Source organism: Amblyomma americanum, chromosome 4, assembly GCF_052857255.1.
Source record: "Amblyomma americanum isolate KBUSLIRL-KWMA chromosome 4, ASM5285725v1, whole genome shotgun sequence".
Lineage (NCBI taxonomy): Eukaryota > Metazoa > Arthropoda > Arachnida > Ixodida > Ixodidae > Amblyomma > Amblyomma americanum.
Window position 1 is genome coordinate 149,964,747 of NC_135500.1, and position 144,179 is coordinate 150,108,925.

The 144,179-nt window shown below is 44.4% G+C and overlaps 1 protein-coding gene across 1 annotated transcript; it reads right to left on the reverse strand.

The window, feature by feature from the left end:
• Nucleotides 1-29,390: 29,390 nt before the first annotated feature.
• On the reverse strand, nucleotides 29,391-88,725 carry LOC144130409 (vasopressin V2 receptor-like). The gene is made up of 4 exons (XM_077664336.1): nucleotides 88,325-88,725; nucleotides 57,042-57,275; nucleotides 40,494-40,835; nucleotides 29,391-30,396 (listed from the first exon to the last, which is right to left on the reverse strand). The coding sequence occupies exons 1-4, from the start codon at nucleotides 88,646-88,648 to the stop codon at nucleotides 29,920-29,922; spliced, it is 1,377 nt and encodes a 458-aa protein (XP_077520462.1). The 5' UTR covers nucleotides 88,649-88,725; the 3' UTR covers nucleotides 29,391-29,919.
• Between the last annotated feature and the right edge of the window lie 55,454 nt (nucleotides 88,726-144,179).

Consider the following 144,179-nt stretch of genomic DNA (forward strand, 5'->3'; position numbering starts at 1 on the left):
CTGTGTGTCCACTTCTTTTGTGTTCATTTCGTTTTGCGTAGTTCCGTCCACAATTACGTTGAAAACAGGTCCTCTGTTAGCGCTTTTCAGGGGCACATTGTTAGGAATTATAGTTTATATTTGGGCATAAAGAAGAGCGCGCAATATTTGCGAAAGGTTTAAATCAGTGGAGTAGAAAAAACGAGAATTGAGCATGGCATTGCTTCGTTTTATGCGACCTTAAAGAAGTAAAGATCAGTGACATCTAAATTCAAGAGAGCCTCCCGAAGAGTGGGAAGATGCTCAGCTCACCCTAGCGTCATAAACAGAGGCGAGCATCAGCATGCCTGAGAATGAGCCTGAGGCACCATTTCATTCCTGAGAAATATTTTGAAGATTCACCAGCAATATTTTATGATACACTGCCTTGTTTGTATAACATTGAACAAATAGCTCTGAGTATGCAGGATTAGCTTCACTTGAGTCGAATCAGAGCACTACAGATTGAGAGCGGCCGAGAAACAAAACGAATGATAACGCAATGTTTGAGAACACCTGATATCCCAGCGTGACAGTTCCTAATGTCCCTAATGTGCTTCACTCGAACCTCTCATGCACACGCTAATCAGAGCGATGGCTTTCAAGAAAAGTCAAATTGAAGCCCCGCCAGTAGCTTGCAAAGCAGAGTGAATGTGTATCACATGTTTCTCGTTGCAAGGAAACTTGTTAAGGAGAAGGCAAAACAGTAGTACACGTGAAACTGTGTAGGTATAGAGAAACATTTCACGCAAATTGTCCTGTGGTATCGTTTAATGCGGGCGTACGGGCAAAATCTTTTATTCAAAGAAAAGGAGTTTTTTACGTCTTGCCGGGTGGTGCCGTTAGTGTAGGGCTACATAAGCCTTGGTCACTGCGTGTGTTGTGTTGTGTTGGGTTTTATGGAACATAGGCAGCTAAGCCCATCATGCGCTAGGCTCAAGGTATAAGTTTCGTGAGAATGTTTACAAATGGGAAATATTAACGATGGTGTCCTCGGCCGCTGCATCCAATCGGTGAACCAGATGTGGTAATATGATAACACGTGGTTATGACACCATGATTAACTGTAGTACCTCTGTAGAATCCACCTGTACTATTGCAGAATTAACAGCAGCAATGGTAATTAATGGTGTCAGTTACAGATCCTGCCTTTTCCCCAATTCACTATGTCCTTTTTTCTGTAGTGATCTGTTTTGAATTCACGTCATATGGGTATTTGTATTGTTTAGTTTTGTGCTTTTCATGCTATTTCCACTTTTATGCTTTTATGCGAATGAGGTGTAATTAAAACGAAATGAAATTGTACCTACCAAATAGGCTTAAAAAATAGGCAGCCTGAGTATGTTCCTTCTGGGTGCGTAGAAGCAATTCTTTTTAAAAGAAAAGACATCACGGAACATGTTTGTGTGAAAACTCTTTTATATAGCTCCACTGTGCTTGAACAAAATGAAGGAAAGGAAAATGAATGATTTGCGACAATTAAATATATCTTCAATGGCTCTGTCAATGGTGGTTTGCTGGCTACTCTAAAGAGACTAGCAGACCGTTCTAGCTTACTGCACAAAACAAATTCTTTGCATCTCTTAACTGCTTAGCCTCTGTCGAATATTGCACATCCGCATTCAAAACTTTATTGAAAATTATTCGGCGGACAATGTTCACCTTCCAGATTTGTTTCTCACTCCGGTAAGCTTGATTTTTCTACCATTGCGTATGCAAGGAAGCGGCGATTTTAATAGACATGCATGCCGTCAGAATTGCGCAAGTCAGTATGAATTACCGTATTTTTGTAGACAAAGGTACCGCGCACAAAAATAAGTGCATAAGAAGGCAGTGTCAAATTATTCTAATGCGCTGTAGGAAGCTTTGCGTAAAAACACATTTATTAATATTAGTGAACTTTTATGAACTAGAGGCACACTTTGGCTCTAAAGTAAGCCGTAATAAAGGGTTCTGAATTTAATATGTTTGAGCTGCAGTTCATTACCACGCAGAAAAAAATAAACACACCAGTGCTTCGGGATTTCACTTCCAGGAAAACACGGGCTTCGTTCGCGGAAATGCAGCCTGTGGACTCATGTTTCTTAGTGAAATTCTATAGGTGCCTACTTGTCGCAGCTGATGAAGTTATTTTGCGACCTTTAGCGCGCTTATTATTGGAATATTGCGTCGTTTGAGATGTGAAGGAATCGGTCAAGGTTATTGATTATCATGCGTACAATAAAAAAGAAGATTCCAGAAAGTTAGTATCCTGGAAAGTCTCCTAAATAAAGAAACTATGAAGTTTACAGTTTACAGCAAAATAAAATAGGCTAGTATCCCGGAAAGTCTCATAAATAAAAACTATCAAGTTTTCCGTTCAACGCAAAATAAAATAGGCTCAAGAAGTAGTGAAGCAGTAGTTAATTACTGCTATACAAAAACAAGGTTGTTTTTGAAATTTAAGAAAAGTAGAAAGAAAAATTTAAGAAAAGCAAAAAGTAGAAAATAAGTATAGAGTAATGATATACAAATCATAGCAAAAGGCGGCAAAAGCGAATAAAAACGAAATGAACATGAAAAATTAATAACGTACAGCGATATGCTGTATCAGCTATAATCTAAAATGCTCATAGTCAGTGCCTTTTAACATGGTCAAGAAGTTACGAACCCAACAGCAGTGACTCGGTATAGTGTGACATAGAATCTGGAAATGATATTGCGCTGAATAATGCCGGAAACTATTTATAATGAGTTCGTACTTTTGGAAAAAGAATATTAAGACACACACTATAATGTTATTCTGGGCATGTATATATCGCGCGGTTTACGACTGCGTATTAGAGAAAAGACACAGGGTCTCTGTCCTGCTCAACGCCAAGTAGGCGCTTTGCCCAACAGCGGCCGCGAGTCAAAACCCGAACAGTATTGAGGGGCTTGCTGGAAGTTGCGAAGAGGCTGCAGACTCAAAAATATTATCCAAATCGTTATCTCGCCCCTCGTTGACCAAGCTTGCTTAATTTTGAATGACGTGTCAGGGGAGTGCGCAACGGGTCGACGAATATGATTATAAAGTTGCACTATAAAAAAAAAAACCGCACGACGGAATTGACACCAGAGATTTTTGTTAAAAGAAACTAGATTAGATGGATACGGTTGGTAGGTGGCTTTGGCACATATAAATATCGAATATTTACGTTTTATTTCGATAAATATTCGCGATGAATTCGACTCGTGGCTTTTCCTGTTCACCAAGTAATGTGCACCAAATCGTCAGACCCATTGAGAAAAAAAAGGAAGTTTAGCACGAACCATTCTTGCTGCAATGTCGTAATCGAAAATTCCTTGAATTAGGCTCAGCAATTCCCATCTTAAGCCCGATTTTTCAGTAGAATCTTGAAAGCACCGCCAATTTGGCAATACGAGAGGCAATTTAGGCTCTTAAAATTTTCTGAAACTCCATAAAAATTTACTTTTGAACAAATTTACTGCCGAATTTTTTTAAAAGAATTCTCAAAGTGAAACATCACAGGCAAAAAATACACACTGCGTTGAAAAAACGTATGCGGAGAACAATCGTTTCAAGAGATGCCGTGATATAGGCGAGAGAGTGAAGCACAAAACACATTGATATGAAGTTTTGTTCATGCCTATAGCGGTTATAAAGCCCACAACATTGGGGAAATATGGCAGCACTGTCTTGCTTTAACGGTACCAAAAGAAGAGTGCCATACTCAGGAATTCTGGACAAAAGCATTTTTGAGTGGAAAAATGTTGATGAACGAAATTTTTCATATAATGAAAGATTTCACTATAACAATCAATATATCCGCAGTTCACCCGACTGCAGTACATATTGTATTTTTTTGTAATGTTTTTGCTATCATCAAAAGCATTCCCCCATGGTTTTCTATAGCAGCCTTAACTGTTCGTTGCGATCGCTGGAAAAACTTTAAAAGAAAGATTTTGCTACATATCAGAATAATGAACCATTACTTTAAATGTTTCCACAACAGTAGCATTTGTGCACTCGTTCATGCCGTGCTGCTAGTTTGCTTATTTGTTACGTAATCTACTGTACAGTGGGTGGTTTCTGTTTGGCCAATGCTTGTCACCCTCACAAGGATGCATCTCTGTTTGGTTTTCGTTGGCTGCTCTGTAAAGCATCTGCTCAGGTGTTGTATTCCCTGCTTTACAAAAGTGCTGAAGTGGCGAGGACTGTTATAAGTTTCATTTGCCTCAAACTGATACGCATTTGCTAACGTTTTGCCGACTAGTGCTGTGTTAGAGAAAACCTCGTCACGGGAGGTTGTACTCCCTCCGGTATCTGCACATTCGGGGAAAAAAAAAACAAAAGTCGTGAGTGCGTATGCGTAGGTTCAAGATGTGTGACCGTGACCCCTGATCAGGGCACTCATTAGAACTGGCAAGAAGTACACGCAGAATTATGCACGTGCCAGTGAAGGAGATGGCGCGTTTCCAAAAATTTGAAAATGCATAACAAGAATGGCTGAGAGAAAAAAAGGCGCCATGCTTTACCCCCTCCACTTTTCATACCATGTCGTTCTCTGTCTTGACTTTAAGCCTGATGTAGAATTCAAATTTCAAGGACATAGAGCGCCTGAAAAAGCGATTTTTTGTTTTTTTTTTGTGGAAAATGCGACACGTGTTGCCCCGGGCATACAAGCGTTGCTGTTCCGCTCTGCGTGGCAATTTCGCCGCGGCAAGTTTTTTCGCACCACCAAGGAGGCGAGCGCTGTATGCATGAAGATTGCTACTGTGGATAACAAGTTGCGTACGTTGCTCTCTCAAGTCTGAGGAAATCACAAGTTTACACAATGCACAAGGTTACGTTGACGCCGAAAGGAGTCTGGCAATCTTCTAGTTTCTCAGCACTTCTAGTTCTTACAAAAGACTCAGAATGCAGCGCCAGCATTGTAACTGAGATTGGTTGCGCTTGTTACGAATTCAAGTAGAAAAATGAAAATTAAAGACACTGTTTCAGTGAATCCGGACAGATACATCTGTTCTAAACCGAGCGTGTGTTCCTGCATTCGAAAACTTTGGCCGTTCACGCAGAATGTGGCCCTGAATGCACAAATTATTTCAAGTCTTTCATTATCTTCATATATTTCAAGTGTTTGGTCGCGTCAGTAAACCGCAACAGATTTGTAGTTTTTTTATTATTGTGCAGGAAGGAACCTATTGAGTTTGTTTTTTTACAAGTCCTCTATTGTGCATTTGTTTATGCATTTTTGGGCTTACTACTGAGGAACTCGTTCAAGTTAAGCATGAGCTTTATTAGGTTTAGTTACCCTCGAGCCTAGGTGCAGAAAGCGCGTAAATAATATACTATTATCTCCTCTGTTTTTATTATCTTTCAACTAGTTTCTAGCTACAAATAGAGTTCTTCAGAATCGCTTAACCAATACTGTGCCGGAGTTCTAACACGTTCGTTTATACTCGAGACTCCTTTTGAGACACGCCATCGGCCGTACACGTGAAACAACGCAGGTGCTGCCTTTACGATGCCACTGTAAAATGCTTCCCTTTCTAACTTTCCCTCAGTGGAGTGTTATCGCCGAAGAGCTCAGAACTATTCGAATGCTCGGTGTAGACGAAAGTCCCATGGCAGCAGCGGAGAGGAGTTCACAGAGAGTCATTCCAGACGGAGTTCCCCGACAGTCTTGTACTGCGCACTTTGGCCCATCGGTGGCGCCACGTGTAAATGTGTGCCTATACGGAGCGGTAGAGACAGAAAGAAGGCAGTCGCCCGGAGCCGAACATGAGCTTACGAGGCTCATGAGAGTACAACCGAAGTAAGAGCGACGGTAGAGAATGCATTTAAGGAAGGAACTCAGGTGGCTGCCCATACCAGCGCTGTTCAGCGAGCGGCCTTGCCCTCCACAGCCAACGCGAAGTAGTTAAGAGATAAAAAAAACGAAACAAAACTACAGCAATAAATCCTAATCAGTTAGGCAGAAGGAACATGTGCGTGCGTTCTATTAAACAATCCAGGCGTAAAAAAAGCCGCCCTTACCGTTTTTTGGTGCAGTATAAGATAGACAATATACTCGAATAGGCTTTTCAGACGAAAGTGGGTTGTTGCATTACGCTTTCTCTTTCTGTGGTAGTCATACTCCCATGTAAAATATTTGCTTGCGAAGGAATGGCGCTATGTCTTTTGCATTACTTGTGTATTTAGAGAAAAGCTTAGTTAGTAGAGAGACTGGGCCGCATAGGCGGTGGCCCCCGTGTTCAAGGCTCGATCCAGGATAAATTTGTACTGTGTGAAGTTTCTGAGAAAGCTGTATAGCGTTTCAATGCGGCCGCATGGTTTCGCTCGCGTGTATGCTAATGAATAATTACTCGATTTATTCATTCTCTTAATCCTTAGTTAACATTTTCTATGTGATGATCATAATCAGAGCTGTAATCACGAAGACAGGCTTAGTTTATCCAGCTCATGGGCATGTGCGTGTGTACTGAGCATGAAGACACGCGCCCATAAGAACTACATCAATGCAGGAACTCATCCGAAATACACCCGAGAATACACGAGAAAGAAGTTTACGTCCTATCGGAGTTCGAAGCTGCACCCCTTAAAAACGCAATCCGAAGCATGCGTGCTGCTTTAAACAGCTCGGGTATTGGCGAAACACACCTGCGCGTATTTATAGGAGGCATTTTAAATTATGCAAGCCAATCGTCTGCTTTAACTGTTTCACCGCGATAAAGCAGCTCAGAAACTCGAAATGGAGCCAATAGTCGCAAACGATTAATGGAAGCCTCTCGCGATGCAAACAAGTTGTCCGCGTTGATGGCGGTAGAAGAAAATGTAGGGAGAATAGGCGAAAAGATGTTTATTATTGGGCTTTTTAGTTGTTGAGGGGAATGCGCCACGCTCATTTTTTATTGTTTTTAATTACTAGGCATTGTGTCTTCAGTAAATAAGTTCCAACAAGGACTCTTCTTTAGTTGCGTAGATTTTATGCTAACTGTGCACCCATAGAAGGGCCGCACGCTGCTTTTACGCGCCGGTAGCATACAAATAAGAACATAGCGCCGAGTCTTGGTACACCGCAACGGCGGGATGAGGCTGGAACTTTTTTTTTTTGGGGGGGGGCGGAAGAGGGGGTTTAATTATACGACGCATGACGTATCAAGAGGTGTAAACGTCTGACATACATAAACAGGAGGAGGAGGTGGACGAAGAAGAAGTAGAAAGGCAGGAAGGTTAACCGGAAGAATTATCGGTTTGCTACCCTACACGGGGATAAAGGGGTGTGGGGATAAAAAAATGAAAGAGAAAGGAGAATCACTGGGAAAAGTCAGCGTTCGTAAAAGTCACAGCCTATCGTGCAGGCCAGAAGTTCACAAGAAGCCGAGCAGTGCCTTGGAGGCCTTCACCGCCGACGATCGCCGCGGCCAATGGCCGAGAATCTTGATTTCTGTCAGTGGGCGTGGATCTAGACGCTGCAGCGCACGGCAGAGCGACTGCCTTTGAATTGAAAAAACAGGCCGGAATTCCACGCGGCCAGCGCTATGTCCCGCGCAAGAGCGCGAAGCCTGCCCTCTGCGTCTGATCTCGAAAAGAGGTTCGACACAAAATCGCCGTCGTGGGGAGCAGTTCGCGCGACCTCATCCGCGCGGTGATTGCCTGCTATGCCGCTGTGCCCTGGTAGCCATTGGTAGATAATGTCGTGCCTTTTATTTATGGCATAGTGACGTAGTTGCCGGATTTACGTGACCGGTTGTTCATGGCTCCACGGCGAAGTGCAGCTTGTAGGCAGGGCCGCTTTTGAATCGGTGAAAATAGACCATTGCTGTGGGCGCTGCTGAATGATGTGTTCAATGGCGACACGAAGAGCAGTGAGTTCTGCACCCGTCGAACAAGTCTTGTGAGCTATCCTAACTCTAATTTCTGTAGTCCTTGCGGGGATGACCACGGAGCCCTAAGAACTGGTAAGGTTCACTGATAGTCGTCGGTGTAGACGTGCACCCGGTTTGCATGGTGCTCATGGAAATATTCAAAAGTGACTTGTTTTAGTTCTATTGGCGATAAATGGATCTTCTTCTAGATGCCAGGTATTGAATTGTGGTTTCCACGGAGTGAGGAGCTCCAGATACTTAGCAATGCGAATTTTATTTTTATAGCAAGCCTGTGCAGCATGCCAAAACAAAAAGCACACAGATGTTTAATCATAGTTTAAATTGAGCACAAAGAGCGCGTGCTTTTTGTTGATCAAGGCGTGCACTGCCTATTAACTCGGCCGGCACGGACCACCGGGTATAATAGCTGCTGGTTATCCACATCCCCAAATACACACTACACTGTTGGCGGTTTTAATCCTGAGCCATACGGGTCAGTTTTGACTGATTCTCCGAATGCCTTTCGCCCCTTGCGGTGCCTATTCAGCGTCGTTGAGGCACTCAGCATAACGAACTATCAACTGCGTTGAGAGCAGAAGGTAAACCTTTAAGCCCTCAAGATTTTTTAGAGCACTCAGAAATCCACGCACTATAATAACGTTAGATTGTTCTGGCTCCTTGAGAAAATATCATCGCACACAAAAGCAGTAGAAGCAACCTTCTCAAGATGGCAGTTTAGTGAGCGCAGCGAAAAGTCTGAATCGCGTAAATAGTCCGGAGAAACGAAATGGCAGAATATGGCGCATATGCTTACGGAGCTGTTTGTTAAGTTAAGAAGAATTTATTAGCATTAGGATATAGCAGTTAATTTTGAATTATGGTACCGGCACAAGTTTATTTTAATTTTGGAGGTCGACGATTCTGCTGTCCGAAGCTTTGTTAGTCTAAATGTTTCCTTAGCGGTTGTTGAATGGTGCATGGGCGTAGTGGAACTCGTGCAGAGTGAACGATATCTTTCGTCAAATGCTCAGAAGGCAAAGAAACGTTTCTGGGAGACCAAGATGAAGGAGATATGCTTCTCTAGTAATCTGTTTTAACTGAGCGGGACAAGAACTGACTGATGCGCAGCAGTCAGAATACAAAGCGCGCAGTAGCTATTAGTCATGGTCGACAAAAAGGAATATCGACCTGCTCTATAAAAGACATCAGCATGTTTGTGCAACAAGTCTGTAGAAGAGACGAAAGCCGAACATGTACAAAATTCGCGGCAAAAAATTTTGAAAATTAGAAAAATGTAAGACACAGTTATGAAAATATTCAAGGTAATGGCCTTTTCTTCTGATATGTAGCAAAATTTTTCTTTTATGCTGTTTCTATCGATCGTATCGAACAGTTAACACTGCCATATAAAACCAATGGGGAACGCTTTTGACGATAGCGAGAACATCAATAGAAAAAAAATACAAGAGTGCCGTCGGGTGATCTGCGCATATATTGATTGCTATAGTGAACTCTTACATGGCATGAAAAAATTGCGTTCATAAAGTTTCCCGCTCAAAAATTCTTTTGACCACAATTCTTGAGTATGGCAGGTCCTGTTTCAATGTAGAAAGACACGTGCTACGGCAAGTGCGTAGGGAGTAGTTTCTTTTAGTTCGATTGCAGGAATTGAAGTAATTTTTTGAACTAATAATCACCTGGCGATTATGCTTGCATTAATGGGCCCATACATGCACGTTAGAGTTTGATTAAAATAAATATACTGGTGCTACAATGTTAGGCCTAGACAGAGAGGGTTTAAATGAAAAGAAGAGTAAAGAGCTTGACCGGGTGAACAGGCCTCCGGCAAATCTCTTCCCACAGCGGCAAGAGAAGGTAAAATGGCACGAAAGTGGCGAGTGTGAAAGTGCGAAATGATTACTCTACAATGCAACAAGCTGCAAACAAAGTGTCGAAGGCAGAATACTCACATGCAAGTATTTTTTTTTCAACTGTAATGATTGAAAACCTACTTTTTCTCATTTATATTATTGACTTGCCTAACAACATTGCTTCTTCCGTATGTCTTTTTGCCGACGATTGCGTTATTTGCCTTGAAATTAACAGTGACTCTGACACTTCTGTCCTTCGATCTGATATTAACCAAGTTTAAGAATGGTGTAAATTATGGTACAAGGAACTTAACATTAATAAGTGTAAACATTTGCGTGTTTCTCGACCTAACACTGGAATAGCTACTTACGACCTTAATAATATTCCTCTTGAAGCTGTGTCTTCGTATAAGTACCTTGGTGTGCACATAACTTCTAATCTTTCTTAGAATCTGCACGTGGAATTTATTACTAACAATGCTAACCGCATGTTGGTGTACCTGCGTAGAAACTTCTCCCTTTCTTCTACTTCAATAAAATTGCTCTTTTATAAAACACTTGTACGGCCTAAATTAGAATATGCAGCATCTGTCTGGGACCTTGACCTGTCATCATTAGCTACTGAAATCTAATCTGTTCAAAACCGTGCGTCACGTTTCATACTTTCCAATTATCACTGTATCTCCAGTGTTACTGTTATGAAAACTACCTTATCATTGCCACCTCTTTCATTTTGCAGAAAAAATTCGCCCTTATGCCTATTTCATAAGATCTATTACTAAAATCCTGTCCTTAAGAGCCGGCTACTAACTATCCTTACATATGTTTCAGGCCGCATTGATCATCTTCGCAAAGTAGGTCATGCCATTCTAAACACGCTTTTTCTTCTTTTGTCCCCAACTCTTCTGACAGTTGGAACTACCTTCCCAGGCCCATTGTGGATATTTCTAACCCAAGTTCTTTTAAGACTGCTTTATCTAATATTTATGTGTAAATTTCAGTCAGTTTTATTTTGCGTTCGTTTTCGTTGTCTTATTGCTGTCTGCTAGAAATGTTCTTTTTTTGGGGGGGAATTTTTTTCCCCTTTGCCTTCTCTTGCCTTATTTTGTGTTATGTTTTGTACATTTTTCGTCGGGTTTTCTTTTCTCCTATTTTGTTTTTCTGCTGCACTGTATCTGACCCAATGTATGTCCTTCCCACTCCCCTCTTTAATGCATTCGGGCCCTGAAAGTATTTGAATAAACAAACAAATAAATGGTTTGTGTTTGGCGTTCAAATACCTTTCCAGGCGCCATAGTTCAAGCGCTGCTAGAAATGAAAACTGCTCTTAAATATGCTTGGCATCTGTTTCAGGTCACTTTGCAGCTCATTAAAAAAAAGTGCTGCATACAACTTGTTTAAATGCTTTATTTGCGACCCGCGCAGAAGGCGGAGTTTGCAGGCAATAGTGCCACAAGGAAAGAAGCAGACATTTGTGTCTTTCGTGTACTGAGCCAACGTGTAATCTAAAGAGAAGGGCAGCATAAGGCTGGCATGAAATTTCGGTATAAAGAAAATAATTTGGGCACGCTCAAACTACGTTTGATGAAAAAAAAAAACGAGTTCGCGAAATATCGTGAACGATCGTCTGTATAAAAGCTATAACAAGACTGAGTTCATTACACGCAGCTGTATTCTGAGCTACCTTGGATCGCTTCTGCTTCTCTTAAATTCAATACCCGTCGAGTATGTAACTGATCGTGCAGCGATGATCGCATGCCGCGCAGCCGTCTTTTCCTAGGATAGCCACTTAACCATTGCTCTTTTATCATACTGCATGCCGCCATTCAATTTTTAGATTCAAATTTCAGACATGCGGTACCATGCAAATAATTGTTCATTATTCCTTGATACTCTGAAGCTCCGCTTCGTTTTTGACATTGCGATATGCGCTGCCAGAATAAATTATTCTGCTGAACTTCTAGCGGGAGAGACAGATTACATCACGACGTTAAAACAGAAAACACACAAAAAACAGTACCTCTGCGTTCAACACGAAGGCGAACTTGACCCTTGCCGTGCTGGGGAAACTTCTGTTATAGCTGCCACTGAAATACCAGCAAAAGTTACCATGCTTACACTGATATAGGAGGGAGCACCACGAATAGCTGGAGCATGCGAGTTATTGATATGTTGTTCCAACTCTAAAGGACATTGCCTAAAGTACGAAACTAGGAAAAGATCGAATTGGCACGATCACAAATATAATTATCGGGGACGATTATTGTGACTCCCACCTGAGAATGTATTACCAGGGCTGCATATTGGTTGTTCCATGAAATCAGAACTGCGTGCGCAAATGTTTAACATCTGTTGTCATGTAGCCGCTGTCTGGCACACGAATTGATGCCTCTTTAGGGCGCTCTAAAAGGGCCATCATGAGCTGTAATTAAAAACATTATCATTACATTTATGGTAATGCGGATGGAAAATTCTAGCTGGTCCACACTATTCTTTTGAAATTATTGTATTTACTTTGAATTGTGTTAGCACATGAGTGTGTGTCGATTGTGTTGATGTTTTGGGAGGGTTGTGGCGAGTGCTTTGCGCAGCTAAAAAAAGGATTGGTAGTGGTTGGGGCACATTTTGCTGAGCGCTTCCAGGCAGCGTCCCGAGAACATTTGGGGTCTGTTTGATTCGCCGCAAGTTTGTGGTCTGGCCTCCCGCACGTGCAGCGTCCTGAGAACGACGCTTCGTATCGGCTGTGCTCGTGGCCTTCGAGCAACGTAAATGACGTGCCACATCGCCGCTGGCGAATTTATCTTCACTGCGGTGGTTGTTACTGGCCTGGCGATCATGATACTATGCTATCAGTCACTTCAAGATGTTTGATTTCGTGGCGTTTCAAGACTCTGTCGGGGCCTTTTCTAGGAGGAAGCTGTCTAGGATTAGACGGTGTCGGTGCAGGCATTTTGTTTTACTGGACCGAGTGGCACTTGCATAAAAAATAAGTAAATTGTATATTGTGGACTTTAACGTCCCAAAGTGGAACAAGGGCATAGGTTAGGAGGGAAAGCGCAGTAGAACATCTCTGATTAATTTACACATCTTTAACGTGCGATGACATAGCACACAACAAGAAGGCCTTTAACGTTTCGCCGCTATCGAAATTCGGCCGCCGCGGCGGCCTGGATTCTGGGATTGCTCCAAAAACTAAAAATCCTTTATTTCACAGCATTCAAGGGCACATCGTGTTGCCCTCATTTAGGAATGCTAAAGATAGTTAAATCACTTCTTGTTTCGTATGTCCTAGGAGAACATTTGATCGCAGAAGAGGAACTAGACGCTTACGGCTTGGAAAAAATCAAAACAATGAAATGTGGAATATAATTTAAATAAGAGCAGTGTAGCGCAGAAAATGAAAAAGAATTCGTGGTGAACACTTGATTAAACAGTGCTGAAAATCGACGTATATGACGCGACGCTCTAAGAACCACAAAGCTGAAGATAGCAATATATATATATATATATATATATATATATATATATATATATATATATATATATATATATATATATATATATATATATATATATATATATATATATATATATATATATATATATATATATATATATAAAGAAATTTTGCACGCTGATTTGATGAAAAAAAACGGGCTTGCGAAATATCGTTAATGAACGTCTGTATAAAAGGCATAACAAGACTGAGTTTATTACACGCAGCTGTATTTTGAGCTACCTTTTATCGCTTCTGCTTCTCTTAATTTCAATGGCCGTGGAGTATGTAACTGATCGCGCAGCGGTGATCGCATGTCGCGCAGCCGTCTTTTTCTAGGATAGCCACTTATCCGTTGCTCTTTTGTCATACTGCATGCCGCCATTCTATTTTTAGATACAGATTTCAGACATGCGGTATCATGCAAATAATTCTTCATTATTCCGTGATACTCCGAAGCTCCGCTTCGTTTTTGACATGGCGATATGCGCTCCCAGAATAAATTATTCTGCTGAACTTCTAGCGGGAGAGACAGATTACGTTACGACATTAAAACAGAAAGTACGCAAAAACAGTACCTCTGCGTTAAACACGAAGGCGAACTTGAACATTGCAGTGCTGGGGAAACTTTTCTGTTATTGCTGTCACTGAAATATCAGAAAAAGTTACCATGCTCGGACTGATATACGAGTGAACATTATAAATATCTGGAGCATGCGAGTTATTGAGACATATATACACATATATATGCTTTTGTAAGTAGTGTTATTTAAGCAACAGATTAATAGAAGTATTATTCTCCCAGTAAGGGGGGGGGGGGATCAGGACTACAAACGTACAAAAAATAGAAACATTTCCATATGCACTTTGGTTTCAGTGACTGTTGGCTTTCTTCACACGTTTCTAAAAAAAAAACGAGCCCCTCATTTCCTTTACGTTGTCTGCAATATATATATATATATATATATATATATATATATATATATATATATATATATATATATATATATATATATATATATATATAGTGAAAAGGTCACCACTGGTACGATTATCTTGGTTTATTTACCAACGGTTTCAGACGGTGGACCATCCTTCATCAAGGTTTTAAGTTGACTGTATACAGAGATGTGCGTATTTACGGACCTAAATGCAGAGGGAGAGGAGGAATTCTCTCTCTCTCTCTCTCCTTCTTTTCTTTGAAGGGAAGAACATACACACACATCACGCAGTAGAAGACAAGAGTGTCGGCGTTCACTAAGGGGAAAGGAGCAGGATTGTGAAACTAGTTAAAAAAACAAGTTAAAATACAGAGGTGGCAGACATGTAAAAGAGGCGGAGAGGGTTGAATTTTCGCCGAGAAGACTTAAGCAAGAAAGGTTTCCTTCTGCGGAAGCGAGAAGTTCGAGCACAAGGGGAAAAAATAACGAAAACACGGAAAAACAAGAAAAGAACAAAAAGAAAAAAACACCACAATACACTGAAACAAAACACAACAGCGCACATAGCATGACCCGCTCCCCAGCGGTGCAGGTGTTAAGTACCCTTGGAATGTAATTTACTGCAAGCTGTCAAGACCGCGTCATTTCGCCCTGCTCAAGGGAAACCAGTGACCGTTACGACGGCGGCGTGTCGCCTCAGCGGCGGAAAAGCGGACGTCCAGACGCATTGCGGAAACCCGATCCCGCAACCAGGCGCTGCAGACAGCAACCATTGGCCGTTCGTCAGAGGGCGCGTGCACCGCGTGTCCCACCGCTGACAATACCGAGAAGGGGGCTAGGAGGACAAGGAGGAAGGAGAACCAGCATAAAGAAAAGGAGAAATAGGGGGGGGGGGGCGCATGGTGAGCAGGATAAAAGGAATGGTTTTTGAGGATATCAAAATTTCCCAAGGTCTCATTGGGGCCGTGGGTTAATGTCCGAAATTTGTGTATGAAATACGATTCCCTTTGTTCTCTTTGGCGGCCTGTTTGAAAACCTGACTGTAGGAGGATGACCTGGATGCTTTAGAATGTATGTTGTGGCATACATATGTGCTTAGAAAAGGGTAGGTTTGGCAGTGTGTGAATGTGGGCCTTGTGGTTGCTGAATCGCATCATGAATGGAGTTTCTGTCTGGCCGATGTATTGCATGCCACACACACCGCAGTGAAGCATGTAGACCACATTTGCACTGTCGCAATTTAGAGTTTCTTTGATTGTGAAAGTAGTCAGAGAAGGCACCTTTTGCAATGTTTGTTGTAAGCATGTGACAGCAAACCTTGCAGCGTGGTTTTCGGCAGTGTTGACACCCGGGGTTCGGGTTAGCATTGGGCGATGTTCTGGATTTAACTAAAATATCCTTGAGGTTCCTGCTGCGCCGGTATACAGCTCTTGGTGGCTGCTTAAAAATGCGGCACAGGTGACTGCTTTGCTGGATAATATTAAAATGTTTTGAGAGGATATTGTTCACGCGTGGTATGTTTGATGAATGTGTGAGAACGAGGTTGGTTTGCCTTTCACCTTGCTGGAAGTTTTGGGGACTAAGTATTTTATTTTTGTCTAGACCACGAGCTTTCAGAATAGCGTCTTCCACCATGGAAGTGGGATATTCTTTAAGTAAAAGATTTGTCTTTAGTTGTTCAGCATGGCGGTCAAAGTCATCGAGCTCAGAGCATATCCGTCGGTATCTATGAGCCTGAGAGTAAGGTATGCTCGTCTTGCAGTGGTGCTGGTGGCTGCTCTTAAAATGTAAATACTGCGGGCTGTCGGTGGGCTTTCTGTAGAGTGTTGTCTTAAGTACGTTTCTTTTTTTCTGTATTGCTACGTCCAAGAAGTTTATAGATGTTTTGGAGATGCTGTGGGTGAACGATATCGGTGGGAAAAATTTGTTGTAGCTTCTTATAAATGTTAATAGGCTAGCTTCGTCGTGAGGCCAGATGAGAAAGATATCGCCCAGAAAGCGTTTGTTGTGGAGTGGCTTCGAAGGTTGTGTGTCTAGAAATTGTGTTTCGAGTGCCCCCATGAATATATTGGCGTCGGCAGGTGCCATCTTAGTCCCCATCGCCGTACCGTTCACCTGAAGAAAGGAAGAAAGTGCCTTGCCTCTAATTCAACGTGATCATAATTGAGTACTAAACCCAGAATAGTTGCGAGAGTTTTCCCGTCCAGTTGAACTGGAGGATCCGTCCACAGGTATGCATCCACCGCCGTGCGCATGCCGTCTGAGTGGGGGATATTTGTATATACGTCACGTCCATTGTGACTAATAAGCTCTCATCAGGAATTTCAATGTTACACAACACTCTGAGGAAGTGATTAGTGTCTTGAACGTAGGCGGGGATAGTTGGTATAATGTCCTTGAATAGAAAGTCGAGAACGCCAGAAATTTTTTTTGGTGAGTGTGCCATTACTTGAGGCAATGGGATGGCCGAGACGGTTTTGTTTGTGAATTTTCGGGAGGAGGTAGAACCGCCCGGGGACTGGTTTGACCGGCTTCATTGCTTTAAACATGTCCTGGGATATCTTTTGTTTTGGATAAGAGTTTATTTTATCTGACTGTTAATTTTGACTTCGAAGTCTCCTGTGGGATTGCTGGTGAGTTCAGTGTAAAATTGTGTATTTTCCAATTGTCGAAAACCTTCTTTTAAGTATTCGGTCTTGTCCATACCAACGATAGCGCCACCTTTGTCCACGGTTTGATGATGATGTCGGACCGCCGAATTAAAGAGTTAAGGGTCTGGCGTTCTTCGGACGAGAGGTTTTTGTGGAGCGCTCTTGGTTTTGATTTTGAATACGATGATAGGATATCCTTTTGAACGGTAGCGATGTACATATCCAGATGTCTATCCCTGTGTTCATTTGGAGTCCATGACTTGTCGAATGTCCCTGGTATGTTGATTTCCCGGTTAGTTTCGTGGCTTTCGAAATACTCCCGAAGACGTAAGTTCCTTGAAAACTTATCTAGATCCTGGTATAATTGAAATTCATTGAATTTTCCAGTCGTGGGGCAGAAGGTTAGACCTTTAGAGAGTAACGCACGTTCCGAAGAAGTGAGAGGTAGGCTCGACACGTTCACCACATTGTCAGCTCTAATGGAAGGCTGACCAGTAGTAGGCGCACAGTTTTGCTCAGGGGCTAGCGTATTTCTAGTAGGAGGCGGGGTTATCGAACGGGGCGCTGGTGCCACACCATCCCGCCGGAGTTTCCTAAGCTTCCCCGTGTTTGTTTCTCTGGTCTTTCGTTCTTCAAATTCCTTTAGCTCCGTTATTTCTGTTGCCGTGAGATCTGGTTCGAGACGGGTGCATTGTTCAATATGCTCCAATTCCATTGTTTTTCGTTGACTGTGCCGTATAATTTGGTCTACAAGTCGTTGTGAACTCTCGTGTAGAATACCTTTCCACTCAGCCTCCTTGTCAGCATTAAAAGTGGTCATCGCTGGGGTTAGTTGCAACCGCAAGCCCTTGGGTAGGTTTCCCTGTTCTGAATATTGTGTTAGTGTTGTTCCGTGAGCTTCATACCTGAGCCATTTTTCGATACATTTTCACAGTTTCAGAAATGAGGGTGAGTATCAGAAGGCACTATGAACCCGAGGTTGTATAGTTATATACTCATTAAGTGGAGCGAAAAACATAAGTCTATACTGAAATACTTCTAAAAACAACAAGTAAACGTAGGTGAGAATCTCAAGCTATGCACTGTCGTCAGCAGTATGAAAGGGAACACGTGGCATCGTGGATGATAGCCACGTACCTAGAGTGACTGGAGAACGTTTTTTGCGACTCTACTCGAACCCGAATCGGCATGAGACGCGGCGGTCGCTTTACGAAACAAAATGTCACGGGAGGCGTGAATCCGCCGTGGTGGCTCAGTGGTTAGGCGCTCGGCTACTGAGCCGGAGTACCAGGGTTCGAACCCGGTCGTGGCAGTCGCGTTTTGATGGAGGCAAAACGCTAAGGCGCCCGTGTGCTGTGCGATGTCGGTGCACGTTAAAAGATCCCCAGGTGGTCGAAAGTATTCCGGAGACCTCCACTACGGCACCTCTTTCTCCTTTCTTCTTTCAATCCCTCCTTTATGCCTTCCCTTATTCAGGTGTCCGCCGATATGTGACACAGATGCTTCGCCTATTTGTTTCCTAAAAAAACAATTGAAGCATGATCCTCCATTTTCTAGAAGCAGTCAAGGCAGCAAAACCCTTAAACCCTTTCCAGTACGTTGCGAGAAACAGCCGCCGCGTATTACCACAGGTAAGATTTCAGACTAACTGCCACATGTTCGCTCGTTCCCTTTCATAAAGCTGACGAAAGTGCAACGCGGTGAAGTAAACTTCGTTACAAGTGCAACATAAGTGAACACAAAACAAAAATGCAAGATTTGTGCCGAAGTGTTAAACCATGCGCGAGGAACCGCAATACAGCCGTGACGTGCGAGCGCCTTAAGGAGCATCACGACTGATACAAAAAAAGTCACGGTGGGCACTTAAGCTCCTTATGTGTTGTGAATGCCAAAGAATCCTTTGACGTAAAGTCCTGTACACTAAAGGTCTTTACGCTAAAGGCGTTAACGATGAAGTCCTTTGACGTAAAAGTATTTGACCTGGAGGCCTTTCCCCGAAGGCCTTTCCCGGAAGACGTTTACCATAAACGCTCTCGTCCTGAAGACCTTTACCCTGAATGTCCTCGCCCAAAAGGCCGCGACCATAAAGAAATTGAACCTAAATGCCTTTATCATTGCCGTTGTCATTAATGATCCTCATCATCGTTGAGTAACGGCCTTTATCGTTCCGTAGCTATCACTATAGCTATCGTTATCACCAACAATTACTGCCTCGTCTAAAGTCCTTGCCTCATTGCCTGTTATCACCCATTAGTCATTATTACTATCTTATGGCCTACTGCTGACGGCATGCGAAGCCATCGTGACCTCACGAGGTTTAGGTACCACTTTTCTTGGTCGACGCCGCCGGGTCCCGTATCTGATGTGTCATATAATGCATTTGTATTAATACACCTAGAGACACAACGGCAGCGTATTAAAATGACAAGAACTGAAATCGGAAGATACAAGGTAAAACAAGCTCTCGCATATGAAAGAAACAAGTATTTTGTTTTTTCTTCTTATTAGACGGCATATTTGTGCTTGGGGTAGAGATATTTTGAACAAAGGAATAGCATCGCGCAAGCATTGCTTCATCAGCGCAAAGAAGTTTAGTATAAGTCTACACGATAACAGCGAACAGTTATTGAAACTAAAGAAAGCATAACGGGACGTTCTTTTTTATTATAGTGGCGTTGAATAGAGTGGGAATAAATTTCTCATCCTAATAAATACCGGCCAGCAGAAAAATGTAGCATTACTTGCGTATATTTTGGCTTCATGGCCAACTATGGGTAGATTCGTACACGTGAATTTTACTAAAGTGTAATTATTCGGCATCACCGTTTTCCTCTGTTTATAATCTCTCTTAATCTGCTGTACTTATAGTTAGTCTCATTTCTTGCTTAAAGCTATGCATCGAACTGCCAACCCTCCTCGTCGCTCGGTAGTACTGCATCATGTCGAACATTCTTGGAAAAAAATTTTGCATATTGAAAAATTGTAAGATACTGTAATGGAAATATTATAGGTAATGGTCATTCTTCTAGTGCAAAACAAAATGTTTCTTTTAACGTGTTTCCATTGCTCGCATCGAGCAGTTAAACTGCCACTGAAAACTAATGCGGATTGCTTTGAAAGATAACAAAAGTATTAAGGGCAAAAAAAAAATTCAAGACTGCCAATGGGTGGTCTGCGGATATATTAGTTGTTATACTGAAATTTTCCATTATGTGAAAAAATTGCGTTCATAAAATGTTTCCTGCCCAAAGATGCTTATTTCAGAATTGTTTGATACGGACGCTGGCCGGTTAAATAACAGACTTCTACAATTTCTGACGGGAATTAACAGCCAACACCAGTACATTGAAGGAGGTTCAGACAAAAGGTGCTAACGAACATAATGCCATAGTAACCTTTTGGTTAATGTTTTCTCGTTGGATTACTTAATCTTCAATTTGATGAAAAAATCAAGCAATATATAAAGCCCACAACCTCCAGCAGACGCCTCAATATAGTTTCTGACCGTATCTGGACAGCACGTTACCATTCCCTTAGCAACAGAAGTGTAGACAGCGCTAAATATAGAACCTAGACAACACGCTTAAAGGATACTGTTAGGAATACTTGCTGGCACTCCGAAAAAGGTGGAGAAGCGGGCGGCAGCTAACGACAGAAAGAACGCTAACGCTATGTACGCTCGGAATAATAATGAAAAACAATCCTAGCGCTTTTTCTTCAGAAGTGCGTCTCCACAACATCTTGGGCAAAGCGAGAAAACAGAGCCAATAGGTGTGCTTTAAACAAAGGACTGAATGTGAAAAGGCATAAGGTCCACATTTTTTGCCTCATACGCCATAAACTACAAGAAAACAAGTCGAACTGTCAGACCCATCCGCCGCTTGGGAGGATGCAGTAAGAAGAATTGGCTAGAGCCGAACCGCTCGAGACTGACATGGGTGAAACCCTTCAATCTTCAAGATGTTGGTAACAAGAGCACTCAGCCGTGAGACGTTGTATGAGAAGGCGGAGAGCTACGTTGGGCGCGCTGGCACACGACAGGCACTATACGTTGGCGTGAAAACGGCATAGCCACTCTGCTCAACGCCAATGGGACGGGAACGTCGCAACCGAAAGAGAAGGAGACGACGGCCACTGTGTCAACAAAACGTCGTGCCTGCCGTCAGTGATCTAGTGAACGCTGTATCTGTCGTTACGGAGACCAGCTGGAGGCAGCCATGGAATCAGTGAAGGACGCTCACAGTGAAGTGCTCCGGGACAAGCGCAGTTTTCTTATTGTGTCGCGCGGTGGCAAAGACACCGGGCAGAAATAAACTAGCCTGGAAAAGGCCCAGTGTCGTGGCCTGTGGGACGCTTTGTACGATGCCTACATATGTAGGTCGGAAGCATCAATGAAAATTATAGCACAACCAACACGAGAGAGACTCTACGACTCCATTAAAGGGAGACAAGAACTCGTAGTTGGGGTTTAGCAATCCTTCGACAGCCGTACCCTTCTACGCTTAGCACGTGTCATTGGTATCTTCAAGAATCGAAGATCCGCTCACACCAGGACCGAATTACCTCGGGATTCTGCGGTTTGATTGGTGCTGTACGACAAAGATCAAAGCATGTCGAGTAAAACTATGAGATATATTGAAACGGCGTTATAATTTCTGTGTTGCCTAGTAGAAGGGAAAGGACGAAAAGCAGTCAAAATCTTGAATAAGTCCGTTGAAGTTTGTAACCGTGGGCTGACAGAGCTAATAGAGATCCTGTAACAACCAACTGTGGAAGGACAGATCCTTAGAGCAAATAACTGGTTTCTCTGCCTAGTTTGCACGTTCACACTGTGTGCTTTGATACCAAGTTAGCATTTCTTTACTGCCCCACTAATGTAGTTACTCGCGTAATGAGCGCAACCCCAACATTGGCTGCCAAAATGTGAATTTTTTTCCCTTTCGCTTAACGAACGTATCCCACTCTTTTCGCTCTCAGTCTGTAGCTGCTGATAGTAAATGCTTTCTGACGCCCTTTTGTGAAGTCAGAAGTGTAAAGCACCAATTGTCCAATGAAAACACTACAATATTTAACCCTACGGGACGAACGACCAATAAAATACGCGGCTCGAAAAATTTGAGAAAAAAATCGGAAGGTTTCTGTGTTCACTATGACGTAACGAGGATCGTAGCAACAGCAAATTGCCGCGGTTCGTCTTCGCGCTGAAAGCTGTGGTTTGTGCTGGAATGACATCGGCCTGTGCACTCTTTACAGAGCATGATGGGCCGCTACGCGAGCTGTGCTTGTTGGTTTAGCCCAAAAGATGTGGAGTGTGCTCTCGAGCATAGAAACCATTTGCGAAGAGCGTATTTGGTTTTATTTTGAAATTGAGTCGTCTTTACTAAATTAGCCTATTTTTTGTCCCGTTTTTAACGGCTGAACTTTCTCATGAATATTTTCCCTTGCTGAATGAAAGCACCACCCAAATTTTACAGATTTTGGGAGAAAAGATCGCGTTCATTCTGCCACTAAATACTCAATTTGTTTTAAAGATATTTACGTAAGTGGATAGAGTTTAGTCGTTCGACCGAACGAAATATCCGCTGGCTGGAAGCGGCCCAGCAAAGATTGCTGAATGCGTTCATTTGAATTTCGAAACACAAACAACTGTAATTGTTTCTTTTTCAAAATCAGTCAATTGAAAGACAGTGTCGCGGATGCAGTAGCTACGACGAGGATAGGTGAGGTGAGACAGTCAGCAAAGCTACAATAACAAAGAAGACATTATGTGGCTAAAATATCGATCAGGGGTAGTCCCCCCCCCCCCCCCCCCCTCTTCCAAAAAAATCAATATTTCTAAGGTAAAATGTTTATTTTTGGGAGCTTTTGAACCTCCATTTAACGAGAGAACACACAGCTGACGGTGGCTTAGTAAGCGGGAAGGAGGATGAATTTGAAGCTAAACAGCTCTTGTGTTAGCGCATTGTTTATTAATGCCGGCAAAGACAGCATTAAAAATTCAATCGTAACCATGTCGCGTAAGTTAATTACGCCATAGTTAAAACAAGTGCGAATGTGTTTTGGATAATAGGAAATGATTTAGTGGTGCCTAAAGGCGCATTTTTCCAACCACAAGCTCTCCTTTCTGCTTCGGGCGAAAACTAATGATAACAAAGCATGAAGCACCAAGGCGCGAGCTCATCGGGTCGTCTGTCTTGCCAGACTGCACTTAGGCAGCAAAGACAAAACAGGAGGAAATTATGCATGAGGCATTATGCATGTCTGCCCGCAAAGTGAGAGCCTATCTCCACTGCGAACTCCACTCGAAACGCGTGCCGCAGCCAGAATCCTCTCATGCATAATGTAAACATGCGCAAATATACTTGCGTCGGCAGCCACTAGTTTGCAGATGTAAAGGATCCCAATGAGCTTTATGAATTGGTGACTGCCGGCTGCAAGGCGAGCCAGCGAGCCTCTTTTAACGTCGTACTGTCTGCCAAGCAATTGGCGAATACTTGACGACGAAATTGTACTTAGACGGCGGAAGGCGACTTGAAATCGAATGTACGGGTTTGAATAGTCGTGCATATTTTTCAGAGAGAGATAGCTCCAGTACTATTGAACCGAGGAGCACCAGAAGGATGGATTTTCTTAACTTGAGAGAGACAAGCCTGTCAGTGTGTGCGTAAGTTGCATAACTACGTGAAGTTTACATATAACGGCAAGCGCATTAACAGGACTAAGAAATATATTCAGAGCAGCCTTCTTGTTGAACCCGAACAGGCGATGTCATTTGGAACTAGGGCGTTCATTTTTAAAAGGATTTTGGTTTCACGTCAAGCAATTCTGGACCCTTCATCACCTTCGCTCATGAAGACAAAAACGACATGTCCTCTCAGGTGCGTTTTCGTAGTCTTAGTTGTCATAGGTCTCAAAAATATGCGCATTATCGAATTTATCTTGTAATGCCGCCAGTGTCATTAATTAAGAGTGGTTCAAAGCCCTCGTCCCTCAAATGTAGGGATGTGGGCTATTTTGGGCCATAGCCTTGTAGTAACAACAGAAATTCTTATTGTATTGTGCCGTAGTAGTCTTAGTGACAAAAATAAGAAAAATACTACTTAAATACTACAGTAATACCGAAAAATACACCGTTTTTATGCAAACAAGTCAGCGCAAGTCGTTTAAGTAAGGGTTAGGTCTTTGCATCTATAGTTTAACACGGGGTGCTTAATTCACAGTAATTGATCCCGGCCACGGCGGCCGTATTTCGATCGAGGGGAAATACAAAAACACCCAACTGTTGCTCAATTTCAGTGCGCGTTAAGGAAACCAGGTGACCTAAATAAATCTGAACGCCATCACTACTGCGTATCTCACGGTCTATTCCTCTCGGAAGACACAACGAAAAATTTTCTGTCATCAGAACATATTTTCTGGACTATTTTGGGCCATAGCCTTGTAGTAACAACAGATATTCTTATTGTATTGTGCCGTAGTAGTCTTAGTGACAAAAATAAGGAAAATACTACTTAAATACCACAGTACTACCGAAAAATACGATGTACTACTATAGAAAAATATGTTATGAAAAATTGACAAAATAATTAGTCGCATCTGTGACAAAGTTTTCTCGTTTTTTTTTTCCGACAAAGATGTGTAGCTTCAGAACGTCGAACGTCATCTTTTACTCAATATTATTTTGCTGTAGTTAGTAGAAAGTTAATTAATCGACTGGCACTGCTACATTTCATAGAGCTGAAGCTTAGGTGTTTAAACTAAACATGTTTCGGCTTGTACAGGAAAAGGAAAAATACAGAGAGACGATCACAAATCTATTATTTTTGGAAGATTGATCATAAGCAAGGCGGACAGGACTTTTTTCTCTCTGTTGCGCATTAGCGATCCCGGATAATGATAATGCTCGAACATCACGGCAAACTATCACATTAAATTCCTGCTTTTTCGTGTAAATAGCGAATTTTTCGGTTGGCTTTCCTATACATGCCGTCTGCAATCCTTGGACTCGCTAGAGGTTCAGGTTCAAAGCCCTCGTCCCTCAAAGGTAGTGATGTTGACTGGAACTCAGTCACGTTAGGGTACAATGCTGTTCAGTGTCATCTCACTGAGCATGGTTGCAGTACGCTAGTCCGAATGTTAAATTGAGTTCGATAAAAGTAGAAAATACGCACTCAGAAAACACTGCACTGGAAGGAGCACTTTCTTTTATAAAGGAATATGCGCTGGAGGAAAAAGTACTTCTTTTTTACTCCGGTAAAGGGGCTTGCGTGTTTAAAGTGTATAATTCCCGCCATGCATTCAATAATACATAACATATATAGACTGAGGCCTTTTATTGTATAAAGGTCATAACAATTTTCAGCTTGTTCTGAGAGATGTGGCTTTCATGGCCCAGGCCGATCAGAATAACATTCTCAGTGGAAAAGACGTTTCCGTAGGAGTTTTTTGTCATGACGACGCCATGAATCCTTCCGTGTTTTTATTTTTCACGTACTATGGTTATTGCAGTCAGCAAGATTCGTCACTACCTTGTGTTTGCTGCGCGAGATGCGACTAGGGCGCAATAGATGAAGCATGATTACGAGCGGCAGTTTCTAGGGCACTTGGGATTGTTGCGGATATTTTAGTCTCATCATCACAAAAGTTCGTCGTAATTTATAAATTAGGCATGGCCGATAGGTCGTCGACAACTGCCACAAGCACTTGCTGGTATCTCCGCCGCTGGATTGCTCTATTGCTTGTGGGCAAAAGTTTGTCCAGTAAAGTGCTGGTGCGTGCGCCACGCCAGACTGGCCTTTATTTTGGTTTGGTTTGGTTTATAAGGGTTTAACGTCCCAAAGCGACACAGGCTATGAGGGACGCCGTAGTAGAGGGCTCCGGAAATTTTGATCACCTGGGGTTCTTTAACGTGCACTGACATTGCACAGTACACGGGCCTCTAGAATTTCGCCTCCATCTAAATTCGAACGCCGCGGCCGGGATCGAACCCGCGTCTTTCGGGTCAGCAGCCGAACGCCATAACCACTCAGCCACAGCGGCGGCGGCCCTTTTATTTTGTTCGTAACGTAATGCGTGTTGCCATTGCAGCCACGTGACAATGTACCAGGAGTGTCAGATAACGTTTTCAGAAACTCGTTAAAATTTAGATGGTCAGAACAGAGAGAAAATCTTTTCAAGATGAGGGAACCCTGGCGGAGGTCAGTCACTTTGAAAATCCGCATAATTAGGTGCCCTAATAACCGTTCCAAATCAACTTTTGCTGGTTACATTCCTGGTTGAGTTATTACAGTCTGTGCCAGAGATAAGATACTGTCATAATAAAGAAATGATATGGCGTCGTCTAGTCAGTGGCTACGAAGGCGCCATTGGCAGTAGCCACAATACTGTAGTAATAAAAAATTATGTACTACATTTTGTTAATTAGCTAGCTAATTAGCGCTATTTCGACCAAACGTATGTCTGCCAAACGTTGTAGTTTGTTGTTTTAAAGTGTTTTTGTATTTAAACCACTTTACGTTTAGGAATATTACAATGCGATCGCTGAAGCACCAATTATAATGAAGATGACGCTTACGACATAGACCCGATGGAAAGGCCCGTATATATTTTTATCTATTCCTGCAAAACACGGCTCACATATTGCGCCACGAAAGGCGACTAAAAACTATATAACTAAGGCGACTAAAAAATTAATTTAGATATAAGTAGAAACCCTAATTATCTATGGCTTGGCGATGCTTTCTGTGCACTTTTTGAACACAGTGATCTGTCAAAGGGAACAATGTCCACACGAGCGTACCGCACTGCTCCGCTAGTTTCTTGCGACAACACAGTTGTTGCCGCTACTTACCAGCACCCCAGAACAGGTAGCATAAATTTTCGCCTTGAAGCCCCATTCCTGCAACAGCAACCAAAGTTGTGCACAGAGTGCTCAGAGAACGCGTTTTTATCTGTGCTGTATTATTTTCAGAAAAATGACAAATCACGGCGAAACGCGTCCCTGTGGGAAAAGGCCAGATGCTCCGAAGACGAAAAGCGTAAAGCCATTATCTCTATATTTCGCTTGAGAGATCAGCAAAACTGTAGTGCTGGGCTGACTGTTCAAATCCTAGGGATTACGTCTGCAGAACAAACCATAGCGCTCCTGCTAATACAAGAAAAAAAAAAACGTGCGAAGCGTTCGTGCTTGCGTAGAATATGCCGATCACCCAGTAAAATTTTACCCTGTTATGTTTGCATCGTTGTTCCTCTGAAACTACGGGCTTTAATCAAATCTAGAGGGATACCACTTAAGAAAAATATATAATAAATAGAAAAGCGCCATACCTCACTCTAAAGTATGAGGCTTCCAGCAGTTAATTTTGTAGATCCATGAACGTCTCTTGCATTTATTCTTATTTTTTCTTGTTAACAATCCTTGAGGGTAATAGTCTGCTGAGATTATTTCGCTCCGAACACGCTATCTTATTGGATTTTGAAACCAAAATCATCGTAAGTTTGATAAGGTTTACTTTAAAACTTTTACTTATATTTTTAAATTCGCCCGGGTATTGCCATGGTCGTTGAAACCAGACTTGACGTCGTGTAATGGAGTCGTGAAAAGGGATGCAGTAAGTTGGCTTTAGAAAATGAAATGAATCCGTGGCTGGCACAAACGCCCTTTTACATATAATTGAGTTATCAAATTTGAATAGATGGCTACGGCGTGTTGGGAACGGTATCGTGTCCGGAAATCCTATCTTCGGAAAGCTCGCAAAAAGCTCCAGAGAAAAAAAAAATCACTGCTGAATAATGTTCTCCTCCCTGTTTGCAACAAAAACTGCTGGAGTACTTCGGAGGTCTGAAATGTAAACTCTGCCCCGGTTGATTAGAGAGCTCGCTAAAAGTGGGAGAATTGGACCTAGTGGGTTGATTTGCATCATGGTGTTAACTTTTTAAGAACAGGAACAGAACAGAATGTTTCGCGCTCTTTGTTGTGTTACAAAAAAGTTTTGAGTGTTTCACCATAATCACCTTGTTAGAGCTCGCTTTCGTTCTCACCATTGAAAACCTCAACGAAGGTTTAACAAGGCATGTGAGCGTGAAGAAAATTTACACGTTGCCAATGCAAAAGCATTAGCAGCTGTTGATACCTTCGCCTGAAGCGCCGTCACTCTCTTTTAGCCTATGGGAATGCTACAATCTGTGGATGTCACTTTCTTCCAACCAATAAGAATGCTTCGGTCTGATGATATCGCTTCTATCCAGCCAATGGGTGAATTTTATGACCGACGAAGCACTTTGGCCCCATGGGGCTTCAAATGCTGTCGCATTAATGAGTAGAAATGACCATCGATACTATTTTATCCGTGGCTGAAGTTGAGCTGGAATAGACTGATCCCAATAAAGCCTATGCGAAATAAGTTATAAGGTTGATGTGCAGGTCATAATCAGAATCTGGTACAGGCAGTGCCAGCTGCTGCACTTAAGAATGTATCCTATAGATGCCTTACGGCTGGCTCTTCGCACGTACCAGGAAAAAAGGAAGTCATTCAGTCAGACGTGGAAGACTGTCGACAGCAAACAAGCTATGTGTACAACAATGTTTTAGCATCGAAATATCCTTGCTTTGACATGGACTAGTAATGTTTCGCTAAAACCGTTGCGAGCGATATGCCAAGCGGGCAATAATTCATCACTCTAACTGCCACTGGTCAGCGTATACAGACGGCAGTGGTGGTGGCGACAGCGGTCTACTTGAAGTGAATCTGCAATGTGACAAAAGAGACTGGAGTTCGAAACTGAGCTAGTTGATAGACATCCAGATGGGTTCAGCGGTGCACGTATTCATATCATTCTTGATGTGTTTCAGCAGCAATGCACAACTCCTCTAGAGCCAGAAAAGTGCAGCGTAGGTGGGAAAATTAACTTCGCTTCCGTAGAGCTGTGAAGGCCCAATAACATAATATGGTCATACTGTGCAACATATGTATAAATTAAGAGAAGTCCTGAACCAACAGGACTATCCTGATGATGTAATGAGTTTGATGGACCAACTTGTTGCAATGAAAGTCCATTAGACACGGTTGTCTGCCAAGGAGCATGGCAACTACAATATTTTACTGATGTGTACATTCATGCAATAAAGAAAAAAAAAGTGCTTGCGTAGAGCTGTGATTTTGTTAGGCAGTTGAAACATATGCAGTGTATAGTTGTGGCTGCGTGCCATCTGTGAATATCAAATCATCCTAGCTTTGGCGTCCTTAGAGATCGCCAGTATTAAGGCCTTACAAAACTGTGCGGTCTCTAAAATCTGTCGCCATATTTCAACCTCAATAAAGAGAGTTGCAGCGCTGACTATCAAAACTTTTTATATCATGATAACGTTTCGTCACAATAATCAGAACCAAATTTATGGCTACACCGCCGAATGTAGTGTAGCAAAGTCTAAGCGAAGCCGCGGACTTGCTTCCAGTAGCCCTGACACGGAGTTTGAACAAGCTGATGGCAAACAAGCAGCGCTGCTATTGGTAAGGAGGGACCCATGCTGTCCTAGAACTTTATTGAGCAAGTAAGGGGGATTTAACTGGCGATGGTTCACTCTGCACGCAACTGTCATTTTCACAATCACTTTCAAAACACACGCGCTGGGAACTTGCGCAAACACTCTTTTCGCTTAAAAGCTCATCAGGTATGCATGCGCTTGCAATTGACGCTCTGTGCTCGAACGCGAGAACGCTGCGTTCTCGTCCCACTCATGATCAAGAGGAGACATCCAGACAGGTCACTTTCATTGCCTTGCCGCGGGGCACTCGCCGGCATCCTGACGACCTCTCAATGGCGCTAGCGTCTTTCACAACTTCACTTTGCCTTGGGATACACACCGAGTCTTGGGAAACTTGGAGAGCCGCAAATGTTTCCATGCTACTCGATACATCTCGAAAATGCTTGAAGATCGCTGCAAAGAAGTTTGTAGAACAGCTTTTGCTCAAGCACTGGCCTCTCCTCGTTGAACCGACAACACGCAAATATTAGTTTTTAAAAAGGAATTAAAACAGTGAGCTTCTCTTATCACAGACACATGCTTTTTCGACATACACGTTCGGCACAGGTCACACTTCAGAGGCTGCCGTAACATCTCCGTTGATGGCGACCAAGGGCACTACCTCGATGGTGCTGGACTGTAAGCTATGTTGCTGCTGCTGCTGCTGCTGTTGCAGCATCCAGCGGCCGTTACTAAGCGCGGGGCTGGCCATGGAGCTGGCGTCTGGAGCGCAGGTGCTTGTGGTCAGAGCCACGACGTGGGCCGTGGCGGTACCACGCCGCCGCACCGTCGAGTCACGGCCGTAGAAGCTGCGGCTGCGGCTGCTTGAACTAGCCCTGGACATGATGTCGCGCAGACCGCGCCGGATGTGCACGTTGAAGAGACCGTAGAAGATGGGGTTCATCGCGCTGTTGAGCAGCGCTACCGTCTCTGCGAACACGATGACGGCCCGCGGGACCTTGATGCAGTAGTGGCTGTGGATGCGCACGTTGTGCACGGCGAAGTACGGTATCCAGCAGAGCATGAAGCTGGATATGATGCACACCTGCGAGGAGTGGTAAGACACTCACTTACGCCCTGCATTCACACACGAAGCTAAAGATTCACGGGAAGTTTGACGGAAGTGACAGAATTAATGTTACAGACGGCACTGCCGAATAACGCGACGGTGAATGATTTTAGCCGGAAGCAAGAATTGGCATAAGATTGCTGGACTTTTGTTTAATCGCCCTTTTCAGCTAACGCGCGTAAAAAAACCATTATCCTTTATTAACTAAAATAATTTTACCACATGCATGATACTACACAACCTGTCTGTATGTGTGTTAAAAAGGTTTAAGTAGCGGCGAAATAAAATTAGGAACGAGCTGGATGAAGGTGCCAGGCTAAAAGGAAGTCAAATCTTGTGCTGTAAAAATAGCAGAATTGTACGGAAGGACTTGCGCCTATATTTAAGGTTCTCCAGTCAGCCTAAACTCCGCGTTAGTTGCTGCAGCGAGCTGACAATAATATTTCCGCATCCGTGCAATACTAAGAAAAAATAATTTAGTTCTTTTAATGAAGTCCAAACCTGCACGTATTTAAAACTTTTTGTGGCAGCAAAGCAAACACGTTGCAGATAAATGCTGGCATATATGACATACACAAAACTTCAGTTCTAATGACAGTAATGTTTCATGCTAACGATACAAAAGAAATATATTGTTCTGTTTTTCTGATGCGCACATTTCATGTAAAACCCGTCGAGTTGTTCTGCAGCGGCTCTTGGAGCTCCCTATATTAATACCACTTGAAAGGCAATCTAGAAATAAGTAAACTGAAAGGGATTGTATGGCGATGTAGTCGAACGATGTGCTTTATACCGAGATTCATAAGCTTAATCATTTCTTGTGTTTTTTTGGTTTTCTGTCAGGAATCAAACCAATCACGCATAAAGCTGCACGCATAAAGCTGCAGGTTTCACGCATAGTTGAATCTAATTATGAACAACGGAACGGCTTATATTGTCTCAGTAAAGGCAGGCGTTTAATATTTTGTAATAAAGAAGAAATGACTAAACAGCTTTAATTAATGTACTCGTCAGTGAGTCGTCTTCATTAAAAGGTTGTTATAAATAAAAGTGTGCCAGACAGCTGCTTTGTATGTTCGTTTTTATTATGCTTTCGTCTTTTTTTCACAGGCCCGCCATCAGCATGCAGCCTACAAGGACAGTGCACGTCACAAGAAGAGCGCTACAGAACGCATCAGAAGAGGAATGACCGAGTGGACAATGTCTTAAAAAAAGGAAAAGATTGCATGGGAAAAGTAATGACATCAGAAGCTAAAGTCTCGTACTGGTAGAGGAAACAAACATTAATACACATGGGAAAAAATCCCAATTCCACACTGGCTAAATAAATTCCGATCTGTGCACATAAGTCTCTTGCTGAAACTAGCATCGTCATAGCTTGACGGATAAAATGCCCCTTGTTGCCTGAAGCTTGTACGTTACGGAACTCTGATAAAAACTGCTCATAGCATTTCAGCATAATGTTATCGTGAAGCACCTTACACAGGAAAGCAATATATCCCGCTTTGCTCAGCGCGCAACACCAGAGATGAGTTGCTGCTGACAAAGCAGTGAATCATAATCGAAAAAAATGTCGTTTGTAAATATATAAATAATAAACTATGCGGATTAATTTATGCTGGGCTCGCACTTTTTCCACAGGCGTTACAGCCAAAAAAAAAAAAGAATTTCGAATTTCTGAACCAAATTCCACTGAGCCTAGGCGTTCTGAAGGCGTCAATGCGTAATATGCGACTCGAAGCTGCAGTGTTGTTTAGTGGCTATATTGACGAAATGAGTCAATACTTAACTTTAAATCTTTGGATTACAATAAGAGCAGCATGATTCCCTACGTCGCACAAGCATTAAAACCGCACGAAACTCAGAAATAACGAAAAGGAGCAGGAAAATTGAGAACCACGCTTTGGAAGCTGTCCCAGACGCAATTCGGAATGAAATATTTCTCATTCGCGTACTTGCATGCCAAACTCATGCAGAGAAAACTTAACAAGCCTTGGTAGAAAACTGCTGAGTACCAAAGGGTCTAGTAAAAAAAAATTAAACGTTGTCTTCAAGCACCGTGGTTCGCTTATAACTGTAAGCCATAAGACGTTTCAGTATTCAGCGGGTGTCAGCGACATTTCGGGAGACAAATATGTAGCATTATGGGGCTTCGTAGACTACCGCTAGCGCAGTGTAAGAAAAAATAAATAACGTAGCTTCTTTTTGCTTCTTATTTTTATTAGATGAGCCTTTGCGGTTTCATATACATGTTCCCGGCTGTGTGAGGAAGAACTGACATTAACGAGAAACACGAAAAAAATGTCGTGCACGTTCCAATCCCATTGCAAAGAACGGCTCTATTCTTCTTGCAAGGGGAATACCCTTTAGTTTAGCATCCGCAAAGAAACGCCTAGGCACGTTCGATAGTTTGAAATATCTATCGAGACCACCGAAAACCCGCTGAAAAGTTTTTCATCTCGAGAGAAACGACTAAAGCCATTGGCAGAAAGAACAGTGCTGGAGGGAACCCCATCGGCGTAGACTGTGATATGTCTTGATGAATGCTGTTTGCGAAGGTCAAAGGCGAAAGATTACAAAGAAAGGCGGACGTCGAGAATGTAGCCAGCTGCTTACTCGTAAACCACGAGGGAAAGTTTTTTTTTGTTTTCTGAGCAACGAAGGAAATATGCGTTACAAAGAGTATGCACGCGAATAACGTACAACTTCTCGACAACGAACATATAGGCAAGAAGCCACCAAAGAAAAACAGCGCCTTTACCAATAAAAAAAAAGTTTAATGTAGACAAGTACATCTGAAGGGACTACGAGCTCAACCGTTGACATCTTTTTATTGAAATCAACTGGTGCCTTTCATGAAATTATCTGATAATAATAATTGGTGGTTCTGAGGAAAGAAAATGACTCAGCAACTTCCTCAATTCTCAAAGTGAAAATCCGAACGACGCCGTAAGAGAAGCGAGAAAGGAGGGAGTGCAAGAAGAAAGGAAGAAAGAGGTGCCGTAGTGGAGGGCTTTAACGTGCGCTGACATCGCACAGCACACGGGCGCCTTTTGTGTTTCGCCTCCATCGAAGCGGTTGGGCTCGAACTCGGGTACTCTGGCTGAGCAGACGAGACACCTCGGCGGGTAAAGTATCTCCGCATGTTGTTTTATGTGCGGAAGGGTGTTTTCTTTCCTTTTTTTTAGCTGAGAAACCAGCTAACCGGTAAAAACTAAGAAACTAGTTTTTTGTGACCGGCATTGTCGTATTTGACGCCGAACTTGGCGCAACACGACTGCGAACGAGAACAAAAAAAAAAATAAATCACAGGGACACCTAATTCCATTACATGTTTCAATGCGGCAGCATTTGAAGCTGTTGATGCCTTTGCCTGAAGTAACTGCTGATGCTCGTAAAACCCAAATTGCTCTTACCGAGCAGTGCTCTTTTCGAGCTTTTCCCGTACACCGCCTGGCACGGTTGGCAGGCATAGGCTGCATACAGAGGAACCTGGTATAGGGACGTCACTTCCCTGGAGTCAGTGGGCATTTTGCGCTCTGGTGACGTCCCTTTCATCCAGCCAATGGCTATCCTCCGGTCTGGTGACGCTACTACTATGCTGGTGACGCCACGTCCCTTCAGTGAATGGGATTTCTTCCCGCTGGTGACGTAACTAATTACGCGAATCAAGGCTTTTCAGGACGACGCCAGTTTTTGCATCGTTGTGGGTTCTTTGCTATTGCCTAAAAAAAGGAAGCGGTAACGGGCCATGGTGCAGCCCTGGTAATCGGCCCAGCTACTTTGCACTCGTCCGCAAAAAAAAAAGTTAATACTGCTGGTGTGCTATTTATGGCTGTATCGTCACAAAAACTTTTGCATAGAAAGGAAACTTAACGTGAGTACATGACGTGCGTTGTAACGTTTTTCGCTTCGTATTTTTTGGAGTTGAGTAGTTTGCTACTGTGGTGCTTTCTAAAAAGATACTTCGGAAAATGGAGACTAGCTTACAGACACGGCACACTAAAAATTAACAAAAAGAAGACGGCACTCCAGCAAATCCTTTGACAATTTTTTAGTAGAACATTCATTAGATATCAATGACGGGACAATTTTCTGAATTTCGCATAGTGTCATCGTCTCGCCAAGAGAATACTAACTCGAGCAAATCGAGAATGAATCCAATGAGAATTTATGCATAATTTATACAGAAGAAATTTATGCATTAATGTTGAACAAAATATCAAGCGATGTACTGTGCAACTGCTTGGTTACTCAAGAGAGAAACTTGTGCACGGATTTGCGATGCCGCCGTTTCCGAATCTTTAATCTCGCCAACGCAGCAATTGGATAAAAAACAAATTTTCCGATCACTGTCAGAAGGATGGCTGCAGAACTATAAATTTCGTCCACTATTATCTTCTTCTGAGAAGGTTAGGTAGGGCACACCTGAAGCTGCACATTACAACACTGTGCCGAACAATTAAAAGTCGCGAGAAAGGCTCTTAAAACGCTCCCAATGTACACTGCGCAATTCGTGTTACGACCTCAATTGCCATGCCACGGACTTCGCAACCACGCTAGGCCTCATTTAACCCTTTAGGGTTCTTTGTATAGAGCTGCGTACATCTTTTCCTTGGAGTGTGTTCTGCCTCGCGCTGATATGATTGCTTCAGGCGAATATTGTAAATTGTAAATTGGCCGCTTTTGTATGCCAACTAGTGAAGCAGGCAAAAGAATGTCTCAAAGCAGAGAGCGTGGTGACATGGCCTCCGCCATTTTCTTGCAGAAAGACTGTGCCACCAATACTAATGTCAACTTTTTAGTCCACTAGCACTAGGGCTTCCTCTCCGCGGAAAATTCGCTGTCTGTCTAAAGCATTCTTCTGGCAGGTGGACCACTTGCCACGGTGGGCAGGCGTCAACCTTCCCATCATTGTCCCGTTGTTTGGTGGGCTGCCTGGTGACTCCGCGACCTTTGAGAGCAGGGTGCCAGCCGTCTGGGTGGCAGGTGGTCCAACTAGGTCACGTGACTTTGTGACGTCATAACATGGCCAACAGATTGCGAGCAAACTGCCCACCGTGGGAGACGGCAGTTCATTCAATAATTATTCGCGAGAAGTTTCTCGGGAAGAGAAATCTAGGTCTCTCACGAACACCACTGATGAGAGCACGTGCCATCGCAGGGCAGCGGCACCTCGCTTGACCGATGCACCACTGCGCCATGAGTGGTATGGGGACTCCCAGGGATCTGTGAATGCAGAGAGTGACCAATTCTACTGCAGTGCGTCTAAAATGAAGCACTATCACGTAAAGTTAATTCGTACGATATATAAGGCAAGGTCGGCCAGTTCAAAGCTAGTAAAAAACATAGAAAGTCAAAATAAACCACGCAAAAACCGGCCTAAGTGCGCTAGCGGACGATAATTTGTGATTAGCCTCGAGCTAAACCGCCCCTGAAATTTTTTTTCTGAATTTCTAGCGCTATGTGAACCTCCGAAAAACAAGTGATTCCGCAATCCCTTCTGCATTAATTTCATGAATCCGTTTATATTTTATTGCAGTTTCGAACTATTTTGACAGTTGTGAGAAATGTTGTTGCACATGCATTTAAAAAGTTAAACATTGGTGTGTTTCGATGGAAAACTTATGAATTCGCTTTCTTGATGCCGGAAATGCTATTAGAAAGAAAAACATTTGCTTTAAATCGAAAAGATAAATAGCGCTTAACAACGTTAATAAGCACAGTGATGACAGCACGCTCTTGTGCTTATTCAAACAAATGTTTACTCAAAATTAGCATTGTGTAGCAACAAAGCGAGCAAGCTTGACATAAAGAACGAATAGAATAAAAAGTTAACAAAAAAGCACGAGAGTTTTTGCCACTTCACTACCCTCTTTGAGGGTCTTCATGTGGTCGTTCGCAATGTGGTTTTTGCCTTTAATCCTACTGCATGGCGGGGCGTGAAGTGCACTCCTCGTACCTGACGCTTTTGTCGTTCTCATCAATACGTTGTAGAGATGGCCACATGCCACGTCGAAACTGTAGCCCGGGATACAAGAGACACGTTGGGAAAGGCCTGAGCACGTTGCCGCAATAACGGTAATTTTATCACGTGCTTTGCATTTGGTGGACGCAAGAATGTTCGACCACTGGCAAAGGTTGATGCGGCCCTATCAGCGCTTTCTTGAGCCTTTGGAACAGCTATTAGGAAGCGTGTTCGTATATTCTGTGCTAAAAATAAGAGATCTGGTCATCAATCGGTTGCATCTTCCGAAAACCTTTGGAGGGTTAACGAAGAAAGGTTGTGCAAAATATAGGTATATCTACCGAGCCTTTTCCTTTTTCATGTCTTTAATGATGCTAGCTCGTATACTCCTAAAGCGCTGCTGCAGTAAGTCATCAATTGATTCTGATGACCTATTGTATAAAGTAAACAAGAACTCTTGTTTAAACTTCAGCAAATTTTTAGTCTGACGTTAGACAATTTCTACCAGTCTAGCTCTCTTGTAGGTGGCGGCGCTAGGTTTAGATAATTAGGACACGCGGCGCACGAAGATATTTGTCAAAATGAAAAATAAAGGAGACATCGATTTTCACTTATACAACGCAGTTCGTCATATTCGAAGCCCGTTGACAGCAAAACCCGACTCTCCGCTTCGTGCAGCTTCCCGATACGCCCCACAGTTCACGAGCCAGCAGCCATGGATGACGGCCGAAATGAAGAAACAAAGCACCTTTGTATAGATCATTAAGATTATCTCTGAGATAGTGGCACTTCGATAACCTGTGGTCGCAGCACAATAACGACTTTTAACTTGATCGCGGTAATATAAGTTCGCGTAGTTATGTTGTGTAATTTGGCTTTGTGAATATCCCTGTTCTTTTCTGGGGTCTTGTTCTCCAGTATGCATATATTAGTTCTTTTCGTCTTTCTTCATAGTAGAGGATTTTCTTCGTGGTTTTTGAAAATCGACTGAGCCGGAATAAAAAGATTTTGCCTCGACGTAGCATAATTAGACACTTGATTGGCTACAAATGCTGCGTTGCAATAATTTGTTGCCGTAGGTTTTCGCGAATTAAAGGTCTTAATATAATGCATCAGATAAACCTAACTGCTCAGTTGGAACCATTATAATGCTTAATTTTGTGCAAAGGTGAACATTTGCATTGGTGAAGTATGAAAAAGAGGAAAATAGGCAGGAATGTTTTCATGAGTATTATGGGTGTGCACCCATTTATTTTGAAAGTTCCTTATTACTATGGCCTTTTTAACAGTTTCTCAGATGTGCATGCAATAAAAGATAAAAAAAATTGTTCCCAAAGGAGTGCATCGTGGTCTCAAGATTTGCCGAAATAATCAATTATTCATTTTTTTATCTGATGGTCGTGAGTCGTGACGACACCTCCTCTTCTGATCATTTATATGTCACTTAACCACACCGGCGTGGAAGCATACCCAGCAACTGTGGACAAAATCATTTTTGAGCGGAAAGCCGTTTGTGAACGCAATGTTTTCTTATAATGTAATATTTCACTATAACATTCATTATATCCGCAGATCACCCGCTGGTAGTCCTGTATCCTTTTTTTCTATTCACGTTTTTGCGGTCGTTAAAAGTGTTCCCATTGGTTTCATATGGCAGTCTTAACTGTAGACGCGATCGCTGGACACACTGTAAAAGAACGATTTTGCTACATATCAGAATAATGGACCATTACCTTCAATATTTACTTAAGAGTGCCTTACAATGTTTCAATTTTCAAAATTTTTGCACGTGAAAGGTGCACTTGCACGCTGCAGCCTGTTCCCGTCTCTACTTTAGGAAAAGAATTTAAAGCAAAGCGCGGTAAACACTTCAGGTCGGGTGCTCAAAAAAGACGCGTAAATGACTTCAGATCACATTTCCTTCAGTGGATGCCAGATTAGGCTAGAATAACGGCACCAACTACTCCTTTTAATTGACAGGAGGGGCGACAGTGAGGCTGCTTTTGCTGACAGCTTCATTGTTCTGAAGGGTATCCGCTATCTGATGTCCGTCCGCATTCTTGCTCAGTTACTTCGCAGTTGTTTTGGCCTGCGAAGTGAATTTATTTGCAAACCTTGATGCAGACGGGCACGGCGATCATTACAAAATTTATGAAAAATATTCACAAATTCTTCAAGGGAGAGAAAAAGGAAGAATGATGCGCAGCTAAGTCAACCTTCCGTTTCCGCAGCTTCATCTTATGGCTACATTGTATTGCATTGGTCTCAAACAGCTGTCGTCTATACTCATCATAATAGCTACGCGTTCTTGCAATGCTTAGTTGCGACAGCGGGCACAAAAGAGTCTATCGCTACTTTGAGGCTACTTGCGCATGCTTCTTTGTGTGAGAGAAGCCCATATATAGAAGTTACTTAGTTCTGGTGGTTTTTTGGTCATGGACACACATTTTTGTTGTCCGGGGCTTTTGAAGAGCTCGCAGGCGTCGCAGGTTCAGATACTGGTGAAACGCTTTGCACAGCGTTATTTTGTTTTATCAAGCCGCTATAAAACAGTAGGCTGGCCTGTTACAAGCTTTAAGCCACCAAAGGGGAGAATCATTGAATTTAAGCTTATGGTTAAATACTGTTGCCAGAATTATTGAAACTACAAGTTATGGCAGCACATTTTTAGACGGCAAAGAGAGCGGCTCAGCCGCACTTTTTTGTGAGTGTAGGACGGCGTCGCAGATGCTTAACAAAGCTAGCCTGAAGGCGCAAGCCATCAGGATGAAAGTCGCTGCATATGCTGCGTAAATAAACAACGTTGAAGATATTGTTGACACCCAGTCCGCGATCTGCGAGATGATTAGTGATGAATAATTCTTTTGTAGAGAGTTCGTTCAAAACCAGAGGTACTCGCTTCCTAGAGTTTGCTGCAGGTGGATTAAAGAACGGACATTCCGAGACCTCGAGTACTCCTCCAAAAAGTCCCGCTGACCAATCTGCTTACGCAGAGCGTGTTGTGAGCTATGAACTATAAGGGATTGCTTAATAATTAATAATTCGTTTTTTGGGGAAAATAAATGACCCAATATTTGTCTCATATATCGTTTGACACCTGAACCGCGCCGTAAGGGAAGGGATAAAGGAAGGAGTGAAACAAGAAACCGAATTAGTATGCAGCGAACCCAAATTATGCCTATATGGCAAGTGTGCGAAATGAAAACAAACGAAAATTACGTGCAGTGTCTGTAAAGACTTTCTGAACCGCTTTGATCATCATCTGAAGTTGAATGGGACTTTTTTTTTGTAAAGAAAGTATATGTTTTTGCAGCCTTCTGTTGCGGTATTTTCTTAGCTTTCTTGAAATATTGTTACATGGTGACCTGCTGAAGAATGAGACGGGTTGACTGATGGCACTGAGAGGATTTAATGGCCGCTGGCCTAGCGTGAGCGCTTCGTCCCGCGCCACTGCCTGCTTCGTCGTCTTCGTGTCGATATATTACTTTTGGGTATCCGCTACTTCAAAAATGCTTTTGGGCCCTGTTCTGGCGTGGGAATAGGAATTTGCGTGCAGTTTTGGAAATGAGATTTTTCAGAGGCTTTATTTTCAATTTTCTCAAAGAATGGACTTTCTGAGTTTTATGTACATTTTTCTAGGCAACTTAAAGGGATAGGAAAGAAAAGTTTTCTAGATTACATGACTGAAACTGAAATCAGTAGCGTAAGTCAATTTAAATTTTTATGACAAAATCATTCATGGGTGAAAATATGATTGTACCAAGAAAGAAAAGTAAACCAGTTTTTGTGCTTTTTGCTTTAGGGAGTAATTTAAGCCTCAGTTGTGTAAATAATTGTTTCTACTGCCGTAAAACTTTCATAAGGTTGCATCCAGTACATTTTTTACGAAAAAAACCACATTAGTGGCAAGATCTAACAAAATTTTAACCTTGTTATGAGCTTCAATGCAAGCTGAATCTATTTAGAGTATCGCTAGCAAATTTCATACCCACAGCTTTTATTAAACTGCTGTACAGCCCATTTTGCAAACCATTTTCGAAATCTTTCTCCACGCTGAGTAATGCCAGCTACTGAAGACCAAGCGAGAACAACATAGAAGGCTAACCGTGAGCTTGAGCGTCTTTGCGCGTGCCCTGGGCAGCAGCGGGTGCGCCTGGACGCAGCGACGCAGGGTCGGCGGCGGGCCCTTGCCATTGGCCTTGCCGCTGGCGCCGCTCTCCTTGTCATTGGCGCCCGTGGCCACGAGGCAGGTGGCGTTTTCAGGTGCCGACGCAGCCCAGACCACCCTCAGCAGGCTCAGGTAGCACGCTGAGATGAGCAAGCCCGGCGCGACAAGAATGTACACGGTGAGCCAGGAAAAGTAGAGCTGCCGCTGCCAGTGGCGCGTGTAGCCAAGGCTGAGGCACTCCAGGTGCGGTCGGCCCGACACCGTTACTCCAGTCTGCACCTGCAAGTGACCCGCAGTCCAGTTAAGGACGACACCGCTTTGGACAAATATTAGCCGTGGTATTGCAGGCACTGCACGGAGGTATTACCGCATGCTACCAGAATGCACTAATTGCATGTTTTTTCAGGATTAACGCTTTCAACTGTCACCGTAGCCGTTTAATCAGGCGGATGTGTGTGCGACACAAATCCAGGCCATCAACTTCAGGACGCAGGTGCCGCGTGCACGTGCAGTGATTGAAACATGCGAGGCCACAAGACAAACTGGTTATGTTAGCGACAAGCGCAGGCATTGCCTGAACCGGGCGCCCTGGCCGAACAGCTCGCCTTGTACCCGCGTGGCGTGCACTAGCGAGCTCGGCCACGTCGCTGCTACGTCTTATTTTCCCCACGGCCGGTGTTGGCGGTGATCCTGCTGCTACAGTAGGATCAAGATATTTGGAGGACCTCCTTGCATTGTGTCAAATGGTTCTACAGATGGAAATGAAAATAACAATAATAATTATAATAATTGGTTTTTGGAGAAAGGAAATGGCGCAGTATCTGTCTCATAGATCGGCGGACACCTGAACCGCGCCGTAAGGGAAGGGATAAAGAAGGGAGTGAAAGAGGAAAGGAAGAAAGGGGTGCCGTAGTGGTGGACTCCGGAATAATTTCGACCACCTGTTGATCTTCAACGTGCACTGACATCGCACAGCACAAGGGCGCCTATGCGTTTCGCCTCCCTCGAAACGCTGCGGCCGCGGTCGGGTTCGAACCCGGGAACTCCGGTTCAGTGGTCGAGCGCCCTAACAACTGAGCCACCGCGGCGGGTAGCGTTTCTAGCGCCGATGTGCTTTTTGGGCGTGTCGTTAAAAGATTCGTTCTGCGTGGTAGTAGTCTTTGGCCGTAAGTAGCGCACCGCAGAGGTGGTTCGAATTCAGCAGTTCGAAATGCTCTCCAAGGTCTTGTCGTTACGGATGACTGTATTCAGAAATTGTTGCGCTGCTGGTGAGAGCGGAGGCACAGAAGTACAACTCGCTTTTGTGACGTACTTGCTTAGGTAAAGAAATGATTGCGAATAATACGTATAAAAATACTGGAGCTGTGTTTGGGTTTTGCTTGCACCAAACGACAAAGCTGACTCGCTTAAGGATGTGCATTGGTGTGTGTCTCACAAGGCATGCGTAAGCTAAAGCGCAATAAGCCGTAACGAAAGGCTGTCGAAGAACTTTAAGAAAGGCTGAATGAATGCAAAAAACTTTGAAATCGCAGGCGAGCATTGTACAGTTTCCACAGTGAGCAAAGAAGAGAACTCAGTCACAAATAATGTTTCGAAAAAACCGAAAGAAATTACTACGGGTCTTCGGGAAGTTAGAATCACGCAAGAAAAATTTTGACAGCTCGGATAGCGACTCCACTAGTTAAACAAAGTACACTTTAGTGAAGTGATTGCGGTGACTTGATTCAAAAGACGCAAGTGCAGCTGTGGAGAGAGTGCCATGGCTGACGAATTTTTGGTCCGTAGTGGATAGTGTCGAAGACCCATTTGTTTTTTCAAGTATTTACCTCAGAGAAGCCAAGTAACAGGACAGAAGAAACCTTGTACTCGTTAGAAATAGATGGCTACCTCACGACACTGAAGATCAGACTCTGTACCTCCCGCATACGAGGCGGATTCCCAAAGCCCAGAGCTGCGGTATCCGTGAAAGCTGCTGAGAAGTAGACGAGTAAGCAATCAGTATCTTGAAAAATTTTCGCTGAAAGTAACTTAGAAATCAAGGACATATTTTGCGAATTTTTCATGATTAAGGAATACTTAGCATCAATAAGAGCTTAGACCGTTTCTTCGATCGTCATGTGTGCCATCAGAGGTGCAGACAGCGTGAGTTGAGAGATCGATGTTGGCTGTCAGCCTGACAAGCGTTTTTTTTCGTTGCAAGGCAACAACTAGCCAAGCAAGATGAAGAACCGGGAAGAAACAAAGAAAGACGCTGACCGTCCAGACTGATGCCCAGTGTTCCTTGGTTGCTTGTTTGCTTGTGTTCTTGTTTTTCTGCGCCTGCTCTGTCAAAAGGAATACGGCAGCAGGTCTGTGCTCACTCAGCAGCCGCCAAGCCACAGCAGATGTGGTGACAGCTGGCGGTGGACGCCGAACTCAGAAGCCACATTCGTGAGCGACTCATTCGGTCATGCGTGCACCGTCTGCGGCTGAGTTTGGTTTCTTTCATCCTATACCGTGTCAGTTCACATGCTCTGAGACGAAACAACTCAAGAAATTAATCCCTTCAGGCACGAGTGCGGTGCCGACAGATTTGCTTTTTCTTTGTGTTGCGAGTCTGGACGTGGTGGTGGTGGTGGTAGTGGTTTTATTAAAAATAATAATAAAAAGGATGCCTCAGAAAACAGTTCTTCGTATGGGTCTAACAATGGAGACGAGATAGATTGCCTTAGTTACAGAAGACAGCGCTACGAATGATCGAAATCCGCTTCTTGTAAGTAGCGAGAATGAGGATGGCACGTCTGACAAAATTCACCACTTCTTTGACGACGACAAGAAAGGAAACATGCTATATACGCACAAACAGGCACTGATTTTGAGCTTACATTTTTTCACGATTAAGGTCCCGGCAACCGAAAAATGAACCTAACTAAAAATTCGAAGTTTGAAATGCGATCCCCAGGTGGTCGAAATTATTCCAGAGCTCTCCACTATGGACTCTTTTTTCTTTCACTCCCTCCTTTATCCCTTCCCTTACGGCGTGGTTCAGGTGTCCAACGATATATGAGACAGATATTGATACTTTCAAAATTTTCCCCTAAAGACAGATAGCTTCCCTAAAAACCAATTATTATTAATAATGCGAGGATCCATAACCGTCTAATTAGGAGCATTGCCTGACGTGTGCCTGTCCTTAAAACGCATATTGTTTTCTCAGGCACCCCAATCTACCTAATGTTTCGTTCCTTACTAATGGGAGGTTACATTCTATGCTGGTCTTCACTGCGTAAGCCGAATAAACAAGATGACTTGCAAACAAGTTGGAAACAGAAACTGAGGGCTACAAACGCCAACTGGAACATAGAAAAGTCAGTGACTGGTCCGGCAGAGCTTGTACCCTCTCAGAGAGTAAGGTATTAACGGGGATCTGGCATTAGAACTTACAGTGACAAAGCTGGTGATACGTTTTCAGGCTATCATTGCGGTTTTAGCGGCGCAGGCTAGAAGTGCAAAAATTTCTCATATTGGCGAAGAATACGTCTGTGCTACACTGGCTGCACTGCTTAAAAAAGGAGAAACACTTCTGAGACGTGCGCGCTGGCAGAGGATCAATACAGGTGTCACCTTCGCAAATATCATCTGCCCACGTTGCTTTCTCTCAAGCTCAAATGTCCTTACAACATCCACAAAAAGTCCAAAATGCCCTAAAAAATTAGGGCGATGATTCTTCTAATCTTGCAGAGGTTTAGAGCTTCAGGGTATCGTACACTCTGACTGCATGAATAAAAAGCTAACCATGCGGCTCGAAGTCCTTTGAAGAAGGGTGTACCTAGCCGGGTGCAGCATCTGGTGTTCGCAAATGACGTTAATACTTTTTTATACTCTACATTTTAGCGTATACATTCTTGCGATCGTGAAAAAAATTTACGAGAGCCGTTTGCGTGCCGTGTGAATCAGGTTGAGACAGAAAAAGTTAGACAGAAAAGACTTTATTGAGCAGATAACATCTGTGCGGCCATCAGGGAGCAACGATAGCTTAAATGTCTCCCGCTTTGAAGTTTGATGGTATTTAGAAACGTCGATTAAGATCGCGCAGCTTCACCTTGCCGAACCAGTCTCTACAGGTGACCGCCGTAAGCCCCGGCTGGCAAATCTTCGTTTCAAGTTTAAACATTGGCCTCTGCCGTGTTGTAAGCCATAGATGATTGGCGTTCATTGCGGCATAACTGAGCACAACCAGCCCTCACACTGAGAAATGGCATTCCCGGGTGCTCTAAGGTTCATCTGGGGTTACTAGAACATGGCGAACCAGCCGAGACACCACCGCTTGTTTTGCACAGTGTATCCTAGTATCACAGGTTGTTCCATTAGCGCCTGCCAACTAATAATTATTTATTTAGTCAGACTTTTCCCAATGCAAGGAAATGTTATCACGTGAGCTCGAGACATAGTAGCACTTGCTTATATAAGTACATATACCAACGAACACATTTCTGCAACGCAGTGCAGGAAAAATGTTACACACTCAACACTCGTGGTGACAGCATGGTTTGAATTTCGTCGACAGTCATCACTGGCGAATGTGATCACATTCTCCTCCCCTCGCGTCCACCCATTAGCGCTGTCCTTGTTATGGTTATTGCCGTATAAGCCTTAAACTTGTTCCCTATACATAGCTGTGCCTTTAAAACTGTTTTGAATGTTAGTGCCCAGAGTGAGCCAAATCAAACAGAATGAATTCTCCAAAAAAGCTGTGGTGTGCGTTCAGCAGGAGCAAAAGATATACGACCTGGCCTCAAATAAAAATGCAGTGTTTCTGAAAAGATCTGTGTTTTCGAAACACAGGCTACGTGGGAACTCTGCATTGTCGTGAAAAAGAACTCGGGGCTTTCTTTATTGAACCGGAACTGCTTAGGTTTCAGAGCTGTTCATTATTATTCGCGTGTAAGGCAAAGGGATGAATAGGAGAGCTACAATGCTAGGGTTTCAATGTTCGACACGAAGTAAGGGTGAACAGTGATTGAAAAGTGGCCTGACAACAATGTATCCTGGCCACAAAAGCCTGCATTTGGCTGAGTGGACTGGCGTTTATTTTAGTGGGCGTGACAGCACTACAGAAACAAATAACAAACGCTCAAGGCGGCTCTGCAAGAGCTATTCAGCTTTCAATCGAAAGAACAAGGAGGTTATATTTCGAAACTGATGCGTCAGCTCATGAATTGTGCTGCCGAACAAAGAACACATCTTTCGTTTCGTTTTTCTGCTACTGTTTCTTTCCTTGCATTGATGTTTCGTTTTTCTGACTGTGTTTTCTTATTCTGTTGTAAATTCCTGGCTCGGTTTACGCAAACTAGAATGTTGCTTGCACAGTATATCTTGGAAGGTGCAGTAAATCCGCCTTGTCTGGACCCCTCAAATGAGGTTCCAACTCTCTGCTCGTTCGCTTTGTCCACGCATATTTCTTTCGCCTGAGTTTTTTTATTCGCACAGTTTGAATTCGGCACAAAGCGAATGCCACTATGAAACGAATGTCTAGACGAGGATTTAGCCCCGCAGGCACTTTAATTTTCCTAGCTTCTCTGATATGGGTAAAAAGATTGGCTTTTGCAATATTATAAAGCGCCCATTTTACGTAACTACTGCGCCATCGGGTTTCTTAGGGCGTGATGATGTTGCGTGGGGATTAAACGCCTAGAAAGGTAATCACACAACCTAATTAGTTACCTAATTATAAATTGCAAATTTTTCTCGTGTGAGGCGTCCTTGAGCTGCAACACACTTCTACTTGCACTACGTTTTTAAGAAGTACAAGTAACCTGGAACACCCTGATTATCAGCAAATGCTGACGTACCGTTTTTCTTATCGGATTCATCTCTATAAACCTAGTGGAAACAAAGCTTTGCTAAGTTGGTGAAAAAAGTTTTCTGGATGATCAGGTTCGTTCCTGTGGGATTACAAAGGGTTACATACTTAGTAAAACATGTCAGTTCGTGTTTACTCGATATCGCTGATTTCGTTGAAGTTAGTTTTGTTCGCTTTCTTTGGGTTTTTCTAAATAGTGGATACTTTCGTCGGGGGAATATTACAATCTTTGAAGAAAAGCGCCGATTAATAGCTTTGTTGTTTCGGTTTAGCTACTTGTGTGAACGCCCTGCAAAGTTAGTTTCTTTTCTTGTATATACGATAATCAACGCCGGAGAAAATATTGCGAAGAATAAACATTTCAGGCAATGCAAGTGATCCGAAAGAAAGAGAAAATTTTGATTGCATTTCGTTGAGAGGCTTTCTATTCGCTATTTTCTGCAATAAGTAAGATTCTAGCTTTCTCGCCTGAGAGAGTTTTTTCCCACCGCTCATTGTGACGGTTCGGGCTTGACATTTCCGAGTTTCCTGACACTTGTGTGCAGGTTTCATTGAAATGCAAATGTGTTAGAGTTGATGGAAACAGGAAAAAGAGATACACGCTTTTAAAATATTAACTTTCATATTTGTGGTTGGGAAGTATCGGGAAGTTGGTGGCGCGGGATAATATTACGTTGTATTGTTTTAACAAGAACTGAGTGTTTTCGTTCTAAAAAACCACACATAAAAATATTTTAAAAACATTAGCTCCAGACTGCAGGTGCTACATGCGTTTCTTGTTGTTTTGAGAGAGCACAGGTGATTTGATCTGCTCCTCAAGTCATGCATGGTCAATGCTTTGAAACTGTTAAGAAAGCAATTATCTACGAGCAGTCGCTAAAAAGCTCAAGCTATTCGCATCCGCAGTCGAAATACGATATCAAAACCATTAAGTAAACTATTTCTTGGTGGCGAGGAAGTAAGCATTGTTAAGTAAGTTAAGACTCGGTGTAACGTTTTCAGAGCTTGCGTGTCGCATACATGTTGAGCAACTCTGGAGCATACTTAAGCTGAATATTAAACAGGCACTGCATTCTTTCCCGAAAGCAGTGAAATGCTTAATTTATAAAAAGTAGAAAGATCTATTTAGCTCTATTAACAGATCTACTAATAAGATTTATTAATGATACTTCATTTGTTGGGCTTCAAAGGTCCATTCCATAGTCTAATAAAACTACTTTCCGGACGGCGTCAAGTAGTTAGAATAGGCCGCCATGGTATTGTTAGCCAGAAAGCGACTATAACAGTTTGAGTGCTACAAAGCTCTATACTCTCCCCGTTATTATTTAATTTATTCTTTGAAAACCTAGCCGCCACCGTATATAAAGGTTCAGTTTTTAAATATGCCGAAGACACCACCATTCTTCTAAGGCATAAAGATAACGAACCAGCTGTTCATCTTATACAAGAAAATGCTTGTCGGTTAATCGTATGTTTCTAAAGCAATGGTATGCCAAGATACAAAAAAAAACAAGATAATATTTCTAGGAACTCCTTAGTAAGGGCTGTATTCGACCAAACTATGTATTTGCGTGAGGCACGACATTAGACATGTATCTGCAAGCCACTTGCTTATGTCTATTCAGCTAAGTATCTCGACATAATCTTTGACTGGAGCTTGTCATGGAACTTTCATATGGCGCACATCTGCAGCAGACTGCAGAGAGCAGCTTGGGTTTTATATAATTTAAAAGGTCTGGCTCCAGTACTTGCAAAACAACTGTAATGAATGCACTTGCCAACAGTGTACTGTGAAACGTAATCGCAGTATTCAGCTTTTGTTATTCAAGTTGAAAGGAATGCACTGATAAATTGTTGATAAAAATGCCACTGACTGTCGCTTCAACTTCTGTATCGCGTCACCGAATGCCCACCTCCAGATGCTAAACTTTGCTTCGTTGGGATCACTATTTTGCCAGACGGCTCTCATAAGACATTTTTGAAACTAGGAACTCAAGATTGCCTATGCTGCGCGCCACGTCTTTCGTAGCCAGCGAAGGCGAGAAGTCCCCAAATCCAGTACAAGATTTGGAAGAGCAAGGCGCTGTGCTCATGTTCGTGAATTTTTATTGCGAAGGCACTACATCACGAGGCCAAAGACGCTCACAGGTTTGTGTCATGCTTCACCTTGAGAGTTACCTTGGGTGACCTTGTTAATAAATAAATAAAACAAATATCGCCACGATTGTGATTAGAGCCCCGTCGGCGCGAACAGATCAGCTTCACTGGCCACTGCAGAAGAGCGCTAGGCTATCGCCGCAGTCGATCACGGCTCGTGTTGTTGTTGTTGCCTTCGTGACATGGCACATACCCACGACGGGGGATTGGCCAGGGTTTAGTGGGGAGACCCCATAGAATAGGGTAAACTGGTGTCAAGCTACTGATTGTGCCTTGGGTGAAATTTCAGAGCGATTAAAAAGAAAAAGTAAAACAAAATATCGGGAGAGAATAGCTGTGAATTATATATATGAAAGTATCCAAACGCTCTTTTAAAAGCGGAAATTTCGGAAACAATTAGCAAGGTAATCTGCCGATAGCTGTTATGTAATTGTGGAGGTATTCGCAAACTTGATGCAATGCAAAACCCCTGACGCTCGCGCCGAAAGAGAGGGGGAGGGGAACGGACAAAGTGAGTCCCAACTTTGTGAGGATAATTTCTAGGTGAGCTCTCCTCTGATGTGCAAACCTCCGGCAAGAGAGTAGGAACTGCTCCAATGTCTCGACCTCACCACAACTCGCACAAAGGTTTGTGGGCCTGAACCCGCATCTACATAAGTAAAGATTTAAACGGGGAATCCTGCGCCGAATAAGTGTCATCGCTACCTCACACTGCCGGGTTTTACACGCACGAGCCTTCAATGGGTACATGAGATGTTGGTAGTCAACAGTAGAGAGTAAGGGATCGTTTCACGTGGCGGTTATAAACTGAAAAGAACAAGATTAGGGACGCTACAGGCAAGAGATGCAATTAGAGCTGATTTTGCCAAATAGTCTGCGGCCTCATTTTGTAAAATACCGCAGTTACCTGGTATCCAAACGAAGCGCACCTCTTTCACCTATCCAGGAATAAAAAAACTTTAGTGAGCGTCTCAAAAAAGCGCTTCGTGTGAACTTCGTGTGAACTACAGCGCCCCCCGCCGCGGTGGCACAGTGGTTAGGGCGCTCGACTACTGATCCGGAGTTCCCGGGTTCGAACCCGACCGCGGCGGTTGCGTTTTTATGGAGGAAAAACGCTAAGGCGCCCGTGTGCTGTGCGATGTCAGTGCACGTTAAAGATCCCCAGGTGGTCGAAATTATGCCGGAGCCCTCCACTACGGCACCTATTCTTCCTTTCTTCTTTCACTCCCTCCTTTATCCCTTCCCTTACGGCGCGGTTCAGGTGTCCAAAGATATATGAGACAGATACTGCGCCATTTTCTTTCCCCTAAAAACCAATTATTATTATTAGTACAGCGCCAACAAAACAGAGAGAGAATCTGAGAGGAATATCACCTGAGAAACAGTTGTGGGAATTTTAAAATCGGCCAGCCCAAGAGCCATAGAGTCTGCCAGAAATATGGTTGTGTAATCTGGGACTCTAAGCGAAAAGCTCCACAAGAGAGACTCTGAAAAAATACCAACCGCTGCCTTCCGACCGGCCCCAGCGCATCTGTAGCAATCACAGTATGTTGCGGGAAATGGGCAAGGTGATCAAAGAGGAGTTCAGTTAATGTCCTTGCAGGCAGATGCTTCGCATTAGGTGGGAAAATTAAATCAAAAGCAATATCCACAGGGGACGCTGTCCAACTCTGCATACAAGTTTGAGATCCACACCAATGTTGGATAAAAGGTTCTGAGTAAAAACAACTTGAGGGAGGCGGAACCTTGGCCAATGAGGAGTGAGAAAAAGGGCTGGGTTCGAGACGAAAATAAGAGTAGCCACACCAGGAGCCGACTCAAATGCCCGCAAAAAAGTCCTGACAGTTAAAAGGTGAAAACGGGAGTTAAGGTCGGGAATACGAGCCTCCAGGTACAGAACTGCGGTGGAAATTGAATCAGGGAGACCTAGGCAGAGGCGCAGTGCGCGTTTTTCTAACAGCAGCAACGGATAAAGCTTATGTTTAGGGGAGCCAGAAAAAAGTATGCAGCCAAATTTCAAAATGAGTCTGACATAGGCTTTGTAAAGAAGTAGAAGCGTGTCCCGGCACATGCTAAATTTCCTATTACTTATTCGTAGTAGCCTACCTAGTGCATGCTCACCTTTCCCAACGCTAGTCTTGATGTGAGGCTGTCAATCCATACTGGCATCATAAATGACGCCTAGATACCTCAACGATTCCACTTGATTTATGCTGTCCGAGCGATAGTGTAGCGATATATATAAAATAATTTTGGCTTTAAAAACTAGCACGTTGCTTTTGTGCACATTTAATACCAAATTTAATGTATCCAGCCAAACCTCGAGCGCATTGAGGTAATCCTGGAGAGAACGACATAGGGCATGAATGTCTGCTGCAGAAGCAAAGAAGGCTATGTCGTCTGCATAAACATATACTGTAACTTCAGAGTGTACTGGAATGTCGCACATCAGCAGATTGAATAGAAGTGGCGAAAGTACAGAACCTTTTGGCACGCTTCTGGTCTGGGCATAGGTGTCTGAGGGGAAGGAACCGTCAGAGCAAAATAAATTCCGCCTTGTTAAAAATTCGCAGATCCATGCATAAATGTAGTACGGCGGGTGTAATAATTCCAATTTAGCGAGAAGAATCGAATATTCAACACTGTCGTACGCTTTAGCAATGTCAAGTGTCACTAATGCTGATACTTTATTCTCTGTAGTGACAGCAAGATGTGCGCTGCGTGCGTTGGCTTTGCAACATTGCTGTAGAAACGCGGCACTGGAGCGTAGGCCACCGGCTTACCATGGAGAAATTGACACTGACGATTAAAAAGTTGAAGACGCGCATAACTGGCTCCCTGGGTCAGTGGACATCGCAATCGCGCTTTCAGGTACTTGGCGGTTGTGTCCACCTACAAAAAACTGTGCTTTAGCGCATGTTTCGTGCTTAGCAATGCTAAACAGCCGGACATTTTTTAATACACATCGAGTCAGTGTTAGAGGCTGCCTAATTGAGTGCATGAAAGCATCTGTCAATAACTTACTTTTAAGAACTGAGAGTTTCTTCCTACTTCCCTTCTAAGCTACGGCAATGACATGTTATGTCAGTAAGTTTATAAGGTTGCGAAAATATGTTTTTGCTGCCGTGAGCTAGCCAGAAATTTTGCAGTAAGTTCTTGTGTACATTTTGAACGACATAGAAATTGTGCCAACAAGTTCTTGGCATTGCCGGGTCTTGTCGAGCAACTACTGCCATTTACTCTGGCGAACTACACTAAAAGAAAACATGCTGAAACTTAAAATCTGTCAGAGTTAACCATGTCCTGCATGTCGTTGTAAAGATTCTAATTCGTGTGCATGCGCCTCATTACTTGTTTGGGTACAAACAGCTTTCCATGGAATGCATTTACACTTTTCGTCTCACGTGTGCATATCGCTCCCCAGGTTTTGGGTATAACGACAGCCTTGCGGTTTTGATAACATTCGACACCTGATTTGCGTTTAAAATAGACGCCAGAATGGCGCATTGGCGGTGCCTCGCTATTGTACAGAGTATCGCCGATAGTAAACATCATACCATGCTGCTACTCTACTGAATAATTTGTGCTCATCGGTCCCTACTCAGCAAATACGTCAAAGTGGGCAATTCACACAGAGTTTCTTGTAGTTGATGCCCCGTGATTCTCTTCCTATTATATATGTACATACACTCTTTTCAGTGTTCATGGTACATATGCTTCTGTTGCTTCTTTATTTTTTATGATGCTGTTCCCTGATTCGCAACAAACTTTTTATTTATGTAACTCTTCAAACTGAGGCCTAGTTCTGTCAATTCGTTGTCTTGATTTTCTTGATTTTATGCTGTGCTTTTTCTTCTGAAATACTGCACTTCAGCCATACCTTTCCAACGTATACATGTTTAGTGCCGAATTGTGCAAAGTGAGGGCCGGCCTTTGTCAAGCTCTCTCACGAGGCTTTCACCTTTTTCTACTTTTCGTATTAAAACAAGAAATAAAAATTGATTTGATAATAATTTTTCAAATTTCTTCAGTGAGGACACTCTGGCCGTAAATTCTGCGCTGCACGAGATGCCAATTACAACTTTTCTTCACCATTTTTGTTGCGGTTGTCATTCGCGAAAAATGTTCGTGTACACGAGTGCCTATAAGGGTGCCGCAAGCCTGCTGTGGGAAAACAAAAATCCTTGCAGTTATTTTCTTCTTGTTATTTACGGAAACTGTATTATGCCATCTTATCTTGATAAATAGAGGGAATAACTCTTGTCCGCGATTTATCCGCTGAATATCTTGATCGCGTTTTCTTTTGTTCTTTTACCGTTTACCTAATATTTCACATTTTAACCATATGCTTTATTACGTCGCAGAAAAATTTGTTGAGCAATAACGTTTTTCAGCGCGTAATTTATCTCACTGCGCACGCTCAGGCCTGAATTATTGTTCTCCAATTTCACTGGCAGCATAATCTTTAGCTGCGTTCATGGAAAACGAAATTTTTGAAGTTCCTAGTAAAGCGCCTCACCGCGTACAAAGTTTGCTTCACATTCTCTGGTTACGACATTCCTCCAAGAGTTGTAGCTCCCCACATTCTAAGTACTTTTGCCCACTATTGCTGCGTCCGCAAAGAAACCTAAGCTGATTAATCTGGCGCACCAGCTATTTCGCTGAACAGCTCTCCTTTTTGTGTACGCCGGCCTTTACGTGGCGCAGCTCCATAAAATGCGATCAGTACATGTTTTACGGGGCTCGTAATACTCCGCGGCAGAGGATGGAGTTTCTGGAAACGCAGGCGCATCTGCCGCGTCTGAGGAGGAGAGTTTCTGCTGGCATTTCGCTTCGTTTTAACCCGCACTCTTCTGATCTGCTCTACGCTGTCGTGCTCGGCCGAGGCGGTCCTGTTGCTGAGCAGACATCTTTTACCCACCCCTTACTTTTTTTTCAGGCGTTCGCCTTTTCTTTAATTATATTTGGAAATGTTGACATCATTTGTGTGCTGGCAGAAAGCACAAAAAGGAAGATGAATTGTTTCTAACTCGCTCCATTCTCCTGTCTTAAAGAAAAAAAAATTATAAACAACTGCGCGAGGAGAAAACTGACTTTGTATTGTCGACGTACCCGATAAATTCTCATAAGCTAGAGTAAAAAAAACACAGAAAGAAAACACGAAAAGACCGCATAAAGGGGCTCTGCGCGGTCTACAGTGATTAGTGCTTAGCGGTCGAAGCTATGGGTAGAGAGTGAGACCGGGCTTGACTGCCTCGTTCCCTTCGTGTCAGGCCAGTGAGCTCTAATGGCGTTACTCAGCGGCAGGAGCAATTAGCAAACGGAAGGAATGACAAGAAAACAAAAAATTAGAGCACGGCATCGCAATAAAAACTGTCGGATGTGCGTTAAAAAAATTAGTGGAGTAGCGATGGTTGTATATATATAAATATATATGTAAATATATATGTATATATTTATATATGTATATATATATATGTTATATATATGTAAATAGTTATTTGTGTAGTGTGTTTATTGTGTTCATTCATTCATACTTCAGGGGAGTGGGTCCCGTTGAACATTTGCAGAAGCCCAGAATCGTCTACGAGATGAGAAGCTTGGAGCGATTGTAAACATGAAGTGCAATTTGCTCGTAAATGTTGGCGTACCAAATTTACAATATTTTTTTACCACTTAGATAGCAAAAGTCTTTGTCAATCTTTGTGCCCTGAATCTGGAGTAAGATATTGCAGCATGCTAGCCCACCTCATAATAGAGCAAAGCAAAGGAGTTTTTTCGGGACTCGCATGCAACCGCGAGGGTACTGTGGGCCGCAGACCGCGCTGTGATTCCTCAGAAGCAAGCGATCTTTGTTTTATTCAATAATTTCGCAAGGCTTGCTTTGATGATGCGTGGTTAACAGATCCGCTGATGTATGATCTGAGGCGAAGCAGGCAAGCGAAGTAAGATATACTAAATGAAACACAGCAAACTAGTGCAATTACGTGTATGAAAGAACAAGAATAAAAATGAGGCAGGTTTGAAGACAAAAAAAAAAGAGTGGCTCCAACATAAACTTGATGACGAAGACACTTGCTTTGTGTTTACGGCCTCAGTCAAAAGGAGCTCTGCAGAACTTGAGGTGTGTCTCATAATGTCACTGCGAAGACAGCCTTCAAATTGGAGCTTTTGGTTTCGTCAATAGGTAGGTTCTAATAAACGACTGAAGGTGTTAAGAATCAAATCATCCATAAATCGCCAGTGTCTGAACTATTTACCCTAATATTTTCTTCCCATTACGAGGGTATTACGCATCCTGATTGAAGGACATAATGTGTCATGTAGCTATGAAGTCATGCGACTGCGTACTCAGAAGTTATCGTCATTAGACCGGCACGTTGAGAAATAATAAATAGGGGAGAAATGCGTGACATCTCATGCGCTTATTTAAAAACAAATGAGTAATTTCATGAGGATGTCATGGTCACTTCACGCGTGAGGTGCTAACGATGCTGCAGCAAAAGTGCACGCAAGCCGTCCACGCAAGGGCCAAGGTGCACTTTCTTCTGAGGAGGTCCACACCGTAATGAAAACTTTGTGCGACTCGTTAGCTAGATTACCTTTAGCGAGGAACGTCGCCGTATTCTGAAAAGATGGCGGCTTTAACTCGCATCCGTTGGTCGTCTACGCTCTGGTAAACTCAGCGAGGGGAGATAACGAGGTTGCGGACATACCACTGTGCACGCGGACGCGTTAGGACTCCGCCGTTTCCTTAATAACACCACCACGAACGGGTCGTTAGCGTTGAAAGCTTTCTGGGTCCAGGCGCGCGGCGCGTAGTAATTGCGTTGAGCGCCTGCTATGGGGTTGCGCCTTAACCCTGCGTCAGTGCAATTGACTACGGCAGAGAGGAGGACAACTATGGTATCGCCTCGGCGCCATGCGCAACGCGGGTGTAAAGCTGCCACATTAAGCCATATATTTCGCCACGAGCAGTGCGCCAAGACGTGAGGAGGGTACGGTGAAATAAAGCATGTCCTTCTCCTCCTCCTCCTCCTCCTCCTCCTCCTCCCACTGTATGCCCCAACTTCTTTCTCCTCCAAAGCCTGCATCACATTCACGATGCATGCATGGTAATTAGTTAGGGATGTAAGTTGAGATGCTCCTTTAAGTGATCATTAAGGTTGGGAAGCAATTTCCGGATTGCTTGGTTCCCAATGGATGGAATCCCTGCATCGGAAATGTTTATCCGCCCTAAAATGGTGGAAGATGCCATCGCAGCGGCCTATAAAGGAGTCTCGGCGGCAAGCTCTAGAAGCCATCTGGGCGGCTGAGGTGTGATTTCATTATGCTTGCTTGAGTGTCAGCCTTTTCACACTTTTACGCTGCCGGAAAACTCTTATATTTAGCCAACTGGGGCTTATTCAGCGTGCAGTCAAATCTCCGTGTACTTGTATTTTTGCATTTCGCCATCACCGAAGTGGAGTGCTGCCGACAGGCGGTGTATTCAAGCTGGATAGCGCTGTACGAAAATGATGACACGAGTGAAATGTGTTTCAGATGTTGTAAAAGAATAAATTGAGCTTTGGCACGTTTTGCCTTCGAAAATGCTTATCCAAAGATTGGCTGTAAGAAGTGCGTATAGGAAGGTAGAAAGACAATCGTTTTCATAACACTTTTAATACGCTGTCATGCTGCAACGTAAACAGTGATTTATTCCTACGAGGCATGCTATGTGCTTTGGTCAGATAAAGAGAGTGCCCCATCTAAATTGCAACAAGTTTACTGATAGGTATATACGACCTAAGCAATGTTGCGTGCACTGGCGACCAGCACTACTTCCATTCTGCCGACTTCATTAAATTCAAGACGCTAATTAATAATTTTTTAGGTATATTATACCAGACACTTAGTAACGAGAAGGAGAGTTGCCGGGCATCAGGTTAAAGTCGTGAATGAAGTGTCTTCAAGTTCGAGACATCAGGAATATTGTTTCGTCAGCAACAAAAAAAAAAGCTTTTGAAATGTGAACATGCCGCGTAACACTGCGCGAGGCATATCCGGGCACTTCAATATGATTGCAGCGCTTTCAACACCGACCTAGCTTCCTCCATGACTCTTTGCGTGCGTGTTGACAGCGACCATAAGCCGGTGGCCGTATTCCGAAGTCGCGAGTTCGGCTCGCGACATCAGCTGAAGCTAGGAATGGTCCAAACCATATTCCTGATTGACAGCTCAATACCTGAGGCATTCTATGTGAAGGTGTGCAAGGATTTCGTCGAGGTTATTCGAACAGTTTGAGTCAGTGGGAAGCAATGTAAACGACATTTCACCTCTGTCGTTTCCTCAGGACGCCCAGTCTTTAATTGAACCTTGGGACGAGCGAAACTCGACAGTGTGTTAAGTTTATCACTCTAGAATGCTGCTGCGTTTTGTGAGCTGCAGCAAGGTCTTAAGCACACCGGGGATGCATGCCTGCACTCATTTCATGGGGGGTGGTGTACCTGCACAAAGATGAATAGCTGTGGCAAAGCGAGGATGAAGGCGAGTATCCAGGAGGCGGCCAGCATGGCCTTGGCGCGACGCAGTCCCGAGCGGGACTCGAGGGGCCGGCAGATGGCTGCGTACCGGTCGTAGCTCATGGAGGCCAGGATGAACGTGGTGGAGGCCAGGGTCACCATCTGGATGTACACGACCACTTTGCAGCCCGCGGCACCGAGGACCCAGCCGCCGGACACCTGCAGGATGGAAATGTGTGCAGTGAGAAGCGGGCGAGGGGGGGGGGGGGGTAGCGACAGAAGTGTGTTTACTTTCCTCTGAAAAAAAGAAGTGCTTGCGCACGCTGCAAATTACGTAAACAAAAAGAGAGGATACACATAATTGATTTAATAGAACAACAACATGGCTCTGTAGTACACAATTGCATCGTCCCAAAGCCGAAAAATATGGCTTAACATTTTTTGTTATTTTCAGCTTTATACTTCTTTTCACTTTGCTGCAATGACACCATCTGAGGGAAACAAGACCCTGTAATTAGTCGGAAGAAAGAAAGCCTGCGCAGTTTATTGATCTCCCCGCGGTTCGGTCTGAAGATACGGCTGGGCATTGTGGATAGGACGAGAGCGCGTTGAAGGAAACCACTTATCTCTAAGAGCAAAAATTGTACTATTTCTCAGCGTGAAGGTTAGTCACAGGAATGAAATGGAACGCCAAAAAAGCTTAGCGCCTTCTCAGATAGGCTCCCAGATGAAAGAAGCTGCTCATTGGTTCATGCCTGGGCCTGTGGCTCCTGAACGTGTCCCTGTCATAGCCCGCTTATGTTATTCGAGCTAAGCAGCGCGCTGGGCCGCTCTGGCTGCTTTCGCGGTTTGAGAAGCGTCCGCCATAAGCTGCTTTCTTAACTGGACATCGTGCTAAGCTTTCTATCACCGCTTTTTTGCTTTATGCATAGACGCGTTCAGCAGCTTCTAATTTTTGTGATGGGCAGGGCGCTCAGCGTCCTTCGCTACTTTTGCTGTTTGATAGCTCTCGCCTGCTCTTCAGCAGTCGTCGCGAGATGTTTGTCTGCATTAGCCTCCCTGTCACCTTCGTGTGCAGCTGCGCAAAGCCGACAATGGTGACATAGGCGAGCCGTTCTATCTCTTAACCGTGGCAACGCCAACAGGTCCAAGAGTTTGGAAGCGCAGAATAAACGGATGAATGATGAGGACAACAACAACAGTGCGAGAGGCTACCATTTATAATACACTCTGCATGGGGCTTCGGCGATAGCTGCTTTTTCTAGAGGAACCTGGAAACAAAGCTGCTCTTTTACCGCCTGTACTAATTTAAATCCCGCTCAGGGCTGAAACATTTTTCTAAGTTTCTGCTGGCTACCATTCCGACCCACTTTCTTTGTCAACTACCACTGTTCTTCTTGAAAGCTAATGGAGAATATATTGGATAACTGAACTTCAATATTACTTAGGGAAAATAACATTTTGTCACAACACCACCATGACTCAAGAAGGAATTTTCAACAGTTTCTTAGTCACGGTTTATCACTTTCTTGTTTCGTAGTGGATAGGGCCGGCCAGGTAGACGTGATTTTCTTAGACTTTGGCTAGACTAGGGATATTGTGTCTCAACGCATTCAGAATAACGTATCCTGTTCTTAACTATCAACAGAGCAGGTTCTTGTTCTCTCCCGGTCACACCAGATGTGTCTCACGACAGTGTGCTTGGGCCACTGCTATTTCTGATATGTTGGAACAAAATTCTCGATGCGGTTAATGAGCCTATGCAGATTCGCATTCATGCAGATGACTGTTGTGTGTTGGCATTTTAGGTCTCTTGTTTGCGTTTCATTTGTTGATTACAGTAGCTAACAGAGCACAGCGTAATCGTTAAAATACTGTGGGGCAGACTAATAAAAATGCTGTCACTGGTAGTTCTTTCGGATCTTTTTAAGCTTCTTTCTTTTTTTACCACTGGTCTAAGAAAAAAAAGGCAAACGTATCACAGGAGGCGGCAGAGTTAGTTGAGAGTATAAGATTCGAAAGTTGGCGCGCCCAATATGGCCGCAACTGGCGCCAGACAGGGTTAATTGGTAATTAGTGGAAGATGCCATTTGTATTGCATTGGACGATGACCATGACGAAGGTGATGACCATGATGAAGCAGAGTGCTATGAGGTCCACATTGAAAGCAAGTGGTTGATATGATAAAAAAGTCTCAGGTAAGTTATTTACACTCCCGCATGATAAATTGAAGTCGTATGGGCTGCACTCCCTAAGTTTAGCAGACGAATAGCTTTGTCCTTTGAAATAGATTAGCAGAGATTTCCATATGGTCTTTTCCCCTGTATGAACATTATGCGCTAGCGTTTTCTTTGCTGAAGAAAAATAAGTGCGTCAGAAAATGCGATTTTTTTTTCGTGTGTCTCATGCCGGCCGACTATGTGGCATGATAAATTAAAGAACGAAGGATTTCAGTAAAAGAAGTAAAAAAGAGAGAGGCGGTATTGGTGTTACTGGAACATATCGCGTTTCATGTAATAATAAGTGACAGGAATAACTATTGTATTAGGGTAGCTGGCGGTAGGTTTTCAGAAAATCACTAAAGCACAGTTGAATAACAAATCTCGGAATATAAAAGCAAACGAGGTGCGCTCTCAACAGACGGCATTCAAAATGAGCGACGCCCTGTTTGGAATCTAAAAGTAGCGAGCCGGCTCAAGCAAGAGCCAGGAAGGAAGGAAGGAAAATAACTTAAATGGAATAGGAGAGTTCTTTTCCTCCCTTCCTTCAGAAAAAGCCAGGAATTTTGTGAAAAGGCATTCGAAATGAAGCGTAATCAGAAAGAGAATAAAATGCACCTCACAAAAAGCCTATGCTGAATTGCTCCCAGAAGTTTGTGCCCAACAAAGAAGGCTGGTTTCGAAGATAAAGGAAACAAACATGCAAGAAATGGGGCATGAAGCGCCATAGATGACACACTTCAATTTCAGCTGAAAAGCAGCGGCATGTAGGTAGAGAGTTCGAGATCGCAAGAGAATGACCGCGGCATGTAAATAGTTTTGAGCAGGAAAGAACTCCTTGCGGGGTATGTGTCTGCATGCAAAGCAGCTCATATCAGAAATCCGGAAATGAAGCCAGATGGCAGCTGACATTACAAGTGAAAGAAATTTTTAAGGAGGTCGGAGCGTGTGCCCTAACTCATATACGAACTAAAAAAGTTCAAATCATGCCACCTAACCTAAAGTTCATTTAATGCTCTTGGAACGGAGCCAGATAATGCATGCCACCAATATGTATGTAAAGCGCACACACACAAAAAAAGAATATAGATTTCTAAAATAAGACAACATAGGACAGTCGACTGGCATTGTAGTAAATGATGAGCCTGGAGTTTTCCCCGACCCCAAAAATTTGCGTTAACCTCAGCCGCCTCTCCAGCTTTCCTAATCCCACTGCTTTGTTGTTGCAGTTCCCACGGTGGATTTGCGTAGTTAGGCCAAATGTGAATTAGGCGCGCTACCGCTGTGTGGTCATTATTTTGCATTGTTTGTCTTGGTTCTGCATTGTTTATCATGGTTATGCTGTGTTATTCACGATATTTGTATGTGATTGAAGTGGTATATCAAGTGTATTGTGCGTGTTGTGTTGGTTGAAAAGACGTGTGAAGCATAGTAGATACGTGACGCAGTGTTTATTACATTTGTGCAGGCGTTTTATCCATGTTTATCAGTCAAGGCTTCCGTTCTTCCGAAAATCCGGCGTCGTCGGCGGCGTTGTGTGGGGTAAAGCAGGTGGCCGGCCTGCCACCTAGGCCACGTGTCCTTGTGACGTTATAATAATCTGCCCCCATGACAGGCGGCAAACACCTCTTCTCTGTGTAGTAACCATATTTTCGGGTTTATACCACAGCCGTGGCTCAGTGGTTTAGCTCCCGTCTCGGCTACGTGAGGTGGTTGGTTTGAAACCCACCGCCGGACACGCACCGATATAAATGGGTACAAGCGTCCCCGGACTGGCACCCGGCTTTCTTTAGGGTTGTGTGCTCAGGAGAAGCTCCGTAAACCCCACTGCGCCCCTCACGGGCCAGCGGGGGCTGCTGAAGGTGGTACCACCTTCAGCAGGTACCACCTTCAGCACCTTCAGGGCAGGGCTGCTGAAGGTGGTACCCTTCGGCCAACGCGGTTCGAACGCGAGCAAAGCCTCGATGCGCTGTCACAGGGCGTGCGCACGCCCTGGCGCAATGGCCTCTCCTTCTCCTTGAGGTCAAAGCAGCCCTTCCGCAGAGATGGTAACTCTTTCCTATTCACACCTGGGCTGCTTGTCCACAACCCAGTGGTCAGGTTGCCATCGGCGCACATAGCGGGTCTTTTGCTGAGAGCGGACTTAAGTGCTAGTGCGCTAGAAATGATTACGACCGCGAGCCTGGTTACCCTTGCAGTTCAAGTGCTTCGAATAAAATAAGTCGATACTACACCTGCAGGAGCGTGTTAGGCTTTTTCGTTTAGTTAAAAGACATGGGATCTCTTACAATAACTTTTGGTGGCTATACTGGTGTTGATAGCATTGACTTGAGGTGTCGAAGTACGCATGTTGGTACATGTTTTATTTATTGAAGCGTAAAAAAACAGGACGAAGAATGAAAGAGTATAGGCTCGAGTGCTCCGGCGTGTCTTCTCTTGCGTTCTTCCATCTGCTTTTTTTTTGCCCTGCAGTCACCAAGACATTTCACACCAACACGCAGACTTTTTTTTCCTTCTTGTGGTTTCTCTAATCCGTGCGATAAAGCCTCGTGCATCGTTGTCTCACGTTCAAATTGGCCGCACTTGATAAGCGTCCGCACTTGCCTATTCTTTCGTGATTTGCCCTGGTTTTACGTGCTGTAGTCACTGACGCAGTTAGCAGTAGCATGCTCCGACACTTGGCACTTCCCTTTAGCTGGGTTGGTACGGCGCCACTGTTCCCACACATAAGAATAAAGGTTCATTTCATTGGAGGGAAAGATGGATTCTGATCGAATGGCGTTCTGAGTCGTGTTCTTGAAACGTTTTTTTTTAAACCAGACATTTATTGTGAGAGGCGTTGGATTAACAGGAATAATACTGCATCAACGTCTCTGCTACTGACACCGTGAAATTAATTTCACTGTATAAATATGACAAGGATAAGGAAGGGCAGCGAGGAAAACATGAGAGCCAAGATAGTGGTTTTGTGCAGGGTGTTTGGAGTGAGCCATTGAGAGTGACGAGATAAGGGATCAGTGCACCACGTGCATAAAACATCGAGGGCGTTTCTAGTTCTATTTTATTTCTGTTTTTTTTCCTTACCTTTCACAAATTTAAGATTATTAGGTCTCATTACGATCTTTAACCAGATCTGCCAGCGAAACTGAGTTGCTCTAATTTCGGATATCATCTCATCTCCGCCGCATGCAATCTACAAAACTGGCAGTCACTGCCTGCTCATGGGCAGTCCCCCTTGTTGGTATGCGCCATTTGTATGACGCCAACATCCACAACAACAATAAAGAAAAGCATAAGTTTTATGTAAAAAGTGAAAGAAAGAAGACTACCTGCTCAGCTATTCCTGCAGGAGGGGGCGGAGTGATGCTCAGTGGTAGCTTTTGTTGGTCGGATCGTGGATGAGAGCGGCTTCCATGGAGCCTCACAAGACGATGCAGGTGTCGGGTGACAACAGTTATATTTTCTAGTTATATTTGCAAGTAACATAAAAAGTAAAATTCCAGGGGTGTACTTAAGTCTGCTTAGGGGCAGTAATACAAGATCATTTCTATTACTGCGTCCTTCCTCTCTCATATGCGTCTGTCATCTCGCCTCCATCATCTCACCTACGCGATACGCGCGGGCCATCTGCTGGACCAGCTCCCTACATTGCGAGAGGGGGGGGGGGGGTTCAGTGAGTGATGCATGTTGGCGCTACGGCTGCACTTTTATTCAGTTCGTGCGGACACGCTCTGTTCACAACTTCCGTCCACTACGCCTGTCCACAGCTTCCGGTGACGCCACACATGAGCCAAGAAATGCTTTCACATTAAAAGAGACGAGGTACGCAGCAGCGTGCCGTTTGTGGCCGCGCTCGGTCCAAGTAAGGCCCGAAAACCTTGGTAAATTGGCCAGTCGCGCACAACTTCGCGTAAATCCGCGGTGTCCTCGGGCGAAAGTGGGAGCTTTCAACTTGCGTCCGCGCAAAGACGCTGCTCGGTTCAAACTCCACCACACTCGCCGCCGGACCTCGGCTCCACCGCCCACGCTTTGATTATGCCAGCAGCTGCTTGGAATTACTTTACGCAGCCGGCGGCTACGACTTTCGCTCGGCTACACGGGCTTGTCGCCGCCCACACTTCGTTGTGTTTACGTCTGCCGATTGCCAGACAGCGTGATTCTTGGATAGCAGCGGAGGCGTGGGTAAACCGGTGGAGACCGTGTCCAAGGACATGAATTATGTACAAACATTGTGAGATTGAGAACGCCCGGAGCAGGCTTTGTTGTTGTTGTTGCCTTAGTGACATTGCACATATCTACGACGGGGGATTGGAAAGGGTTCAGTGAGGGAAGCCAAGAGAAGAAAAAGGGTAAACTTGTGCTAAGCTGATGGTTGTGCTTTGGGTAATAAATCAGATATTATTTAAAGAGGAAAGAAAAGAAAACAAGAAAACAGCACACAAGATCAGAGAAAGGCTTTATTTCCACCCGCAGGAATGGCGTTCGCGACGAAGACTAATATCACAGATGACGATGAATATAGACAAATGAAGGTGAGGTTTGCGCACAGTGCTTACAATATATGCATTAACTATATGCATAAGCTATATAGATCAATTATAAGCAAAGCAAGGAATCGTTTTGAGTCAAGTTATACTAAGAAAAGAATTTCATTTTGCAAGAAGATTTGCTATGCGGTCAGGAAACACAGATGGACAGGTGATGAGACAGGAAGTTCTCGGGGAAGGCCGTTCTACTCGCCCTCTGTCTGGGGGAAGAATGACGAAGAAAATGTGGTACAAAATCGAATTATATTCATCATGATCAAGATATTGCTCCGCCGTTGTCCTCCATCCCTCCTGTTGCCCCTGTGCAAGTAGCCTGGTCGACGCATGTGGTAACCTCCACTGACATTCACATTAGTCCAGAGCTGTCAAGAAGTTACGGCCGTAAGATTTCAGAGACAGAGAAGTTTCCAGGTTATGAATGTTGCCATAAAACCAGCGACAGCTACTAAAACTGGACGAATATCTTTTTTGTAAAGCTAGATTGTGCGCTAGACGTACCTTTGTGACCAGGATTTGAATTTTTAGGTTGAGACAGCAGCAAAAACAGGACTGCCTTTCTCATAGGTTTCTGTTGTGTGCTCAGTGCGTTTAGTCAGCAGTTTCTTTTTTCTAGGGAGCTTTTCCAGGTTCACTGCGAGGGGGTGTAGATATCAAGATTGATTCAATATTCGCCCCTGAGCGCGTGAAGTTTCTTCTCTTCATTCTTTTCTTTTAGTACTCGCGTTGTGAAATTGCAGCTTTGACTCAGCTGCTCTCGCACTCCAACTCAACTTTTGTTGGTATCAGCTGTTTGAAACACAGATGCAACTCGAAATACTCTTTCTCTGAGCAGCTGTTTTAGTTTAGCAACACAGTCATGTTTGCAGTAAGAAACCTGTCCCCCTCATTTTATTTTAAGTACACGAATTGAAAAGCTTCGTCGGTGCCAAGACTTCCTCGATGGGGACGTGATGGCACGTATATTTCAGCAATAATGTACGCACAAAATTTATAGTTTTGTTCCGACGGGTAAGTGGTCACAAGACTAAGTAGGGACTAGCGATAGACTTCATCCACCGCTTTTTTTCACTATTTAGTATATTTTTCATCATAACAGACACAAACACTGGGTGGAGGGAGGGGGGGGTTGACGTCACACTCACGCAGTTTTGACAGCCATAAGCTGCTGACGCCACTGTAATCCCCTGGTTCATATACGCTTGCTTCTGAGACAGAGCTCGCACTTCTGCCTTCAGATGCGTTACGTGGCAGTAGTCGCTTTTATAGCTCACAGCACTCGACTAAGCACTGTGCCTATTTGCCAGCGCCGTAGTTGCAGTTGCGTCTTTTATTGCCTATACGCGAGGGCTCCTAGCGATGTGTTCTGCTGCGCTTAGTATTGTCGTTTTGATGGCTACGTGCCGACACAGCAAAATTCAGACTCCTGTTAATCGTGAAGACAAATAGGAGTGGCATGAAAATGTGCTTGCTAAGCGTAATACCTAATATCCTTGCTTCTTTGAGGTTTTGGGATGATCCAATTAGCTGATAAATTTTTGCGTGCCGAAGAGAGACTGGCAGGGGCTGGGATAGGATAGTTCCGCACCACCTTGAGTGAATTACGTCAAACACTGAGCTTTCTAAACAAGTTTAGACGTCTCAATTCACGAGACTGTCTTAAAGAGATTTAGCCCTGACTCTGCTAAATGGCGCAGAAGCACACCAAGTACTTGCTGTTTTGATTTGTTAGTGTTTATTTGATTGTAATAATAGTTTATTCGCACTCAGTAGGGCACGCATGCGTGAGGGCTAAAAGATTTTTAAGGCGCCAGCTATAAGGCAGATGGGAAAGCCTAACATAGAACGTATGCGCAGAGCCTAAAGTGCGCCGAATCAACTAGGAAAGGAGCGTACCTTTTGCACGCAATCGTGTTTTGGTATGTAATTGCGAATCAAAAATGCCATTCACCATTGTAGTTGAGTTTAAAGATACTTGTGACCTGTAGGCAGGGAATGCGCTGCAATCAAATTGCATTACTGCCACAGTTTCCAGCTAAACGAATCCGCAAAAGTGAGGTGCTAGTGATGAGGGGTTACTGATGCGATTAAGTCTTACATCTTAAGTGATGCAACTTCAATACAGCTTTTCGCTCAAAATTACTGCATAATTTATCGATGAAACTGAACAGCGCATTTCAGAGAGAGAGAGAGAAATGTGGCAGAGGAAAGGAAGGGAGGTTAACCAGAAAAATGTTCCGGTTGGCTACTCTACACTGCTGGAGATGGATGAGGGGAGCGTAAAAGAATAAGAAGTACAACAATGTGGTCTGTATCTAGCACGACAAACAATGGGAAGCGCAGTGAAAGTCACAGACTGCCGCAGCAGTAGCCTGCACACCTTGAGGGCTGCCGAACACTGCGACCTCAGTAGAACAGATCTACAGTCCTCTACCACTGATATAAGGCAGACAGGCAGTGTAGACGTTCTAGTGTGTGGAAAGGCTGCTTGCCATTGCGGCTGATAATGTTGATGGCAACGTAACACATCCGACTTCTTCTCTGAACTGTGAAGCTGGAACATGCGTTGTGCCAGCTATTGGACAGCTGCAAGTATTTGATTCAACAAATCCAGCATCTGCAGTGAATTTTGTGCAGCTGGCATGTGCAAGCTGGAAAGCAGTACACGCATGGCATTCACGATTGCCTTCAGCATTGCAATTATTCGCTCGTCTGCGACTTGGGCCGGTTTCTGACCTACTACGCGACCAGTAGTAGGCTCAACACACTCGGTGCGTGGCGACTGTTCTATCACTGAGGGTGTGGAGTGCTTCAGAAGCAATGACCAAGTCACTTGCCGGTCCCGGTCTTGGACCGGAGATGGGCTTTGTGCTTAATTAGCAATGGGCTCGGGACTCTGGGTACGCAATACCTGCTTGGTAACTGTGGGTGTGTGTAGCTCTTACAGGGATGGCCAAGGCCCGTCTGCGACGACCGTCCCTGCCTTGCCAGTCACATGGCTTCCGTTCCTGAAAGTAGTATGTGGAGGAGGAAGAGAGGAGGAGGAGAAGCTGAGAAAATTCTTGGACGATCCTTTCCAACGCTCACTGCACATTTAGAAGGCCTGTGATGAGGATGACGCCGTCGTCGCACCTTAGCGGTGGCTTCTCTGTGCGTGGAATTGTCTCTCGCCATTTGTTTGAGTATCGCTTGTTCCGTTTTCAGGAGAGGACAATCATTTGAGCCGGCGTCATGAGGGCCGCGGCATTTGGCACACTTAAAGACTGTTGCCCGGTAAGCATCGTCGTTGTGTGGCTGAGCACACCGTGGCACAAGATGGAGAAAGTGCACACACTACTCACAAGTCCTTTCTTCATGCATTTCCGGCACTGAAGAGGCTTCAGAATGAAAGGCCTAACTGCATGCCGAAAGTGCCCAACCTTCACGTACATAGGAATACAGTCCCATTGGAAGGTCATCTTAATGCACTTTGTCCTCCCAAGGCGCTGAGCTTGCAGTATGGCTACAACGTCAGTAGCTGGTTTGAGCTAAATGGACAGATCAGAGTCGCGGATGGCTGCGTCGACGTTGTAAATGACGTCTGCCGTAGTGGCACTGCCTAGAAGAACATGGGAACAGACGCTGATGCCACCGAGCGTTTTGACGGTGCTCAAACTTTCAAGTGCGTTCCGGTCCATGGCATCAATGGCGGAGACATTCCTAAAACGATTCACCCTCGCATCTTTAATTGCTCCTGGGACGCGAGCCTCCAGGAACGCAGACCTGGCTTGCCTGTTGATGTGGTTGAGATGGTCGGTGGGAGTCTCTGGCACAAAAAAGACAGTATGCGCCGATGGTCCTCGCTCTGTAGTGATCGTGGACGTACTCGACGACGACGAGTCCTCACCTTTGCGCGGTCTTCGTTTGGCCATCTTGCTTAGGACTCTGATGAAGCCGTCGTCAGCTGAAGAGTCATCACTGATGGCTGAGTACACCATTTCAATTTTAGATGTCGCCTATGATGTTCCTCTTCACATTTGATGTGCATCATGCGTCTGAAGAGGACCCGCCCAGAAAAAGCCATAAGCAAATGTCAATGTGTCAGATATGTTCCTCCTCTCGTCGTCATGTCAACACTAAACATGGCGGTAAGCTATTAAAGGTTGCCAGTATGGTGGTTTGGTTTAGTTTCATGGTGTTTAATGTACCAAAGCGACTCAGGCGATGAGAAACGCTGTAACTTAGGGCTCCACATAATTTGGACCACCTGGGGTTTTTTAACGGGCACTGAGATTGCACAGTACGTTGGCCTCTAGCATTCTTCCTCGATTGAAATGCGACCGCCGCGGTCGGGATCGAACCTGCGTTTTCCGGGTCAGCAGACGAGCGCCACTTAACACCGCTTAAACTTTCTTTATGTGCAATGCGCCTGGTTGCAAGAACGAGCTGGCTTCAACAGACAGACATCCAGAGAAATAAATCAACGGTTACTTCTTGTGTCCAGTGCTGTCACGCAAAGATACATTATCAACGTTAGCAGGGCTATAAGCCCCTCAATCTTTATTGTCATTTAGATCGTAGATCATAAGCAATGTCAGTGGAACTGAAATACATTTTTAGCCTAGCGTAACCACTACTGCGTACAGCGCACGTGCGGAGGGGCGAGGTGCATCCGGAGCTGTACCAAAGGTGGCCTCTCGAGCTGTTAGCTGCTGGCGGTAGTGGCATGCGCTATGCAGACCGGATTATTTTTCCCCCTGGGAGCAGGTATCACAGTGCACTTTATATTACAACACTCTGCTTTAGCAAACAGGATCTTTCAACGTTTCGGGTTGTCTACATTTTGGGATGTTCAGCTCTTATTTCCTGGGAAAGGACACAAACAGCAAAATATAACAAGGTCGCGCTGCAGCCTCACCGCCCGTTCAAGTCTGTTTTAGATCCACTACCGCCGCAACCTGCAAAAGGCTTAGCACGTTTCCTGGTCTGAAGGATGCCGCCACGACGACACGACCCGAGTGGACCCGCATTCTCACTCAGCAATGACGTCGGTGATGCGGGCGCCTTCGTTGATTTTGTGCGTTCCTGCGTGGGAGGTGTTCAGAAGGACTCGTCCTTTGCTAAGTATGAGCTTCCCAATTTGACGGTGTAAGTCGTCGCACACGTCACTGAGGGTCATTGCCTAATTGGGCTTCCAAGGAAAAAGACCCGTGCGCTGCGTCAGCACAATGCGAATTACCGGAACAGCGATTTTAGATCGTCAGGTGGAAGTGGAAAGTCGTTTCGAACTCGGTGTTTGTAGATGCGACCGAGCGAAAAGTTTCCTGCGCAGGCCAAAATAATAAAAAAACGACTCAGACAGAATTTTGTACCGGCATTTTTTAGAGAAACGGTTTGGAAGGCGGAAAAGTTTTGTTTCGCAGTGTTGCAGTTTCAAGTTAAATCAACATCTTCGAAAAAGGTTTACGAAAATAGCTGCCGCCAGAATTTCAGTGAAGAATGAATGCTCTTGCTAGCGAGCAAGTGTTTTTGGTTTATTTTAAAAAGAGACACGCGTGGCATTCCTTGAACTTTTCAAGGGTAGCAATGAGCCTTGCTGCAGATCCGCTCTATTCAACTGGAATTCTGGGGGCTGTTGCCTTGTTTGTGCGCAAAAGCGGATCGCCCATTGTTTGAGATAAAGCCACTGTGAGTTCACTGGTGCAAAATTTAGTCGAGTTAGATTCCAGTGAGGGGAGGCTTAAGGCTTCGGAAAATTCTGAAGCAGTGAATGCTCTTTTCATTGAAACCCTGCAATGCTGATTTGACTAATGACTGCACACCCGAAGATCCTCTAAGCATAAGCATTTTTGTTATCCTATAATGTTGTAGTAAGGTGCAGCTGCTATCATAAATAATAGAAAACCAGACAGAGAGCCTCAATTCTCAAACATTGCTGTATGTAGCATTAGAAAACTGGGAGCCGGCACTACTTTATCTCTGTCATGCTTAGTTGCACACAGAAGTTGCTGCACATGCACCTTCTTTATGCGAGCGACTGTGCTTCCTTTGAAATCATGAATTTTACCTCGCCTCATCTGCCGAGGCTTATTAGTTGGAAGAAAAGTATGCCAAGGCACATTCACACTGATTACCTAGAGAATTCATACATATCTTCACTGCAGTTTATGCGATCGAAAAAAGCAAGTAAACTATTGTAGTTCAATTGGGACATGGACTGCACCTCTTTTGAATTAGAACGATTTTTTATTGGGATTTAACGTCCCAAAGCGACTGAAGAAAGAGAGATTGATAACATTAATATGAAAATTTTCACTGTGCCACCTTAACTATTTTTTGTTAGGCACTTGAAAGCAGCCGTCTTGTTTTGTAACACAACTTCCTTTTGCCTTCTAGAACGTTGCTTCAACTTTTCACCACTGCTGGTATATTGCTCGAGATAGAAAGCACAAGACTGTCAATGTCCAATCAATCAATCAATCAATCAATCAATCAATCAATCAATCAATCAATCAATCAATCAATCAATCAATCAATCAATCAATCAATCAATCAATCAATCAATCAATCAATCAATCAGAAATTCTGTTTGTAGTTAAAGTAGCATCATCCTCATTTCGACGCGCAAACCCATCGATACAGGTAACCTTCAGTTTGTTTTCAGTGTCTTTAAACTTTTCAGGATCTTGCATTACTGACCTGACTACTTTTTTACGTTTCCTAATGTGAAAACTCAGATGTCCGATGAGAGGTTTTCAAGCCGTGAAGAGGATTCCCAAAGCCGGGAGCACAGGCTCATATTTCTCAAAGAAAGTATGTCGAACGAGTATTCGCAAGCACTGCTTAAGACAATGCAAAAGTAGAAAGAATGTCATCGCATTTTGAAAAGGCGTAATGATTAAAAATATTCTGCGATTTCTCATCTTTACAGACGCTATATCTGGCGTGATAACCTTTCTTTAAAGATTGCCAACTCGGTGCACCTCAAAATGTCCTATATGGTCGCTGAGCCCAAAAAGCCATCGTTTGCGGTTTACGCGATGCAGTGGTGATGAGGTCATAATCTGTACACCTTTCCATGACAAGGCTCTTTTAGCCATGCCTTCAGTCACAAGTGAGATGCAGCGCAGAATGGGGCAGTGGTAATAGATTTTTTTCCTGATAAAGATACGAATAAATTTTCAGTTATGTCCGCAAATGCTGGACAAGGATACTGTTGGTCTACATGCTCCTCCTCATGACTTCTTTTAATGCGAAAGCATTTCTGGGCTGTGTCCGCAGCGATTGCGACGTTTTCAGGAGAGGCAGCGTCCAACGAATGATTGTGATCGATTGAAGGCAATGTGAGGATGACTGGAAAAGAGCTTGTGGCAATAGAATGATTAGTTAATTAATTAGAGCCAATAATGTCACAAAAAATCGAAATAGCGCGGAAAACGATATAGTGAGAGGATGGTAAAACAGCCGTGGACGGCAAAATAGTGAAAAAATAGGCAAAGAAGTGAAAATAAAGTTTGAACTGGATTGAAATGTGTTTGATCAGTGATAACAATTCAACAAAAAGTTTGACTGGCATAGAATAATTAGTTAATTAATTAGAAGAAAACGTCAATGGACTCAAAGAGGAGCAAACAGAGGCGACGAATGTCGAGGAGGCATCAATGCTTTCGCGTTTCTCAAATGCGGGTAACCGCAGTGATCTCTAACGTATTTTTTCTCTTCGCAGTGCTGGGCGGATCTGTGTTGAGTGTCCAATTCGCCCGATTTGGCAGTTCGCACTTGGTGCTATCCTCACCGCACCTTTCTTCCGCTCCTAACCTTTTCGTCCTTTCAACGCTAATCGTGACTGAGCTCGAGCATCTGAGTGCTCAGCCTCTTCTCAGCCATTCTGAACGTGAATGTTCAGTGCGTTACTTCATTATTAAAGACGAATACATCTATTATAACTGCCGGTCATTTGAAACTTCCGGTATTAACGTTGATGTAATTTTCCTGTTAGTCAACTGCTTCTTTTCCTATTTCGTCAGCTTATTCCAGGATCGTCGGTTACGAAAACTATGGTCTTATGATCGCAGGAGTCCGCGAATACTGACGTTAAATGTATTCCACCATTGAAAGTTTACGAAAGCTAGAGAAGGCAAAATTTCGATCTCCCTTGAAAGCCCTCCGAAAACTAGTAACCAGAACGGAGGTTTCTTTAAAGTCTGTGCTGTCCTTTATATAACACGTTCTAGAAGTTGTTTCCCGCTGAAGCTCCAGTAAAATTCTATCTGGCACGCCACTTACAACGTTGTGGAGCTAATATATGGCTCGAAGTGCTTAAAGCAGAAAGCCTGCAGAGCATCCAAGAAAGGCAAACGTTCCCATGCCACTCAGCAGGCAGGAGACGGGTGCTGCTTGCCAGGCTTTAGTTTGCATCGTTAGCATAATGTCTCGAACAATATCCGAACACCGTCGCTGCCTATAAGTGCATGAGATACCCACTATAAGAGAACACTTTAAAAGCGAGGCTTTAAACCTGGCCAGGATATCCGAACTTTCGGGAGGGTGGGATGTTGCGAGAGGCGACGGAAATGCGTGTAGATGGCGCTGAAAGCTCCGTGCGACCAGCATCACGTTGGTACCGTAAGCACGCGTTTGGCGCAAAAGAAAGTATAAAAAGAACAAAATAGGCCGTAGAGCTAACGAGCCGTGTCCACCCCCTGTCACCGTATGGCTTCGTGGCTTTGCGTGGGAGATATGTTAGACTTCCGGGCTCGAACGGCGGCGCCCTAATTTAGGTGTTCCGTGCGTGGGGTTCGACACTGCACCGTTGTAAGCGGTAAAGTTTTCGAGGCTTTAGAAGCAACCGCGAAGTTTGTTTTTAGTGGGGCTCTTGAACGTACCTTCCGACCCCGACGTGATCATCGCACTTAACGTATGTTGAAAGTCAACATTACTCTGGTCAGGGCCTAATAGTGGGGTGCTTTTGAGAAGTCATCTGGGCGTAAAAAAGAAAATAAACAGAAGCAAAACGGTTCGAAAGGGGAAGTAAACTATAAATAGAAAAGAGAGATGGGCAAACAGAAAGGACAAAGTAGAAAATAAACAGAAAATAGAGAAAGGTAAAGAACACCGGAGAGATAAACAGAAAGAGGGAAGCATCAGGTCACATTAATTCGTGAACTGAAAATGCGGCGACTACAGTGAAGCCACAATCGCAAATAGGCTATATTAGAAGCGATCACTGCGTATCAGGGAAAGTGGTGGTGTCCTTTTGTGTAAATAAAAACACCGTAAAGCCGACTGGAACCCTTTTGGCTTTTCTCTAGGAGGCATCTCTGCTATACTGCCAGGAACAGAAGTAAACAAACATCTGCTTTTACTGCAGTCACGGATGCTTCGGCAAAATTAAATTTGTGATTACGAACATCACTCATGCGAATATTCGCTTCGCAGAGAGAAACGCTGATCAAACGCAACAGTGCTCTACATTTATTTCTGTTCACATCGACACAGTGTTGAAATTAGCGCCATCAATGCCAGCCCAAATTACCAGCCTTGTAAACTAGCAAGCCTTTCGTCAGTTTCGGTAAAAAACGCGCCTAACCACCCGCCGTATAGGCACCAAGCCAGTTTGAAATGCATTAATTTATTCTAACCTGGCGGAGACGCTCACCACTTATCTGCTGATAGGCTGAGAAAAGGTCAGCGATAGCTAAGGGCATGACGACCATTTTTGTGAAATTGTGGGCTTGGTCGTGAAGAAGGGGAGATAGTGGAGGTTATTAATTGTGATTATTCAAATACGCTTTTTATTAAACGCCCTTAATGTACTTTCCTTCGATGCATCAGTGCAAACGTGTAGCTCCGCCGTTGTCACGGTGTCCTAAAGCGGATGCTGATTTGGTCGCCGTCAACTACCACAGAGACTTTGGTCTTCGGAAATGAATTTTGTTAGTTTTGCTATCGTCTGTTGATGGAAGAACTCATTAGCAGCACGCGTGTGAGCGTATTCCATTAGACATTTTTGTGAGCTTCCTTGCACATGTGGTCAATGGTCGCCGGGCTTCAGCAGCGAAGGCACATCCTTTCATCGCGCTCGTTGTGATGAAATTAACGACTTACAGCCGGGGAAAGGGCAGCGTTTGCTGGGAAGCGGCGGACTTTGCAGAGCACCCTCAGAGCTGCTCGATTATTGACGACGGGATTGTGAAGATTTTGAATGCATTACAGTAATGCTTCGCTTTTCCCTCTTTTGTTTCTATTTTTCCTTCGAACTACGAAACCGAAGAAAGAGGCCCCTTGGTTAGATTGTTCTTGGAGAAGCTGGGACTGTAAAGACAGAGATAAAGTCGATTGGAACATGAATGCGTCAAGCGTCCGCATTTCCTATTAAGAACTAGCTTATATGCATTTTCACGAAGATAAATTTGGCAGTGGCGCGGACCGGAACTCTCGCGCTAGGCCAGCAGCCATTAAATCATTTCATTGCTATCAGTCATCTGGTCTCATTCCTCGGCTAGCCGCCATGTAACAATATTATATGAGCTGTGAATTAAAAAATTCAGACAGAAAACGGTCCCCCATTTTTTCCGCAATGCATTATGAAATTGCACCATGAATGATGACATCCCGGCAATACACATGCCGATGAATTTTGAAGGAGGCAGCTGTCAGTTTGTGTCGTAAAAGTACTCCAGATTGTTTACAGACATATCTGTTCGCTGTTTAGATCATCGCGGCCATGTCATTGAGTAAATAACATGTCCAGGCTCATTGAAAGGTTGACTGTCAACTTGTTTCATAAAACATAATGGCCTATACTCGCAAACAGACGTTATTAGAGCTTTTGCAGCGCATATCAAAAACCTATTTTATGTAACTTCGTTTCTATGATATGGCGTCTGATAGAAAGAAAATTTTGGCAGACGTCAGCGTCTAGAATTACAACAAACGACGTATCAGCAGGTATGTTGCCGATTTTTTTCTGACTCATGTAACCTAAAGCTCTACTGCACCTCACAGCTATCATTCCCTTGATGAAACCGAAAGCGAACCAGCGTCAAGAAGATACTAAACTTGTAAAAAAGAAGATGGACAGCGGAAGCAGCCGCACCGCCCGCGCATGGCGCGAGATCGTTTTGTTGATGATAGGAGCTCGGGTCGCCATTCTGGCTAGCTGTCCTTAGGCTGTTTTCCCTGTGAATCGTGTTACAACTTGGTGGAGGTGGTGGGTAAGCCTTCGGCCTACGTTCTGTAGCTTCGCAGCAGAACCATCGCGTCAATTATGTACACCGACGCAAGACAGTGGTCGGCACCTTCGCCTGCGCCCTTCGTTTGCCCTGGTGCTCTCCGACAGCGGGACTCGGCCATATTTAGCGGGTCAGATGACCATGACGTGGAGGACTGGCTCGCCTCCTACGAGCGGGTAAGCGGCCACAACCGGTGGGACAACGCCATGAAGCTAAACAACATCGTGTTTTACCTGTCGGACGTCGCCAGCCTATGGTACAGAAACAACGAAGCAGACTTCACCACCTACCTGGTCAGCTGTTAAATGCTCCTTTTCTGATATCCTTGGGCGCCCGGTCGTACGCAAGCTGCGCGCCGAACAGCGCCTGTGAGTAAGAGCCCAGCTGCAGGGATAATCATTCACCAGCTACATCGAGGCTGTCATCAACGTTTCTACAAGGGTGGAAATATCTATGTCTGAGGCGGACTGGATCAAGAAAGCTGCAGCATTTCAGACACTTATCACCCGCAACCCTACCATCGATGCCGAAGCATTCACCCTGTACCAGAGCCACGTACAAGCAGCTCATTTTGGTGCCATCTTACTTTTTACAATTTTTAAAAATCTTTACATCATTAAAAGCCGTGCCAAGACGGCTTTTCTGACACCAGATGGCGTGTGCGAACTAAAGTCACGCTTTTCGGCCTATGTAATGCCCCAGCGACTTGCCCCCGGTGAACTACATTGTAGACCCAGTGACAGCCGCCATAGATCAACGCCGACGAAACCGCGATTGTTCATGTGTCCCGCCCAGAACCGATTGTATAGAGGTAGATGGGTAGTGGCGGCAGCGGCACCACCAGCGCACGGCGCGAGATTGTTGTGTTGATGATCGGAGCTCGGACCGCCATGTTGGCTAGACGTCCTTAGGCCGTTCTGTCTGTAAATACTGTCACAAATAATAAATAATTTAGCGGTCTTAGGCGAATACCTGTGCGTGGTACATGTATACCAATGTCTAACGAAACGTTTGAAAGAAGAATACAGAAAAGCGAGACTTTGGTGTCTATTGTCATTTAATTTATTTTAGCTGCTTTTACAGCATGCATGTTGGCCTTCCTCGCATCTGTCAACAGAGAAGCCAGTTCAAGCAAAGCTTCATCATATACCTCTACAATTTTCTTACTCATTCGGCTTGAATGGACCAAGATTGTTGCCAAAAGATAGACTAATTTAGCGCAACCATTGATATATGCGTCAAACCTAGTGATAAAAACCTCGCATTTCTCGTTAGAGAGTAGCCGAACAAAACGAGGACCGAAAGAAGCCGAAACAGAGCGCCATCATGAACTGAAATTCTGAATGAAACAGCAAAGTGTAAATACAGAGTCTCCCTTCTCTCTTTCTATGTGTTTCGAAGGAAAAGAAGTTTACATATAAAGGCCAAGAAACGTAGTCTGCCCTCATTCTTCTGCTCTGTGATCTAACGAAATTCGTTAATCACCTTACTTGGTGTAGATGTAGGGGAAACTGGTCGACAAACAAATCACTACAACAGGCACAGGAAGCCAATCGTCCTTCACCGTCTTGTTGGTACGCATACTATTTAAGGAGGCATGCTGCTTTCCTAATTTCCTCCGCTGTGCTCAGTTTGTTCGTGCTCAGTCAGGTTGTTTTGTTAGTTTGTCTGAGCCCTATTTTTAGTTCAGTGTTTTAGGGGAATCCCCCAAGGTAGAGCAGATTATAAGGGAGTAATTACTGGTTAGCATCCACCCAAGAGTAGCCATACGGCTACAAAGGAAAGCTGTACAGCTTTCTCAGAAACTTCGCAAGTCGAAAAAAATTTGTCCTGGTTCGGGTTTCAAACCCGGGACCACCACTTCATTGGAGCAGTCGCTCTACCAACTGAGCTAACCGGGACTGCAAGCTTATGGTAGGGCGAGAGGGAACTGATAGTAACTAGAAGTGGGAAAGGTGTTAGTGAAATGTTTTAGGGGAATCCCCCAAGACGACTTTAGTTTCTGTGAAAGCTGTACAGAGTTTCATTGTGGCCCCACGGCTTCGCTTGGGTGGATGCCAATGAGTATTAACTCTTTTATCACCGCATTGTTTAACGCGCAATCGTTAAGGCTCCCAGTCTGCGGAAAATTAGCGTTTTCGTCGGCGTCGCGAGCAAAAAATGCCCTACCTAGCTCACATGACCCTGTGGCTCATCAAAATTTTCTTCCCTGGGATGTGAGCAAAGTGACCACCATGGTAGGTGGCAGTGAAATTGATAAATGGTCGCGAGTGGTTGTTCAGGAAGAGCAACCTGGGTTGCACAAGTCCTACCGGTGGCAGCACCTGCCATCGCGGGACAGTAGTGCATTGCTTAACCGCTGCACCACTGCGCCAGGATTGGTATGAGCACTTCCAAGTACCTATGAATGTAAAGTAGAGAATGGCAAAATCAGCACATAAGTGAATTAACCAATTATCGCTATCGCGTCATACCCTTAAGGCAGAGCTTAAGCGTCCCCTGCAATTCTTTTTCATGTAGTTATTAACGTCAAGGCAATAGACGGCTTTAGTTTCCGTCTTTGGATGCAATTTTTCTGAAATGACAGGCTGTCAACATGAACATCTGTACCGTGGTAGGAATAGCTACTTAAACGTAGTATTTTGTGCTGATCTAAGATAATACACCATGATTGGTTGATAGTTAGCTGGAGAGCCTTAAGAATTAAGATAATATATAGTCAACGGGCTGAGATATTGCATGCATCGAAAAAAAGGAAAAATGGCATAACTAATCAAGGCACACGAAGCGTAGACGGCTTCATAACCACGAAGCCCACAGATGCAGAGATGACACTGATTTTTTAGAAAAAAAAATCTAGTTAACGAAGAAACAGTAAGAATCTGTAAGAGTGGCAAAACTGCACTGCATTGCTTTTATAGCTCGCATTACGCAACAGGTGGCGCAGCTCTCGGCAGTAACGTCTCGCAATTTAAGATTTTCTATGGAATAAGTGTGCGCGTAATAGACTCAACTGATTTATTTCAAAGGCCATGTGCCAACTCGCTATGTAAATGACTTCAAGACTTTCATATCACAGCGACTATTACGACGGAGCGCACTCTGCTTGTAATTGTTAACCAACAGCGTAACAAGAGATTACGACATAAGTTTGACAGTTATGCGAAGCTCTAACAGCGCAAAAAGGAGCACTCGTAAGTTTCACGGCGTGAAAGCTTGTGACAACAGGCGACAACGGGGCTGACTGACGAGATGACAAGCGGCGTAAAGGGCGGACACGTAAGCCTAATTGGGTGATCATATATAATTTTTTTTACGCCAGACACAAAGTTAATGATGGCTTTCAATCACACTGTGAGAGTGGTTGCGCAGTTTTTCTGAACTTGAGCTCTCTGTGAAGCACGAGCCACTGTGATTAATATGTCTGCAAGATAAGCTCGATGTAGCTTTGCTTTCGCATGACTGTGAAGAATACAAGCACGAGTATAAGCTGACTAAACAAAGCATAAAAGGAGCGAAAACAAGCTGTTAGTGGTGTAATTAGGCAGAACAAAGGGGAAGTTCGTTCGCATGTTATACGAGAAAAAAGGCTAATGAAGCAGCGGCCTAGCGATGCTTGCAACGCAACAAAAAGGCACAGAATGCCAGTTTCCTCTTCATGACACCTTGGCGTAGTGACTCGGAAACATGTCTCGCATTTATTGAGGAGAAAGCTCGATTTTATTGTGAACTGCTGCAATGAAGGATGCACGAAGGTAGCCCGAATGGTACGTTTTACCTTGAAGGAACACCAACGGCAAACTAAAGTTGGTCTGTACGCATAGATTATCGAATTTAGTTTACTGCGTGCTTCGAAGTAGTTTTGTGGGAGCAAATCCCAGAGTCACGCAATGCAAAAACGGTGATGACGATGTCTTTTTTTTCGGTGTGGATGTCACAATTTTAAGTCCAGTGGCGGGACAATTTCTAAATGCCATTTTTTTAATAGTAAACATAAACGCGCCTTTCGCTGCCGGACAAATATTAGCATAGGAGAAAAAACTATACAATCGATCTTTATTAAGAGAAAAATGGATGGAGTTGTTCCCAGTTTTACTCTAGCACTCACAATTAAAACGCGCACAGAAAGGGACGACAGACGACAGAAGGAAAACACGCTCTCACTTCCCAACATAATCTTAGCCACGCCCAAGGCACGGGTCGGTCGGTCAATTGCAATGACGAAAGAAGCCGGTGCACGTAACTGAACTGAACGTTCTGCCATCTTCCTCGCTAAGAAACGATGGCCCGAAATGGCATATAAGGTTCACGAGTTTTGATAAGAAAGAATATTTGCAAATGACTCGACTTTTACACGGTGCTGGGCAGCGAGAGCAAGTTTAATTCTTGCAAAGTAGCACGTGCACGTTCTTTGGCCTTGCGCGGCTGACAGACACAACCTTGAAGTTTTTTTTCTAGTAGACCCCAAGGCCTTGTCAGCCAAGAGTTCCGCTGACGTTATAATACAGAAACCTTTATCTGAAACGAGGATCTGAAGACCGGTGAAATAAAATACTCGATGGAATTTAACCCTTTCGTGAGAGTTAAATTTGCTCTCGGTGACCGGCGCTGTAAAACTCGAGGGGTCTTCACATGCGAACCTTCCTTTCTGTAAAAACTGCTAAATCCGATATGGCATTCCTAGTTCATCGTTACCAACTGCGGAACCTGAGAGCACGTCGTGTCCAGTCACTTTAGGCGACATCTTTCTTCGCTGCTCGACCAGCCACTCTCTTGTGCGTAACTCGAGTTTTTAGTGAAGTGAATGCTTGAGTCGTCTATTCTGATCCACCGTCTTGTCTGCGTTCTCAGTTACAAACACCTATCGACTTGTACAGCTTTTCGGGTCACTTTAACATCAAGCCATACGACATATATTGTAGCCCGTGAAAAAAACAAAACAGATTTGTGCCGCGTATACTGCTTGGGTCTAAAGTGCTTAGGATTAAGGATTGGCTGCCCTACCATGAGCAAAGTTCTCACCGCCAAGAAATTTGGTGCTTCAGAGCTGTGATAAGCGCCCCAATACATGACTCAGCAGCAGAGCCTTCTTTATGTGGGTTTTCGAGCTAGCGTGTGTGCTACTGACAAAAGTTTTACGAAACGAGATTATTACGTCAAGGTCGCAGTTGCAAATAATCATCCCAGTAATCATCAACATCCCATACACGTCCACCACACGACAAAGCCTTCTCCCCTTAACCTCAAATTGACTCTGTCCTGCGCCGGATAAAATAAAACAGCTCTCGCACTCGAACACTCGTGTCAGATTTGAACATTCTTGTTAATATGTAACGTAGGTTTCTATAAAATGGTGTCGATCGTTTGGTTACTGTGGTTTTGCGTGGCGCAGAATTATTATACCGCAACAAAAATTCGTTTCATCAATTAACTTTGCTCAGCTGCTTAAATACTTGTCTCAAACTTGCTAAAACAGATTCGAAAGCTACAGTGGGCCACATGAATGCGTGAACCTATTTCTGAAACATTCCACCTTACTACTGCCGAAAGCACCACGCAGGTAAGTACTGCCTTCACATGCAAACGCCCGGCATACGACTAACAAAGCGCTGGCCTCTAGCGTACAGCTGAAAACACGAACAGATTTGGCATTTTAGTTCAGCTCACAGTTTCCTGACGGCCGCTGTAACTTGAATATTAGTAATAACAAATTTGAGACAAGCAACGTAGCTCTCAACAGCCTCTAGCTTTTATTACACTTTTTCGAAGACATTCTGGGTGGACAAGCCGAAACCTGTGTCTTTTTCCTTTTGTTTGAACTTAATCAGCTGGTTACTTTCTTGCCTCTCATCGTTTCTCGGCCAGGTTCATTACGTAAGCCATGGACCCTTCCATTCTGTTCATTTTCTTTTCACTGCCTACCCCTTACGTGACACTGGCGTGGTGCGTGGGCGGCAGCTATCGACCAGGTTCTGAACGCACTTTCCCTCCTGGCTTTCTTCGCGACCAACGGTTTTCCATCACGTTGAGTGCTAAGAGCACACAACGTGTCTTGGACGCAAAAGCAAAAAATGCTGCACTGCGCCGTCTTACTAGCTCTTCGAGGAGCGCGGATGCTGGAAGTAGTAAGAGTTGGCAGAAGGAATTATCTCGTCCCTGTTTAGTAACGCCACTAAAAGAGTGAAGAAAAGCGTTTGACGAAATCTACGAAAAGAGCTTTAAGGCAAACAGTGGAGTAGAAACAACAAATAATAGAATAAAAAGGAAGCGCCTGCCTTTCCAGGATAGAAAACTAATTATTTAGCCTCCTAACTAAGGACATTTTTAGATCCTAATTAACTAGAAGCTTTCAGCTACTGTAAAACAAAGACAGAATTTTTATTTAGTGTGGATAAGTCGTTTTTTTAAAGCAGAGCGATGTACTCAAAATGTGAAGTATGTGAAAATAAATAACGTGAATTTTTTTCAACTTTATTTCTTACCATGCTTTCTCCACAACGATGTACCTTGTGTTGTAGAATTAAGCAAACTAGAGATCGCGGAAGCCTAAAAGTAAAGTTGAAGAAAGCGCTGCAAAAAAAAAACAGCAGAACTAAATCCACTCAGACTGTAGAAACCAGCTTCACGGATAAGGAGTCGCAAGTCAACGAGAGGCATGACACTGCTAATCGTTTATAATTTTTAAATACGATTACTTTAATATCACGGAGAACACACGCGAGTGCACTGGCGGCTCAAGATGTTTATTGAAGAAGCCTTTTACCGGTGACCTGGGGAGAAAGAATTCCGGCCGAGATTCTAACCACAGGCTACTCTGAAACAGAAGGCACGGTCAGGAATATTGGAGAATATTCCTGACACTGAACTAGGGGCGCGCTCATGCATGAGCCGCTGCCCCAAATTGAAGGAGACAGCTTGAAAAAAAAGATGGCGGTGGTTCAGCTCTGGTTAAACCTGGAGTGACGCGATAGCTACAGCTGGCTGAGTGGAACTTGGTCACGTGGCCAAACACGTGACGAACCACGTGATCAGCCGCGGCGCCGCGCCGCCGGCAGCTGCTCCGCACCAAGGCTCGAAATGCTGCCGTAATGTAGCTATCGCTACAAAATATCCCACAGAAGCAACTCTGTCTCACGTGTGTGTAAATTTCCTTGTGCGGCACACTCCTCAGAAAGCTGCTAGACGTGGCCAACTGCATGCTCATATTTCCATCTCATTACTACCAATAATACCATCTTACAGCGCGGCCCGCTGTGCGGCTGTGTGTCATTTAAAGCATAATAGACGTATTGCACCACACGTTGCACTACGCCACCGCCGCTGCGATGCATTCTGGGAGCTGTGCTATACACGGGCGCGCAGCCGTGTCGGCGCGGCGGCTCTCAGTGTACGTGCATGAAGCAGTTTCGGTACACACTACTTCGCTGCGTGTGTGCCTAGTTTCTCGGACGCGTGGTCTCCCGCAATCAGCTTCATGAGCTGCGTGAGCTGGACCCACCAGAGGGCCCTGGATGTACGTTATTTAGAGAAGAACGAAGATCCCGAAAAGAGCGCGTCGTATCAGCTGCTTAGAGAGACAAGTGAAGAAGCTCTACTCAGCACATTTTCATGGTCTTATTAAGTGTGCGGCTATATCCAGAAGTGCTTCTGACGGCCCGTTGAGAACTGTTGGACGTATTTAGATTGTATCAGGGACGCAGTTAGTTTCACCTTCCCGCTGTTTCGGGAGGCCGTCGTTGCCCGGTTTAAGATTGCGGGTAAAGGAGTGGTATGTTTTCCAGCCATATTCGGGACTCCACGCGGGGTGAGAGCTCGCTGCGCGTTTTCTCTACTCACACTTCATGCTGGCACAGCTGCGATAGTACGTTTACAACTTCATGGAATGGGGAAGCGTGGCGATAAAGGCGCGTCACTAAGGAATACCTCCTGGTATATCGTTTCATATCGATCTTTGTCCATACGTAACGTTGGCCTTTTAGAATAGCACCGTTATTATCAGAATAACACTATAAAATTGTAAAAAAGGCAAAACGTTGGCTTGTAAGTGTATAATGATGTTGGATCATGAGTGGTTGCGCCAAGAGGAAAGTTCGAAAGGCTGAGGATAGTACTGAGAAAGTAAGTGAGTCGCATAACAGGATCACTGGCACCCAAAATTGTTTCAAAATTAAACAGAACGAAATCACCCTACTGTACTTGTCGTATTTGTTTCGTCCTTTGTCCTACTGCGCAAGAACGTACTTTTCAAAATACAAACCAACGTGCCCAAAACGAAATTACTAATTGAAAGGTTCCACAAGGCGAGTTCCTTAATTCCATAAATTTCCATATGAATTATATGGAGTCAGTATGGAGTGTATGTAGTCGATGGGGGCCTTATGAAAACCGCGTTTGAAATCTCACAGACATTTTATGACGTCATGCACGCTTATTAGAAGTTTAATGAAACTCTTGTGGAAAGATTATGGACCCCATGAAGGAAACGTATGAATGTTCATACATATTTTTCTATATCATATCGATTTCATATTCCGATATATTCCGTAAGAGAGACCCGTATGGAACGTTTCAGTTGGGCAGTGCTGCAACGGCCCTCTCAAAAATACACTGTAAAAGCCACAAAACTAGAGACTATTAGAAATTTCAATCTCTCGCCATCAAAATCGCAATCAAAATCTCCCCAAGTCTGTCCTCTCTCATCTAATACAGAACAAACGCGTTGTGACAGCTTAGTTTACTGTAATACATAGTTCGGTCTCACTGCTATGCTTTCTGGCTGGAAAACTACAGAATACTCAGTGAGTTTATTTATTACCTATTCATATCTGGAATAAGAATAGGAAAACAAGCGCTTAGCGTTATTTCTTTTTTCTGTAAATAACAACGAATGAATGAATACATAAACTTTTTTATATAGGTGAGTGAGACTGAGGAGCAAATAAAGCGAGAAGGAATGCGAACACTGTTTGAGAATGTAGAAACGCGTCTATCATTATGCGCAGGATTGTTGTGCTGCCAAACTGTGTGCAGGTATACAGAGTAAGCGCATTTCTATCGCCACCTGTAACATTTCAAACACGAGGGCTTCAGTCACAAGCACAGCATCGCCATCGCGAACACCCCAGTCTTCCATTCAGAGCAGCTCAATCCCCCTTTCAGCGCTGCACACCGTACGGTTCACATAGTACGCCCCCCCCCCCCCCCCCCGCCCTTCCAAATCTTTATTAGTGACGTCTCTCGTTCCTTTACCTCAGCCGAATAAAAATGCCGGGATAGAAAGCTTCTGTGATAGAATGTAATCCTTTTTAAGGCAGGCTGTTAAGGCGGCGACTTAACTGCGTCACAAAAAAATCGGCTTATTAAGAAGCCTGCACTGGGGTGGGTGGTAATGACAGAGCAGAAAGTGACACTACGAAAGGACGATCAAGAAATGCATCACTTCAGCTCGTCTGCTTTTAGACATTATATACAGGGTGTCCGGTGTTCACGGACATTGATCTTGTAAAATCCAAATTTAGCGAAATTTAGAAAGAACGGGATGGGAGGGAAGATAAGTTCATTTACAAAGGTAACTAGTAACCGGTCTCGAGCAGCCGCAACAGCTGTAGGCATGAAGAACCATAAAGGTATCTGCAGCTAGGCGCGTGATTTAGGGTCAGAGTGTAAGGTAGAATAAATAAGCTCCTCCGTATTATACTTGCATATTTGTTCTGAAATCTGAAAAACGCCAGTTTCGTGTAATAGGCACACGCCTCTAAAATCATAAAAAGTGGGACCCTTAGTCAGTCTAAGGGGTAGTAAGCCTGGGAAAGCAAGGGGAGAGTTTAAAATACTTGTGGGTTATCAAGATTTCCTCTCCTTGCTGACCCGCAGGATTTGGTGGTCTTGTTTTTCTAAAAGAAGATTTTAAAATGGACCAAAACTAACACGCAGTGCGCACTCCAGATGACGTGCCAGTTTTTCGCAAGCAGCGGTACTGCTACCACTACCAGCACGGTATAAAGTCGGTATGACTAGATGCCGGCTCATGCTCTAAGGTTCACCGACATCAAAGGGCGTGCTCAAAAGTCAAGTCACGCCCATCACGAAAGCCACGAAACCATTTGGCTTGCAAAAGGTCACCTCTACGACCGCAAACTTGACTCGCTTGACTCTGGCGTGCCCCGATAACATACACTGGGGAGTCGTACGCCCGTAAGAACCATCGTGCTTGGGGTGTAATGGACATGTCGAGGAATCTTGAGAGATAAAGAGAGGAAAGAAAGAAAGGAAAGGGCAGGAAAGAGTGAAGAGGGACAAAACAATGCGTTAAATGGCTGACGTATTGTTTGTCTTGTGTAGTTTTCTGCTGTTCGCATTGCTCTGTGCACTCTTTCCTTTTTTTTCCGCTGGCATGTCCTTCACACGAGCCGACCCGTCTATCCGCGTTGGCAGCGCCGCGGCCTGTGTGGTTAATGTGAAGGGGCTTGTAGGAACGCATTTACGCACACTCACAAATACGCGAAATGCTTACATCGGACTAGAGTGATTGTAATGATTGGCCGAGTGTATCATAGTATTTGCAACCTCGATGAAAAGACTGTGTAGTAGGGCACAACAGCATGCAGCGAAAAGGTAGCAAGGCCGACGATTCAGATCGCAAGCAGCGAATAGCGCGGAATTTCTACCAGTAATAATACGGGATCGAATGCGTGAACACTCATCATTTACAAAATGGGTGCTGGTAAAATTCGAACGATCGACACACCCAGATCTGTAGATCTTAACTTATTTTTCCTAGGTAAACTTAAAATAAGTGAGAACATGAAATGAAGACCAGACTTTTGAATACTAAGCGACAGTGCGTGTTGCCAGGGTAGCTGACGCGGATAATTCTTGAAATTTAGGCGAAGTTTGTTATTTCATTGCGAATGCGATTCACCAAGGTCAGCTAAATCTGCATACTCACTGGTTGTGTTTTTGCTTAGATTAATTAAGACAGAGAAAACTAAAATAAATAAGAGGGTATTTCAGTGAAAGCAAGTCGATTACGACTGTCTGCCCTGCGATGGGAACGATGAAATTCGCAGCGGTACTTTTTGAACCTTCTCGATTAATGTTGACACGAATAGACCCAATTTTCGAAAGGTAAATTTCGGTCGGCTGCTTTGGTGTTGAAGAAGAGGGATACGTGGTCGTATTTTTCATGGTAGATGCAGCGAAAGTGCATATCCTAGGCCAATATTTCTGCTGGTTGTAGGACTACGGAGAAAGTGGCTTTGCTCCCTCCGAACTGTTTGAGTTTGAGCAATATTATGGAGTAGTGGGCAAGTTATTTTTGTGGTATCATTGTTAAAAAGGGCAACGATCATTACGGCCTGAAGTGTATGTCAACTATCGAATCATGAATAAATGCATCAAAAAGTGTGCGAGCAACCGAAGAGAATATTGAAAGAAGCTAGGTCAGGATTATAGCATGTCCCTGTATGTCGCCGCATAGCCAACGCTTCCCTGTCTATGTCTATTACTGTTCTATTACTGAAGCCGACGCGGTGGCTCAGTAGTTATGGCGATCGGATGCTGACCCGAAAGATCCCGGCCGCGGCGGTCGAATTTCGATGGAGGCGAAATTTAGGTTACCGTGTGCTGTGTGGTGTGAGTGCACGTTAAAGAATCCCAGGAGGTCGAAATTTCGGAGCTCTTCACTATGGCGTTCCTCATAGCCGGAGTTGTTTTACGGCGTTAAACCTCCATAAACAATTACTCATCGGTTAATAGAGCAATAGAGCACCTTATATCATGTCCGAATCGTACATATTTCACTGCACCGGCCTCTCGCTTAAAGTTTGCCACTTGCATGCTGGAGTTATCTTTTCAACTCATCTCTACGTGCCACTGAAGAGCTAAAGATTTGAGCTGCCTTTCCCACTGTATCATCGTCATCAGCTGACCACCATCGCTCGCCGGAAAGTCAACTACTCACCCATAGATCCAAACCACATTTCTCATTGTTACTTTTATTTTACAGCGACAGCTATTAACTGCCCGTTCTTGAATTTCGAGTCGGTGTGGCGGTGGGAGTAGTAGCAGCAGCACTAGTAGTAGGAGTAGGAGTAGTCGGCGCAACTGGCGGCTGGTTGTCGTGGGAATCACCGGCAGGCAAGGTGATTACCATGGAAGGAGTAAGGCATGACGTGAACGGAAGAATGTGCAACCGGAGGCTGATTACCGTAGTAACAATCTGGAGGCAGGTTACGTGGAAGACGAGGGTGTGGCGAGTTTGAGAAATGCAGAACCGGAGGGTGGTTGCCAAGGGAACCACCCTCGGGGTGGTAACCACTGAAGGAGGATGGTAAGGTGAGAGCGTAAGAACGCGCTGCAGGAGACTGGTAGTCCCGGGAACCACCTAGAGGGTGGTTACCACGGAAGGAGAGTGTGAGGAGAGCGGTATGCGTAACCGAAAGGTGGTTACTGTGGGAACCATTCGGATGGTGATTATCGTGGAAAGAGGAGCGTAGGGCGAGAGCGAAGGAATGCGCAGCCGGAGGTTGGTTGGCATGGGAACTCGGAGAATGGTTAGCGTGCAAGGAGGAGAGAGAGAGTAAAACTCCAACAGCTGTCGACGAATCTCACATTACACAATGGCAACCATCCTGCGAGTTTTTAGAGCGCAGCTTTTAGGAGCCCGTTCCTGCGTTCCCCGTCCGCGTCGGCGTTGTCGCCATGATATGCCACCTGACAGGGGGCGTGTTGGGAGGTTATAACAGAGCGAAGCGTCACCTGCCATGGGGAGACCGGAGGAATAGACAACCGGCATGTGGAGCCCAGAGTGAAACTTAGGAGGCAGGTGGCCACCTAGGTCACGTGACCTTGCAGCGTCATCACAACCTGGCCACCGGATAGTGAGCAAACTTCCCACCGTGGCAGGTGCCAGTTAAATTAATGATTGGTCACTCGGGAAGAGCGACCTGGGCCGCAGAAAGCCCACTGCTAGGAGCACCTGCCATCGCAGGGCGCCAGGAGGGGTATGAGGATCTATGACTGTCAACTAGAGAATGGCCTTCTTCATATATAGAAATTAACCCAATAAGCTATCGCATCATAACCTTAAGGTGAAGGTTAAGTGTCTCCTCTAGTTTTTTCATTGCTGATTCCACCCTTTATGTAGTAGTGATGATAACGGTCGCAAAAAGAAAAATAACGGAAATAAAGCGAGGCTGGCAAGAAATTAATGAGAAAAAAAACACCGAGTCTTTCTTTTCAAATGTTCCGAGACAACAGAAGGAAATTGCATAAAACGAACCCCTACTCACTTCGAAGAGAATCTCGGAGGTCTGAGTGAACAGTCCTACCGCCAGGTCCCCAACCGCCAGGTGCAGGATGAAGAGGTTGACACGCGAGGAAGAGCGCAAGGCGCCACGCGGCCTCGCCAGCACAGCGACGATCGCGGCGTTGCCCGCCAGAGTGAAGAGCATGATCACCGACAGGGTGGCGACTCGTTGCACCAGCGGGCCATCCCAGACCGCCGAGTCTGGGAACACGACGGCAGCGGCCGGAGAGTCGTTGGCGGGACGCGCCACAGCTCCCGGAACAGGTACACCCCCCAAGCCGCGCTCGCCGCATGTCTTGCTTCCCATTAGGCAGTTGGATGAGGGTGTACCACGTAGCACGCGCTTCTTTCGGGTCAGGCCATGTTGTGCAGCTCAGCTGTGCAGAGCGGTGCCCCTAGAGACAAAAGGACAAGACAGATTCTTTGAAAGCTTCTCTTAAGCAAGCACGTTTTGTGATTAGCCATGCGTCGTGCTTGTTCGCTGCTGTGAGTGAGCTACTGTATATTGAAGAACTAAGTAACTACACTACAATAAATGAGCTCAACCGCTGACTGGTTGAACGGCTCATCAGTCTAGAGACTGACCGCAGTCTGTACCATGGGTTACACATTGGTTTTGTACATCAGGTTTTAAGCATCAAACGATTTCAGCTCCCGTTCACTGCATAGTCAAGTGAACGCAGTTCCAAAACCCCGCAAAGGCGGCGCCGACACGGAAACTGGAACTACCTGGAACATTCCAAAATTTTCCCTCCTCAAGGTCTTCCGCCGAATAACTTTCCTCATTCCAGCGCTTCAAATGGGATTCCAACAAACACCGGTTCTAATTGAGCCACCTTGTTTTATAACGGCACAGACCACTCGATCGCAAGGGCTCGCGCTGTTTTGAATGGCATGTAGCTCCTGACCTTAAGACTTCTAGTCACCTCCTTTCCTTTGTAGTTGGGTTAATGGCAATGAGTAATTACTTTCTTGTTACAACTGAAGTCTGTAGTAACCTCTGCGCAGAGTTCCTCCGTGACAAAAAGTAGTCCTCTAATAAAGTTTTTCTTTCTCCCTAGAAAAAAAAAGGTAACCGCCAAGAGAAATTCAAAGCTCAAGAATGTTGATGCCTCTGGCTGTTTTGATAAAGTTAAACAGCAAAAAGTTGATATCATTTCCTCTTACGACTGGTCAGCGCAGTAATAAAGGACACCACGGAGCAGGGCGCATTGTTAGCAACTGAAGTTTATAATTAATTTCATTCTACTATAGCAACAAAAGTTGTTGTCATTTTCATCATTCTTCTGTTTAATTTGGGGCTGCAAACTCTGGGTGCAGTAGTGTTGGAGCACTGACCTTGCGACGGAGACGGATGATTTAAGAGCTAGCATCCTGCTTCTCTGATGACGACTTTTTTGTACGTGCGGATCAATTGTATTGAAGTACATTCCTGCACGAAGACAGGTTCCCTAACCCATTTCATTACCTCTATATGAAGCTAATGCACTCATGTTCTATCCAAGACGTCATGTGCATTCTTTGAGGACATCATAATGCCCTCAAAGCAGCAAACGCTAGAAATTAAGAATCTCGGATATCCGCAAGCTAGTTTATCTTCGATAAAAAAAAATGTACGCGACATGCCAACTCCCTTCAAAATTTCTTGCTGCCTGTCATTTCGGTGTCGCCTTTGTAGCAAAACACACTGTAAAATGTGGGCAGTCATGACAGCACCCCGCCAGCGTAGTAGCTTATAACTTACAGATATAAATAGCCGCGGCACTACAAATGTTATCTGTTCGAGTGCCCCTTTTGGAATAAAAAATATGCCGGAGAAACAGAAAATTCTTTCTGATTTCACCGCATTAATCACAAAGCTTACTTTGCTTGCCACCACAACCTCTCTTTACCAAAACAAAGCAATATTTCCAGCAATTACTTTCATAAAATAAATGCCTCATTCTTAAAGTGGAGTTTTCGAAAACATCTGTGGTGAGAAATTCGGAAATGCTAATAGGAGATTACCTTTTAAATATGCACACTTTAAGTTAATAGCCCTACGAGCCTGTTGCCGTTCGTTTAGTGTTGACTGTGATGAACGCTGGGCCTGGCCGAAACGTTGGCCATGAACTTATTTGCGCGTGTATTCTACTTTCCATTTGCACCCCCCCCCCCCCCCGCCCTCCCTGTATTATTTCATACATACACGCCCACGTGCGCACACAGACGATCAAACACAGGCACATACATGGGTATAGAAAGTGATTCGCCATGTTTTTCTACGCCTGTATCCTTTAATCCTAGGGTGTCACTGATTCAGTGTGAGACTCAGCATTAGATTTTAGTGAAGCGTCTCTTATGCGATTGGTATTAATGCGATAGCATTCTAGGTGCCGTTTTTGAGGAAAGCCGTGTCCCTCTCTCCGTCCGTCCGTGTCACGAAAAAGCAGGTGGCTCCCTTGCCATGGTGGGCTAAGGGGATTGCCCGCGAGTTCATGCAACATTGTGACGTCATCGCAACCTGTTGATTATGGTAGATTCCAACCTGCCCCCGTGGGAACCTGCCCATCTAGGCCACTCGCAAATAAAATAATTCAGTTACATTCAATAACATAATAACACTTTGGCCGGAAAGAAAACTAATGCATAGTATGGTTAATCCGGCAAATTGGGCCTGTATGCAGAACTTGCGTGAAAGACTACGTGCGCGGAAGGAAACTCTAATGTTATCGCGTTTTACAAATAAGGAAGAAAGTAACTGAAAGAAAACAATGCTCAGTGGCTCTGCCAGCGTAGTATCAGAGAAATGCCCCTTCAAAAAAATCCCCAGTCAGCCAAATGTCTTCAGGCAGCCCTTGGGCGTGCAGACTCTGAGCTCCATTACCTTTTGGTGTTCAATAGCTGTCAGACACAGATACACGACAGGGCTGTCACCTACATTTCTTCGCAAGTTCATAGGTTACAGGTTCTTGAAATTTGTTTACATGGAATGCTTGTTAGAAAACCAACCGAATGCAACTTGACTAGTGATTGCCTTAGCTATCTTCGCATTGAAAACCCAAAACGTGCAGAAACGACTCTTACAGTTAGGAGACACCCGGCATTGGAACGGAAATGCAATAAACATAAATAAAAGCTAAAAGATCTTTTTAACGCGGCTACACGTGCCTCCATGCACGCATACGGTTGCTGCGTGTTGAGTTCCTGCGTTAATTAAGACGAATGGAGGAACGGAGGCCTAAGCGCGCAAACTAATTAACTCTCGTGAAAAGGCGGATGTGCGGGTATTTAACGCTGTCTACCCAGTTTAACGCAAGACTACGAGCGAAGACGGCGCGCCCATTATCGATGCGATGAAGAGAATTAGTGCCGCTTGCTTTTCGTAAATTGCAGCTTTACACCTAAGGACACTTTTCGGTGACTCTTCAGCAGCAACCATCGACATAAGAATGTCCTATGTTGTTAAGTCACCAATGAGAAGCCGAGCTACATTCGCCGCTTTTTTTCACTTGTTTTAAATTTGGAGTGCTTGGTGTCCTAGCTTCGTAACTTCAGCCTTAATTTATGTCTTACTGAAGCAGCACTCAAAAAAACATTAGCCACTTTTCGGATGATCATCAAACCCTAGCCACTTCTGCAGGCGCAGGTTTTATCGACTGATTTTGGTGTGTAATAAGCATTTATTTACGCGAGAATGGACACTGTCCTTAAGTAAGCATCTACGCGAGGCAGGCCACACCTGGGAAATCTCGGGCTCAAATGAAGGCAGCACATGTTTCGAATCTGGCTCGTATCACACTATTGTGGTCTAGGTCTACGTTCAATAGATGAGTAGAGTACGCTGATGGCGGCTCGCGAGGCGGCGTTCTCGCATAAACAGTGCTTCCTCGTCGCTCTTATTCCTGAACTTGGCTGCTTTATTACACCGTATGAATTTTTATAGGAAAAATGAACATGCTTGCAATAATGTACAATTGGCATTGACTTATATAAGCTGTAATGAACATTTCTTAGTACTTCAACATTTTCTTGCATTTCAATTTCATATGAAAGCGCAGTTTTCTAGCAAGTAGGTACTGTCTTTAGAAAAAAACTGCTTTTCACGCAGGTATTATTAATCTCATACCCCTTTTGACGGATATTTTCGATTGGCTCTTTTAGTTATGGAATATAAAAACAATAAGCATTAACACTACATGTCTAACAATTTAGACTAATAACAACATGTGAGGGGTGTCTACTCAATCCAAATGCTTCTTTTTAGGCGGTGAACACAGGAAGTGATGCGGAGCAAGGATGCTCATTCGGAAAGCTTCAACCAGTTTTTTTAATTCAGAACGTGGCAGCTAAGCTTGGTTATACAATTATTGTGGCAGGTTCCTTGTTGTGATTGTTATCTCACTGCAGTTACAAAAGTCGCTCTTCGTCACCAGATATAAATTTAACGCACTCGAACATAACGCACTTCACTCGCTGCAAATCGAGACACTTAACACACTTCACGGCACCTGACACTCATTTCCCCGAGTTACTCTCCTATGATTCTCAGAATATGACTAATCAGTAAACAGGGTGCACTATTAGGTGATTGCGAACGTTTTGTTTTGGTAATACAGGTCATAGTTTCATGCATTTTTGATGAGATTGTTGGCAGTGATTCCATAGTGAGCCAAAAAATGGAGGAGTAAGAAGAGAAAGAACGAGGACCGATGAACAAAAAAAAAAAACGGTGAAAAGAGGTGAGTTTCTAATCTCGGACGTATTAAGTGGCCCTAACTGATTTTATAGACAAAACGCTGCTTTATAAAAATACACAATTATAAATAGAGGAATCAAAAGGCAGAAAACATCGGGACAGCTAACCAAGCAAAAAGAGATGAGATCCTGTTGGGTTCAAAGCCCTCACAGATCACAGACTTCAAGGTATCAATATAAAATGATCACTGTTGAGGAAGTTGGCTGAAAGCACCGGAGACAGAACAATGATTTTTTGCTTTTTGTATCACTAAGGCGATTATCACTGCGCACTCGCCTCTAAAAGGATATGCAGCTGTTTGATGGCTAAATTTGGAAAAACGACTTTTTCCAAGCAGACCAGAGTCTGGTAGTCATCTGACTTTTGCTAGCATTAAAAAAAAGCACTACGCTTTATGCAGAGCATGCTCGCAGTATGAAAGAAAATGACATAAGCACATATGCCTATGGAAATTATTTCCATTATGTTATCAACATTATCAATACAAAAAAATACAAATACCACTGCGCGTTCATCATCCAACTACCCCTTGCACTGCGAATGTTTTTGGACCTGATGAGATAATACACGCAAGGCTTCTTTTTTGAACTATAATCCGGTAATGAGCATTGATTAAGCGATGCTAAGTAATGAAATAGTGATAAAAATCATGAGGTGTCTCGTTCAAAGCATAAAGCAGGCCAATTAGCTATGCTTATTAGGCGTGAAGGGGAGCCAGGACTGCTCGTTGGAAATATGACAGTACTTTCCACTGAAGAACACAGTAATGCGTTGTGCCCATCTCTGTTTTTGAGAGGAGCTTGACAGGTATATGACACTGGGAATCAAAGCGTGTCCTGTGTTACTCGATCTGCACTCTCCACGCATTGGGCCATTTGCACTTGGGTGTGCCGTGCCAGACGCGCCTTACCTTCCTCCCATTTTGCAACAAGAATACAAATAGATCATTCAGCGACATCCTAGTGTTGCATTGGAGTGCCAAACCACATCAAGAATGTAAGGAACTCACACGTGGCCTTAAGGGGAAGCCGTCTATTTTTCTAATTTTGTGAGATTCTTATGGTCCCAGTGGAAAGCGCTTTTCACGGCTTTCGTACGGCATAACGCAAGAATCAGCAGGGAAATTGGTCTTACTTTGATGGACAATGTGAAGAAAATCGCTTTCGAATAATTTTTATGGTCTAAGTCTTGATTTAGCATTAAAAAAATTTACACGCACTGCGGATAATATAAAAATAGGGGAAAATACAAAGCTGTTGAGACTCGAAGCAGATACCTATAGTCGGTCTGAATGACTACAGAGCATATGAAACCGCGCTGTCTGCCCAGCATTGTCGACAGAATGAAGTCGGTATTCGTGTGGGTGGCGGAACTTCCAGCGTTTCTCTGGAACTTTTATGAAATGATGTTGTCAACGAGCACACTTTTCATGATCCAGTTATTGAAGGTTAGCTGGCCTGTATTCCACTTTATTTTTTCTTCCGTTTCTTATTGTCAGCATTGCAAAAGTTTGGTTCCAGTCGGAGGATTAATGTGTTTAGTGCCGCTTTTAAAGCTGCGCCTCATCCTTTTGGCATCACGGGGCATGATTTTGTTTCGGTAGCAAAACAGCTTCATATCTCCCTACAATCGTTGACTCATCTGAAAAATATAGGAACTGCGCGCGATAGCAGCGCTCTATAAAACAGCAATGAGGAAGCTTTGAGGAGGCTTTCAGGACCGCAGCGGTACTGTCCCCGGTATAAAATTCGACCGGCTGTCCCAGGGCAATTTCTTTCATGCCGCGGTTTCTGGGACGCATCGCCAGATTTCAGATCTGAAAGGGTCTTCGAAAGCTTTTTTCTTTTACCGAGGTGAACCCGAACGAAACACACACGGCATTGGTGAGCAGCAGGGCGACCACAGGAAAGGGCACTCTAAACCGAAGAAAGGGGAAAATGTCAAGGCTTCGCTGTCTGAGGTCACAATAGCTTTTTGAAGGACGTGATCCGGAGAATGGGTAAATAGTCTCTCTTTCTTTGTTTACTTTCCACAAGTGGAAAGCCGTAACTTTAAAGACCGGGTCAATACGTCTTGGCTCTGTTCGTAAACGCTACTGGCTTTCTCCGTTTTATTCATAAAATATTACCTGAATAAAGCAAACCAAGGACATGCGTGGAAAATAATGGTTAATATTTCGTTTTCCTTGTCAGAAAAAATTGGCACGCCTCAGGAATCCTCAGTGAAGGGAAGCACAAAGACAGATTATGAATGGCGAATAAAATTTCTCCTTTTTTCCCGTACGCAGGCGTACTTCCATTCTGCGGATGGATATTTCAAAGGCTCACTGTTCCGTGGCAAATAACCTTAGCGAGCCTTACTTTACCGCGCTAGAGCTTCAGGAGAGAAGGAAAGCATTGCGAAGAGCGCAGAGCGCAGTTGGAACGGTTTTCGGTGCCAGCTACGGGGACCACTTTGTGAAGATGCATTGGGCGAAGTAGTCAGAAAGTAAGAAGATAAAGGGCGACCTCTTCTATGAGAAACTGCCAAGCGTGACTAGCGTCGCGATGCGCTCTCGAGTTGCCCGGCAACCAACGCGCAAGAGTCATGCCAGTTTCGGAGTGTACTGCAGAGTTTGTTGCACGGGCTTTAGGGCGCAGCCAATTTTCTCAGTTCAGATTGCATTGCTTCATCCCAGTACTTTCAAACGTGGGCGGAATTTTTGCGAAAAAGAACGAAAGGCTCATCATGCTGAAAAAAGTGGAATGCGTTGTGGCTCGGTGTGTTTGAGTGCCGTAATTTAGCCAAAGCTTCGAAGCCTCTGCGTTGAGCTCGAATTCTTCTCTCTCTTATGTGATTGCTTCTCAGACATAGATCGAAAGAAATCAAAATTATTTGCTCTTTAGAGCACAATAAATAGCCAAAAAGTTCTATTCCAGCTTTCTTTTTAAACACAGCAGCATTTTCTACGTCAGGTAAATTTACTTCAGCCTGAAATTGGTCCGGCTCATTACACGCACTGGCGCGGAACCAACGAGTGCTTTAGGTTAGGGAGGTAATAAAATGCATCCGTTGCGGATGGAGGTTAGTTTCGAAGATTTACGGTATAAGTAAACAGATGAAGTTGAGGAATGATGGGAAAAAAAATCGACGAACGCTCAGATGGTATCATGCGGTGAAGCGCATAAGCTGAAAACACATTTAGAACGATGCTTTCTCATTTGATGCATTTACCTAATGCAGCATCCCACTGCATAGCAGTTGTCCCAATTATTTCCCTTTACATTGGCTGGCTTTTTGGCTTGCTAATTTTTTTATGCTTTCACATTTCTAGCATATACGAATTCGCCTTACTTGGCGCGCCGCGTTGGAACAGCCGATGAAGCGCGCTCGCTTTCTGCTCCACTTTCTGTCTATTCGCACTCGCCACTCGCTTAATTAAGCCTCGGCCTCCGCTGATGCAGATTTTCCTTTCACTTCTCGTCGGAGGCGGTTCTCGCGCTTGGCTCGCTGCAGGCGCTGGAGGCTTCACGCCGCAGTGACGCAGAGATACACGACGAAATTTTTGCCTAATTGCCGTGTGCTGTGCGATGTCAGTGCACGTTAAAGATCCCCAGGTGGTCGAAATTACTCCGGAGCCCTCCACTACGGCACCTCTTTCTTACTTTCTTTTTTCACTCCCTCCTTTATCCATTCCCTTACGGTGCGGTTCAGGTGTCCAACGGTATATGAGACAGATACTGCGACATTTCCTTTTCCCAAAAAACCAATTAATATTATTATTATTATTGCACTCGCTGCTTGTGCAGTAAAACTACGCAATTATTCCAGCACAGTTCACAAAAATGTGACAAAGCTTCCACTGTGGAGATCACTTCAACGAAACTTCTGTCGTCAGTGCTATATTTAGAGCTTAGAATTAGCAAGAAAAGCGTCTGCTACTGGCAAGTAGCCGCGGTCGTTCTTGTGAAGGGCGGTAATGACAGTTTATTTACTGCCAGCTCTTCTTTGCTACGAGAAGAGCTTTTGGACAGTTGTCCCCGAATATATGTGTAAGTGTCCTAGTACGAGTGTATTTATGAAGGAATTGAATAGTCATTGAAATGAATCATTGCAACATTTTCTTAGGCAGTCATTCGGATCAACGATCATTTGTTCCTTTCATACATGTATCTATGAGCTGCTCATTTCCGTAACTTTGTATAGTTACTTCTACTGGTCTAGTGACATGTGCGCAAGGACAAGTGTCTAATAGTTCTGCAAATGGTGCAGAAGATTAAACGGGCTTGTGCTTATGGTGATGAAGATCTGCCGGGTTTACTTGTGCAGCAGGAAAAGATCAGAATGCGTTTTTTTGTCGTGCTTTTCAGTTTCGAGTGGAATTTTTATCGCGAAAAGTACTTTATCTCGACCTGCAAAAACTCCCTCCGAAACTGCACTCGCAGACGCTGTTTTCTAGCTTGCCAAGTTTATCATCGTATATTAGTATGTGTCAATGCGGACATTGTTATCACCTATTTTGATGCCAATTTTTATGATTTTTAACGACCAGCGAACAGAAAACTAATTTGGAGGCCCGTGGACAGATGTGTTTTCTTAATCGGCCAGTCTTTTCAGCACATTTTTGTTTATGCCAGGAGCATGAGGGGGGGGGGGGAGGGGCGTAAAAATTAATAACGTAAGCAATGTTACACATGTCATAGTCACACATATAGATGGATTTGTCGGAATAACAGGAACAAAGTTGTGTGCAGGATATATCCAAGAAATACGTACGTTCGTAAAGTAGGCGTACTACTGAGGTGAAGCGTAAGAGGAAAAATCTGAAAAGCTCTCAAAGTTCAGTGCTCTATAATTTTGTGAACTCAATGACCGTTTTTGACTACGTGCTCTGCTCTGCTCGAACTGATGTTTTTCAAGAACTTGCAAATCTTACGGCATTGCGCGCAATGTTCTCCAAACAGACATCCTTCCTTTTTGTGTGGGAACGTTCTTTTGTGCTTCGCGGAGGGATTTCTGAGCAAACGTTTTTGTGAAGTCAATTTATTTTCTAAGCGTCCGGTGTTTTCATCCTCCTCACACTCAGTTAAGCTCTGTTGCGCACGGAGTATTTGAAAGGAAAATCGCAGGAAGCGCTGCAGTCGCTTTCAATCTATGCCAGGAAAATTGTGTGTTTGCAAACCTGATGGTTTTATTTTTCTAAAACAAAGCCCCAAAACATCTACAATGTCATCAGCCGAAATTTATTCTTGTCTGTCAGACATTCTTTAGTGTTTAGTTGCCGACAGACGCCAAAATGCGAGTAGATCGTTTTTCCGAGGACTCAATGACTAGAACTGACGAGAGGGTCTTTGGCAAAACAAGCAAAATGATGACCACCACCGTTTAGCCCCAAAGAGCTCTCTAACCTGGAGAAGAAAATAGCCGTTCACGAATAGAAACTTTGTGAGAAGAGCGGGTCCTGAGAGATCAAACAACAAAACCAGAGCTAAATGGCCATTTATTGCTTTGTAGGAGATTTGTTTTTAAGAATTATTCTTAACGTTTACTTGAGAAGCATATTTGTTATTTTTGGCCACCAAGAATGAAATGATAACCAAACTCTTCTTAAACATGATGCCCTGTTTTATTTTCTTATGTACTTACATATTTTGAACAGAGGTATCAACTTATCGCAAGAATGCACTGCATGGTGCTTCGCTATCAGCTTTCATTTTGCTAAATGTATAAAGCGATTACAATGGCACTCTTCGTGTTTACTTCGTGCAAGCGATGCTTTAGTGAGAAGACGCCCACTAGTCCAATGGGATTTTTCTCAGTACAAGAAAACATTGCACTTTGTTGACGATCTTCCACGGTACGTTGGACGCACATCCCAAGCTGCGCCTTCACCAGCATTATGTGATTCCGCGACATCCCAACCCAGGAGCGTGCCATTGACCTTCTCTTGAATAACTGCTTAAGAAAGAAAGGCGGCACTTGAAACAAACGGAACCAATTTAATGTAGCCTTGGGGACGCATTTAGCAAAAATTTATACTTTTGCCGCCTTCTTGCCGTTGCTCAATCGCGATTCTGATGCGAGCCTTGAAAGGAGACATCGTTTGTTGGTTATTAACCTTGGAATCAGAGGCCCCCACTGCCAATGGTAAAGAAGAAAAGAATGAACAGAGAAATGAACTGTGGAAGAATACGGGCGCCAGACTGTTTTAGAAAATAAACACTGCCTCGGTGCTGCAAAGGAGTGAATAGATGGTTTTTCAAGTAGAAACGTCCCCTGTGACTCAGATGTACTAATAGAGAATAGCGGCCGGTGTTGGCTGCGGAAAATATGCTCTATACTGTGAGTTTACTCAAGAGCTGTCTAACAGATTTAGTCAAAACGTTTAGTAGAAGAGGGTAACGTTTAGACTGTGTTTCGTTCAGTATAACTCGTATGCTTATTTATGTGTCTTAGGCCCAGATGTTCAAGTACACTGATGCCTAAATATCCTGAGGCCTGTTTGGTCATAAGCTGCTCTTTTGAGAAACGCTAGGTTTTCAATAAACTTCATAGTAATTTAGAAAACGTTGAAAAAGTGCGCTGCAACCTGTTCAAGGTAGATAAGGAAACGCGTGGCTTAAGAGAGAGAAAATCTGGCATAGTGAGGGGTGTTTGACCCCTAATTACTACCTTGCAAAACATCACTGGGAGATAAATTTGCTACCAGGCTTTCTATCACAAAATTTTTTGATGCTTACGCAAGGCCATTTGGGCAATGCTGGCTTCATAAAAAAGAAGAAGCGTCTACTCAGCCTCGCTTAATTGACCTTGCATGGCGCCCTCGTAGTTGACCCTGGGTGTTTTCTTCAGTGAGCTTATGCGGCTCCATCCTGCAACTATTTTTTTTTCTGAATGACGTGTGCGCGCCACAAGAGCCTGCTTTCCAAACTTCAAAGGTCTAGGCCAAAGAGGGATGATGACCTCTGAAAAGAGCTATGTGTTGCACATAGCTGAAGTGGCTGCGCCGTTGTGCAAAGGCGTCTTAAACTTATCATAGTGCATTTTTTCTCCCTTCCAAAAGGTTTGTGAAGTGACGTTCTTAGAGAGCGCAGTCGCACTCCTTTGTGTTAAGATGGCGAAAGTTTTATCAGCATGCACAGCGGTAGGTGAAAGTGAATATAGCGTGCCCATGCTGCAGGATGCCGCCACTGCTGTTGCGGACAGCTGTCACCTTGGTGCGCAGATTTGGGTGCTGGAATGTCAATGATATTATTACCCGGTACTAGAAGCCTAAGTAAGGTCGACAGAGCCTCAGTTGATAAATTAATCTACGAATCTTTGTACGAATTGTACAAAGATTTGATTCCTGCGCTCCTCCTTCCGCCTATTTGCCGTTTGGTACACTTTGGTCTGCCTGGATTAGAACGTGCTTTTAATAATAATAATAATAATAATAATAATAATAATAATAATAATAATAATAATAATAATAATAATAATAATAATAATAATAATAATAATAATAATAATAATAATAATAATAATAATAATAATAATAATAATAATAATAATAATAATAACAATAATTGGTTTTGGGGGAAAGGAAACGGCGCAGTATCTGTCTCATATATCGTTGAACACCTGAACCGCGCCGTAAGGGAAGGGATAAAGGAGGGAGTGAAAGAAAAAAGGAAGAAGAGGTGCCGTAGTGGAGGGCTCCGGAATAATTTCGCCCACCTGGGGATCTTTAACGTGCACTGACATCGCACAGCACACGGGCGCCTTAGCGTTTTTCCTCCATAAAACTCAGCCGCCGCGGTCGGGTTAAGAGTACATAAAATGCATTTTTCGCCGTGTTGAAAGTCTTTCTACTGTAAGCTATACGCCGAGATTTGGCCGGTGAAGACATGGCTTCAGAAAAAGGCCGTTTTTTGTCGTCGTTAAGTTGCCGTCTCTGTGACGTTCCTGAAACACTTGAGCATTGCTGCACCAGCCTTAACGCTACAATACTGTTTTAAGATGGCCTGCAACGGACATTGAAGAAGAGGTAAAATTTATTTTTTTGCGCTCTGCGCTACCTTATTACTAATATGCGATGTGTTGATGAATGCCCAGACATGCTATTTGTCTACACAATATCAAGTTGCCGTGGACGATGGATAGACATTGTATTCCAGTTGTATCAGTATTCCACTTCAGAGAAATGTTTCATCCTTTCTTCCTCTTAGAGAAGTGTATGACCTCTCTTAGTTCTCCACGAGTGGCAATTCCTTGTGGTGGCAGGGTCAGCCTTGCCTGCCTTAAAGTGTTTAGCCGCTTGGGCGTGTTTCGCTTTGAGATGGCTTGATGCGGCTTTCTTAAGCTTTGTATATAGTTCATATACATTTAACACCCTTCACTTCTATAACTACTACATTTAAGAAAAAGTCGTGAGGGCCGAGTGGTCTAAAGCAGCGGGAAGCAGAGATGATGTGTTTGTGCTGCTGGTGATTAGAATCCTGCTTTGTGCTATACAGGTGGTAGTTCTTTTTCTGCTGCCTCCCATTAGCACGGAAAGGTCTTGGTCAAGTAGAATCGGCTTCTTGTTATTTTACAAGTTCAGGTTCACATTGTACTTCTGGTTCTACGTCATATTCTCCTGCAGATTCGAACTATAGTTGTCCAAGTTTGCCGACAATGGGAGTGAAAGGCATTTCATGCTTTTCACGGCATTTCAAGGCAACTACCAAGAAAAAAAAGAATAATTCCTTCGCAACATAAACAAATAGCTACAGGTCATTGTAATGGCTAGATTGTGAGTTTGCATGCACGAAAGCGACATTATGGGATGAGAGTAAACGGTCCGGTCAATTTTTTTTTTGCGATAGTTTGGCGGGCTGCTTCATTGAAGACACTACATGGTTGAAGACATTGAGAAAGACTATTTTACACACAAAATGCTTATAAGTGTATACGAGTACATATTCACACCAACTATTCCCGGCCGGGCTGGTCGGCCACCAAACTTGAATATCTCGCCGGGACACTGGGATAGCGTCCTCTAGGGTCTCAGGTCCTACTTGCCACGAAAACTTCAAACACTGACAAAGCTTCTTGCACTCCTCGCAACGATCCGTACGCTCCAACCTGTTGGCGCCCACCTCTTGACTTATTGAAGGTGCTGCTAAGTGCCCGCGCTGACTTCACCGACCACAAAGGGACCACGAAATACGGGAAGCCTTCTCTAATGAATTTTTAATCCGATTCACACGACCTAAAGTTTAGCTCGAGAATATGCCAAACTCACCTCGGAAGTACTCTGACCTCTATAACACGTAAAAAAGGGTTCTAGCACAACCGCACTAACTAGGGAAAGTGAAGTGCCTGTCGATAGGACAGGAGGTTTACAGGGCAATCTCCTGCTTAGAGAAACTTGGCCTGAAACTGGTATGTATGGAAAAGAAATGAAAGAAGAAAAAAAATTAATCGGGAGAAAACAATGCATGCTGTTGCTGCTCTGCAGTCGATTTATTTTTCATTTGAACGAGAAGGAGACAGACTTGCAAACTAATTCATTATTCATCAAGTTTCTTCTCGGAACTGTTTGGCATCGGTTAAGTGCCGTGTTTCGCCTCTTTAAAACCTCCGATGCGTAAATGGCAAACATAAAGTTCCTTCCGAAGTCGCAGCAATATTTTTAAAAGGAAGAACAAACGCTGCTAGTTACACTAGTTACAAGAAAGTACAGCACCACTGCGTCATGTGAATTTGATAGCCAAGACCTCTATTCGGCCTCCGAAGGACGTAAATATCTAGCCTAACTTGACTGCTGTTGAACCACCCACGAACGCTATTCCGGGGACATTTTAGCCATGGGGCTTATTATTCAAATTTAGTCTATGCAGGCGACGAAAGCGCTTTCCATTTCGTCTGCCTGTACACAGAGGTTCCTTAATTTAGCGCTCCTCTGCTATATAGTCCCTATAAAGGTACTTCTCAGTGAAAAGGAAACAAAAGTAAATGTGCGCAATCAATGCTTTTCTTTTTTCTGGCCAACTTTCGCTCTATTGTGTTCTTTTACTTTGCCTAGAGCGAATGAGTACTCACCCAAGGTATTTATTTTGCCATGAAAAAAGTTTCTAAAAGCAAAGACCGCGGTTTTCCTTTAACGAGCCTAATCGCCAGTTGGGAATTAAAGTGCAGGCGGAACATTCTTCTCGCTTATCTCCGTACAAGCCGAGCACTCGTGGCGACGCTTAATGCGAATTCTTAGTACATGCTTTGGGAAAAATTTCAAGACGCCAGCAGTTCCATTTGTATTATTATTCTTTTTTTTGTTTTTGAAGCGCTGTCGTAACTTCAGGCCCCATTAAGATTGACAGCGAAATTCCTCTTTGCCAGCCAGGCGGAAAAGCTTCTTATTCAAGTTTCTAGTCTCAGGTTCGTTTAATGCTTTCTAATAACCGGTTTGTGTTGATTGTAGAGTTTTCTGCCGGCTTAATTTTGTGTTCGATTTTCGCTTTGTGGGTGTTTCCGGAGAATACGTGAGTATTTTTTGCTAAAAAAAATTGAGAACGATTGCGGTTCTCGATAATACGAGTCAAAAGCGCCACTCAGTGGTAATGTTGTTTCTCAACAGTTGGAATACGTTGCCTTTGGTAACCGATTGCATGCAAAAAGCACGCAGATGGAGCTGGCTCAAGGGAGCATCCGCGAACGCCATTCGCAGGACGCCATCTGTCCAATCGGAGTCACTCCTGCTCGAGTTTCATTGTTGTTTCTCTCCTTTTTCAGCCTCATCCTCTTTGAGGCTTCGGTGAAGGTTGCCACTCAACCTACTGAACGCTTTGCGCTGTAAAGGCACCGGCAGCTAAGAAATTCCAGCGCCGCGCTTGAAGCCGGGTTTGTGGAGTTCACGCAGCCGGGCCTCTCTTTACTCCTGTCTGCGCGCTTTTGCAGTGCTGGCCTATTGTTTTCGGCGCTGCCAATATTATAGATCGCAAGACCTCTCATCAATAAGCAATAACTGCCGTGCACCAAAGGACACAGTCAATGTTGCCAGTTGTTTTTACTGAGTCATTATTCAGGGTGCTCACGCCGAAGGTGCGCCAAATAGGAACATTATACAAGCCCATTCGCAGTGTCTTGAGCGGGTGTACCAGGGCCAAATGAGATCTATTTTCATGAACGCGAATGCTGTACGAGGCAAGCTTGGCGCGCACTTCATTCCTGTCCAATCGTTTTTGCTGTCCATTCGGAGCCGCAGCCACTGCGCCAAAGCTCTCAACCAATGCGAGCGCTCTCTCTTTCTCTCAACAGCTCTCCGCTTTTCTTCTCGCTCGTGCGGTTAAACAATCAGAATCGAACGCCATGCACTGCAACAGTTAAGCGCTATTAGTGTGCTATCACTAGATGGGTCGCTTTCGAAAAAAACTATGACTTGTCATATTCAACCAGCGGAGTATCTCAGGTAAATTCGAAGTAGTGGCGCGGCAGCTGCAGCAGAGCGTGCAGATGAAGAGTGAAAACGCGGTTGCGTGCACATACAGATGCCAGAAAGAAGAGGCGAAGGGTGGAGTCGCCGGAGGAACGTGCAGTGTATCAAACGGTAAATCATGCGTAAAGCTCGGCCTTCGACAGATTCCTAAGCCGAACGACGGTCCGGCGAGCTGAACAGAAACGTTAAAGAAGAGAGCGCCCATGTGAGCCAACCGATCCAGTGAATATAGCGAGGCGGCAAGCCGAAGCTGAGTGGCCATAACAGCTTAACCTTGCTAAACGCGATGCGGAAACAGATGGAGAACGAGAAATGCGAAGAGCGAGAAAGAATAGACGAACGATCGATGAAGTCATTGGGGGAACATGCAGTGCAGAAGCAAGCACAATTGGCTTCAGACACCGCCGAACAGAGGAAACGGCGACTCGAATTGCAACGAGTACCTCAGGCTGCTTATCGCAAGAGGAAAGCCGAGGAACAACTGCAAGAGTATTTAGAAATTTCAATCGAAATAGAGCTAAGGAATGGTTAACGAAGCTAAGCAAGGCAAACGTGCTAGCGCCACTCAGTCGCATTTAGCTTAATCAGGTGAATTGGGAGACAATTGTTACCGTTGCCTTCTTGCACTTTGAAGTGGCCCTCATCGGGAGTTCTTGTAAGTGATGAGGTTAAAAAAAATGAATGTCTTCAACATTTATATAGGTTAGAAACTTTCTACACTCAACAGCAACCCGAATAGTTGAGGACGCAGTGTATACCAGAACTGGTAGTGCTGTAAAGCGCTGAAAATCTAGCAGAACGCCCACTACAGGTCAGCTTTGGTAACAAATTCTACGACCACTGTAGGCTTGACAAAAATTACGCTTATTAGGACCTGCCTTTTAACGTTTGATTTTATATTTGGGCTCTCATCCACAGCTGTCATAATCAACGTTGCAGCTCACACAGAGCGGACGCAAATTATTAGCGCTTTCACATTATCAGCACAGAACAGTGCAAAAAAAGATGTAGACAAAGGAAGGCATCTACAGCACCATTGAAGCTTTGCTACGTCTCTTGCTCAGACAGAGAAAGCAACTGAAACAGCACAAAATGCCACTTACAGAAAAAGCACCCGTAGTCTAACGCTTGTGAGTGCCCCTCGCATCTTCTACTTTTTTGTCACGCTGTTCAAAATGCACAGGCTTCCCCAACTCGCTGAGTTTTTCTTTCCAATCAGCACCGATTTAAGAGTGATCTCTGTGCTCGCCATTGCAGGAAAGTGTGGGTGGGTGGTTGATAAAGTAAAGGTAAACGCATCGATTAATGAGGAAATAAACAAACCGTATAGAACGTCGGCAAAAATGAGCTATATGAACGAAAGGAGCATTAAAACAGCGTATGAAAGATTGTTAGCCCCGCAGAATGAGGAAATGGGTCTAGCTGCTCCGCTGTCCCCGAAGTTTGACGCCGCTACCATTACGTACACTGGGGGACAAAAGCGGGCGATCGGGGCAGCTTGCCGGGATGAGAAATAAAAATAAATAATTAATGGTACAGCGAGGACTGCTTGGGACACGCACTATTAATCAGAGGGTCAATTTGTCTGAGGCAGTGTCAGTGCCGGCTATGCGTCGTAAGCAAATCGCGGGCTTACCCTGCTCATCTGAAGGCGCGCTTAATATGACACCAGCTAGTTAAAAACAATGCCGCCAAGGACTTACAGTGTTCAGTCCCGAGCTTCATTGTTTCTGGTTCTTGGCGCATAGTATTCGAGCACGGTGCGGTATGGTTGAAATTTGGCTGCTGTAGTTGCTGCCACAATAGGACGAAGGCAACGAGGTGCCGCGAACGGGCAAATATTTTGACGGGTAAATTATGCAGCTTCTGCCAATACTTAAAAAAAAAGACATTGACTGTGCCGGCATAGCTCGAGCATCAAACATTTGCAATTTACTCTGCTTAGTTTAGAAGAAGCTTCCATGAACATTGTTTGATTCTTAAAACCGCTCTCTAAGCTCCAGATCGTAGTACGGTAAACGGTTTAGTTACTCAAGCGATAAAACTGTTTTAGGAAGTCCTGTGTGTCCAGAATTCTCACCTCAGTTTGCGTGGAAGGCTTGCTTTTTCCCATTCGGATGGCTGTGTAGAAAGGCAAATAAAAATAAAAATAAACAACGTTAACTTAGCTTGCCGCGTTGCGCAAGATTTTCGTAACTTTTACGTTGATACGCACTTGTAAACGTAACAGAAAATTTCTAAGTTTTTGTAGCAGGCTGCAAAATGTCGGCTCTGTGCCCTTGCGAATCGTTTCAGTTTTTCTGGTTTTTAGGGTAGATGTGAAGCTATCGACATTGAGCAGAGATAGTGAAACTGCTTTATGTTCAAGTGATGCCGCCACACTAAGGAACTATCTGATTAAATCTGACCTACACGATATCAGCTCAACTTTCTCGCTTCTTTCTTATGATCACTTATATTAAGTAGCTTGATTAGCACTACAGTATACTATTACAGTACACGTACACCCATAGGGAAGAACAAAATGATCTCACTTAAATTTGGAAAAGGCCTTGCTGCACGAATGGCAGCATTGTATGTTTCATTGCTTATTCATGGCACCCTTTATTGTGTTAGAACGAAGGAGGACCGCGCATGGGCTCTGAAACGTTAATTTCCTATTATTTGACTTGCTAACTTACTGTATATCATCGTTTAATTTATAACAAGTCACCAAATGAAATTTCATTGCAGTCGACTACGCTGGGTTCGAAGAAATCGCCTGTAGTTTATTTGCTCTACTATAGGTGTGTGTATAAATAGATGCTATAGTTAGATACTACAGATGACTTAAAGATGTGTGTCGAGAAAAAACGTGGTACCGGATTTCACCAACTCGCATCATAGTGCGCGGTTTTGGCCCACTAGACAGCTATACTGCACGATAGGATATCAGCCGTCGATGCTTCCTTTGCAATGCTGCACATACCTCGAAGGATTTTCTCCTCCTCCGTCCCTCTTTTCAATTCAATCGCCTCAATCGTTCACATACCTGGTTTTTATTTTCCTGTTTCCTTTCTGTCTCGACCAGTGAAGAAACTACCAGCGCATTGCTTTTTTTGCCACTTGAAGATATGGCCCCTAATATATACAGCACCCGAATCTGAGAGTGATTCAATGGATCCTGAGTCGTTTTCGCAAGCTGGAATGTTAAGTGTCGCCTCTGACCTTTTCCTGCTGGTGTTTCGTTTTCCAAGGTGGCAGGGCATTAGAAAACTTTGAATATATATTCGGTGGAAATGTTAATTTGCGCAAGGCCTCGGGTTTGTTTATTTTAACTACTTCTAACTCGCTTTCTTCGCTTTTTAACCAGATTATGCCGAAGAGTCGCACCTTCGTGCGAACTGAGTGCGACTAAAATACGTAAAATACGTTAGTTATTCACTCCATCCCAAATTGGATTACCATATTTTCAGCGAACGCAGACGAAAAAGGCAGCTCCACTCGCCCGGGAACAATGGCTCGTCTGCAACCTCTGCTTAACGAGCGTGTTTGGAACATCTTACGCCTCAGAAGTTCTCTATCCTAGTTTTTTTTTTCTTTCGGGTTTTTGCGTGAAGACACTCCTGGTGCGTGTCACGCTTACTGGTGGCTTTTGGCGAGCTGACAACGCCAAAGTAGAAGAAGAGAAAGCTGACAGAGATATTCAGATAATGAACAAGATAATGAACATGGCATCCTGCCAGCGAGCAGAGCGCACACAGTGAGACGTAATTGAAAATCAATGATAAAGACTAGTCGCGCGTCTACGCCAAGTGGTATGAAATGCAAGTTGACGCAGAAATATGCTTTTGGAGAGAAAAATAAATACCTGGTTAAACACGCATAAAGTATAAGTTAAAGATGCATCTATGATGCGTTGAAACAACGTGTAATGCATGTTAAAAAGTGAGAGGACGCTGACTAAAAAAAAGAAAAGCCTAGAGCTCGTTCGGAAAGTTGTGCAATGTTATAAGCCTGCGACGGACGGACATAGCAGGAAATGGGCCTCTGGCTGACGCTTTCTCTTAGGTATTCGCGTTCACTGAGCGCACCACGGGCATGTTGTGAAGGATGTCGCAGGAAAGCCTTAGAAAAAATCTCGAAATACATAATATGCCGTTCGTTCTTGTAATCCCGTCTACCGCAGGGGCTCAACGATTTGCCAAACACGTGATCGAGTTCTGAAGAAAATGCTGCACGGAGGGTAAGTGAGAGAAAGGATGGAGCAAAGTTTTGAGGAGGGTAGCGGGGGACATTATGGGTGCAATACCGGAAAGACAGGGAAGACCGATCGACGAAATTCGTAAAGGTGGTGCTTCTGCCATCTTCTTTTTTTGGAGGGTGGGAGTGAGGTGGGCCCATGCCTGCATATCGAATGCCGCTTAGCTCATCTGCATTCGCTTACACACGAACTGCCTCCCGTGCAGCGTTAGGTTGAGGTTTTCCGCAGCCAAAAACCCCAAGATTCCTTCCTTCGGGTTCAATTCAAGTGGGAAGGACAAAGGCGCGGTGCACTCAGACTCAAGACTGAATTAAAGCTGTTCGGACGAACTGTTCGCATCAAATTTATGTGCATTTTGAATAATAGTTCACGCCGTGAAAGTTAGTGCGAGGAAAGCTCGGGAGGCTGCGATGTTAGCTAACTTGAACTCGTCCAGTCCCCACTTGTCTGAAGAGTTGCTTAAAATTATCCACTTTGCCTCGCAGTGGCAAGGGCAGCAGTGAATCACGAGCAATGTTGCCGTGATCAAACATCACGTGCATTCGAAGTACCTAACGTATTTTAGAAGCTAAATGCGGCATTGATTCATATATCCTGTATTATATTCCTTTTCGCAATCTTTGCTGTTTCATCTCTTAAATCTCTCGTTGTTCGGCAAAGCGATTGTCCACCCGTACTATTCATGAGCGTGGCGTCGTTTGAGCGTATGAAAAAGATGCGCTGGATTAAAAAAAGAAGCCGAACTAAACTTTTCATAACATTCCCGGTTTTAGAGAACTTGACATGATGTGGGCGTCACGTACCAATTGGAAGAAAGCTACTAGCAAATAAATACCATTGTTTTATAAGCAGTACAAACTCGTTCTTGGAACTCTGCATATGTCAAGTGATGCTTTCCCAAATAATTAGTTGATGTAACATCGAATAACACCGAAAAGAACAATTAGAGGTAAAAAATAACATTTATTGTATCGTAGCTTGGAATTAGTTTGTATGCTGGAGAGTCCATGCCGTGAGAGAAAAAAAAACTGGTGCGGGTCGAGATTAGATCCGCGCACTCAGACCTATGCCATATGGAACACTTCTATGATATAAAAAAAAAGACCAACGAAGGCGAAATTGGTACAACGGGAATTTTCATCCGGAGCCTTCGCGGGAAAAATGCTTTATGCTAACCTGTTCCATATTCTCGAAATGTGCCAAAATCTCACTGACTCTGGTGCAATGAGAATCAATTTTTTTAGAAAAGAAGACTATATGCCCCCCATAAATTGCCCTGAGAGCTTTATGGGAAAAAGTTATTCTCCATAGAAGTGTGCGTGAGGTCCGGTTAATAGAAGCGATTTTACAGCGTACCATGAAAGCAAACAGATTAAACGCAAGCGCGCCATATACGAAGGTAAGCCTGACTTGTCATTTTGGTAGTGCGCTCTTGCTACTCTGCCCCTTTACATACCTTTATGCTTTATGCCATATCTTTATGCCATATCTCTTTAGAATAAAATTATATGTAAATATTGTTTTTGGAACAAGTGAAATGTCTACAATTTTATTTTGGCAGCACAGACATATCTGGAAAGCTGAAGCCATTCCTTAGCGCAAATTTTTATATTAGGTCTTTATAACAAAACTACAATTGCGAATTCATCTAAAATTCACCTTTGCAGGTGGTGCCGAGCAATAAACATGGGTTGGAGGAAGTAAGCTTTGAACAGCGCTGCGTGTAACTACAGACAAAACAATGCCTAGAGCGAAGCAAGTTTTAAGCAGTTTCAATGCACCAGCACTTTATCAGTCTCGCACTGCTCTCGTTTTCGCAAATGAAACAAAGAATCTGTATGCGCGATGTACACCTGCAAAAGTGGCGGCGGGCTCTCTCCCCCACGGCTTGATGACCTGCGCAGCACGTTGTCCCTTCGTAACGAGTGCGCCAGTGCATCCCCTTTCCACAACCAGGCGCACAGCAGTATGATAGGCAAGGGCCGGTTGCATACAAAGGGCTCCGCTCCCACGACCGAGCAATAAACGCTGGCCACTGTGCGCAACGTACATACAAACGAGCAGGAAGTCCGTCGGACGCAAGAACAAACACGCCGCGAGAGGCACCGTCCAAAGCGGCGGCAGGCACTTCCCGATCGATGCCGCCAGTTCCCGGGCGGTTGTTTGTGCGGACAGTCAGCTCGCGGCGAGGTTAGGCAACCAGCCCCCGGCGTCCACGGAATGTCGCTGGATGGCCCGCCAGTGTGAGTGAGTGGCCGGTGGTATGCAGCTGGTGCACACACGAGCCACCGAAATATGCTGTTCCGTGGCCGAAAGGCATTGGAAGATAGGCGCCAGAGGCGTCGTCTGCTTCGCGCTGTGTACTGAGTCTTGTTCAGCATCTGCTTTGATATTTTTGCAGAGCGAGGAAGTTTCCACTTCGTACGTCACAGGCGAAACGTTGCACCAACTGGCCAACCCTGTGCCGCATGTGTCCTGCGCCAAATATTTCCCAGGCTATCATGAATGTGGCCGTAATTGGTACAGGGCTGCTTGGCGGCGGATCTATGGTGCCATTCGGTGGCATCGAGATAATAAATAGGGGAGGGGGGAGGGCAGAAATTCTTTCTTTTATCCTCGTACTCACTTGAACAGGCTAACGTAGTAGTCTCATAAATAGAGACAAAGAAGGGAAAATTTTATCCCAAGTGATGCATGCCGTTTCTATGCGGCCAGGCGTAGTCTATCCTGCTATCTGTTTTCGACGTAATGAATGCATCAAATTGAACCGTTCGTGTTTAAGAGTAAATGATTGGGGGCTAAAAGGCGCAAAGTTTACAGAGTTCTATCGGGAGCTATAAACAATGCTTTTGATATTCGCATCCAGATGCTCCAGCGACTTTCCCGCGGAAGTAAGCATATTAGCCCCATGGTACACTTGGGGATGTTTGGCAGCCCCTACAAGCCATATATCGATACGTTCTTTTTTTGAACAATTCGTGTAAGTTTATTTCAAGTGTGACGCATTTTTCTTGTGGTTTTCGTTTTCACTACAGTCGGATACAAATGAAGATGCAGCGGCAAACGTCCCTCAAAGAAGGCCCTCCAGCCAATGGCACATGACGGTTCTCGAAATTGCAGAGAACTGGGAAGCGATTCCATGAAATGGGTTTAACTCCAACGTCAGTACACTCGGTCGGCGTCATTGTCTAGAGTATCTTTTTTTGAGAGGAATTTGCCACTGCCTTCTTTACTTATATTAACTACTGATGAAAAAATGCTATATACGTGCTCCTTGAGAGTTGCACTAAGGGCAACTTATTATCCGGTTTTGAAAATTAGAAATATTTCAAAGCTTATTCCTTGTTTGGAATATTATCAAACATGACACATTTCGGAGAAAATAACTGCAGCGCGAACAAAGAAAGGACAAAAAAGAATAGAGGCAAAGACGAGAGCTGAAGTTTCAGTTTTATTATGAGCGTTTCACATTTATACATGCACTTCTAGGATGGAAATGAATTTCCTCGCGAGCTATTTCGTCAGAGATGGCAATAGAAGCCGTGCTCACGCAGTCCTCCTCACTGCAAGCGATACGTACGGATTCGGCAATTTCCCGCGTCACACGCTCTTTTATTTTCCTAATGACAACAGTGTTGTCAGGGGTGCAGCTCTGTGCACCAGGACAAGTCAGACAGTAATTAACAAAAAAGTGATCATAAACTTTCATTAGATTTAACTCTTTAAGAAATTTTTCGCATGCTATTCAAACCTTTCGTTCACGCATTTCTCGATTTAACCAATCTTTCCGCAGCTGCCACGAATTTGCTAAACGAAAACTTCTGCGCAGTCAACAAATGCTGGCGTGTGCTTCTTGTCACAGTTTCGTTGCTCAATCAACTCAGGGTATGAAACTCTGTACAAATTTGACAGCTTGTAGGAAGCAGAGAGCACATACCTTTACGTGGTAATGTGCAATATGGTGTTGTTTCTACTGCAGTTCATTCCTTTCGTGTCATACGAACTCATCCACTTCGCTCTCTGACAGAGTTTATCGCACAAAGATTTTGGTACAGCGCAACTTGCGCTAACTTAGCAGCGGCAGAATTTTGCATTCTGGTGTAATTCACTGAACTTTCTATAATTGTGGCTTTCGAGTTTTTCTGCCATCCCTTGATTTAGGTTTGTCGCAGTCGCCGCATTGTGCACAAGAACGCTCCCACGGTAGTCGAATTGTATTTGCTGGATAAGAGAATGATCCTGTTTCCCAGAGGCCTACAAGCCCGACCGACGATCAGGGTGGAATGTCTTAGCTATCGCTTCCGGTTTCGAGGCTTGACATTTCAAAGGCTTTCTGTGGTGCACTTGTGGTCGTAGCGACAACTGCTTTCTAATACAGTGTTCACTGAAGGTGTGACGGTGCTGTACGAACGTAATCGAAAAGACTTCGGAAAAACGCCTCACAGACTGCCAGCATTCTGTGCTGATTGTGCCTTGAGTCGAATCGAACCGCTTGCCACTGTTCATTCCTGCTGATGAGGCTTCTGGAATGAACCTATTTAAGGCCTGAAAAATTCTAAACTAACAAAAAGAAAAGCTTCTTTTTTCTCCAAAACGACGATTTGTGGAGAATGGGTGCTGCTGCCTAAGATGGGCCAAAAACTTTTCGGGAGAAGCCTTTCTTTTTTGTATGGCGGATATATGTTTTTATTTCCGCCAGCTCACTTTCTTAGTAGGAGGCAGGAGCCTTTTCTGCCGTGGTGCGGGTTGAAAATACGGAAAGACCACGATGTTTTTGAATTTCTTAATTGAACCTGTGAGCGACGTGCCTTTCCTTCTTTATCAGTTAATCAGTTCGTCCTGCCATGGGAGAATTTTGCATCGAAAGTGTCGGAAAGATTCTGTATAAAGGGGCATAGGTAAAAGACAGTCCACACGTGTTTATTGGTCATTTATTTTTCTTGCTGTTAACGCTAACTTCAGACAGAAGGGTCACGCAGCGGTCCGCGTATCGGAATAAGAAGACTCTGGGTTCGACACTGGTTTCTTATTTGATCAGGAACCGGCATCTCGCTGAAGCCACGCCATCGCGTCGCTTGTGTGACAGAGCTACACTTTGCATTGCTTTATAACACACGATATCATGGTTATCCACCTGCGGCATCACAGCATGCACGCCACTTGCCGGGTATGCTGAAAAAGACCTGTCGTAACCCTAACCTTGGTTCAACAATGACCTATTCCTGGTAATATGGATCTCTCAGTGGGTGCCGACTGCTGTAAATAAACTGGGGACTTTGCGGGCCATATATGCAATGGCATGACGCGAAATTCGCAGTAATGCTTCTTTCGAAGCCCATCTTCGGATTTTAATATAAAACAGGTTGTGCCATAAAACGATGACATTGCATATGCAGGAGATCTTCTGTGAACACGGGCTGATGGTGCACCATTTTCTGCGATGCAAATGCAGAGATAGCACATAAAGCCCTCTCTGCTCTGCTCCCCCCCCCCCCCCCCCCCCCTCACTCATGTGCACATACAAACCTGTAAAGAAGAGCCTGCCTGTGATGCAGGTTTTCAGCGTCCTCTGCTTGGGTCGTCTGCGCGTAGAGGAAAACATGCAGTGCTAGCGCCCGCATCTGCCGTTTAAGGGAGGAAGTTCTGTAATGCAAACGCAAGCGTGCCATTAGGTATATCGACAATGGCGCCCCAGCCAGACGTAGGAACGACGCGACTTTGGTTTGCTTACGGATTCAGAGGAAGAACGCGTTTAGCAGAACACACAAATAGTGTCAATTGCTTCTTCAAAGCAAGACGGGCGTAAAGCGGCTTATATAATCGTGAGAAAAGAGGCGGGGCAATGCGTAAGCAGAAGTACCTTGAAAGCAGACTTTGCTGGCGTGTTGTGCAGTGTTCGAAAATGCTTGAGGTTGAAGCAGAATTTCTCCGATTACTCCTTGATGCACCTCATGTATAAACTACTTGAAAAAAAAATCTTACAGACGCTGTGCAGACGTCGCCGACTACGCTTTTGCGAGAGGCATATGAAAAGTTGTTTATAGGATATGGAATCGACTCAGGCTATGAGGGACGCCGTATTGAAGGGCTTCGATAATATCACCACCTGGGGTCCTTTAACGTGCACTGACATCTTACAGTACACGCGCCCATAGAATTTCTCATCCATCGAAATTCTACAGCCGCGGCCGGGATAAAACCCCCGTCTTTCGGGTCAGCAGCCGAGCGGCATAACCACTAAGCCGCCGCCGCGGCATACGCAAAGTATTGTTGAGCCAGTGCATCGGATTAATTTCATTTTTCTTGTCATTTTGTTTTCAGTGAAGCTTAAGCTATACATGGCGCCAGGAAATAAGACGCCAAGCAAAACAAAGCACAGGTGTGAGCGATTTCTCGCCACTTGTGCAGAATACTTCACTAGTGATGTGCCCTTATAACGCATGAACGTCGACCGCAGTTCCAATTTTATACTCGCCAACAATCCACTTCTCCTCTCAGAAGAATATTTCACAGACATGAAAATCTTCGGAAGGAGCCGATAAATGCTGCGCATCTCAACCCAGAATCAATGGAGTGATTTCGCTAGTGATGGGAAGTAATTTCTATCGCTGTTGCGGGGCCTTCTTTAGAGGCACTGAGTGAAAGAGCGGCCCACTTACAACTAAGAGCAGACGTCTTCGCTGAATGATGCGAGGGTAGCACAGAAGGACATGCCCAGTTGTTTACTTTGAGGCATCAGGCCCTCAGCGGTTGCTGCCGGTCGTTTCCAGTAAGGAAAGAAGGAGAGATAGGTAATGAAGGCCGACTCATGGCACAGGAAAAGACAGCACAAGTTTTGCTTTGGTTGCTGTATTGATGACGACTCAAGAAATAGACGAAGACATATGAGTATATTTTCTAGGCGCAATCTCATTTCTCGTATACGGTTGAATCGCAAGTAATCGATTGCGGATATCTTGGCCCTCATTTTCGAAATTGCGAGGAAAATAGGACACGGTCCAGCATGGGAACCTCAGACTAGTTGAGACACTCGTTACCCGCGGGGCCTGAGCGGCCGACAGGGCATCAAGGAAAGAGGGCGCTGCGTATCCGAGGGCATGATCCTGCTCTCGTCTATGGCGAAATGAGAAGTGATCGAACGAGGTTGTCTGAGCACTTACTGTCGAAGCTGTTTGGCCGCGACACTCCACTCGTTTCCGACGGTGTTTTAAAGAGCGGCTTACGAAAAAGAAGCCGTGCCTTTGCGGGGGTAAACAAAAGCGTTTTCGTTTGATGTTCAACTCCATCTGACCATGAAACGCCCCACGTTGGGGTCATTGTGTGCGGGTGTACTGTTTTCGAGAACCTCAGGACAGGCTGCATTTGCTAGACAGAGCCCTTCCGGCCTAACGAGGACGCTGTTCTGCGATCCACCACGCTTTTCCGCGGTTGTTGCTAAGCTGCTGCTTGTTCCGATTGGATATATTCAGTGTTTGTTTGAATGGCTCTGTTTCTATGCCTCGAGTTTCCTCTGAAGGTTTTTCGTCTACGGGAGAGAAGGGCTTCAAGCACAGATATTGACTAATGAAATGGAACGGCTTCTATGTTGCAAGCAATTCTTCTCCGGCTAGAGTTTCGTATGAGGTTATAAAAGATTTCATAAAGAAAGTAACTCAAAACATGTTTGTATGAATAGCGATAACGGCAGAAATATTTTCACTGTTTTTTGATGAAGAATCGACCGAATTTTCAAGTTTTAATTAAAAAGGGCACAGTGTCTGCCATTTAAAACTTTTTCTGTTGTATTTCTGTATAAATTACGTTAATATAGGCTTCCATAATAAATCTTAGGCAGAAGTAAAATTTTATTCAGTTTTCACAGTCAAAATATAATGACGCGTTTCTTCAATCAGTCTGATGAGCCTTCTTTTTTCTATTCGTAGAAACCGTAGTTCCCAAAATCATCTGTGCGGACAGTCACTATGGTACGCAGTCTCGCAAGAGAAACTTGAAATAAAACTAAAAAAAATAATACAAACTGCAAGCAGACGAAGGTCTGATAGAAAACCCTTACGTCATTCGAGGAAGCAATAAATCAAATTACTGCAGCTACCGGTCCTCCTCACGTGTCTTCCTTTCTCATCATTATTGCGAAAAAAAAATACTTGCCTGATCTGCGACAGTCAGAGCTCCAGTATTTCGCTTTGCGTTTGAGTGAAAAAAAGTACGAGGCATTTTCCAAATTTCCTGATCTCGCCACGCCGTAAGTTTTCTCAAATTCTGGGGTGTCATTTTCTCTTAGAGATTTTCATGTTATGAGTGAAGCCAGTACTGAGAGCTACCTCATTATAACCGGGCTACGTTATAGAACTCCAGAATAATGCCGTGGCTCCGCATTATGTTGCCGTGCGACAGCACATTTGGTTTTTCATATCAAAACGCAGAGACATTACTTGATTGAGGCAACTCCCATCATGATGAACACTTTATTCCCCTTCTATCTTGCTCACCTAGCACAAAATGCTGAGACTGCAAAAAATTGATGTTATTCAAGTATTTCACGTATTTATATAATGCATACAAATGACATGATTCATTTTGTGTAGTGCAGCTTCCGCACGAAAAGACGGAAAAAGACAGGCTGTTAACTATGGTAGTGGTATCTCGCAATGATTTGGTAGTCTAGATTTTAAGAGACGAGATCATACATGAGACAGAATATCTGGAAGAGGGACGCATGAAATTGAAACATTAATGACTGTGCAATGAAACATTAATGACTGTGCAATATATTAAATCTGCTAATAAAATATAATAAAGAAAGAGGGAATGAAAAAGAAATAAGGCATTAAGCAAGCAAGCAAGCAAAAAAATTATTTGGATATTGCAACTGTCAGCCATGTTTTTGATGTTTGCTTTGTAGTTGAACAAGCGAAGGGAACACTTGCAAAAAATTATGCACGTATTTTTTTGCAGTGAGGAAAATCATGGTGTTAACATCAAAAGGTCATTTGACCGCATCGGCTGCTTCACAATTTAACGAACTGGTAGGCTGTTGTAATGTCTTCATTGGCTTTGTTTGTGAACTTCCCTTAACTGCCATTGCTTGTCTTGAACGAGTTCGTGGGACCATGTCAAAATTTGGGAATGAGCTTGCCTTCTCGCTGAAATCGATTTCAAAGAGTGTTTTTATAAGCGATGGAGTTCGTGAGATTTCAACTCTGTTTAAAAAATAAACAAATTTGCTCATTAAAAAAAGAAATCTACCTATCACGCTCCCCTAATGTTTTTGACCACCTCCACCATGTAATTTGTGAAAAAAAAACAGCGCTTCATCACGTGCGGTTGGCTTGCGTTCACGGGAGTGTTTACCCGAAAAAACTAGAGTACGTCATCAGGGCCAGCAAACTCCAGCATCCGCCGAAGCTTCGTAGAGGCATGGACTCCCGAACACAGCGATTACTCTCTGCGACGGGTCCCAGAGCATCCGGGTAGAGCACCGGTCTCTCTCTAGGTAATCATTGCGGTAATAAACGCCCGGAGCTTTTCCACGTGCCGGTCGAAGGGATGGAGAGCTAGATGAGCTAGGGGGCATTAATCTGGTAGGGCTAAGGAGTGGATGCAGATATTAGGAGAGAAAAAAGAACGGGAGTGTGCTGGTTCCGGTCTCATTCTTGTTTTTTTTTGTTTTTTTTTTCTGTTAACGGCAGCTATCAAGGGGCCGAGTACCCGGTGTCGTCTCTGTGGAGTCTAACCTGCTGCTTTTTGCAAGGTGGTCTGCTGAAGCATCTTGCTTTCAGCGAACCGAATGGTAAATTGCACCTGACCGGCGTCACGACAGCAGTCATCACTAGAAGCTTGTGTTTTTATTGCTGTAAGCAGAAGCGAGTTGGCTCGTTTGTCGCCTGTTACTCAACCCTCTTCCCTTCGTCTCCACCATATTATTGAACAAAGTTTTGAAATTAAAAGTGCGGATGTTTTGGGGTCCCTAAAAAAATTGAATCTAATAAGTGTCTCCCTCAGGAGCTGTTTGTTATTCTCTAGGCTCCCTTTTTGTTGTTGCAGGAAGAGTAACGGCAACTTTCGCAGAAGGATTTTTTAAAATTTGTTTTTTTAGCTAAAATGGGTCGACGCGTCGCTGCTGTTGTATTTTTTTGTTGCACACACACACAAACACACACACACACACACACACACACACACACACACACACACACACACACACACACACACACACACACACACACACACACACACACACACACACACACACACACACACACACACACACACACACACACACACACACACACACACACACACACACACACACACACACACACACACACACACACACACACACACACACACACACACACACACACACACACACACACACACACACACACACACACACACACACACACACACACACACACACACACACACACACACACACACACACACACACACACACACACACACACACACACACACACACACACACACACACACACACACACACACACACACACACACACACACACACACACACACACACACACACACACACACACACACACACACACACACACACACACACACACACACACACACACACACACACACACACACACACACACACACACACACACACACACACACACACACACACACACACACACACACACACACACACACACACACACACACACACACACACACACACACACACACACACACACACACACACACACACACACACACACACACACACACACACACACACACACACACACACACACACACACACACACACACACACACACACACACACACACACACACACACACACACACACACACACACACACACACACACACACACACACACACACACACACACACACACGCACACGCACACGCACACACGCACACACACACACACACACACGCACACGCACACGCACACGCACACGCACGCACACACACGCACACGCACACACACACACACACTAAGAAAGCGTCATCTTACAACCATTGATGTCCAAGCATGAGCAAGGATGGCTAAACATTACTAATGCCTTCAATGTCTCGACATATTTATATGAAAGGCGCTTTGAAATTTTGTTGTTGGAATTCTAATATGCAGAAGCCAGCGGAGCTTAGGAAGGTACGCGTCATCGATCACTTCTACCTTACCGTAATGATCATGTTTTGAAGTCACATTCTTTTGCTGATCACTTTCACGGCCGATAATCCATCGCCTACAAACATACTGGCCTTTACGCGAAGCTGTGAACAGAGCATATATCTCAGTTATTCTCTTTCGTAGAACGACAACAGCTTGAAAAATCCAGGGAGGATTAAGACAACGTACGTGCGGTAACGCCAAAGCATTTGTGCTTGCATTATGGCACCATCTGCTGGGCTAGCGTCATACATTGCCAAGTAGCTTTTAAGTTGGTGCCGCATGATGCCGCTGCGACACGCCAAGCAAGAAGTAAACTGACCGGAAACGTATTTTTTAATCGGTTAATTGCGACTTCTATAATTTATATGATCACAATTCTTCATGTACGCTTCTAAGACACCTTTGCATTGACTAGAGGCGACTTAATTGAGCTGCAAACATTTTTCTTTTCGGCATTATTTTCATGCAATAACGAGAAAAAAAGAACCCTCGTAGTCCAGTAGAATCGTTCCCGTCTCGCAGGCCGCTTGCCCGGATTTCAATTCCTGCTTAAGCCCAAATTTTTTGTTCTTATTTTTCTTCATTGACAATTCATGTGGCTGTGGATTGGTGAAATTGTGACACATCCGGTCCAGTCCACTCATAAGCCATAAAAGGCTTTCGCCTTAATACATCTGATGCACTGTGTTCACTTCGCATTGGAAGCAGGCTTGGATGAAGGTCACGGATGTACACAATGCCCTGCATAGGTGAAAACTTAACTTTTTTCATCCCCAATTAACTCACTTCCCTGCGTTTCTTGCTTCGCTCATTATTAGCTTGAAAGTCCACTGGACAATTCTTGAGAAACACGAATTAGCCATTGCCTTTATATGCGTAATAGGCGCTCAATTTGTACTTTACTCCATGCTTACCTCCACAATTTCATAAAAATCAGGAACTGGACTTTGAAGTTTCTTTTTTCAAATTCGTGGAAGGACTTAAAATACCTTGTGCAAAACTTCTTCAATGATTAGAAGGAGGAACTATGTACTCGATTAGTAAAAAAAGTGAAAAATCTCTAGACTTACATTTATACCTTGATTGGTTCCCCTCATGTTCCTAAGGTTAAGGAAACCTTGTGGGCTGATCGAATGAGGTTTGGTCATGTAATGAATTCCGTCCTCTGTCGCCTAACACCCTAAACATATTCGCGCATTGCATACGTGCTCCGTGCTCCTCCCTAAACATAGAACTTGCAAAAACCAGAATAGATCAGTCGTGTACAGTGCCTGATTGAGAATTCTTCTCGGGCTCCTTTGGAAGCCTGCGCATATCAAGCACGGCACGTGCTTTTTGCACTCTGAAAGAAATTAGCAGGTTATTGCTCGGTCAAAAAGCTAAGAATGGGCTTCAGAATAGTCATTTAAGCAGTTTAATGCTTTAACCTGCCACATGTGCACGCGTATGTTAATATGCAATTCTATATATGTGCTCCTGGGCCGTCATGTGAACATATTCATCATATGCTCCCAACAACGAGAAAAGGAAGAATGTGAGTCACTGTCGATAAAGTGGAACAAACCTATGTTTTAAAATGCACACAATCCAGAAAATTAGCCAATCAGCTGTCTTGAAGTTATGAAACCATTTTGAACACATTATATTGCTAGCTTTTCGATCTTGAAATAGGTGAATGAATACGGCATCCATCATCTAGTTTTGGCTGACTAAAAACTTGGTGAGCGTGCGTTCAGAGATTCTGCATTTCGGCCAACCTTGTCGTGCGAAACAGGAGGCTGTGCATCTGCGGATGCACGATCGTGCAGATCTGCACCTGCGCGATTGCCCTTTGCACTTTTTCGCGATTGGTTCGTAGTCAAAAGAAGGAAGTTCAGCAGTAGTGTATCCTTTGAGATTCAATGTTGGCGAAATTCTTGCTTGCTTGTTAGCAGATTTATGCCTACCTCTGCACCATAAAAAGAGGTCAGACAATTTATTTTGTAGGTTTGTTATCATTTCGTCTCTTTCATAGCCTCTATTTAAAAAGGATTTGCTGCTGGGCTAGTTACTTCATACTTACCCTAGAGAAAACCACAGCAGAAATCCTTCTGTTGTCGCAAGAAATTTTCCAGTAGTATTTTTTGGACCTGAAAACAGAAAGTATTGCTTTGACAGTAGCAGTTTCTGTAGTAATGTGCGGTTTCCTGTCGTAACGACAGCGCCTGTTCTGTCTTGACAACAGACATCTTCGCAATACTGCAGAGTGATTTGTCGTAACGACAGGACGACAAAATTTTTTGTCGTATTTTGGGACCGGCTCTGTCATATGTTTCGACAGAAAAAAAGATTATTGCCTCTCAGCGGACACTCACTACTTCAGCACTCTGGTGACAAGCCAATGCCTTGACTTGCCTTGGCGGCGCTTGTCCTGTATTCTCTTACTGACTGTGTCCCTATTGGCGCCAAGGATACTTTGCTATAGGAAGTACCCTAGAATTGTCTAGGGTACCTAGTACCCTAGAAATTTATCCTAGAAGTACCCAAGGATAATTGTTTCCACTGTGGGCCCTTAATTGTGTCTTGCGAAAGCACCACTTAAATAGCAATCCTGAAAAAGGCGATATTTGTCTGAAGCCTCTCATACACCTGCAGCAAATAAATACTGCCGCTGTTGGGTTTTGAATGCGCGGCGGTGCGAAAAGATCAACTTTGCTGGCCACTGAACAGGGCAACTATGCTACCGCCGCATTTCTTTCTTTACTGCATAAAAATAGGCCCACCCTAAGAGGGCGGGTGTATTTACCTGGTTAACTTAACTAGCTTAACTACCAGGTTAAGACGGAGGGTAAGCCCGACTTAACCAGGTAGCATCCTACAACCTGTCATACACAGTCGATCGCACCAGCATCCTCATCTCACTTTGCCCGCACGTCATAATTTTGGGAGACCGAAAACGCCTCATGTTAAAATTCCACACTTTCGCGCTGTACACTGCACGTCGTCGTCTTCATGAACTTCCATATATGCGCAGAAAGCCCTATTAGCCTCCTACCTCGCAAAATCCGCAGGTGGGCGTGAAATCTCTGAGAAAGGCACGAAAGGAAAAAAAAAAGCGCATAACTGACTCCCTGGGTCAGCGGACACCTCATTCGCGCTTTGAGCTACGGGCGGTAGCTCAAAACGCGGCACCGGGGCTGAACGCGTTGGCTTTGACAACATTGTTGCAGAAACGCGGCACTTCGTTAGCTCATAAGCGTTGTTTGGGTAAATTGGCAATAACGATGAAAAAGTTAGACTCAGTTGATTTAGAGGTGACAAACAGCGTGGCAGAAATTTTGAAACTAGAGTTACAAGCCCGGGACGACTCAGTCTGCTGCGAGATGCATAGCGCACCTGGGCCTACGCAGCGACAGATGGCGGTGATGTGCACCGGGAAGAACCTGTTTTCGCACAATTTTTCGTGCTTAGAAATGCTGAGCCACAAATAATTTTTTGTTGCTTCGTGCATTCTTGAAGTCTCTCTTTTATGTTCGTTAGCGCTCATCCGCCGTCCCAGTATTTATTGCTTAATGATTATCTACCTGCCGTGTCGATATCCGAGTTGGCGATTTAAATCGCTTTGGAATGATTAGCTTGATGTCGGAAGTATTATTCGAAGATAAAAAAAGGATTAAATAGGAGATTGCGAACCAAAGCGTCAAACAACGCTAGCCCAATGGTCGGAGTAAAAACGCCTATCTTGAGCTAGAAATATAAGCCACCGGCCGGTGAACAAGCGCTCGCGAGTCATATTAACCCAGGAAAGTGTAGCGTAGTTATAACTAAACCGACACAGGAATGAACCACTTCATTTAAGAGATTTTGTCTTATAAACCATTGCCAAGATTTCTTTCGGATGTCGTACACATTTGTGTGTAAAATCGGCTTGTGTTTACCTGGCGCATGAGCTATCCTCCCGTTGGAGGTTCTGTCCAACCAGGTTACATGCTAAGCGAGATAGCTGCCTTGAGTGGTGTCTTGATGGCTATTATGACCAATATGTACGCGGCCAGATGTTGCTTACGGAAGTGTTCTTTAAACTTTGCCACCGGGAGGTGACAACCGGTGTAAGGCGAGAGTTTTCGCCAACATTATGGCCTGTCCTTGCGGTCACATGGCGGATCTCATGTAACAGTGGGAGCCTGGTTATGCCTGCGCCAATGCCGTCAGGCGAAAAGAATCAAAACGTAATAGAATTCGACTGAAAAACTATGCTCGCTGATAAGGTTTGTTTTACACTTTCCTGCTTTTGTTCAGGCCTGAAATCAAGGGGTAAGACTATATCTGCAGACACATTTTGCGCTTCTACGGAGCGGCAGCTGACTTTGTGAACACATATGAGAATCGCTGTTTATTTTTGTTGTTGAAACATGTTTTCGAGCGTCTTTGATTGACACTTTTCCAGCCCACAGTATCATTGTCACCGCCTTCTGTCGTTCCTTCTGGACTTGCCCAGCAAAGCTGCTCTTTTAATGAACCAGGACACAACACGATACTCAGAGAAAAAAGGCAACCTAATCGCAATGGTTGCAGTGCAGACCACGATGGGGGCACGACGTGCCGTCATGTACACGAACGAGTAGCAGCGGCTAGCAGAAACTGACACTGAGCAGAGTTTAGTCGGCGCCGGACAAGGCATCTAATGAGCGCGACCACATTCTGAGAACGCGGATGGCTCGACGTGCCAGGAGCAGCGGTGAGGAAAGAAAAAAGAATAAAGGGAATGGAAACCGCTAACCAGGTCGTAGTTTTGCGCCTTTTTATGGGAACAGGTCATAATAGACGGCGTACGTCGTTGTGTCCCATGCGCGTGTCCATGTACAAACGCCTTGGGTAGCAACGGGCACACATGCAGCAACCGTGCGGTGAAGGTTTCGCCAGAGAAAAACAAAAGAAAAAAATACGTACTGATCGTTAAAAGCAGAGACAGCGGAAAGCAGTGCGCGCGGTGCAGATGGTAACAGCTGCAGCTGCTGCGAGGGTGCGGATATACGACGCTAAATAGGGAGCAACGCACAGAGAACGAGGAAAGGTGGGCGTATTGCTAGGAGAGGGTGTAGCCGGTGGAGATCCATGCAACTGTGCTCTCAGTGGGTCTCTCGCCAACACCGGACGTCACGAACAGAACTAAAGGCCCAAAGCGCTATCGACCGAGCATTGCGGTGGTGACGTTTGCTTCATTCCAAACATAAGGGCGAAAAGCGCGCGACCTGTGTGCTTTTAACGGGGGGCCCGGGACGTAATTTACGAGGCCGGTGCTTTTTGGCCGCAGACTCGTCACTCAAAGCAAAGCGGCCCGCGAAGGCACCACACCCGCTGAATAAGCAATGGGCAGGGATAATGAAAAGGAAAACATCGATGATTCAAAACTTGCGCAGCGAATTGCTATCGAGCGGTGAAATCGAGCCTATAGATGCGAAAGTTTCAGAAAAGCGTACCGTGGGCGATGTTGGTCCGTTGAGGTTAGAACACTTATCGATCGTCGTAGAATATTAGTCCCTCTCCTTCGCTAAAAGATATTTTTTCCCGTTTTGAAAGGCCGAGGGCTGCTCGCTTCATTGGCCGCTAGGCACCGTGTTTAATTATTCTTGTATAGACGCCGCCCAACAACAGGCAGCGGCGCGAAGCTAATTAAGCGTCTAGGTCTCTTTCAAGCCTCCCGGAGCGTGATGGGCTTGAAGCTATGCTAAAAAATGACGACTAAATTGATAAAATCGTAGTAAGAAAGAGAGGACCCCAATTGACCTTTAAACAGAAGGAAGAGGGGACGCGCGGTGCTTGCACGTAGTGTGCATATATGACACTCTATTGTTGTTAGTCTTGCGCACTAAAAAGAGAAGTAGAGCTCTACTCGCGCATTTGAGCTAGAAATTGTAATTTGAAGTTATCAGCTCCAAGCCCCTCCCCCTGACGGCGACGACCATTTTGATGCAGCCTGGCTGACGTCATAGACTGGCAGAGCCGTCTGCTACAAAACTGAGTGCGCGCTCACGGCCGGCACGTAGCAGAGCGCACGCCAACTAGGGTCTGGCCGCGGCACATTGTGGTGAAGCCGCCGAGACCGGGCAAAAGGTGCACATAAAAGGGAAGGACAAAGGGCTTTGATGCCTTTGTCCGCCTCAAACTTTCGCCTTTCGCCCCACCGCACCCCAAGCCTGAACAACGAGCAACTCACTCCCTCATGCTGACTACCCGCAATTCAAGTCGGTTCATTCGTTCAGTCGTGAGCAAGCACGTGACTGCAAGTTTATGTCGTCATGAACCACGAGCGTGCCAGTGTTGCCTGATTTCCACAAGGTCCTGGAGAACATTTAGAAATTCAGTTACAAATTATTGTCTGTACCAAATGAACTCATATATTTTGTTCAGTTCTTCTGAGATGGATAGCGAACACGTTGTAATAAACAACGTGAGCCTGAACAATTGTGTCATGACTCCTTTAACGTTGAGAAGCGAAACATGGGCTATGAGAGACGCTGTAGTGGGGGGCTTGGGATTTAGACCACCCAGGTTTCTCTAACGTATGCTGAAATTGCGCAAAGTACGGCCGGGATCGAACCAGCGGCTATGGGGACAGCAGCCGGGAGCCAAAGGCACTGAGCCGCCGCCGCGGGTCGCGTGGAAGCTGTGACTCGTTCGGCTACTCACACGAAACGTTAGTACATGTCCCTAAAAACTTGGACAGTTTCGGAATGCGGAATTTCTTTTTTAATTCAATAGCCCAGCTTTTTTGTAAGCGATGTACGAAAGGACAATGATTGATCGAGCATGGAGCTATTTTCCGTGCACTTAGGCCTTCCGCGACGACAGATATTGCATTCCTTGTGCATATAAGTGACGTTCATTTATGTTGAGTTATTCTGTACTGCCGTCAGCACGCTGACGCGAACGCTCAACAGATTGGCTGAGACTAGGTCCAGCGCAGCGAAGCTTTGGCCGAAAGAGCCGAGACAATGCTCGGTATCTTTTCGGTGGCTGAGGGTAGCTGGGGTGCACTTGTATTTCATTTGGCTTTCGCCTGTGCCTGACCGAAGGGGAGAGAGCGCGCTCTGGGCGGGCCCGTTTCACCGCGATTAGCTCCTGGCTGCGGACTCACGCACACGCAGAAAACACGTTGCACTTTGATTACCTCGGCAGCCCAACATTCGATGCGACAGCTCGTCTCCGTTTCGAGTTTAGCCTGTAAGCTACTGCTTGAAGGAAGCACAGATTAAGAAGAGCAGATCAAACGCGGGTTCATGTTTTTAGTTGCGCTTGCACCACCGTGTCAGGCGGCAGCTCATTTAATTGTAAGAGGCGGGTCGGGAAGAGCGACATGGGCCGCACCCTAACCTACGCAACTCAATCCTCACCGATATCAGCACCTGCCATAGAAGGACAGTGGCGCATCTTAACTTGACCGCTGTACCACTGCACCAGGAATAGTAGGAAGACTCCCAGGAATATATGAATGGAGAGAATCACCAATTCCACATATATAGACATTAACCAATTATCGCTATCCGAGCTATCGCCATCCGGGAACACTGGCTCTAAACACCAGGAGCGAAGGGAAAACCGAACTGCTAGCGCACTTAATTAGCATTTGGCCTAACTGCTCAAACTGACCATCATTTTTCACTTGCTCAGTACACGCGCAGCTCTTGTTTTCGCCCTGATAGGCCAAAATGTATGCTCTCCCGAACAGCGTGGAAAAATCGGGATGGAGAACACTAGACTGCGACAACACTAATGCGCGCTGTCAGACAATAAAGAAATGAAGAAAAAACGAAAAAAAAGACTTACCGGAAGATTTGTTTGTTATCCAAACCTTTTAAAGACCGCGAACCCACGGTTCCTCTCCTTTTCATGTGTATCTTTATTTCTTTCCTGCGGTAGCTTTGAGGTCAAACTTGAAAGGCGCGCGAACTGTCGCATGCCATGCCCGGTTGCCGAGATAAGCGAACTGCGACGTTGTTCTGCGCGTGCGCGAGACCGTAGCCACGAGAGAAAGGCGGCGAAACGAACCTGTCAAGAGCGCGCACTGTCATTGTCCGTCAAGAAAAGCGGAGTATAAGCCAAATCGAAGCGCACTCCAGCCAACTTCAGTGTAACTTCAGTTTTGAGAAAGGACAGGCTCTCTCCTAAACGTCGACTGGAAATAAATGCCTACCTAAAGGAAGTGTTTTCGAATTTCGCATTTTACCTCTAGAAACCAAGGCAAATTAAATGAGGGGCTCGTTTGATAAACATACGAAAGAAGCCAACAGTCACCGAAACCAAGGTGCAGAAGGGAATGTATCTATTTTTTAAAATTGTAGTGCTAATATATGGTAGAATGATTCTTCGATTAATCTGTCGCTTAAAATATACTTTACTTTCATTTTACTATGGTAATTAGTTTAAGTGACAGTTTAATCGAAGTATTATTCTACCATAGATTGGCATTACAAATTAAAAAAAATAGAAACATTCCCCTATGCAACTTGGTTTCGGTGACTGTTCGCTTCCTTCGTGTATGTATATATATATATATATATATATATATATATATATATATATATATATATATATATATATATATATATATATATATATATATATATATATATATATATATATATATATATATATATATATATATATATAGCACAAAAAGGTAATGGCTGTGCATTGCATTCGAGGAGACGCATATTGCTCTGAATGCACAACGGATTGAAGTTAAGGCCGTCTTGCCGAAGTCGGGAAGTTACTTCAAGTGCGCACTGTTCTGTCACTTGTCAAGCCACTGCTATGTGCGGTTGCTCTCTTTCCTTCGAAAGCACGAGTTTCGGAATGGAAGGAATTCCTGATGAGCGCATTCATGAGGCTGTGGAACCGAAAGCATTTAGTGTATTAAAAAAATGCTGACGTGCACGTCAGCCAGTGATTGCCCAGAGGAAAAACTGATTGCCTGAGCGGACCTCAGTACTCCGGGGCAAAGTGGGTTTGTCTCATTTTAGAGCCACTTTGTTTCCTCGGCCGTTCGTCTCTGCTTGTACGTGTGTGGTCCCTTGCATACGCATTTCCTTTTCTACAATTTCTTATAAATTTGACATGGTTCAGCTTTTAGCTTTCCGATTAATTATGACTAGTAGCCGCTACCTAGAACCACCTCACAATATGGCGTTGATGCAAATAATGCACGCGCAAAAATACCCCCCCTGACACCTAAGCTAAACTGATGTTGTTGATAAACGTGAACAAACGAGTTAAACTAGTTGTCTCTGGGAAATGAACGTCAAAAAGAAGACACAACAAAAGCCTCTTACCGACAGCACGAGCATGGTCGTCCTGCTGGTGAGGTACCGCTGTGCAAACAACACCTCGCGTGTTCTAGCAGAAATGAAAGTCAGAAATGGCAGCGTGTTCATGAACCAAACTTTAACATGATAGAGAAATCTAGGCCTCTCAAAGTAGTTTATCTGCTGTTTCACGCAAGGCGATGGGGGCGACGGATGGTAGAATTTTGGCGTTCATAACAGATCCTCGTATTAAGTGGAATCATGCGAGGCATGAGCAAACTGAGACAGCAATTTCCGCGTATTGTCCGCAGCAAATAAATATGTATGTGCATCGCGACGCCGACGTGTGTGTGGCTGTGCCGAATTTGAAGAGAAGTTAAGAGGTAGCCGGGTCCAAATTTTTAAACCAACCTCGTGCTGCAGAAGCGCCTTTTCCGAAAAGCGTGCAGCTTAGCGGGGAGGTGCGGATAAAGGTAGCAGATAAGCGGTTTATAAATTTTGCTTCCGGACAAAACGCACACAAATGGAGTACGGCATGGGCAGCTTAGTGTATAGTGAAGTTCGCATAGGTATTCTGGAATTAAAGGCAGCATGAAAGCACGACGACGATGAGGGACGCAGAAACAAAAGGGCCGCCCAAGTCGTCCTGCCGTCGATAATCTTCGTCTTCCCGTGACATGTTCCCCAGCTCCAAGAGAGTTAACCCATTTTGCTAGACCAAGATTGTAGTTTGAAGAGGCGCCTACGGGTATTGTCGCTCTGAATTACGTGCGTTCAAAGCTTTCTAACGCTTCTTCCCACAGATATTTGTCTGCCTATTTGAGCGCCATTTCGCGGTGGTCTGTTCGGTTCGATTTCTCGGGAAGCAGACAACATTGATTGTTTAAACAATGCAGATGTCCTGCGTGGAGTTAACAAATTTGATTTTGAAATATAAGCAGACAAACTCGGGGTCAAGATTTCAAGGTGCCACGGTAAAGAATGTTGTCTGCTCGACGAGGCTGTAGCATGCGGGTACCTCGGACAGGAAGTCAGGACAGATTCAACTACCATTGCAATAGCGAGTGCCTCTGGCACATGGATGCAGTGACGTAAGCTGCGGCGGGTAAGTTAGGAGCTACCCTCTCACATTGAACACTAACCAGCGAACAAAACTGAACCAAGAAAAGGGGCGACAATCGTAGCTCTGAACTCACGACTGACCTTTATTCACTCCAATCAAAGGAGATAAGTTCTTCAACAGATCTTTTTGTAGTCCTTAGGCCACCTTGCTGTAATATATTCATCCGTGTTGGTTACCCGCAATGTGTACATTTCGGTGCATTGCCTCTGTTTTTTTCCGGCATCTGTATCGTGTGATGGTAGTGGTTTCTGCGATGTTTTCATCTTTGCACTACTTTGAATGAAAGTGAGTAGTCCAATTTTGTTAGCTGGTTTTTCTTCAATATGGTTTCATACCGACCAGCCCAGCTGCCCATTCTTTTATGCTGCCACTTTGGGCTTCCTTTGCCAGAGTGTCAGTACCTTGACTCAGTTATGAGCCTTTATGTCCTGCCACTTTGTCGGTACCAACGAAGTGCGAAAGTTGATAAATAAAGGCTGTGAACACCCCTACCTCTCCGTAGTTGTGAGACGCGATAAAAAAAGATTACGGAAATTAACTTCGGTGTTAATAGAGCCACCGTAAGTTGAGTTGAGGTGAGATTGCGGCAAGCTACAGGTGGGATTTAGCCTTGCAGATTTTGCCGGCAATTGCCCCGCCGTAGTGACACTTAAATGTCAAAAAAGGGCCACAAATCAGGCACATACCTGAGACCTGGCTGATCTACATCTCTATGACGCAATCATCCATAATCGTCAATAGGCAACTCGTGCGGTCACCATCAGGAGCCCCCGTACTAATTTCTTTCGTACCTTAACTTACTAGCGTCTTTGCGCGTTTCGAACGCGAACCACAAACTTAGTCATGTGCTTTTCTGGGCCTTATCGGCGCTTTGAGAAATCGCTGCTTTAGGTAGCGTCGGAAGCATCTAAACGCCTTGTAAGCCATATTCGACATGGAGGACCACGGCTACTGACACTCGGAGTTAGCTGATTTCGCGGCCAGTGATAAAGAACGATGGCGCGTAATATGAGCGGTGGTACGGAACTCATCGCAGCGAGCGTTCCGTTCGGAGATCAAGCGAAACCCCCTTTTGTGGCTGCAGTGCACAAGGAATCGGGATGCCCGAGCTGTGTATCGCTTCTTGAAGGGAACTGTCGTCTCAGATCAAAGATACCGAGAGGCGCTAAGCAAGATAAATTTTGTGTCTGCTTTTATATTTGATCAGGTCACACGGACGGAAGCTGGTATCCGTCGGGAGCTGTAGCAGGTTACAGAACGGGACGGGGGGTGGGGGTGCGGGGGTGAATAGGGCAGGGTACTTTTAAAGAGTTGGTGGAACGAACGTCTTGTATGAAGGGCCTACGGCAACTTAAGACGGTGCGCTCGAATAAAACTACCTTTTACTAGCGACGGTGGTGAACGTGAGAGGTATGACACAGTTCACTGCATGTGTACAGTGCAAGGATGTGGATACATAAAGACCATCCATTTCTGTCTGCTTTTGTTGTTCGGCATGCTTATGTATCGCGCACACGTACTGCACAGGTTGCACCCACGTTGTTCTGCACCTTGTACGATATGGAAGCGCTGAGAATTCAGTCTACAAGCGTGTGTCGCTAATAATTGTTTCGTTATTACGTTTAGCAGGAAAGCACGCAAGCGGCTCGTTAGAAACAACTGTTAGAAGCAATGGAAATTCATATCTGAAATATTAATTTGAATTCCCATATATTTTACGCACCTGCCACCAACTAAATCCTGCAGGGTCACTTAAACAAAGCCGCGCGGGCGCAGATTGATTCTTATGTGTTCCTGTTAAAAAAAAAACTCGATAACCATTAGTAAGTAAAAAAATGTGCGGCAGTAAATGTTTCTGTGGTATAATGCGAAGCAGAGAACGCTGCCTATCGTCCGAACAAAAAAAAAGAGGCGTTAGGCCAAAGTTGCGTTAGTAGTCTGTATTACCAGTCGCCATTAGAGAGAGAGAGAAAAGCAGAAAAACTATGTAATGAGTAGGTGACGTTTCCCGCAGCATGGAAGTTACGACTCTCTTGAGACGAAGCTGCGTAAATGGGCAGCGCCTCAGAGCATAACCGACTGATGAAGCTCAGGACCGATAGGCTTAACAAGTTTCTTGAGTTATGCACCTCACGCTGTCCAGTTCCTTGGTTGAGGGACAGAACCAGACGTATTGTCCCGAACGTCACCCCTTGCTTTCCCAGCCAAAGAATTCACAATTGTCGGGGGTTGGACGGTGCTGTCTGGGTCCGCTCGGATAGCGGTAATGGGACTGTCGAGAGCAACGCTTCGTTAACTCGAACGCCTGTGGTGCGACGGTGCAGAACTAAACGCTCAGACGACTCACGCGCATCGTGCCGTGCCTTAGAATGGGGACGCAAGAGCCAGTGCCCTCAAGCATGTGCCCAGTAACTAAAAAAGAGAATTGAGCAGTCTAGGGAAAAGAAAGGCAGGAAAGTTGACCATTAGAAGATCTGGATGCTCTTCTCTGAATTAAGGAAATGATAAAAAGAGCAGTAAAGTCGCTAACCTGGGATGCATCAGAGCCTATGGAGGCATAGACATAGAGTGAGCGGGGGATAGAGGGTAGGCAGGGGGGTTAACCAGAACGGTGTTCCGCTTGGATACCTATAACTGGGAGAAATGGAAGAGGCGATGTAATAAAGTAAGGGAATCGCTTGGGGAGATCTCAGGATTCCCTTGATGCGTTGTGCGAAAAAATGTTTTCACTAGTCAGTAAGCTGGCAATTTAGGTTAGTTGGTGCGGCATAGTGGAGAGATACAGCTCATGAGGGACAGGGCCGTGTCTCTCACTGTGTCGTGTCGCTCCTGCACTGTGTCTCCGCTATTTACTAGCCGGCCTATAGGTGGCTTTTGCGACGAAATTTGCAGCCTCGACATTACGCTGCTCGACTTTGGCGGTAGGCTGCGGAGAGGTTGATTTGGAACTTGCATTCACCTACACTCATGCGGAGCGCCTTATCGAGGTAGAGTAGTAATGATTTCTGACTGTTAGAAATTTGTAGTTGAACAGCTCAGCGCAGGTCTTCCTTAACATATTTGCAAAAGATCACTTTCAATCCTGTTTGACAGCTCGTTAGAGCAAGATGCGTATCATATGTGCCGCTGGCATATGACTGCCTCCTCCTGGCACTGCACAATATAGTATACCATTCACAGTGAACGAGGCTGCGTTCTGTTGGTCTCGAACCAGATATAGGCTTCACACTGAGTACAAAGCGAACGCTTTGATCTTCTGAAAATGCGATGTGTGGAAATACTGGAAAGGCGATGCCATTTAAACTTGTGGTTGCGTGAGAATGGCATGAAGTATCTTGGCATTTTCCGGGCGCTTTTACATGCCAACGTTGCTTATGGTATATTGCGTCACGCAGTGCGTAATAACGAATAGCTGCAATGAAGATGTGATCGAAGATGCCTTGTTTGATTTTTCTGCACAGAATTGCGTTGACAGAAGTGCTCTTCAAAATGTGCGACGTGTTTGTTGCAGGAGTCAGAATTAAAATATCCCTTCGGCATTTCAAGATCATCACTGCCAAAGCATTCACAATGTGTCTTTAAGAGTGTTCAGCGCCTCGGAATTTAAATGTGTGCATACTAGATATTTAGCGCACATAATTAACCTGTGTGGCACCCATAGATCGAACCATTTCCGTAAATATAGAGGTACCCACGCTTGCTGAAAACTACCAGTTTTAATTGAGTATAGACACCATATTTTTGCTTGCGTGTTTTCTTCTTTCAAATGATGCGTCTGACATTAGTATAGATTTATCGCCACATCGCCACATAGCAATCGCTAACTACCTCCAAATATTTTAAAATTGAATTTCGCCTTGATGCAGATTCGGTTTCATCACCTGAACGATGGCTGTGACAGGCAGTTGTACCCAGATCACATGAGGCATGAAAAACACGCCAATTAAACTTCTGATACATCCTTTGTTGTTTGACAAGCTCTTGAAGCAGACTTGATTAAGTGTTACAATGAATTAAAGCTACGTGTCAGCGATTATATTGCAGTTTTTTTCGAGTTTCAACTAACCTAAACACAAACTTCACATCACAGCCGACCCGCCGCGGTGACTCAGTGGTTAAGGCGCTCGACTACTGATCCGGAGTTCCCGGGTTCGAACACGACCGCGGCGGCTGCGTTTTTATGGAGGAAAAACGCTAAGGCGCCCGTGTGCTGTGCGATGTCAGTGCACGTTAAAGATCCCCAGGTGGTCGAAATTATCCCGGAGCCCTCCAGTTCGGCACCTCTTTCTTCCTTTCTTCTTTCACTCCCTCCTTTCCCTTTCCCTTATGGCGCGGTTCATGTGTCCAATGATATATGAGGCAGACACTGCGCCATTTCCTTTCCCGAAAAATCCAATTATAGTTATAATCACAGCCGTCGTTCGGTTGATGAAACCGACACTAAAACAGTTTGAAGGAAAAATTCAGTAATAAATAATTGACGGTCGCAGGCGAGCATCACGTGGTGGCCCCTGTATTATGATGTGCAATGTTTTATTTGAAAGAAGAAAGCAAGCAACTAAAATTGGGCTTCTAAAGTCATTTAAGCATTCGAGGGACGAAGTTTCATTTCAAAAGCTCCCTTTAAACCGTTTCTGTCCCCTATTGAAAAATTCTATAATATATGCTCTTTCGCACATTTCTGGCATATTCAGACCCACGCATGTAAAAAGTGAAGTTTTAAATGTTGTAAAATATACAAACTAATAGTTTAATGTTCACACTGTGCATCACTCATACAGAAATTATTTCCTTCGTGCCATGTACAACGAATGATGTATAATTAAAAGGGTTCTTACTTCTTACGCACATTATAACAAGAAATCTATAGCATCATTAAAATTCATTAGTTTTAATATTCTCGGAGCTATGTGCCTCTTAAAGAACAATATAAGAACATATGTGGTGCCAGAAAAAGCGTTTTACGCCTTAAGTAGAAAAACAAAAATATAAATATTGGCTCCTAAATGATCTAGAAATGACTGGTATGCGGTCTCCATCTCCTTCTGTTGCGAACATACGCGTTCGAAAAAAAAACAAACAAACAAACAATGTGTTTTGGGAAAAAGAAACCAGAGTTACTAGCGGAGAAAGGTCGTGGCAAACACCGCGTACGTTTTTTTTTACCGTGTTTGTTCTGTAAACATGGGTCCCACATTCCGCAGGAGCGAAAGAACAAGGTACACTAAAGAGGCTCGTACTCAAGCCATCCCCTGCGCCCTGACATCAAAGAGAGGTTTGAATGCACGTATCATCCGTTCTGTATGCTATGTGTATCTATAGAATGCGCGTGCTGAGGTCTCAACATTCCTTTATGGCGCCACATTTATGAAAGACGTACGCGAAGACTCAGAGTTTCCTTTTCAACACGTTGCGAGGAGGCAGTCTCTCTTGCGAATGCATATCCCGTCGTCGGCCTCAGGCGCATTTACGAAAAGCGTTTGACCCGCCGAGACTTTGGTGACCGGAAGTGTGCTAGCCGTGTAGTTATAATATTAAACTTTTGAAGCGTAACTTGTTATGTCTCGAGGGCAACGGTAGTTTGCGACGACCGGCTTCGCAAGTGTCTCATTATGAACGGTGATTAGCCGAATACTAAGTAGTTTCAAGCAGACTTGAAATTGGAGGCAAATGTCTACGTCGCATAGTTATTTCCTTACAACACCCTCTTTACAGGCGATAACGCCAGGCGTCACAGGCTTTTTCTCGAATCGCTTTCTAAACTTTAAGTATAGCACTGTCTAATAAATTTATAATGAGTATCATCGATGGAACGGCCATCTTAATCCAAGCTCAGCCATGTTCTTGGCTAGCTTCTCCGTTCGCACGTTATTTTCTCCAACATGGATGTGAGAAAGAGACCGCGCTTTACAACAACAAGAAAAATGGCACAAGAATACAGTTATTTCTTTTGTGTCATCTTCTAACTGACTGCTGGAGGTCTGTTCATTTTTTTGTTTCTATTGAGTGCACACCAACCGACACAAGACGCTATTAAGGACATTCTATTTAAGCTGATTTTGCGTCCAGCGCCTGCAATCTCTGTAGCAGCAAGAGCTTCGCTTAGACGATGAGTTTTCGTTTGTTAAACAGAAGTCCAGGATTCTTGAACATCAGTTTGAATTCTGAGGCAACTGTTGAATATAGTAAGGTACTGTTAAGGAATTACTGACGCTAATTGTCTTTCCTTCTGATGCGTACCAACATATTTCTTTGGAAGCTTTCCATCACTCACATCGAGCAGTAAAGACTGCTGTAAAAAACCAATAGGGTAATTTTTGACGATGCCAAAAATGTTAACAGTAAAAAACAAGCGACCTGCCTTGGGTATATCTGCGGATATATTACTGTTGTAGTGTAATGCCACGATATACAAAAATATTGCGTTCATAAACAAGTTCCCGTGTTAAATTGCGCTTGTCCAAAATTTCTGAGTACGATTTGTTTGTTGAATTGAAGTTTTGGACACAAAATGAAGTTCTTGCACGACTCCTCATCACCATTGTCTGCCTGCCATCTTCTGATCCAATGGCTGTCAGCGTACCGCATTCCCAGATGACGGTTAAATAGTGTGAAAGACAGAAAAGAGAAAGAGAGGGACGCCCCTAGTACTTTCTTTTATACTTTCTCGTGTCCTGCGGTTCGCGCTGTTTCCATCATAAACGTAAACTAACAAGCCGAACTTACTACGCATGTGCATTCGCACTAGCATGATTCCTGCATCCACTGTTCCGATGTTCCAGAATTGCACGACATGACAGCGGTCGCCGCATCTGTGATTGCTCCAAACTGCGATATTGAAACTATTAAAGGCATGCTCAGATTCGGGTTCAAATAATCTGTTCAGATTTTTTTGTACTCAAGCATATGTACGGTTGCATTCACACAGCGTGAAAGACGCATAATGTTACTGATTCGTGAACAGCTATCTGCACCCTTGAGCCCACAAAAATGGCGGTGCCTGACGCAAAAGCATTGTGAAAGCGAGATGAAAATTACAATTAAGTCCTCGCAGAACTGGCCAGCTGATAGCCAAGAGAGCACGTGTATTTTGTCGCACTTCCTTCGAAGGCCTAACCGTGGTGCCCTGGTGTCTAACTTACGCTCACCACATCGCTCGAAATAGCACCGGGTGATAAGCGAGTGGGCCCACCTAAGGTATAGTTGTGATGTGTTTTAGGCGCTGAATTTACGCAAACCTTCACGGCTAACGACAGTGCTCGTCAGCAGGAGCATCCGCACCGTAAAACATATACGACCAGGAAAATAAAAAAAGCGGGGACTAGGAATGTTTCAGTTCGCACGCTTGTGTTCTAAGAGAGAGAGAGAACACCATGGGCCATAATGCAGAAACTCATTACGATGCTTTGCATTAGGAACCTCCACAGTGTCGAGTTTGAGCCGACCTGGTCGCCAGTCGCGCGAGAGAATGCTTACAGGCTTCACTGAGTGCTCTGCGAAGGAGAAATAGCAACGCGGAGGTTCTATACATCGCGGTGATGCTAGCACGCCGTTTTTCACACCTCTGTTAAAGAAGAAGAACGCGTTGTGAGCTTCTACGGACATGCCTGCAATTTTAGTATTCGCAAATGCGCCATCGTGTCCAGTTGCCGAACTAATAATAATAATAATAATAATTGGTTTTGGGGGAAAGGAAATGGCGCAGTATATGTCTCATATATCGTTGGACACCTGAACCGCGCCGTAAGGGAAGGGATAAAGGAGGGAGTGACAGAAGAAAGGAAGATAAGAGAGGTGCCGTAGTGGAGGGCTCCGGAATAATTTCGACTACCTGGGGATCTTTAACGTGCACTGACATCGCACAGCACACGGGCGCCTTAGCGTTTTTCCTCCATAAAAACACAGCCGCCGCGGTCGGGTTCGAACCCGGGAACTCCGGATCAGTAGTCGAGCGCCCTAACCACTGAGCCACCGCGGCGGGGCAGTTGCCGAACTGCAAATTTATATTTGAAAGATCCGCGAATGAAGCAAACACAGTTGGTCTGTGTGCAAAATTTCTCAGTCAGAAATATATGCAGTCATACAAAACAATTTTTTTTTCACAAAAACCCTATAGAATTTAATGTGATGCAAACTGGTAGCAAGTTGTTTTTTTGGAACGCACTTGCGAATAAATAAAACAAGAAAGGTTCAAGAAGACAGGCCTATGCTTTAGTCTCAGCAAAAGGTGCAAACTCTTAAGTGCAACTTTTAAAAGCAAATCAACTTGCGTGTGAAGTAGACTGCAATAGTCGCTCCTCCTCAGGAAGAGCAACAGAACAAATACGCGTTCAGCAGGTACAACTGACGTGGAGTCAGGCGTCTCTAGTTTTTTGGAAGAAGTATCATAACGGAGCACTGCATCCCGCGACAGTTGGTGACGTCCGTATAAAAAAAAATGAAATGAGCGTAACGTAGGCGAACCACTGAAGAGAAGCAAGTCTCACATTTTGAATGCGGGAAAGAAATGATGGCAATTCTCAGCTCAAAACTAAAACACCTAAGTAGGGCTTTAAAACGGTTTTTTTCACACTGACCAGTTAGGTTATCTGATCAGCACAGCACGACGGACAGCATTATATCTAAGCACTCTTCCACACTTCGCAAAGATATTGGCCGAAAAACGCGTTCGAGAATCTGAGCAAACCCTTTACTGTCCTAACGCTCACTCACGCTGCGCGAGGTTTATCTAAAGCTCGGAACTCCGACTTTGCGCCCATTTCGACAAAGGGCCAACACTGAGGCTTCAGAGTTTACGCACTTCGCACAGCGAAGAATCGGCGGTCTCGTCTTAGTTGCTTGTTTGACCGCTATGCGCGCAATCAAGAGCTGTTGTAAGACCCACTCGAGGAAAAAGGACCGACATAAGATGGGTCCCGCCGCGCTCTCGTTCGAGTGCAGCCATCGAATCACTGGGCGAACGTTATGCGGTGCTAGGGAGGGACTAAGCTGCCCCCATCTCCTCGTTTGTCTTTCTCCTCCCCCTCCTCCACCTTCGAGCACCATTCCTTCTCTCGTTCTGCGAAAGGCGACTCACGGAGCGGTCATCGTTGTTTCAGTGCCCTTTATTGTGCTCCGAGGCCTAAATATAGTCCTGTTAGGCCGCTGTGTTCTACGCGTAGAGGTTTGTGTGGTTCCATATTGAATGAACGCTGGAAAGAGATTCGAATGTAGGAAGGACGGAAAATGCGAAAAAAAGGGAGTAGGCACTCCAGCTTATAGCCGGTAGAACCCTCACGCGATTAAGTGGGTTCTGCGGTGTTTTCACAAACATAGATAGGTGAAGAGCAGTTTACCTAATAAAGAACCAGTGGTGTGAGCACGTGAAAGACATCGCAATTTTTTAAGTAAAAAAAATCGTAGGTTGTGTGTAGGCTAAAATATCACCCAGGGAATTAAAAAATGCATCAACACTGCCACGAAGCATTGGAATTTTTTTATAATAATTGGTTTTGGAGGGAAAGGAAATGGCGCAGTATCTGTCTCATACATCGTTGGACACCTGAACCGCGCCGTAAGGGAAGGGTAAAGGAGGGAGGGAAAGAAGAAAGGAAGAGAGAGGTGCCGTAGTGGAGGGCTCCGGAATAATTTCGACCACCTGGGGATCTTTAACGTGCACTGACATCGCACAGCACACGGGCGCCTTAGCGATTTTCCTCCATAAAAACGCAGTCGCCGCGGTCGGGTTCGAACCCGGGAACTCCGGATCAGTAGTCGAGCACCCTAACCACTGAGCCACCGCGGCGGGGTATTGGAATTTTTTAAAATGAGTTTTATTAACCGCCGCCGGAGCACCGTGTTAAAACTTTCTATTTGTTACTCGCGAAGCAACTAGACGCTCTGAAATAATCATATCACGCGTGGCAGTTTCTGCAACATTAGAAATGGCTGTCGGTGGTTTAGGCGCGTTATCTGGAAAGTTCGGGTTTGTCCTTAACTTTAACGAGGTTGACAGCAAATGGACATTCCGATCTAGACCATCGTTCAACGAACTTGCTCTTCTCGCCGCCGCGCAGGTGTTCCCCGTTGTGAATAACGATTGGCCCGGGAGACGGCTCGACGGCGAAGCCTTTATTTGCCATTTCTGCGTGTCGTCACCACCACATGAAATTGCTGAAAGGCCTGAATGCTATTGCTCTCACTCATGCAGCAGCACTTCGAGAGCACTGTACGAAACACGAGGAGGCAATGAGTTTCGTCATCTTTAATATTCTGTTTTTATTTTCTCTTATACTTCTTTTTGCTTCATATTATACTTAAAGGAAATAAACTACCCTTTTGCCAAATAAAAATACTAGTGGGCGTGAATGATTTTCTTGGTATCGATTTGCGCCTTGATTGAAAGTTAAGTTCCTGCGCAACACACAAATAAAGAATTATGGCGAGGGTGTAGCGTTGGCTGACAATTTCTTTAGCAGTATTTATGTCAGGTATGCAATACGTTTAGCCTATTGCCCAGTATGCCGCCGGAACCTCTAGGCGTGCTAATAGAGTCCTACTTCATGCGATGACGGAAATTTAGGTCTCGTTCAGTTGGCTTGCGTACCGCCGAGAAAGCCTCCGCTTGAAGAGAATTTCTTAGCTTCAGGTTTGTGGAGGCACAAAGGCTTTCGCCAGGAAAACTTGTTTTCAGATGAGAAAAATACATAAAAAAGCGGAACTTATTCTCTTCCGCAGTCCTACCAAATAAGATTTGAACAAGCCTGCTAAATAAGAACAAAAAGTTGTCGCCGTCTTGCGGATTGTTTTGAACATTTAAAGACTGCTCAGTACAGTGACGGCGTGAAAAACGCGATTCCGTCGGCCTATTTTCAAAACAGAAAGACAAGCCACTGTTTTCATCGGAGTTTCCAACAAGACATCGAGTTTTTCTCTTGCGTGCGACTACTGCGAGTAATGATTTAGCACGGGAGACAAAAGCTTCCCTATCCCAATTTTCCCTTGGTCATTGTATTCTTCCCTCTTCGTCGTCTCCCGTTGCGAAAGCTATTTTCGGGTGTTTTTGCCTCGGGTTATCAAGCTGCAAAAGTTACAAAAACCAGTAATCGTTTTCTTTTCTCCAGTAAATTAAAATATGGGACATAAGGAAAGAAACCTCCTCCGACCGGTTCTAGTCTATCGTTCAGCGATAAGCGTTTCTCCTGGCACCAGGGCTAAACAGCTTTACTTTTCGAGACCAGGTGCCGTTTTGTCTGCACCAAGTAATCGAACTTCTCTTTCGCCACGCCTGGTTTAGAAATGGAACGTGTTGTTTTCGGACAACGAATGAAGCGGACGCGAAAGTTTTTCAATTCCAGCGGAAAATAACGCACGTAAACAAAGACGCGATGGAAGATTAACACAGTCGTGAGTTCTTCCCAATGTAAAATTACGATAGAGTGGGTCCCAAAATGCGACCGATCATTTTGTCGTTTTGTTTTAAGGACAAATTGTGAAGTTGTCTGTTCTCGCGACCGAACTGGCTCTGTCTTTACGACAGTGGAAAACACAATACCAGAAAAAATCCTTCTGTTACTGCAAGAATTTCTGTGGTCGGGTCCAAAAATACTACAGAAAATTTGTTTTGACAGCAAAAAATTTTTTGTTGCATTTTTCAAGGTTTACAAACAGTGTTCCAAAGTACTGCGTCCTGTTCAAGCGCCAACAGTGCAAGTCAAAAGTTGTATATTTGTCATTTAGCGGCTTGCGTTAAAAAAAAAAAAGAGAGTGCGACTACAGGAGCGAAAACACGATATAGAAACAAGAGCTGACTGCCGACGAACATTGTTTCTTTCTCGACAGAGCAATGACTTGTAAACATCTGAAAAGACGTTATAGCGGCTTGTTGAAATGCACTCCGTAGTAAACTTGGTATCATGTATTCAGCTGAGCTTTATAGTAGTGACTTAATGATTGAATAAATCTCTCGAACATTTGACCATATTTGAAATATTAACAACTCAGTACTGTGCTCTAATATTTATAGCTGAAGGACAAGAAACATTAGAGTCGTGTGATATAAGCTCCTAAGTTTTAAATATTCGTTCACTTTGCTTATGGGTTTGAAAACTCGAAAGAAATGACCAGTTTGTCAAAACGAACATAGCGTGCGAGCCTTTCCACAGCTGTAGTGATTAAACACTACGTAAGCTCAGCAACAGTGTATAGCGTGTGGTGCTGCTTGTCTGAAAATGTTCGTATAAAATATTGTAATCACCTGTGCTATAACAAACCAAATTAAAGGTAACAAAATGCGTGGTTTATTAAGCAGCCTTTTTTGATTTGTTTGAGGTGAGATTTGAACTGCCTGAATATAAGTTGTATTAGGGTTTTGGTAGAAGGTTGCTTGAAATATAGGCAAACTTTTTAAAGAAGGCCGAAACTGTTGTTTTTAAAAGGCAGGACGTAACCAACCTGCTTCCATGGGACTATTTTCTAGGAAGGTTTAATAATTGGTTTGGGGGGAAAGGAAATGGCGCCGTACCTTCCTCATATATCGGCGGACACCTGAACCGCGCCGTAAGGGAAGGGATAAAGGAGGGAGTGAAAGAAGAAAGGAAGAGGGAGGTGCCGTAGTGGAGGGCTCCGGAATAATTTCACTACCTGGGGATCTTTAACGTGCACTGACATCGCACAGCACACGGGCGCCTTAGCGTTTTTCCTCCATAAAAACGCAGCCGCCGCGGTCGGGTTCGAACCCGAAAGCTCCGGATCAGTAGTCGAGCGCCCTAACCACTGAGCCACCGCGGCGGGTCAAGGAAGGTTTTGTAAGCCTTCCTGCGGAGAGCGTGACGTTGGCTTTCATAGCTTTTTGGCTTTTTTCTTTTGCACTCTGCTCATTGCTAGCATGCTGGAAGCTTCGACACAATGCCACCGCGGCTGACGCTGTGCCCCACGACACGTTACCATACTAGAGCGTGTTCTTTTGGCTTTGATGCACGTTGCTCGATGTACTGGGAAGTGCTTTTACGCCGATTTTGTTCACTAAATTTTACTAACATGCTTGTGAGTTGTGAAAGCCAGCACTGTCTGCAGCGCAGCTAGGGCCGAATTCGTGAACGAGTTGGTAATACGTGGGCTGTGGGATTAGTTCTTGGTTGTTGCAGCTGATGCGAATTAGATATGTGCTTGTATTTTGCTAACCTTGCCGAATTGGGAAGCTGCGATGCCCTTCTGCGAAAAAAAGGAAAGGTGACAAAGACGGCGTAAGGTACACAACGTGTTTTGGAGGCGTTGGGTGTGCCGACAGGCATTTCAGTGGGAGACAGCTTGACCGCCGCAGGAGCCCGAATGGAAGGGCACACATGTTGTTTTTGCTCTGGTTGTACGAGGGGGCAAACTTGTGTAGGAAATGGAGGAAGAAGTGCCGGAACCCTACAGTGTGGTCGGCAATGTCTGTCTGGTCAATAAACATTTTCGACAGCAACAACAACTAAGTTTAGAGGAAGCGGAGCGGAACTGCGTCAACCAGCGGGGTTGTGCTGTAGGTGCTCGTCAACGTCTGATTCAGGCAGTGGCGTCATTGGCAGAAGTGTGGAACATGAGCACGGAGGCTGCAGTCTTAGTCAACATGCGTACCGGAAATGCTTCAAACATGAGAGCAGATGTGACCCTCCGGAGAAGGCTCCGCATCATCAAAGTATTTTGGAATCGTGGAATCCAGGAGCGCTTCTCAGCAAGTGTAAAAAAAAGCAAACGTCATTTATTTCGAGATGCTGACAAACTTCTGAGTTTTTCAATTCCCATCTACGTACGAATCACTGCGTATAAATAACGCAACCGCAGTCGTGACCACGTCTGTGTTCTCAGCTGTTGTGCATAGA

What these genes read in the sequence shown, in the direction of transcription:
- LOC144130409 (XM_077664336.1), bottom strand. Translation starts at nt 88,648, where the DNA reads ATGGGAAGCAAGACATGCGGCGAGCGCGGCTTGGGGGGTGTACCTGTT. An exon ending in AGCTATTCATCTTTGTGCAG is followed by an intron (nt 40,836 to 57,041) that starts GTACACCACCCC and finishes GGTCACTTGCAG; the next exon opens with GTGCAGACTGGAGTAACGGT. An exon ending in CAAAGACGCTCAAGCTCACG is followed by an intron (nt 30,397 to 40,493) that starts GTTAGCCTTCTA and finishes CACTCCTCGCAG; the next exon opens with GTGTGCATCATATCCAGCTT.